Source organism: Heteronotia binoei, chromosome 4, assembly GCF_032191835.1.
Source record: "Heteronotia binoei isolate CCM8104 ecotype False Entrance Well chromosome 4, APGP_CSIRO_Hbin_v1, whole genome shotgun sequence".
Lineage (NCBI taxonomy): Eukaryota > Metazoa > Chordata > Lepidosauria > Squamata > Gekkonidae > Heteronotia > Heteronotia binoei.
This window is the reverse complement of record NC_083226.1, coordinates 78,723,347-78,867,525: the sequence shown is the minus strand read 5'-3', so window position 1 is coordinate 78,867,525 and position 144,179 is coordinate 78,723,347. Positions and strand designations below refer to the sequence as shown.

Sequence of the window (144,179 nt, the reverse complement as noted above, 5' to 3'; positions counted from 1 at the left end):
AAATCACCTCTGTGGTATAGGAGATGCTGTCCTATGCAGCTCTGGTAATAATTAAATCTCTGAGTCATGTGGGAGGAGTAAGTGATATAGGTTCAGTCCATAGCAGGAATAGAGTGTGGTAGGGGGAAGACACATGAGTTGGTACTACATGGATTGCTCTTCATACATGCAGGACATACAAATATTAGTGGTATGGGATCTTTCCATGGAGAAGTGGTTTCCACATTATAAAGGTAACAAGGTTGAAGTGTCAGAGCATTCACAGTCTGTTAGCACATCCAGAAATGCTTCACATGATCTACCAATAAATATTAAAGTAGAAATATTTCCATTGTTTTTCTGTTGATTTAGTATTCTTTTACAACATTTTTTAAACTTTCACTGAGCATTGACTCAGCAAACTCTCCCAAAGAAGATAAGGAAAAAATTAACTCAGTAAAGGTTTCAAGATTCTTGCGTATTTTTATGTCTGCCTCAGGGGAAAACGATTCTCATTTCTACTAACAAGCAATGTGAAATGTTCTTTCAGCAATAGTTGTTGGCTTTACCATAGGGCTGAAGACTCAATGTGGGGTTGGGGACCTAGAAGTTGAATTTTCCATACTTTTATAAGTAGAAGGCATTTTCAAAGAGGCTATAGTCATGTGGGTGGGCAAAAGGATGGATGGATAGACAGACGGAAAAGGGAGTTTCCTTCGTTGGTTTCCAATAATTGGTATGTGGTTTACATTCCATTCATCTGAAGGACTGGGATATTAATCAGAACCAGACACAAGCTACTAAAACTACCTCTAGCATTCAAAAACATGTGCCAGTGTGTTTTCTCACATGTGTCTTTGCATCGACACCCACAGTCCCCTAAGAGAAGTTGTGGTCACCATAAGCTCAGCTGCAGATAATATAATAGGCACAGTCTTGTAGACCTTTTCCGGGAGAGGTTTTGCTGATTGCTAACTTCAGAAGTGAAATTGTTTTATAGTCAGCAAGGCCTTTTCTTTCTCTTTCAAATTGGCTTTGCAGGAGAAATTGATGTGGGGACCATCCAGCTTTGGAAAAACCGTATCTGGACAGAGTCATGGAGGTCTGGCAGTAATGTCTGGCACCTGGTAGTTGGACATTAAAGCAGCCACTCAATGAATACAGTCACACTACTGGCAGCAGGGTTTACTGTGTGGTTCGGAAGTGCACAAAGGACTTGGATGGAATTGCCTCATGTGGGACTCAGCCTTACAAGCATACTTTTGAGTTTTCTCCCAAGAGAGGTGCAAGGAATCTGGCATTTGACTTTTCCAGCCAGTTACACAGAGAACTGGCTAAGAAGAAAAGGATGGCTCAGATACCTACCTGTGGCTGTTGGTGGCCAGAGTCCCTACAGTACAGTAGATAGCATCTTGGAGAACAGGGTTCAAATCCAAGCATAGCCGCAGCTGTACTGGGTGGTCTTTAGTTTTCCATTAATCATTATTCAGTCTTACTTCATATTTTAAATCACAAAGGGCATAATCATGATTAGAGATGTATATTAACCAAATAAATTAATTGCTAATATGTTTAATGCAGTTATGTTAACAAATTGTTGTTGTTTTTAATATTTGGAACTCTCTGTTATTCTTACACCTGGCTGTCTTCTTGAAGAACTACTGGAGATCATTCTGTGCTGGTGGATGCTCACACTGTGTTTGAACTCTACCTAGCACTCTACCTAATAATTTCTACCTTGGCAGCAGCATTAATTTATTATTTTATTTAGTGTTTTTTTATCTTGCTTTTGTCTCCAATGGGAACATAAAATGGCTCACAAAAAACCCACTTCAAAAAAATGTGCAAAAGCCATTATCAAAAATAAGCAAACAACAAAAGTAACCAAGGCATCCACCAGGTCTGCTAAACTGGATAATCCATAGGCGTAATCCTTGAGCTAAGAGCCATGGGCAAGGGGGGGACCCTCAACCTGGTTATATTCTATTATATTCTATTGTTGAGCCATTCATACTACTTCTTTCAAACATTCCAGAAAAGGCAACAGTAAATTTAACATTGAACTACTAATGATTGTGCAAACCCTATATAACACATCTAACAATAGTTGCAGTCATCAGGATCATGATGGTATACAACACCATAGATTGTATTTTAGCCACATTGCACATATCAATTCTGGGAAGCCAACAAACCATAAATGCGTGGAGTTTAATATTAGCTTTGCTTCACAGCTGCTATGCGTAGGAGAGTCTACCCTTCGATGTGACCCACAGAACCATAGATTGGAGGCTGTGCCCACGGGGGCGGAGGCTGCGGGGCCCATTTCAAACAGGCTGCGGATTGGTACCGGGCCTCGGCCCAGCAGTTGGGGACCCCTGCACTACTATATTCCAATCTAGAGTTCAGGCATAACACATGGCAAGTGTTGTAATGTTTGCCTTTTACCTTTGAACACCCACTTTTTTCAAAGGATAGCATTTAACTATATTAAGCCTCAGAACACTTTTCATACAAGGAATGCTTCAATAGTACTTTCGGAGGGTAACCATAATTGGTTTCCAGGCTATCTGATCAGAGGGGGTCATCTGAGAGAGCAGGGGTCATTTTTTAGAATTGTTATGCAGCTGCACCTACTATTCAATGGACAAGGTAGGTAGGTGGGGAGAGGAAGGAACCCTCAAAAAGGCTCAGGAGCTATGCTCCTGTGAGCTCCTCCTGAATTCAAGGCCTGGAGGTAGGTAAATTCCTGAGCAAGTTACAGCCAGAGCATCACAGGGAACTACTATTGGTACAGTCAATCAATGTAATAATTTCCTCAAAGCTTTCCCCCTGCCATTCTGACGATAATCCGGTCGCTGTCTTTTACACATCGAAATGGAGCAATCTGGCCTTTGAAATTGAAAAAGCCACACCCTGATAAATATTCACTCTTTTGTGGGTAAGTGCTGCTTGAAAGTTATTTTGTTTGAGGAGGGAGGGGAGAAATCCCTGAGTTAAACAAGTTAGCTTATTCACTTCTGCTGATAGTAGCAGTCCACCCACAGAGCCCTTTCAAATCTTTTCAGCATTTTGAAAAGTGGATAAGGGGCTCATTCAGTGAAGCACGCACATTTTGCTTGAGCCTGGACTGAAGCATGCATTTCATAAAATGAGAAAATAACTTCAGACCACACACACAGTGCAATTTCTGAACTCCAGCTTACTCCCTTCTTCTTTCCTCCTCCCTCCCTCCCTCCACACACACACACTCCTAAAAAACAAGATGATGACTGACATTGTTAAATCCTTTAAGGATTCATCTACAACTAACGGCAAAGGGAGGTTTTCAGATCTTAGGTGGCTGATTGTTAGAAATGAGCCGATGAAAAAATGGATTACTACAGTATGTGTGTGTCATGCTGAAGAGACAGCAATCCTTCACCCCACTCACTTCAGCCCCCCCACCCTCTGCCTTTATATGCAGTTTTCAAAAGAAAAGGCAGCTGATATGATTTGCAGTTTTACAGAGTGCCTTTTAAAGGGTGTGCTTGGGAAGGCGAGAAGGGAAAATGAGCAGACTGGGAATCAGAAGACAGAACTTGAAAGCTTGTCTTGTAACTTGTCTAGTCAAACTCAAATGAGAGCTTGAAAATGGCTTCCTCTAGTAATGAAAGGATATCATGCTCATTAAAGATTCATTTGGGTTTTGTTTTGTAGTACACCATCCACATATCTCCCCTCAAGGCAGAGCTACTGTTGCTAGCAGGTGATATTTTGCATGCAAAGCCCAAGAAAAAAGTGACAATTCTGTTTAGATAAAACATTCAGTGCAGTCACACCTATCAAGGATTAAGTTAGATATTAGGTAATAGTTTGATGCCTCATGATCACAAATGCTCACCAGAAAACACAATAACTTCTCTGCAGACTAACTTATTTGCTACATAAGTCACGTGTAGAATGAAGTGCCTGTGTTTATGAATACATGGATTAGTTACCGTGTCCTTGTTCCTGTGAAAAGGCTTTAAAACAGTGGCTAGATCAAATGAAATGAAATCTATCTATAAACATGGATGCCTGCATTTGGGCCTATAGCTACAGTGGGGCATCATGGGATATGCCCCCTAACTTAACAGCCATGCCCACAAATCCTGCTGCCAGAAACCTGTTTTTTAAAAATTATTTTGGATTCAGTTAAGTTGCACAGCTGCCAATGGTGCTGCCTGCCCTCCCCTCCCCCTCCCCAGTAGCAGCCTGCCTGAAGCCACTGGCAAACTGTGGGGAAGGGGTGGCCAAGTCTGAAGGGTGGCAGAAAAAAGTTCCACAGCAGCTTCCTCCCCCCTGCCCCTTAATTTCCTCCCTCTGCTTCCAGAGCCACCAGGGTGGGAAGGCCAATGAATTATGCATAACTGCCAGGGAGGAGGAAAGCCTAGGCCAGAGAGCTTGGACAAGCCACAAGCAGCGATCTGGCCCCGATGCAGCCAGATCCCACTGAGGCAGTCCCTTGAATCCAAGTAATCTGGTGCAGCAGAGTATTGAATCACTGGCTGAAAGCTTCTACTAATCTCTTCCCCCTCTTCTGGCTTTTGGGTTGTTTAGTATGATGTTGTTTTCACATCCTCCTCACCCAGCACCTTTACTGATGGGGGGAGGGGGATGCTGTAAGGAAAGGAGAGAATTGCTGAGCCACTAGCATGTTGCAGATGTTACAGCTGCATAAGAAGCTAGGACTTCAGGCACAGAAAGGAGAACCAAAAACCCTTTGAACTGATGCCAAGTGATCTTTCCTTGCCTGTGCAGACAGAAATCACCCACTTTGGTGCCGAGAATGGTTGTTAAGCCTGCTAAATGCAAATTAGATTCAGCATGGTGATCACTACCTGCTTCCCCTGCTCAGGAAAAGCTCTAGTAGCCACAATCCTTTGCATTTGCAATACTTGAATCAACCCCCTAAACTAATTAGCAGCAATCTAATTAAGTTCCCCACTCCGTCCACACTCCCCTGTCCCAGTACCCTGGCCCCTGCCCCACCAACCAAAATTGTCTGGCTACAAGCTTGCCTGCATAAGAACATAAGAGAAGCCATGTTGGATCAGGCCAATGGCCCATCCAGTCCAACACTCTGTGTCACACAGTGGCCAAAATTTATATATATATATATATATATATATATATATATATATATATATACACACACACACACACACACACACACACACACACACACACACTGTGGCTAATAGCCACTGATGGACCTCTGCTCCATATTTTTATCTAAACCGCTCTTGAAGGTGGCCATGCTTGTGGCCGCCACCACCTCCTGTGGCTGTGAATTCCACATGTTAATCACCCTTTGGGTGAAGAAGTACTTCCTTTTATCCGTTTTAACCTGTCTGCTCAGCAATTTCATCGAATGCCCACGAGTTCTTGTATTGTGAGAAAGGGAGAAAAGTACCTCTTTCTCTACTTTCTCCATTCCATGCATTATCTTGTAAACCTCTATCATGTCACCCCGCAGTTGACGTTTCTCCAAGCTAAAGAGTCCAAGGCGTTTCAACCTTTCTTCATAGGGAAAGTGTTCCAGCCCTTTAATCATTCTAGTTGCCCTTTTCTGGACTTTCTCCAATGCTATAATATCCTTTTTGAGGTGCGGCGACCAGAACTGCACACAGTACTCCAAATGAGACCGCACCATCGATTTATACAGGGGCATTATGATACTGGTTGATTTGTTTTCAGTTCCCTTCCTAATAATTCCCAGCATGGCGTTGGCCTTTTTTATTGCAGTTGCACACTGTCTTGACATTTTCATTGAGTTATCTACCACGACCCCAAGATCTTTCCCTTGGTCAGTCTCTGCCAGTTCACACCCATCAACTTGTATTTGTAGCTGGGATGCTTGGCCCCAATGTGCATTACTTTGCATTTGGCCACACTGAACTGCATCTGCCACGTTGACGCCCACTCACCCAGCCTCAAGAGGTCCCTTTGGAGTTCCTCACAATCCTCTCTGGTTCTCATCACCCTGAACAATTTAGTGTCATCCACAAACTTGGCCACTTCACTGCTCACTCCCAACTCTAAATCATTTATGAACAAGTTAAAGAGCATGGGACCCAGTACTGAGCCCTGTGGCACCCATTGCGAAGACTGCCCATTTATACTCACTCTCTGCTTCCTATTACTCAGCCAGTTTTTGATCCACAAGAGGACCTGTCCTTTTACTCCATGACTCTCAAGCTTTCTAAGGAGCCTTTGATGAGGAACTTTATCAAACGCTTTCTGGAAGTCAAGGTAAACAACATCTATTGGGTCCCCTTTGTCCACCCCCTCAAAGAACTGTAACAGGTTAGTGAGGCAAGATCTTCCCTTACAGAACCCATCCTGAGTTTTCCTCAATAACCCGTGTTCATCAATGTGCCTACTCATTCTGTCCTTGATAATGCTTTCTACCAACTTTCCCGGTATTGAAGTTAGACTGACTGGCCTGTAATTTCCCGGATCTCCTCTGGAACCCTTTTTAAAGATGGGGGTGACATTTGCTACCTTCCAATCCTCAGGAACGGAGGCAGTTTTCAATGAAAGATTACAGATTTTTGTCAAAAGATCCACAAGTTCAACTTTGAGTTCTTTCAAAACTCTCAGATGTATGCCATCCGGACCCGGTGACTTATTAGTTTTTAATTTGTCTATCAGTTGTAAGACCTCCTCTTTTGTCACCTCAATCTGACTCAGGTCTTTCAACACCCCTTCCAAAATTAGTGGTTCTGGGGTGGGCAAAAAGTTCTCATCTTCCACAATGAAGACAGAGGCAAAAAATGCATTCAGCTTCTCAGCCATTTACCTATCCTCCTTCAGTAATCCTTTTACCCCATGGTCATCCAAGGGCCCCACTGCCTCCCTGGCTGGTTTCCTACTTCTAATATATTAGAAGAAATTTTTATTGTTGGTCATTATGTTTTTTGCAATATACTCCTCATAGTCCCTTTTTGCCTGCCTGATCACAGTCTTGCATTTGATTTGCCACAGCCTGTGTTCCCTTTTACTAATTTCACTTGGACTGGTTTTCCACCGCTTAAAGGTGTCCTTCTTACCTTTTACAGCTTCCATTACTTTGTTTGTTAACCATGCAGGCCTTTTCTTATGCCTGTTTGTGCCTTTCCTAACTTGTGGTATGTATTTTATCTGAGCTTCTAGGATTATAGTTTTAAATAGTCTCCAAGCTTCCCCAAGGGTTTTGACTGTATTTACCTTTCCTTTCAGTTTCCTCCTCACATGCCTCCTCATCTCAGAGAATTTACCCCTTTTAAAGTTAAACGTAGTTGTGCCGGTCTTTTGAGGCAAATCCCTATTTATACAAACGGTGAAATCAATAACCTTATGGTCACTGCTCCCAAGCAGCGCAATCACTTTTACATCTCTCACCAAGTCTTGGGCATTACTTAGGACCAAATCCAGGATCGCCCCACCCCTAGTAGGTTCTGAGACCATCTGCTCCATAGCACAGTCATTGAGAGCATCAAGAAACTCAATCTCTTTCTCTCGACCAGAACACATATTGACCCAATCAATCTGTGGGTAGTTAAAATCACCTATTACGACACAGTTTTTACGTTTAGCCGCTATCTTTAAGCCTTCCATCATATTATACTCGTCCTCTCTCTTTTGATTTGGTGGGCAATAACAAACTCCCATAGTTAAATTTCTTTTTGGGCCCTCTATTTCAACCCAAAGCATTTCTAAAAGGGAATCTAATTCTCTGACCTCAGTCTTACTGGATTGTATATCCTCTCTGAGATACAGAGCCACCCCACCTCCAATCCTTCCCTCCCTATCCTTCCGATATAACTTATATCCAGAAATCACCATGTCCCACTGATTCTCCTCATTCCACCAAGTTTCTGAAATTCCCACAATGTTTTTTTTCCCCCCAACACTAAGCATTCCAATTCACCAATTCTACTTCGAACACTTCTAGCATTTGCATACAAACATCTATAATTTCCCAGGCAAGCTAGGCCTGCCACCTTCCTCCTGCCGCCTCGAGACTCTGGCAGACAGTCCATACTGCTTGTCACCATCACAGTGGACAACTCTGATCTGTTACCCGGTAGAAAAATAGCAGCCAACACTTCATCTCTTTGAGATGAGTCCTCCCGAACCAGAGACATTTCATCTCCTGTCGACTTTCCCCCAAGATTTAGTTTAAAAACTGCTCTGTCACCTTTTTGATTTTAAGCGCCAGCAGCCTGGTTCCATCTGGGGACAAGTGGGGACCGTCTCTTTTGTACAGCTCCCGCTTGTTCCAGAAAGCATCCCAGTGCCTAACAAACTTAAACCCTTTTTCCTTACACCATCGTCTCATCCACACATTGAGACTTTTAATTTGTGCCTGTCTCTCCTGCCCTGCTCATGGAACAGGTAGGACTTCCGAGAAGGCTACCTTGGAGATCCTGGCCTTAAGTCTCCCTAAATTTTTCCTCCAGGAGCTCACGACTGCATTTCCCCACATCGTTGGTGCCAACATGCACCACGACCACAGGCTCCTCCCCAGCGCTGTCTATCAGCGTATCTGCTTCACACGTAATGTCCGCTACCTTTGCACCAGGCAGGCAAGTCACCATATGGTCAGTACGCGGTTTCGCCACCCAGCTGTCTACTTGCCTAAGGATCGAATCACCAACTACCAACTCCCCCCTCTCCCCCTGCCCAGGGATGGTTCCTTGGCGCGAAAGGATTCCCGCTCACCAACCAAAGAAGAGGTCCCTTCTGAGGGCGCATTCCCCTTATCCTCAGAACAGTGCCCTGTTCCCTCTCGACCCTCACGCTCTCTGGCAGCAACAGAGCTGCTACGTTCAGAGCGGAGCTCATCTAAAGCGCCCCCGAGAGTCTTCCCACAAGTGCTTAACTGACCGTCTCTGCTTCCCCAGGGCAGTCACCTCGGTTTCAAAGGTACGAACTCATTCCCTGAGGACCAGGAGCTCCTTGCATCGAGCACACACCCAAGACTGGAAAGCTGGCATTCTATCTTCTTATTATATATGTATATATATATAATTTTTTTAAAAATATACAGTCCTCTTTAAATGCTGTTTGTTTAAGTGGCTCCCCTTCTAGAAGGTCAACTTACCTTATTGGGAGACAAGGAAATCAGGGATCTGGGTTCCTGGTCCTTAGAGAGCCCCTAGGTGAAGAGCCACAGGCAAGGCGCAGCTTAAAATGCAAAGAGGGTGGAGCAGAGGCACTCCTAAGCAATCAGCAGCAATCACTCTCAATCTCTTTCACCTTTAGCCCACTCAACCAAACAAAGAGCAGTTCCCCAGCTATCACAACTCAGAATTTTAGGTAGTCCCACAAACCTCAGAATGAAGTCTTTCAAAACTCAAATTCTCAGCAACTTCTCCAGCTGTCTCAGCTATGAGAGCTGCTGTGCTCTGTTCCGCTCCTCTCAGACCTCTGTGAGATGTGCTCAGCCTTTGGCAAGGTGCAGCTTAAAATGCATTATATATTATACATTACGTGGTAATAAGCAAGCCTGGATCAGTGGATGCAACTTGTTCCTGAAGGACAAATGTCTGACTTAGCACATTTGCTTTAAGAAAATGCTGATGAGCCACAAAGCCATTTAATTCATGACACTGTGTTTCCAAAGGTGACTTATAGGAATAAACATACACTTTGATTACATGGAAATTCTTTTTAGGGTTGCCAGCTTCCAGGTGGGGCCTGAAGATCTCCCACTTTTACAACTGATCTCCAGCTGGCAGAGATCAGCTCCCCTGGAGAAAATGTACTGCTTGAAGGGCACTTGGTGTAATTAGTAGACTGATCAAAGCCACCAAGTAACACACCGTTGAGTAAGAGCCCCGTGGCGCAGAGTGTTAAAACTGCAGTACTGCAGTCCTGAGCTCTGCTCATGACCTGAGTTCAATCCCCGGTGGAAGCTGGGTTTTCAGGTAGCCAGCTCGAGGTTGACTCAGCCTTCCATCCTTCCGAGGTCAGTAAAACCCCGGAAAGTGTAGATGACTGGGGGGAAAGTGTAGATGACTGGGGAAGGCAATGGCAAACCACCCCGTAAAAAGTCTGCTGTGAAAACAACGTCACCCCAGAGTTGGAAACGACTGGTGCTTGCACAGGGAACCTTTCCTTTGAGCCCTCTGCTCATGACCTGAGTTCAATCCCAGCGGTAGCTGGTTCAGGTAGCCGGCTTCAGGTAGACTCAGCCTTCCATCCTTCCAAGTTCAGTAAAATGAGTACCCAGCTTGCTGGGGGGAAAGTGTAGATGACTGGGGAAGGCAATGGCAAACCACCCTGTAAAAAGTCTGCCGTGAAAACGTCGTGAAAGCAACGTCACCCCAGAGTCGAAAACAACTGGTGTTTGCACAGGGGACTACCTTTAACTTTAATATACCATTTAATATACCATTGAGCTGTTAAACTGAGGAAAGAATTGAAACATCATCAAAATCTAGAGAGATGTCTTTTAAAGAAAGCGGCTACATTGAAACTACATTCCCCAGGAGTGTCCACCTTGTGAATCTCATTTGGACTATTTCCAAGTTTGGACTTATATCTATTCATTTTGGGATGGGGGATTTTGGCCCCTTTGAGGTTTCTGTTACTTTAAAAGGTCCTGGCACCACTGACCTTTATCAGTATTGTATCATTTGTTTTGTGTTGTACACAATTAACAAGCAAGATGGCGACCTAGGAAGGAGCTCAGGTGCTAGAGCTCCCGAAAGCCGGGTTCTTACCTGCTCACTGGCCACTCTTGCGGGAGACCTAGACAGGCTGCTGTCGACTCCTTGGTGAGGGGAGGAACACCGGACGATTTGTGGAGTGCTGGGGTGCCAACGGAGCACCCCCCGACGCTGGGCTCCTAGCGTCGAGCCAAACCGAGGGCGGGACCTGCTTAGGCTGCCCCGACCGCAACTGCTTTGGCTGCCCCGACTGCGACTGTGGCTGAGGCGGTGGTGTGGATTGCAGCCGATCGGGACGACGACATGGGCGGCCGGGCTGAGAGATCGAGTGAGCGAAACCGACATCGCGGTCTGGCGGTCATGGAGCACTCCCCGACGCCGAGCCCATAGCGCCGAGCCGGGCCGAGGGCGGATCCTGCTTCGACCGCGGTTGCAGCTGGGGCAGCGGCGTGGTCTGCAGCTCGATTGGAATGGCGACGTGGGCGCCCGGGTCGGGAGTAAAATCGACGCCGCGGCCTGGCGGCCTGATGGAGGCCGGAGCCGCTCGTTCGGGCCGGGAGTGGGGCCAAGAGAGGAGCCGGCATCGTTGCTGGACCGCCTGGCTGAGGCCAGCGGAGGCCGGAGTCGCCCACTCGGTGAGTGCGGCGAACAGCGGCAAGTGCAGCGAGAGGTTTCTGACGCCTACGTGGTGGGGACGACAGGAGGAGTGCCGGAGGGGCCGAGTCGCCCCGGGGAGCTTCGAGGTGCCTACAGACAACGCCGGGAGCCGATGCAGGTGACCTGGGCGTCTAAAGACATTAACTGGGTGCATAGGCGAAATGGGGCCTTATACGAACTGTTAGCCCCTATAGACAAAGCGGGAGGGGGCTCCATTGCATGGCGGGGGGGCACGAGGGGGGTCTTTACCCACCGCGGGCTCACCAGCCTACGCAAAAAACATCGGACAAGTCCCTCAATCGCGAGACCTTGCGCCCAGAGCCTGCGACCCTTGGAACGACCCAGCGTACCCACACGGCACCCCTGTCACCGGTGTCTGAATTTGAATCTGACTTTGCACCTCACACTTTATTCCACGCGGACTGCTCAACATCTTATTGACAATACTCCACTATACCCTGCTGGTGTTTTCACTACCTCACGTGAAGAGTTTGAACTGCACTTACATCGCACTTTAACAACCTCTGCCTCCACTATCCATAATCCACTAGTTAAATTGAGAATTTGCTACTAATTGACTCATTTGATCAATTTATTTTATTGTATATTTGGATCGGATTATACAAAAAACTTTAGCCAATTAATTTAAAGTTAATAAGGGGGGACTAAAATTGATTCGCTATTGGAATTAACTTTACCAAATATATACAAAGGAAATTGGGTGGGGGGTTTTGAGTTGATTGGAATACTAGGATCTAGTGGGATGGAGTAGTGTGAGAATATCTTGGATTGCAGCCATGACAGTGGTTAACATAGCAGCTGCTGCCGAGAAATGGCCAGCTCAGGGATTCCAGTGCTCCTGGGGAGGGGGAGGTATGGCGGTGGGAGCAGATGTTATAAGGGAGGAGGACAGAGACATGACAGAGTTCGGTCCTCCTACAATCTGCATCCCATCCCAAGGGTGACAGGTAATAGGGCCAGGCTGAATAACCCGCCTCCGTCATTGGTGTTATGCAACGCTAGGTCCATTAATAATAAGACCTCAATCCTTCGAGAGTTCCTGCTCGAACAGAACATGAACCTGGCTTGCGTGACTGAGACCTGGATCCGGGAGGGTGATACAGTAGCCTTCTGGTAAACAGCTCCTCCGGGTTACTCAGTAGGGATGTGCATTCGGCTCGGCCGAGCCGTATTTACAGCCGAATCAGTGCTGATTCGGCCGCATACGGAATAGCCTGCAGCCGACTTCCATAAGCGCCCATTATACGGCAGCCGAATAGGCTCGCTGTGTAGTTACGAATAGCTATTCGTAAGCAAACAGCTGTCAATTCAAAACAAAAGGCGGCAATTAGCTTCTGGAGCTTCAAAGGCGCCTTTAGTGGCTTCTTCCCGCCTCTGCCTTAACCTCCCTGGGATCAGGGAGGGGGGGAGGGGGAAGAGGAGCCCCAGCAGCCAATCCAAAGCATGCATTTGCAAAATTCATTGCAAATGCATGCTTTGAAGGGCTTTCTAAGGAGTCTTCCCTTCCTGGCTGACTCCTCCATGCTGTGTGTGAGAGATTGCTTAAGCTGCTGCCTGCTGCAGCTCTCTCACTCAGACTTCCCTGGAAGACAAGGTAAGACGCTCTTTGGGTTCTTGTTTTTATTTATTGTTGGTAAAAGGACTTTTTTTAAAGACTTAGAGTCCCTTTACTTATCCAGATTTGGGTGGTGGTGGGGTAGCTTATTTGGGGGTTTCTGCTTGGGGAGGGGGCCTGGGGTGGGGGGGTTTGCCAATTTGCCCATATCTTAATTTAGTGAGAAGACTTTTAAAAGTGCAGTGTCCTTTTACTTCTCCTGATTTGGGTGGCTTGGATTTCTTGGGGTTAGGGTGAAGGGGTTTTGGGGGGGGAGGGGGTGGCAAAGTTCCTGTATTGTTAAAAGTTAATTTTTTACTGTTTTAAAAGTATTCAGTGTTTGATTTGTTGCTGCTGTGCTGTGTTGTGCTGCTGCTGTTACTCTTTTCTTTGGGTTCTTGGGGCGGGTGCTGTTTGGCCTAATTTCCATTGTTTAAAAGGCCACTTTTGTCCCCCTTTTCTTGTTGGTGAAAAGGCCACTTTTTTAACACTTGGCCTTTTGTGATTCTGCTGGTTTTGTTTTGGTTTTTTAAATTGCCTCTGGTTGGTGTGGGGGTTGGTGAGGGTGTGTGTGGGCTGGGTCACTTTCTTGTTTTTATAGAGTAGGTTGTGTGTTCTGTGGCAGGGAAGCTGGCACCTGGGTGAGAGACCCAGAACCAGCAGGCTTTTTGTGGTTGGCCAGCTCTCCCCTTGTTATTTGGGGCAGGGCTGGAGAGCTGGCATCTGTAGATTGTGTGTTCTGTGGCAGGGAAGCTGGCACCTGGGTGACAGACCCAGAACCAGCAGGCTTTTTGTGGTTGGCCAGCTCTCCCCGTGTTGTTTGGGGCAGGGCTGGAGAGCTGGCATCTGGGTTTGCTGCAGCCAGGTCTGCAGAGCAGACCTTGAGCAGATTGTGTTTTGTGTGGCAGTGACGTTGGCAACTGGGTTTATATTGGTGCCAGGCCTGCAGGCCCAGGGTTCATAGATTAGATAGAGGGATGTAGTGCATTTGGGGCCTATAGAGATTCTCTGGTGTGAAGTTAGGTTTGGCTTTGGGTGCCCCAGGAATTGGACCCCCTGGTCCAATTTTTTTTTTGGGCCTTGTGGGTTTTGTGTGGGACAGTGCCCTGAAGCTGCACAGCAGTTTGGGGGGCTCTCCTCAAAACCTCCTGCTCCCCAGAGCCACACTTCCCATGACAATTGCAGTGAGGAAGTGGCTCTAATTGGTTTTTTCTCACCATTGGGAGCAGTGTTCCTTTTGGGGTGCCCACAGATGGGTGCTGTCTTTTGGGGCCAGGGGGGTTGCATGCTGGGGAGTCCCCTGAAGCTGCCCTGCAGTTTTGGGGCCTCTCCCTCAAACCCCCCTCTGGCCAGAGCCACTTTCCCCACAGCAATTGTAGTGGAGGAAGTGGCTAATTGGGCTTTCCCCATCATTGTTGACAATGGGCCTTTTGGGGAGCCCAAAGACAGGGACCCCCTGGCCCAATCTTTTTGGGACTTGGGGAGGTTGGAGGGGAGAGTCCCCTGCAGGGCCCCTGCAAATTTGGGGGCTCTCCCTCAAACCCCCTCCCCTCCAGGCAGCTTCAATTATACCCTATTTGCCACTGATTTTAATGGCCCATAGGGTATAATGATGGAATAGGGGCACCCTCTTTGGGTGCCCCTGGAATGGGATCCCCTGGCCCAATCTTTTTGGGACTTGGGGGGGTTGGAGGGGAGAGTCCCCTGCAGGTCCCCTGCAAATTTGGGGGCTCTCCCTCAACCCCCCCCCCTCCAGGCGGCTTCAAATATACCCTATTTGCCATTGATTTCAATGGCCCATAGGGTATAATAGGGCCGTATATTCGGTAATAGCCGTGCATCTACCGTATATGCGGCTATTCCGAATACGGTATTCAGTAGTGCATGGGGAATCCGAAATTTTTTCCCCTGTGTACTTCCGAATCCGTGTAATTCCGAATTTTTTTTTTTGCACATCCCTATTACTCAGTCTTTCACCAATCGCGGACTAGCGGGCGGGGGGGAGGGGTGGCACTATTTGTACGGGAGGCTTACTCCTTCAGGGCGCTCCCAGCCCCAAAGATTGAGGGTATTGAATGTGCCGGTCTGGCATGGGAGGCTAGAGAGGGGTTGGCGATCTGGCTGGTGTACCGTACGCCTAACGCATCAGCCACCGCCTTACCGTCCCTGCTTGAGGCGGTGACGGGCTGGGCGCTGGAGCACCCAAGGCTGATAATCCTGGGTGACTTCAACGTCCATGCTGATGACCCGTCCTCCAGTCAGGCGACGGACCTAGTGTCTTCCATGGCGACACTGGGACTCTCTCAACTTGTTGTAACCCCCACTCACCAGGCTGGACTTGATCTTTGCGGCCGGAGTTGCAGTGAGCGATATAACCGCAGAGGCAGTGCCATGGTCGGATCACTTCGCCCTCAAGGCCCGTATAGATATGCCTCCCCAAACCTGTTTAGGCGAGGAGCCTATTATGGCTCGCCCGCGGAGCCAAATGGATCCGGAACGGTTCCAAATGGCCCTGCGGGATCCCTGGCCCTCTGGCGATTCTCTCGATGGCCTGGTTGAAACCTGGAATAGCCGGCTCTCTGGGGCCATCGACGAGATCGCCCCTCGACGCCCTCTGCGACCTCGGACTAGGCTGACTCCGTGGTATACCCCGGAATTACGCCAGCTGAAACAAGGTCTTAGACGGCTAGAGAGGCAATGGCGGCGTACCCGTGACGAAGCGACTAGAACATCTTATAGGAAGTTTATGAAGTCCTATGAGATGGCAATCAAGACCGCAAAGAAAACATACTTTGCGGCTAAGATTGCATCTGCAAATTCGCGCCTGGCTCAACTATTTAGAATAATTCGGAATCTTACTACATTGCCACAGGGCAATTCAAAGGCTAAGGAATTGGAAATAGGCTGTGAGGCTTTTGCGAAATTTTTTGCAGAGAAGGTCCAATCGCTCCGCCACGACTGCCCTGCCAACTTAGATGCAGTACGTGAACTCGAGGCCCAATGCGTGTCTTCTGATTTAACTCTGGATTGCTTCGACCTGCTCAGCTTGGAGGAAGTCGACAGAATTCTTGGCACTGCTCGATCCACAACTTGCGATCTGGACCCATGTGCTTCCTGGCTAATTAAGGCCTGCCAGGAGGAACTAAGATGTCCTATACGGAACATCATAAATCGATCCCTTTCAGAGGGTGCTTTTCCAACACCCCTGAAAGAGGCAGTGGTCCGCCCTCTCCTGAAAAAAGCTACATCAGACCCGGCCGAATTGGCACATTACCGACCGGTCTCAAATTTGCCCTTTTTGGGCAAAATTATTGAGAGGGCTGTGGCGTTGCAGTTACAGGACTTTTTGGAGGACACTTCCACCCTGGACCCATGCCAGTCCGGCTTCCGCCCAGGCCATGGGACAGAAACAGTCCTGGTCGCTCTCATGGTGTCAAGTCGGCTGAATTCAATAACGAGTCTTTGGTTGAAACAAAGTTGCTAGTTTATTGAAAGCAGAACTGAAGACCATAATAGAGATTGAAGGACTGGGGTACACAGACATTAACCAAGCATTTAAGGTATAGATCAAAGGATTCCTACGGGCGGGGCACTCTATGCAGTATATTTTCGCACTAGGATGTTACTCCCTCATTCCCAAGCCAAGGCCTTGGCGCTTAACACTCCCACAGACACCCAGCTTGAGAAGGCTCCACAATCTTGTTCACATATCAGCATTTCAAAGCAGACTACACAACAAAGGCATAGCTAAGAGGAGGGGGGGAGGAGAGGTAGCTAGCAGCATTCGGTGTTCAGTAAGAGCCCAAAATCCCTTGCTTCTGAACCAGAGTTAGGCAACATGTTAATAATAATAATACAGCAGACTTGACATACTGCCCCCCCTAAGCCCCCCCTACGGCGCGGGCTCGAGGTTGCTCCCGATTATGGCTCTGTGTTTTGGGACTGCGTTTCGTTGACTCTGATTGGTGCCAATCGGTCGAGGTCGGGCTTCGACGAAGTAAGCTGCAATGAAATACAGGGTGGATTTTACCAAGAGCCGGAGGCAAATCTAAATCCACCGTTACTGGGTTAATTACCCGCTTGATCTTAAAGGGCCCCACGAATTTAAAAGCCAGCTTCCTGGATGGTTGGGAGAGGGGTAGATTTTTCGTTGACAGGTATACTAAGTCCCCAACTTTTAGTTCCCAGACTGGCACATGAGACTTGTCGTATTGCCTCTTGTAAGCCTCTTTTGCTGTTTTTAAGTTTTCCTGGATAGCTGGCCAGCACTGGCTAGGTCCCTGCCACCACTGCTCGAAGGCAGAGCCCGTCCCTGGATCACCCCCCCCCCCCGGCAGCATCGGGATCGGTTTTCCCTCATACCCAAACACTGTGGAGAAGGGGGAGGCTTTAGTGGAACTGTGAGCACTGTTGCTATAGGCATATTCTGCAAAAGGGAGGAGGTCTACCCAGTCGGACTGGCGTTGACTCACAAAGCATCGCAAATACTGCTCCAGCACCCCGTTCACTCTCTCCGTCTGTCCGTCCGTCTGGGGGTGATATGCTGAGCTTAACCCCTGCTCCATTCCTAACAGTTTGCAGAACTCCCGCCAAAGGTGGCAACGAACTGAGGCCCCCGGTGACTAATGACCTTGTCTGGAATTGAGTGGAGTTTGGCCACGTGATCAAAGAATAGGGTGGCCAGTTTCTTGGCAGTGGGTAGTTGAGCACAGGGGATGAAATGAGCCTGCTTGGAAAACGTGTCTACTACCACTAAAATGACTGTCTTCCCCCGTGAAGAAGGAAGCTCTACTATAAAGTCCATAGACACAATGGCCCAGGGGCGTTTGGCTGTTTCTAGTGGTTGCAGCAGGCCGGGGGGCTTCCCCCCTCTCTTTTTTGCCATTATGCATATCGGGCAGCTGGTCACGAATTCTGACACGTTCTTTCTAAGGGACAGCCACCAAAACTGCCGGTTTACTAAGTGCAAGGTTTTTACATAGCCAAAGTGCCCGGCCAATTTAGATGAATGGCATAGCTGTAAGATTTCTTTTCTCAGGGTCATCGGGATGTATAGTTTCTCCCCCTTATACCACAGACCATCTTTTCCCTTCTGCCCCCCCTCGGGCCGCCCACCTCCCTCCCTTTCGGTCTCCAAGGCGATGCGCTCACGGCCGAGCCCGTCCAGCTCTCTCCTTTTCTGCGAGCGGGTAGTGACCATGGCCACCACTTGCGTAGGGGATATTAACGAGTCAACCACCTCTTCCTTCTGGCTCTCATGCTGTGGGAGCCTGGACAGGGCATCGGCTAAGAAGTTCCGGGTCCCTGGGATGTGTTTCAGAGTGAAATCGAACTTGGAAAAGAACCCTGCCCACCTGATTTGTTTCTCACTTAGCTTCCTTTTCCCAGTCAGGGCCTCGAGGTTTTTGTGATCCGTCCATATCTCGAATGGCACTCTAGCCCCCTCTAGCCACGATCTCCAGGTTTTTAGAGCAAACATGACCGTGAAAGCCTCCTTGTCCCACACTGACCAATTTCTCTGCTCGTCTGAGAATGGTCTCGAGATATAGGCACAGGGTCACAGCTTCCCTTCCCCATCCCTCTGCATGAGTATGGCTCCTATGGCGACATCGGAGGCGTCGCATTGGTCCACGAAGCCCTTGAGCTCGTCTGGGTGACTCAGGACTGGCTCGCTGGTGAACAGCTGCTTGAGTCGGTCGAAAGCCGCCTGGCAAGCGGGCGTCCAGTTAAGCTTGGCCCCGGGTCGCTTAGCGTCCTCCCCCTTCCCTTTTGTTTTGAGGAGGTCTGTCAGGGGCAGGGCGATCTGGGCGAACCCCTCAATGAACCCTCTGTAAAAATTTGCGAATCCGAGGAAAGATTGGAGCTGTCTACGTGTCCTCGGGGGGACCCACTCTACTACCACTTGCACCTTCGTGGGGTCCATGGCTAGGCCATCTTTGGACACACGGAACCCGAGGTAGTCTAATTCTGTGCGGTGAAACTCGCATTTAGACAGTTTGGCATACAGTTGGTGCTCCAGCAGGGTGGTTAGTACCTCCCTCACCAATTTTACATGGGATTGCTCATCCTGGGAGTAAATAATGATGTCATCCAGGTACACCACCACCCCCTTGTACAAAAATTTTCTCAACACATCATTTATAAAGTTCATGAACACTCCAGGCGCCCCCTGCAACCCAAAGGGCATGACTAGGTACTCAAACTGTCCCATCGGGGTGTTGAACGCCATCTTCCACTCATCCCCCTCTTTGATGCGCACTCGAAAGTACGCATCTCTCAAGTCAAGTTTTGTGAAGATCTCCCCCCCCCCCCGCCACCGTGCTCAGCAAGTCTTTGATCAGGGGGATGGGGTAAGCGTTGGACATTGAAATTGCATTTATCCCGCGAAAATCAGTGCAAAGCCTAAGCGTATTGTCCTTCTTCTTCCTAAACAGCACTGGGGCCACGTGGGGCGTCGTTGCGGGTGTGATGAAACCCCTCTCCAAGTTCAGGTCTAGGAATTTTCGCAGCTCCTTTTTCTCTGCCCACCCCATCTGGTAGAGTTTAGCCCGGGGAAGACTCTCCCCGGGGATCAGTTCTATGGCACAGTCCGTGTTCCGGTGGGGGGGTAATTGGTTGGCTTCCCGTTCACTAAACACTTCCATTAGGTCTCGGTATACGCTCGGGACCTGGTGCACTTTCTCTACCAGGATGCACGCCCTCTCTCGGGCGGCGGGCGCTCGCGGCTCCCACGCCGGGTTCCACAGGTGCCCGCTACAATCTGGGTTGGGGAAACAAATGGTTTACGCTTTCCAGCGGATGAGGGGCTCGTGTCTCTCCAACCACCCCACCCCCAATACCACGGGGTAGCCGCAAGCCTGGGCAATGACGAAAGTCTCTAAGTCCCAATGGCCCTCAATCCCCAAGGGGCACGGCTCTGTTTCCTGCGTGCAGGGTTCCCCCCCATCACCGACTCGTCCATCTGCTCAAACAGCATGGGGTGGGGTAGCTGCGAGCGCTCTAGTCCCAGTGCTTCCACTACCTTGGGGGAGATTAATTCCCTGTTGCACCCCGAGTCTACCAGGGCTCGGATCTGTAGGAACCTTTTCAATTTTGAGTTCAACAGTTTTACCATCACGAAGTACAGTCTTCCCGTGGGTCTCACCGTTAGTGGTGCCTTTTCCCGATCGACCTGCTGGTTGGCACCGCTCAAAGCAGGTCGGAGTCGTTTCCCGCCGGCTCCTCTTCCCACGCGAGGTCAGCCAGTTCCGCGGACAGACGGACCTCTTCCTCCTGCAGCTCCTCCTGCACCATCAACGCGCTGCTTTTCGCCGCATCCTTAGGGCGGCCAGGGGCTTTCTTGGGGCCAGGGGTGCTCTGCCTGACTGACCCCGGCGCCGGGGCGGTCCCCGAGGGAGGCTGAGGGCAGTTGGAGGCGAGGTGGCTTGGGTCGCCGCACCGGAAGCAACGGCGGGGCCGCTCCGGTGGTTTCTTGGCTTTAGGGGGCTCGACCTTCCCCAGGGTGGTCTTGGGTCCCCCCTTGCCCGCCGCCAGCGCCTGACGCAGCATGGCCACTCTCTTCAGGTTGGTTTCCACCTCTCCCGCGAGCTGGATCCACCCCACCAGCGTGTCTGGGCGGGCTTGGGTGAGAGCCCGATCCAGGATGCTAGGGTTCAGCCCATTGGTGAAGTGCTCGATCTTCATCACTTCGTTCCAGTTCCGGGCTCGGGCGGTGTTCGCCTGGAAATCTGCCGCGCATTCTCGGATGGATCAGGCCCCCTGCTTCATATTCCGCAGCGCCGAAAGCGCTCTGGCCTCCTGCAGGGGGTCCTCGTACTAGGTCAGTAGAGCTTGCACGAATGTGTTCACGAAGTGCAGGAGTGGGCTGTTGGTCTCACACAGGCTCACATACCACTTCTTAGCCGCACCCCGCAGCTTCGACCCCAAATAGTCCACTCGGCTCACCTCGTCGGGGAACAGATCTCCCCAATAGTACATGTAGCTATTCACTTGGATCGCAAAATAGTTCACTTCCTCCGGATCCCCGTCGAAAGTTGCATCCAGCTCCCGGCTCCCCCCTAGGTCTCGCTGTCTGACCGGGGCGGGGGCCGCCGGCGCTTGGGGCGCTGCCGGCGCTTGGGGGGCCGCCGGGGCGACGGGTGGAGGTTGGCTCGGCCGGCCTCGCGGCCCCGCTGGCACTGGCTTCTGCTGGCGGGTCCCAGTTACCCCCAATGCTCTCCCCAGCTGGGCGGTTAGGGTCTGCAGTTGATCCTTGAGGTCCTTCACTGCCCCGTCGACCTCGCGGCGGACCATTGACCGGAACATCTGGTAGTCCTCGTCGTGCGGGTCCTTGGGCTTCGGCCCCCCGTCCTCCTCCCCACACTCCGCGCCTTCGCTCCCGCTGCCCGGGACTTGGGTCACGGTCGCCTCGGCTCCTTCCTCCGGCTCGCCCGGGTTGGTAGCCGCGGCTTCGGCAAGCTGCACCCGCTTGGTGTGGCGGGTCATGATCGCCTCCCGGCGGATCAGGGCCTGGTCCATTAGCGTGGTCGAGGTCCTCGGCTGGTATTGCCGGGGAGTAACTACCAGCTGAAACTGGGGAGGGGAAGCCGCGGTCCTTCTGGCAGTGTGAATGTGCCAGGGTGTCTCGGCCCCCTCCACCCTTGTTGGGAGTTCTCCGTTGTCCGGAGGCTGGTCGGACATCGCCTTTTCAGTTGCCGGAAAGGTTGAACTCCAAGAGGCAGTCCTTCAAAATGTCAAGTCGGCTGAATTCAATAACGAGTCTTTGGTTGAAACAAAGTTGCTAGTTTATTGAAAGCAGAACTGAAGACCATAATAGAGATTGAAGGACTGGGGTACACAGACATTAACCAAGCATTTAAGGTATAGATCAAAGGATTCTTACGGGTGGGGCACTCTATGCAGTATTTTTTCGCACTGGGATGTTACTCCCTCATTCCCAAGCCAAGGCCTTGGCGCTTAACACTCCCACAAACACCCAGCTTGAGAAGGCTCCACAATCTTGTTCACATATCAGCATTTCAAAGCAGATTACACAACAAAGGCATAGCTAAGAGGAGGGGGGGGGGGGAGGAGAGGTAGCTAGCAGCATTCGGTGTTCAGTAAGAGCCCAGAATCCCTTGCTTCTGAACCAGAGTTAGGCAACATGTTAATAATAATACAGCAGACTTGACACATGGATGACCTCCGGCGACAACTGGACCGAGGCGGCTCGGCAGTACTGCTGCTGCTAGACCTATCGGCCGCGTTCGATATGGTCGATCATCGGCTGCTGACCCGCCGCCTCGCCAACGCAGGAATTCGGGGGCTAGCCTTACAGTGGCTCTCCTTCTTCCTTGAAGGTCGGGGACAAAGGGTGGCAATTGGGGGGAAACTGTCTCAGAGACACCCACTTTACTGTGGGGTACCTCAGGGGGCAGTTCTCTCCCCGATGTTGTTCAACATCTACATGCGCCCCCTTGCCCAGATTGCACGGAGGTACGGGTTTGGCTGTCATCAGTACACTGATGATATCCAGCTCTATCTAATGATGGACGGCCGGACTGGCGATGTCCCTATAAATCTGGACCAGGCGTTACAAGCCGTGGCTGACTGGCTCAGGCTGAGCAGGCTGAAGTTGAATCCGGCGAAGACTGAGGTCCTTTACGTGGGCCGCGGCGGACCAGGAGGGGAGATCACCCTACCGGCTTTTGATGGTGCGCCACTGATACCAGTGCGCAGGGTCAAGAGCCTGGGAGTGCTACTGGAATCCTCTTTATCAATGGAGGCCCAGATAGCTGCCACTGCTAGATCCGCCTTCTTCCACCTTAAGAGGGCGAGGCAGTTGGCTCCCTTCTTGGAACGCGGCGACATAGCAACTGTGATCCACGCAACGGTCACCTCGAGATTGGACTACTGCAATGCCCTCTACATGGGGCTGCCCTTGTACCGAACACGGAAACTCCAGTTAGTGCAGAACGCGGCGGCCAGGCTGTTGGTGGGACTACCTCGGTGGGAACACGTACAGCCTGGGCTGCGGGACCTGCACTGGCTGCCGGTTGTGTACCATGTTCGCTACAAGGTGCTGGTTATTACCTTTAAAGCCCTATATGGCCGAGGACCTACCTACCTTAGGGACCGCTTCTCCCCATATGTTCCCCAGAGAGCACTGAGATCTAGCTCTCAAAATCTTTTAAAAATCCCTGGGCCAAGAGAGGCTAGACTGAAGTCAACCAGGGAGCAAGCCTTTTCAGCAATGGCCCCTCGATGGTGGAACCAACTTCCAGAGATGGTGCGAGCCCTGCGGGACCTGAATCAATTCTGCAGGGCTTGCAAAACCTTTCTCTTTCAGCTTGCTTTTAAGTTAGAACCTGGCTAAACCGACCTGTAGCCATCTAGCCATCTTAAGCATGATTGTGATCTATAGCACCTTATAGTACCTGTTTTATCTATTTTAATTAACTTATGTAGTTGAATTGTATTTTTAAAACTCCTGTTTACATTGTATTTTATCTAAATCATGGTATTCCATGTCTGTGAGCCGCCCTGAGCCCGCCTTTGGCGGGGGAGGGCGGGATGGAAAAATAAATTTACTTACTTACTTACTTACAATTCTTGTAATATATTTTTGCAAACTGAAAGACAGTGTATTACTTGGTGGCTTTGATCAGTCCCCTGGAGAAAATGGGTGCTTTGAAGGGTGGACTCTATGCTGAGGCCTTTCCTCACCCCAAACCCCATCCTCTCCTGGAACCACACCCAAAGTCTCCAGATATTTTCCAAAACAGACCTGGCAACCCTACTGTCAGTTCATTTGCATTGTTGCAAATAAAAATATGGAGCACAGGTCCATCAGTGGCTATTAGCCACAGTGTATGTGTGTATATAAATTTTTTTGCCACTGTGTGACACAGAGTGTTGGACTTGATGGGCCGTTGGCCTGATCCAACATGGCTTCTCTTATGTTCTTATGCTGCAAGAAAAAAATGGGAATACTGTCTGCCATCTTAAGAATTGGCCCAAGCCATTTTGTGACTTCATAACTGTCGAAAAGGATGATAATATATAGCTCTCCAATCACATAATTTTACAGTGTTTGAAGATTATGGGATAGTGCTGCTCTTAAACACTACAGGAATCCTGGGATACACATTTTAGATCAATGGTTCCCAAGATAACATTTTTGAGCTTGTGGGCACCTTTGGAATTTTGAGGCAGGGTGGCATTACAAAATGGCTGCCACAGAAGACAGAGTCAAGAACGAAATGGCTTCTAAAGGAGGTGATGCATATAATCGATGAGAACAGGAGGGCTGACATTTACTGAGACTGATCAGTTTTTGTGGTGGCAGCTGGGCTGGGAATTCTCAACTTGTTCACATATGCAGTTTTCACAACCAGGAGTGAAAACATATGGACTCATAGATATACTAGCTAGCACCTCTCTATTGGCTGAGCAGGTTCTGGTGGGCTGTTGCTTTCAGAACTCAAGAGCTGAACTGGCTTTTTTACACATGAGAGGGAAAACTAAAAAGGAGGGAAAGACTGAGTGTGTGTGTGTAACCATGCCAAGGGCAGCATCACCCATCTGAATTCACAACAGGCAGGAGAGAACAGATGCTAGGTACTGTAAGTTCCAACTTAGGTTATCCATCTTTCTCAGTTTTATTTATTTTATTAATCTGCATCAAAGTTCTGTAACCTATATCTTTTCTGGAATTACGCTAGTACAGTTACCGAAGCAGACCTGGTTTGATGCTTTTCCTGGCATCAACCTGGCGAGGGGCAAACTCCAAAGGAAAAGACTTTGAACTCCACTGCTGAGGAAGAGCAAAGGATCTCTACTATGAATAGGCTTTCCAATCCCCAGGTCCTTGCAGGAGATCCCCAGGTTTTACAGGCTTCCCCCACCACCCAGCCAGCTGTCCGGCTGGGGAAGCCCCACCCCCTCAGCCACCATGCAGCTCTAGGTCTTTGGCAGGTTTAGAAACCTGCAAACAGGTCCGTTTCAAAATGTGTGTGTGTGTCTCTGTGCCTTTAAAGTTGAGCAGGAAGTACTTCATGGGAAGGGTCAGCAACGCTTGTTTTGCTTTGGTTTCAGAGCAACTGTGTGTGTGTGTGAGAGAGAGAGAGAGAGAGGGAGCAGCACCAGACCCAGTAAGTGTGTGTGCGTGAGAGAGAGAGGGTTGCCAATCCACAGGTTTGGAGGCCCTCACCCCATCCCACCCCCCCACTTTAGGGTCATCAGAAAGCGGCGGCGGGGAGGGGGGAAATGTCTACCGGGCAATTATTCCCTATGGAGAACTATTCCCATAGGGAATGGGGAATTGATCCACAGGTATCGGGGGCTGGGGGGGGGCTGTTTTTTGAGGTAGAGGCACCAAACTTTCAGAATATCATCTAGTGCCTCTCCCCAAAATAGCCCCCAGGTTTCAAAACAATTAGACCAGAGGTCCAATTCTATGAGCCCCAAAAGAAGGTGCCCCTACCCTTCATTATTTCCTATGGAAGGAAGGCATTTAAAAAGGTGTGCTGTCCCTTTAAATGTGATGGCCAGAACTCCCTTGGAGTTCAGTTATACTTGTCACACCCTTGCTCCTGGCTCCATCCGCAAAGTCCCCAGATATTTCTTGAATTGGACTTGGCAACTCTAACTATGAACAGTGGGTTTCCCTCAACCAAAATGGCTTTTTGTCTGGGTTTTGTCTTTACTCTAGACTTGAATTCACAGTGTGTTTGTGATAGGCAAAATTCTAGCCTGTAATCATGTGCTCTCCTCCCTCAGTCTTCCCCTCATGAATTGTGATCCAGCTCCAAATTCTATGATGTCTAAACAGGGCTGGCACTGAGGTTTTTGCCGCCCCAGGCAAGATGCTGCCCCCTGTCCTCCGGTGGGGGAGGGCCCCCAATGCCAGCCCAAATTGGGCCCCATTTGCATGGAGGGCTCCTCTTGAAGAACCCTCCATGCAAACGCAGGCCCCCCCACTGTTAGATGGCCTCATTTGTATGGAGGGAGATACTGCATAATTGTGAGTTACTGCATAAATTAGTTTGCTCTGGGGCCATTTTTTGTGAGCTAAGACAAAAATGTGTGAGGAGCCCTTCGTGCAAATGTCTAACCCCCCCCACCCCCGCTGAACCCTTCCGCGGTGCGGGAAGGCCGAGTGGGGCCAGATGGCCTTGTTTGCCCAGAGGGGTCTTCTTGAGAAGTGCTTCATGCAAACCACCCCCCCCCCTCAACCTCCTCTTGAGGAGCCCCTCATGCAAACACACACACCCCGCTTGATCCTCCCACAGCACGGGAAGCACAAGTGCGGCCAGATCACTTAGCCCTTCCCTCCACCCTTGGAGGATGCTGGGGAAGGAAAACGCTACTCTTTCAGCTCTGGCGGGGGGGGGGGAGCTCCTCCGATTCCTCAGAGCTGAAAGAACACTCGGGCCTCACAGCTAAGAAAAAAATGAGTGGGAGGCTCAGGGACAACATGAGCGGGAAGCCCTGCATCTAAATGTGGTTACCTGGACAAATTTGAGCCAGTTTCTCCCCAACAAACCAGGGTTCTAAACAGGGTCCTCTGTTGCATCTGACCACCAGAGGCTCAGAAATTATGTGTGCAATTCTGTCTACCAGAATTAGGGAAATTAATCTACAAGGAAAGAGATTTAATATCAGCCGAAAACATATAGTCCTGAGGACAATCCTCCCTGAGCCTGCTTCGGTGGGGAAGGCAGGATATAAAAATAAAAAAATAAAATAGCTTGCCACCAAGCCAGTGATTTTTGGGTTATCAAGCCTGCCTCTAATCTAAGCATAGCATTGGATACACACTGAGGTACTCCAAATCTGTGTTCCCTCTAAGTTGAGTTAGTAAGCTAGCTCACAGTTTTTTAGCCTCTGTCTCACATTTTGTCTTAGCTCACAAAAAATGGCCCCAGAGCAAACTAATTTATGCAGTAGCTCACAATTTTAATGCTCGTAGCTCATAACTGTAATGCAAGTAGTTTACAAAGTAGAATTTTTGCTCACAAGCCTTCACAGCTTAGGGGGCACATTGCTCCAAATAAGGATCTTTATAAGTATAAAACTGAGGACGAGTTAATATAAGTAGCTTTGGGTCCCCACTGGGGAGAAAAGCAGAGGTATAAATGAAGTAAATAAATAGGCGAATAGATTGCATCTGCTTGGACCTGAGCAATTAGAAACCAGTTTCCACTCTCCCATTTTTAGGGAAGTTCTTGGAAACAATGCTGGCTAAACAGCTCTCAATATTCTTGGATGACACCAAGTATCTGGATCCTTCACAATCAGGATACAGATTGGGTCAATGTATGGAAACTCCCTAGATAATCTATGCCATCTGGACTATCTGTCCACAATGTTCCAAAGATGTGTGATAATTATTTTGCTTCTTCCTTGAGAGCAGGTTCCAGAAGGTGGTGCTGGAGGACTTTTTTTTTTTTTTCTTTTGCCAATATGGAATACCAGAAACATCAGTTCTGGCCCCCATGCATGTAGCCACTCAGAGCTATTCTTTGGAGATCTGGAAAACAGTACAATCGGTATTCTGTTGGAACACAGCTTTCTCTGTCTCGTCTCCATTTATATTTAGGTAGGAGAGAAAAAGTCTGGGTTGGTATCTAAAGAAAGTGACAGACTGGGTGAGAGTAAATAAACTGAATTACAACCCAAATAAGAAGTGCTGGGGTGGAGACTAAAGTTGGGAATATCTGTTTTACCTGTTCTTAATTAGGTAACACTTCCCCGAAAGATCAGGTCTGCAGCTCAGAGGTGCTTTGAGATTCCACATTGTGATAAAAAAACAGGTTCTGGAGTTGTCTAGAATGTCTCATGCTAGTTTTACTTGGAATGCCTTTTAAAGCTAGTTTAACACTGCTGGTGTTAGCATACCTTGAGGTGAGGCAGCTTTCAGAGCCCATGGCCACTTAATCCTTGCCCATGTTCTTGCCCTGCCACTGACCCTTCTCCTCCCTTTACTCATGAGCACTCCTCCAGTGTGACCTGTGTTCCTGGCTGAATATGCTGACCAATAACACCAGAGAATGGCATGTAACTGGTGCACAGTGATAGCAAAACTTTGGGTAGGCATGGAAGTGGTACTCCCAGCTGCACACACTGCCCCATAGTCAGCAAAATGGCAGGTGGGGTGTGAGTTGCAAGCAGGGTATAAGCACAGGCCAGAGCAGAACCAAGGGAACTGGGATAGGCAGGAAAGGAGACCCCAGGCACTCTCTGTCTCATGCCCCCACAACCTAAAACCATCCCTGCCCACATGTACCACCCTGCTAAGATCTCGAGATCAATAAAAAAAGGTTTTTCTGAGGAGACAGGCATAGGTTGGCTAAGACTTGAAGTAGGGTTCTTCTTACTGGCACCCCAAGCCTGTGAATCTCCCTCTCTCAATGGTTAGTACCATCCTTGCATGCCTTCTGGACTTGTGTGTGTGTGTGTGTATTCCTTTTCCGGAATCATAGAAACATAGACTCATAAAGTTGGAAGGGATCTCCAGGGTTTTAGCCCAGTTTTCCAGCCTGTCAAAATCATCCTGTATCCTGTTCCCGTCTTCTACTGTATTTGCAACTCCCTCCAATTTAGTATCATCTGCAAATTTAATAAGCATTCCTTCTATTCCTTCATCCAAATAATTTATAAAGATATTAAACAAAACAGGTCCCAGGCCAGGACAGATCCTTGCGGCACTCCATTTGTCACACCAAGAGGATGAGGAACCATTCACAAGCACTCTTTGGGTGCTATCTGTCAACCAGTTACTGATCCACCTAACAATAATAGGATCTAAACCACGTCTTACCAATTTATCAACAAGAATATTATGTAGAACCTTATCAAAAGTCTTAATGAAATCAAGATAAACAATGTCTACAGCATTCTCTTGATCCAGCAAGGTAGTAACTTTCTCAAAAAATGAGATCAGGTTAGTCTGACATAAGTTGTTTTTAAGAAACACATGCTGACTCTTTCTAAATGCTCAAGGACTGGCTGACGATTTGTTATAAAACTTTTCTAGGTATAGATGTCAAGCTGACAGGTCAGTAGTTATCTGGATCCTTCTTTTCACCCTTCTTGAAAATGGTGACATTTGCCCACCTCCAATCTTTTTTTTTTTAAACTTTAAATTTTTATTAATTTTAACCAATATTCGATAATTTAAATACACTCTTAACAACTAAACATTTTTCGAAAGATGAACACGTATATTACAGTTGAACGTAGATTACGATAATTCTCCTCTTATTCTTTATAGCATTGGATGTCAATAAACCCAAACAAAATGTTGTCTATCATTTAAATATAATTTTCAATAATATGAAAAATCAATATATTTTTTGGAACATATTTATGAGGATCCTCTTCTGAATTTATATAATTAAAAAACGGAAACCATTTTTCAATAAAGTTATTATTCTTCCTTTGTGTTTCCATTGCTTTTATTTGTATTGCCAGTTTATCTAAAGCTGCTACCTCCCATACCTTAGTCAGCCATTGTTGTACTGTAGGGGACGCATCTCTTTTCCAGAATTGAGCAATCAGTAACTTTGCCGCCATTAACAAAAGACTTATTAATTCCTTTCTCAAATGAGAAAGTTTTGAGTTGGGCCAAAAATTCAAAAGAAAAGATTCTGGTGTGAAGGGGATATCTTCTGCTGCAATAATATCAATTATGTGTTTAATTTCTCTCCAAAATTTATTAATTTCTGGACACAGCCACCAACAATGTATAAAAGACCCTTCCTGCTTACAACCCTTCCAACAGTCTGAAGTTGGTTTTATGTGAGCCAAAAAAAGTTTTTTAGGCGTCAAGTACCATCTTGCAAACAGTTTGTAGTTTTGGAGTTTCACATTTAATGAATAGGTGGTGTAAAGTGGAGATTCCCAAATAGATTGCCATTGTTCCAATGAGAAGGATATACCACAGTCTTTCTCCCAAGCTTTCTGTTGGGTTGTAACCTCAGACCAGTCTTTAGCATTAATTAAGTTATATATAGTCGACATTAATGTTTTAGTTCGTTCTGTATTCTTTTTCAACAAGTTTTCAAAAGTTGTTAGCGGCCTGTCAATCACTTCTACAATTCTGGGGTTATGCAAAATAAAATGTATTTGTTGATACTGAAACCATGGGATTGATACTTTAAATTGCGTTTCCAATTGTGTTTTAGTAAGCATTTGTCCATTTTTAATGATATTTTGGAATTGGTATATTCCTGTCTCTCTCCAAATTCTAAAATCCCCTGGTTCACGTCCTGGTTTAAACCATGCTTGACCCAGAAAGCTTGCCATCGGCGAAGTGGATGGTATTAAAGTTTTTTTGTGTCTATCCCAAAGTTTTAAGGTCAGAGCTAGGTAAGGGTTATTGTTTACGGTAAAGTGTCTGTCTTTAGGAGTGTTCCAGATGGCTTCCCATAGATGGTCATCTGTTAGATACGATGCCTCAATTTTTACCCACGGTTTCCCGCAGTGCTTTATTGCATACATTAATATGTTTTTTAAATTTGCAGCTAAATAATATGCTTCTAAATTAGGTAGGCCCAACCCCCCCTGTTTTATTGGTCTTGCCATTAACTTAAATTGAAATCTTGGTTTTTTATTTGACCATAAAAATTTAGAAATAAACTTTTGTCTTTCCGCAAAATCCTTAGTTGAAATATAGCAAGGTAGGTTATAAAATAGAAACAAATATTTAGGAAGGACGAAGGTTTTAATCATATCAATTTTTTCTAACAAAGTCAAATTTAATTTGCTCCACTGTTCCAATTGTGTTTTAATGGTACTATCCATTACTTTATAGTTGACAGCATAGAGGTCCTGTAAATTTAATGGTATTTGTATACTCAGGTGACGAATAGATTTTTGAACCCATTTGAACGGAAAGGCGTTTAATAGATTTGATTTGGTATTTGGAGACAATACGATAGGGTATAATTCGGATTTTGTATAATTTATCTTAAAACCTGATATCCCACTAAATATTTGGATATGATTTAATAGTGATGAGATAGATTGAAGGGGGTTTGTAACATAAAAAACTGCGTCATCGGCAAATAAACTCAATTTATACTCTTCTTTTCCTACTGAGATGCCAGTTATCGATTTCTCATTACGTACCGCAAAGGCCAGCGGTTCTATAGAAAGTGCAAATAATATAGGAGACAGGGGACATCCCTGTCTCGTACCCCTGTGCAACTCCAAGTCCTCAGATCTATAATTATTAATATAAATTTGTGCTTTCAGCTTTGCATATAAAGTTTTAATGGAGGTTAAAAATTTCTGACCAAATCCCATATATTGTAATAAAGTAATTAAGTAAGGGACCTCCCCACCTCCAATCTTCTGGCACCTCACCTGTTCTCTAAGAATTCTCAAAAATAATGGCCAGAGGCTCAGAAATTATGTGTGCAAATTCTTTTAGTAACCTTGGATGTAGTTAATCTGGCCCCAAGGACTTTGTTTAAGTATGACCCCAATGGCAATCCCAGGCTGCAAGTCTCTTCCCTCAGCAAGAGTTGTTTTTGTCGTGTTGAGCATCTACTGAGCACAAGAGAAGTCTGGGGAAAAGAAGGAACTGAGCAGTTCTGGAAGGCTCCTAAACTAGATTGAGAGGCAATGCTTTTTTAAAACTCCTGAATTTAATTTAATCATTTTATGTTAAGACCCACACAATGAAATTGTATTATACTTGGATCTGTTGTAAGATGACTTGAAGACAGAAATAATATTCTAAATACATAAACAGACCCTGAGTATTTCACACACGCACAATAAAGAGCACTCAGCATTTACATGAAGCATTAAAAATAGAATGCTGTCCTAATATGACTTGTATCAACTCTCAAAAGCATTTTAAAAGGTAGCATCTCTGCTGTATGTGGCACGTGCAGAGCACATGTTAGTATGGTGTAAAGGTTTTATCTGTATTTATATGGGATAGATCTTCGTAACTTCCTTCTGGTTTCACCACTTGTGGATAATGTGGCCATCTGAAAGTCAAGCACAAAAAAAGCAGGGGGTTGTTATCACAATAGTAATTTATTTTGTCTGTTTTAATCCACTCCTAGCCCTCCGGGCATGATATAATCAAAGTCTCTCAGAGGGGAACACAGAAGCAGACAACCTTCCCTGATGGTGGTCCAATTATCAGTTGTGAGGGCAAACAGATCCTCCCCATAGTAAATCTACTCTATTTAAAAGCTGTAACTTGCTACAGAAACTATATTAACATGTTGCAGACCATTACTTATAATAGACTTCTTTAAACACTGCACTAAACCATCTTGGTAATTTCATTATAGCAGAGTGTAGGGTCTGATGGACAGGAGTGAGGGTAGCTCTCAACCTGCGTAGGTTTTTATTAATGCTTGAGTTCTTGGGATGAGTCTAGACAACAATCTTTCCTAGCAATTCTAAAGCTGTGAATGTGAGAGGACATAAATGTAGAAAGAGGCACCAGCAGAATAGGCTTTTTGATATTTTGATACTGTTATGTATGATACTATCTGTGCTAAATTTCACTTGCCTCTTGGGGCCAGTAGCAATCAGTATGGATTCCAGTGCCACCCCAGATGACTTGTGGATATCAAGTGCTCCAATTCACTACTTTTGTTTACTACTTTTTGGAACAAGGCATAATTTAATCAGAATGAAAATGAGGCACAATACACCTAATACTCAAATGTTAAGGAAGCCAATAGGTGTCTGTCTGAACACTGCAGACTGATCCCTGCATTAGAACTCAAACCTACCTTTACATCCATGCCTTCTCTCTGAGCTAATTCATTTTTATGCAAACAATTTTTGCTTACCTTGATTCAGCTCAAGTACCTTACAGTGCTATTCTAAGCAGGTCTACTTAGAATTCAACTTAGGTCTATTCAATGGGACTTATTCCCCCCAAAGTGTTCTTAGGGTTGCAACCATAATATCTGCAGTGTATGTGCATCTATAAACGCTTTAGGACATGCAACGGAGAGAAACAGGTTGCTCACCTGTAACTGATGATCGAGTGGTCATCTGTGCATTCACACCTATGAGATAATAGTGTGCCTGCGCCAATCCCAACTGGAAACTTGTAAAGCCAAAAGGATTTCCACGCCCTTTCCAATGTCATGCACAGGGACCCTACTGCACATGCTTACTGGAATGGGCACAAGGATTCTGCCAGTTTCTTCCAACTACTGAAAGCAAGCCCTAAGATAAGGCCCAACAGCAGTGGGAAAGGAGGGTGGTTGGTGTGAATGCACAAATGCCCACTTGAAGATCATCAGTCACAACAAGTACACAACCTTTGTGGTCTCTGTGGGAGAATACCAAGCAAGAAAAAGCTTACCTGGAGGAGGGTGCTGGAAGAGACTCAGACACATGCTGCTTGCAGCACCAATTGACTCACTGTAGTCCACTGAGACAAATTTATGTCCAGGGCATAATGCTTCCTGAAGGTGTGCAGCGTGGCCCACACAGCTGCCAAACATATAATGGAGTGACTTTGGATCAGTCACCATCTCAACTTCACCCACCTCATAGGGATGTTGTGAGGGTAAAACTGAGGAAAAGAGAAACATCTATGTTACCCTGAGCTCCTTAATGAAAGGATTGGATAAAAAAAGGATAGAACCTGTAAATGAATAGCTGAAGAGGGGGTGCTAAAGTTTTATTTTTTTCCCTTCTGTATGCCAAAGCCTTAAAAGACTACATTATTTGCATGTCAGAAGATCTCCAGCAGAATCTCCTGGGGCATTGCATAATATATTAGGAGCATGTTGTTCTATAGCTTACTCAATTCACAGAGGACTGAGTTCTCACCAGCCATCTCCCACTACAAACTTGAATGTTCACTTTCAAGCAAACCAAACATATAGCTGGGCTCACTAAAAGAGGAATTTTGATCTAGTGAAAGAAGCATCTGTCAGTGAAGCAAGAATTAAGGGTAAAAGGTTATTGGCTCCAACCTGCTGTATTGCTGCTATGCATTGCACAAAACAGAAAGTGATGAAATGTGTCTTTTTGGAACATTTGTACATTACTGATTAGCAATCTATCCCTTTGACTACATTGGCATAAAGATTATATAACATATTCATCTTGAGGTTAGGGTTTTCTATCTGAGGTAATATTTGATCACACATTTTAAATGCCTTCACTTTAGAGTACACTACATAATCCATAATGTCAGGGATGTTTTCTGGCCGCTTAGATTATTTTACAGTAGCATTACTTTATTTTTACAGAGCACCAAAGCAGAACAGTTGCTGTAGGAATGAAGACTCTCGACACATGTATTGAGGAAGTGAGGAAAAACTTGCTCTCTGCAAGTCCTGGTTTTATTTATACATCTCAGGCAGTTAATGAAACAGGAAGCATGCATGAGGTTATGTCTTCATAGCCCCCAAGATTCGATACAGCCAGCTATTTATCAAGAATACATGTGTCAGCAAAAGGAAGCGAGAATATGAGTGCAAGTTGTCTGTGCCCTTTTAGCCTTTCAGAAACAACATGGGTGGCTCAGGCTGATATGCCAAAAGTGTGATCCACCTACATTTCTGTCTTCAGGCTTTGTGGGGTCTGGGGGCTCAAGTGCATGAGCCCCACATTCCACTCTTTTCTTTTTTATATATGGCTGCTTGCAAGGGGCAGCAAAATAACAATTTGATTTTGACATTCCCAGGAAGGAGTGGAATGACATTATAATGAGTTAATAAAAAAGGTGTACTAATAAAGATGGGGTAATGGATAAGCCACAGGTGGGAAACAAACAATGATGGATTTATGCATTCACACTGGCACATTTTAGTATTTAATTTTTGTCCATCCAGAAAAGATGCATGGATGGAGGAGAAGGTTTATTCAGAGGCATACTTTTGGCTAGGCAGGCCAGTCTTCCACTACAGAGCTGTTTAAGTCTTCATCATGGGGCTGGGTATGCGGGCTAGTGTGAGAGGGCCCACCATGTCTTTTGAGGCTAGGCTACCCCCTCTAGCATGAGAGGGCCCACCAGGTCTCTGTTGAAATTAGGCTACCCTCTTTATATAATAGTACCCTGGTATCAGTTCTCCCCCTTCCTGCACTGTACCATTCCTGGAGAGTGTAGGCCAAATTGCATGATGTGCTCTCATTTAGGTTTCAAACAACCGAGGTTAAAACACAGTTGAGACAAGAGAGGGATGCGAATGTCAATTACCAAAAAGTAAGCTCTATATGTATGAGCAAAAGCTATGTGTCTTGGTATTGAATTTTTTTTTATCAATAACCATTACTAGTTATGATGCAAGAATACAAGTTGAATGTCTTAACTTCTAGGCACATAAGCAACACTGAGGGACATATGCAAGTGACATGTTATAAACTGAATCAATTCATGTGCCTTTATGGCAAGCAACATATTGTAGCCTAGGTGATCAAGATATACACATTCAGACATAGGACAGAGCAGTCAGGCTAAAACAGATAAAAGTACGTTTTCACCCTATGGATGATTAACATGTAGAATTTACTGCAATAGGAGGTGATGGCAGCTACAAGCATAGCTAGTCCCAAGAGGGGGCTAGATAAAAATATAGAGCAGAGGTCCATCAGTTGCTATTAGCCACAGTATAGATATGCATATATATGTGCATGTGTGTATGCACAAAAAAACATTGGATTCATATTCCGTCCTCCACTCAAGAGTCTCAGAGCAGCTCACAATTTCCCCTATCTCCCTCTCCCACAACAGACGTGGGTGGGGCTGAGAGAACTCTGACAGCAGTCGCACTTTTAAGGACAACCTCTGCAAGAGCTATGGCTGACCCAAGGCTGTTCCAGCAGTTGCAAATGGAGGAGTGGGGAATCAAACCTGGGATTATTAGCCCAGTGTGAACACAAGAAAATAATTTTGCTAAGTCTAGTCAAAAGCAACAAGAACGGTTTGTCTAGTGTTTTGGCATTTTAGTTAAAAGTAGCCATGACTGAGAAAGAAAGAAAAATAAATAGCAAAAATAACACTTTAAAAAAAAAATCTTATTAGCATGTATATTGCCCTGAGCAATCACACCAGGAAGATTAAAATGACTTTAAATAGTAAGCAATGAGAAAAGTAACAACAAGAAATTAAAACCTGCAAGATTAAAAATATAGCCAATCAAAACAAGGTCAATTTGGAGAGATATATGCATAAAACATGAAATTGATGACTCAAATTAAGTGCATATAAGGTATCAACTTTTAAGTTGAAAGCCTGTGTGAATAGTAACAATTTCAGCCTGCTGCACTGAGCATTGCCACAAAGTAAAGTGTATCCTGTACACTTCCCCCCAGCAAACTGGGTACTCATTTGACCAACCTCAGAAAAATAGAAGGCTGAGTAACCCTGAGGCAGCTACCTAAATCCAGCTTCCACCAGGATCAAACTCAGGCCGTAAGCAAAGCTCAAGACTGCAGTACTGCAGCTTTAACACTCTGTGCCACGGGGCTGTTTTTGAATCCAAATTAGCATTTTCCTTGGTCAATTTCATCATCAATTTTCCTGAGGCATCAAGATTATCAACCTGTCTTCTGATTGCTGCCTGAAGACAATTGATAAAGTCTAAATAGGACTTTTGTGGCTTTTGACAGACAGTTGCAAAACTATGGGCTAGTTTCCCTTCTGTAGGTACCTTGACAAAAGCCTGTAAAGCACATTTCACAGTGTAGCCATTAGAGTTCTTCTAAAAAATTTTGCACATTCGTTTCCCCTTTGCCCATATCTCTGATAGTCTTTACCGATAAAAAGTCAGGCAACTCTTCCCCTGTCAAATGTACAGGGCAAATAGACAACCTTTCTGCCAATTCTGGGACATCTTCCAATTTAGCCTGATCAAGTTCCTTCTCCAAAACTTCACAGACCATGCGTCCCAGGGTGTTAGATGGTGGGCCCACGGGTGGATCTGTTGGTGGAGGAGGGGGGAAAGGAGGAAGAAGAAGGGGGCAGGGGGCACTAGTTGAACACCAGTGCTTTTTAGAGAACAATCTTTGGAGAGCTGGCTTGGGTTAGAAATGGGCATAAATTTCTCTACTGCATACCTGTATTTATGCCAGACTTGCAGAAGTTCAATAGAAGTTCGGGGCTCTGTGTGAAAGGTCTTCGCTATTTTCTCCCAGTCCCGAAGTCTAAAGGAACCTTCTTTAAACCCAGGGGCATTGCTTACTGATTTCTTGTAACAGAGTCTTAAGTTGGCCAGAAGTCACAGACCCGCCGGACTTTTGGAGCAAAAACTTTAACTCACCTAAATGTTTCTGCTCAGCTTGAGAAAACTGTCCACCCATTACTTACCAAATGAAAGGGGTCGTTTGAAAATGACGGAGCGCGCACTTCGGGGTCATTTGCCAGGCGTTTGATAAGTAGAGCTGAGCTGCTGGGCTGTGCCAGGATACCTGAAAGCAGGCGCTGAGCTGTGCCTATTTTGGTGAGCTGTCCCTGCTTCGAGGCGCCACATGTAGGAATGAAGACTCTCGTGTATTGAGGAAGTGAGGAAAAACTCGCTCTCTGCAAGTCCTGGTTTTATTTATACATCTCAGGCAGTTAATGTAACAGGAAGCATGCATGAGGTTATGTCTTCATAGCCCCCAAGATTCGATACAGCCAGCAATTTATCAAGAATACATGTGTCAGCAAAAGGAAGCAAGAATATGAGTGTAAGATGTCTGTGCCCTTTTAGCCTTTCAGACACAATGTGGGCGGCTCAGGCTGATATGCCAAATGTGTGATCCACCTACATTTCTGTCTTCAGGCTTTGTGGGGTCTGGGGGCTCAAGCGCGTGAGCCCCACAAGTTGCCAAGAAGTAGCTGGGGGGAAATGTACATGTCTGACTCTTGTCCCAACTCCCAAGGAAGCATTTCTGGTGTGGGAAATCTCATCTTCAAGAAATCCAGCAAAAGTCTGTGTTGAAATTCACACTGATGCAGAATGAGTAAAAGAACTATTCACCTTTTTTAGCTGCCACTGGAGTAAATCATTGGGCAGAACTGCTGGTCCTTCAGCTCTTGTTCAACTGAAAATATGCCCCATGGAAATAATTAGCTGCTGATCAGGACCCTGTACACACAAATCAGAGCTACTGGGTAGTTGCCTGTATAAATACATTGGGTTGGAAGAGTAAAGCAGCATTTGATAGCATGCCAAGTTAATATTTATTAGGGTTTGTAGAATCTTTCGGGATCCAGTGCCGTGTTCTACTGGAGAAAGTTTTCCTTCCAGACGTTTCGTTCTCAGCTGCGGAGAACATCCTCAGTGGCGTTGCAGCCGGAGCAGGCGCTCAGACCTTCTTGGCTGCTGTGCATGGAGTGGGGCCAGGGCTGCTGGAGAGCTGCTATTTGTAGGCTGGAGGGGGTGTGATGAAAGGGCAATTGGTTTGTGGATGTGCCCATTGTTTGGTGGGGCTTCCTGGAAGGGTAGTGATAAGGAAACTGGCTGTTGAATGTGATCATTGTTCTGTGTTGATTGCTGGGAAGGTTGGAAGGGGTTTGAAGATAAGGAAGATGGTTGTTGACTGTGCTGATTGTTCTGTGGAATTTGCTGGTTGTTCTGAGACTTTCTGCAATTTATAGTCTGTAGGGTGTTTTGCAGAGCTGGGTACCAAGATTGGTGGATGGAAATGCCTTCTTCCTTTCTGTTAAAATTGTGCTGGTGTTTGTAAATCTCAATAGCTTCTCTGTTCAGGCGGGTATGATAATGTGAGACCGTAGAAAGGACTTCAGTTCTTTCAAAGTGGATATCGTGGTCTCCTTCTTGAAGTAGGTCTGAGCGCCTGCTCCGGCTGCAACGCCACTGAGGATGTTCTCCGCAGCTGAGAACAAAACGTCTGGAAGGAAAACTTTCTCCAGTAGAACACGGCACTTGATCCCGAAAGATTCTACAAACCCTAAGGACGTTACCAGCCATGAAAACCTGAAATCTTTAATATTGATTGCTGTCAAAATCCTAGTCATGTGATTTACTAACAACAAAATGCATGTCTCTCTGTGTGTTAAATCCTGCATTAGATACACCTGTAATACATGAAACATTTAGAGCAAAGAGACTCTACATGAGTACAACTACAGGAGAAAAAGAAAATGTGCCATAGCATCAGCAACAATAAGAAAGGTTGTGTTCTTCACACGTTTGAACCATGTCCTCCCTCTAGTCTGGAATCTTCCCCACTCTAGTTTGGTACTAACCATGCTAAGCATTCAGAGGTTCTTGCATGTAATTACATGCATGTAGCCTGCAGCTGTGTATACACAGAGGTCTGAGAGGAGCAGAACAGAGCAGAGCAGCTCTCATAGCTGAGACAGCTAGAGAAGTTGCTGGGAATTTCTGAGTTTTGGAAGACTTCATTCTGAGCTTTGTGGGGTTGCCTAAAATTCTGAGGTGTGATAGCTGGGGAACTGCTGTTTGTTTGGTCTTTGTTTGGTCTCTGTTTGGTTGAGTGGGCTAAAGGAGAAAGAGATTGAGAGTGATTGCTGCTGATTGCTGAGGAGTGCCTCTGCTCCACCCTCTTTGCATTTTAAGCTGCGCCTTGCCAAAAGCCGAGCATATCTCACAGAGGTCTGAGAGGAGCAGAACAGAGCAGAGCAGCTCTCATAGCTGAGACAGCTGGAGAAGTTGCTGGGAATTTCTGAGTTTTGGAAGACTTCATTCTGAGCTTTGTGGGGCTGCCTAAAATTCTGAGGTGTGATAGCTGGGGAACTGCTCTTTGTTTGGTCTTTGTTTGCTCTTTGTTTGGTTGAGTGGGCTAAAGCTGAAAGAGATTGAGAGTGATTGCTGCTAATTGCTGAGGAGTGCCTCTGCTCCACCCTCTTTGCATTTTAAGCTGCGCCTTGCCAAAGGCCTCTTGGCCTGTGCCTCTTCACCTGGGGGCTCCCTAAGGACCAGGAACCCAGATCCCTGATTTCCTTGTTCTCCCAATAAGGTAAGTTGACCCTCCAGAAGGGGAGCCACTTAAACAAACAGCATTTAAAGAGGAATGTATATAATGTATTTATATATATAAAATGAAGATAGAATGCCAGCAGGGGGTTGGGGGCTTTCCAGTGTTTTGCACTAATTGTCACATGTATGACTATCTGCCCAAAGGACAGAAGTTTTGGGTGTGTGCTCGATGCAAGGAGCTCCTGGTTTTCAGGGAACGAGTTCGTACCCTTGAGGCCGAGGTGACTGCCCTGGAGAAGCAGAGACGGTCAGTTAGGCACTTGGGGAAGACTCTCGGGGGCGTATTAGATGAGCCCCGCTCTGAACGCAGCAGCTCCGTTGCTGCCAGAGAGCATGAGGGTCGAGAGGGAACAGGGCACCGTGCTGAGGATAAGGGGAATATGCCCTTAGAAGGGACCTCTTCTTCGGTTGGTGAGCGGGAATCCTTTCGCGCCAAGGAACCATCCCTGGGCAGGGGGAGAGCGGAGGTTTTGGTAGTTGGTGATTCGATCCTTAGGCAAGTAGACAGCTGGGTAGTGAAACCGCGTACTGACCGTATGGTGACTTGCCTGCCTGGTGCAAAGGTAGCGGACATTACACGTGTAGTAGATAGGCTGATAGACAGTGCTGGGGAGGAGCCCGTGGTCGTGGTGCATGTTGGCACCAACGATGTGGGGAAATGCAGTCCTGAGGTCCTGGAGGAAAAATTTAGGCTGCTAGGTGGGAGACTTAAGGCCAGGACCTCCAAGGTAGCTTTCTCGGAAGTGCTACCTGTTCCATGTGCAGGGCAGGAGAAACAGGCACAAGTTAGAAGTCTCAATGTGTGGATGAGACGATGGTGTAAGGAGGAAGGGTTTAAGTTTGTTAGGCACTGGGATGCTTTCTGGAACAAGCGGGAGCTGTACAAAAGAGACGGTCTCCACTTGTCCCCGGATGGAACCAGGCTGCTGGCGCTTAAAATCAAAAAGGTGGCAGAACAGTTTTTAAACTAAATCTTGGGGGAAAGCCAACAGGAGATCAAATGTCTCTGGTTTGGGAGGACTCGTCTCAAAGAGATGAAGTGTTGGCTGTTACTTTTCTACCGGGTAATGGGTCAGAGTTGTCCACTGAGATGGTGACAAACAATATGGACTGTCTACCAAAGTCTCGAGGCGGCAGGAGGAAGGTTGTGGGCCTAGCTTGCCTGGGAAATTATAGATGTTTGTATGCAAATGCTAGAAGTGTTTGAAGTAAAATTGGTGAGTTGGAATGTTTAGTGTTGGGAGAAAGCATAAACATTGTGGGAATTTCAGAAACTTGGTGGAATGAGGAGAATCAGTGGGACAAGGCGATTCCTGGGTATAAGTTATATCGGAAGAATAGGGAGGGAAGGGTTGGAGGTGAGGTGGCTCTGTATGTCAGAGAGGATATACGGTCCAGTAAGACTGAGGTCAGAGAATTAGATTCACTTTTAGAAATGCTTTGGGTTGAAATAGAGGGCCCAAAAGGAAATTTAACTATGGGAGTTTGTTATCACCCACCAAATCAAAAGAGAGAGGACGATTATAATATGATGGAAGGCTTAAAAATAGCGGCTAAATGTTAAAAACTGTGTTGTAATAGGTGATTTTAACTACCCGCAGATTGATTGGGTCAATATGTGCTCTGGTCGAGAGAAAGAGATTGAGTTTCTTGATGCTCTCAATGACTGTGCTATGGAGCAGATGGTCTCAGAACCTACCAGGGGTGGGGCGATCCTGGATTTGGTCCTAAGTAATGCCCAAGACTTGGTGAGAGATGTAAAAGTGATTGCGCCGCTTGGGAGCAGTGACCATAATGTTATTGATTTTACTGTTTGTATAAATAGGGAGTTGTCCAAAAAGACCGCCACAACCACGTTTAACTTTAAAAGGGGTAAATACACTGAGATGAGGAGGCATGTGAGGAGGAAACTGAAAGGAAAAGTAAATACGGTCAAAACCCTTGGGGAAGCTTGGAGACTATTTAAAACTATAATCCTAGAAGCTCAGATAAAATACATACCACAAGTTAGAAAAGGCACAAACAGGCATAAGAAAAGGCCTGCATGGTTAACAAACAAAGTAATGGAAGCTGTAAAAGGTAAGAAGGACTCCTTTAAGCGGTGGAAAACCAGTCCAAGTGAGATTAGTAAAAGCGAACACAGGCTGTGGCAAATCAAATGCAAGACTGTGATCAGGCAGGCAAAAAGGGACTATGAGGAGCATATTGCAAAAAACATAAAGACCAACAATAAAAATTTCTTCAAATATATTAGAAGTAGGAAACCAGCCAGGGAGGCAGTGGGGCCCTTGGATGACCATGGGGTAAAAGGATTACTGAAGGAGGAAAGGGAAATGGCTGAGAAGCTGAACGAATTTTTTGCCTCCATCTTCACTGTGGAAGATGAGAAATTTTTGCCCGCCCCAGAACCACTAATTTTGGAAGGGGTGTTGAAAGACCTGAGTCAGATTGAGGTGACAAAAGAGGAGGTTCTACAACTGATAGACAACTTAAAAACTAATAAGTCACCGGGTCCGGATGGCATACATCCGAGAGTTCTGAAAGAACTCAAAGTTGAACTTGTGGATCTTCTAACAAAAATCTGTAATCTTTCATTGAAATCTGCCTCTGTTCCTGAGGACTGGAAGGTAGCAAATGTTACCCCCATCTTTAAAAAGGGTTCCATAGGAGATCAGGGAAAATACAGGTCAGTTAGTCTGACTTCAATACTGCGAAAGTTGGTAGAAAGCAAAATGAGTAAGCACATTGATGAACATGGACAAAATGAGTAAGGACATTGATGAACATGGGTTATTGAGGAAGACTCAGCATGGGTTCTGTAAGGGAAGATCTTGCCTCACTAACCTGTTACATTTCTTTGAGGGGGTGAACAAACATGTGGACAAAGGAGACCCGATAGATGTTGTTTACCTTGACTTCCAGAAAGCTTTTGATAAAGTTCCTCATCAAAGGCTCCTTAGAAAGCTTGAGAGTCATGGAGTAAAAGGACAGGTCCTCTTGTGGATCAAAAACTGGTTGAGTAATAGGAAGCAGAGAGTGAGTATAAATGGGCAGTCTTCACAGCGGAGGACGGTAAGCAGTGGGGTGCCGCAGGGCTCGGTACGCGGTCCCATGCTCTTTAACTTGTTCATAAATGATTTAAGAGTTTGGAGTGAGCAGTGAAGTGGCCAAGTTTGTGGATGACACTAAATTGTTCATGGTGGTGAGAACCAGAGAAGATTGTGAGGAACTCCAAAGGGATCTGTTGAGGCTGGGTGAGTGGGCATGAACGTGGCAGATGTGATTCAATGTGGCCAAGTGCAAAGTAATGCACATTGGGGCTAAGAATCCCAGCTACAAATACAAGTTGATGGGGTGTGAACTGGAAGACTGACCGAGAGAGAGATCTTGGGGTCGTGGTAGATAACTCACTAAAAATGTCAAGACAGTGTGCGTTTGCAATAAAAAAGGCCAACGCCATGCTGGGAATTATTAGGAAGGGAACTGAAAACAAATCAGCCAGTATCATAATGCCCCTGTATAAATCGATGGTGCGGTCTCATTTGGAGTACTGTGTGCAGTTCTGGTCGCCGCACCTCAAAAAGGATATTATAGCATTGGAGAAAGTCCAGAAAAGGGCAACTAGAATGATTAAAGGGCTGGAACACTTTCCCTATGAAGAAAGGTTGAACGCTTGGGACTCTTTAGCTTGGAGAAACGTCGACTGCGGGGTGACATGATAGAGGTTTACAAGATAATGTATGGGATGGAGAAAGTAGAGAAAGAAGTACTTTTCTCCCTTTCTCACAATACAAGAACTCGTGGGCATTCGATGAAATTGCTGAGCAGACAGGTTAAAACGGATAAAAGGAAGTACTTCTTCACCCAAAGGGTGATTAACATGTGGAATTCACTGCCACAGGAGGTGGTGGCGACCACAAGCATAGCCACCTTCAAGAGGGGTTTAGATAAAAATATGGAGCAGAGGTCCATCGATGGCTATTAGCCACAGTGTGTGTGTATATATAAAAAAAATTTTGGCCACTGTGTGGCACAGAGTGTTGGACTGGATGGGCCATTGGCCTGATCCAACATGGTTTCTCTTATGTTCTTATACACATTTATTTCATTCATAACCCATCTTTCTCACTGAGACTCAAGGGGGGTTACAAAATATTTTTAAAAATCCAATAAAACATCCAAATTCAATAAAACATCCATTGCAATGGGACTAAATTACATCATTAGAAAACAATGCAAACAAAAACTGTTGAAGGCATGCCACATGAATTCTCACCAGCATTAGACTGCAGAAATGTAGAAAGTAGATTACAAAGATAGAAGGCAGATAGTAAATAGAAGACGATACATACAATAAACATTGTAATCATCATCTATTCTAATACTGAATCTGAGAATATGTAAATCTGGACACTGACTGTGAATGCACAAGACTGCACAATATTACAAAGGTCCATCAGTGGCTATTAGCCACAGTGTGTGTGTATATATAAAATTTTTTGCCACTGTGCGACACAGAGTGTTGGACTGGATGGGCCGTTGGCCTGATCCAACATGGCTTCTCTTATGTTCCTCTACCTTAAATGACATAGTATCTCACCTGTGGAGCTGACCTTCCAAAGTGCCTTATTTAAACTCAGCTGCTACATGTATGAAACAGTTAAACAGTATGTATAAGGAACCCAGTTTAAATAAGTTGTGTGAGTGTAAAATCCCATGGAGAAGTATTTTTTGTCAATGAGCATCACTTTTAAATTGCTTAATTTGCGATCTGGACAGGAATATAAAATGCCACATGCAGATGTCCTATTCTTCCGTATGGCCCATTGTGTTTGCCTGTGTCCATAACAAAGAAGAGAGAAACAGGTAACTGTTGGGTTCCACAGGGATTCTTCTACATGCAGAGAAGGACTGTGCCCCAAATACTTTCTGTATTAAAATAAAACATTCCTGTATTTATGGTAGAAGCAAAACTGCAGCAGTCCATAACAACAACAAAGTTGAAAATCCAGGTGTTATAAAAGCTTTTATTCATGGCACTGGCCCTTGACTCTCTTTCAAAGGCACCTTCCTTTTGAAATGCCTACAAATTAACAGGTTCTATGAAAGTATCAACAGGTTCTTGTTTCTGAACAGGAGAAATTGGGGGGGGGGGACCCAAATCTAATCCTACTCATGTTGGAAATGACTGCAAAAGGAAGGCAATGTTGAAATGGACCCGAAAAGGCTGAGAGAACTGTGGTTACATTCAAGATGAAAAAATAACCTTTTATCGTACCTGACCATATTAAAATCATGTGTTCTTTACTACATATTTAGAAATTCACTGTGCCAAGAAGCAGATCAATTATCAAAGTCATTTGGGTTACATTTCTTCCATAAAAAATTGTCATTTTTTTTCCAAAGTGACTTCTCTTCCTCTTCCTTTTTCTTTGACAAAATGACATGAGGCGCTCTTTCACACAATTTCTCTATAGTTGACAGATCTGTGAGTTTCTGGAGGCTGTCCTCATTCTGTTCATTCAGCATATCCCAGAAGTCTTTTGGTTGGGTTTTTGCTTTTTCAACACAGCCTGAAAGAAAGCTCTTGGGAGGCTCTCTTGGCCTATTTCCATTACTTTTGAAGAGATCATTTAAAATAGAGGTGTCCCCTAGTACATCTGTAGAAGAGTTTTTCTTGCATATTTGAGTCTGTCTGTTTTCTGACTGAGACAGAAAGGATTTTCTTGGTGACTCTGTCCCTTTCAAATTCAGCTGTCCTTCAGTGGTATTTGCAGGCAGCCCCTCAATTCTTCCTGATTTATTGCTTAATGAATCAGACGCCATAAAGTCTTTGAATGCCTGACTGTTTCTCTCACTAATGCTATCTTGGGTAATAACAGTGGGCAATTGTTTATCTTCAGCTTTATGACAAATAACAGCATGTATGCAGGGATCATATGGAAACTGGTTTGTTTCTATTTTATGTCTTTTTTGGCCACATAGATCTACAGTTCTACAAAGAGAAACTTGAGCATCAGAAGGACCAGACTTTGATCTTCCATCTTTATTAACAGACTTTCGTTTTTTGGACTGAGTTGGGCACACACCTCCTTCTACGTTTCCTTCTGGAACATCAATTTTTAATAGGTCCTTTAGCTCTGGATACTTTGTACCATAAAATTCTTTCAGCATTTTCTGCCTCTCTTCTGATGTTGCTTTGACAATATGCTTTGCGAATTCATCCATTGAAGTCACACAAAAATGAGATACCATTTCTTCAAACTGTCTCCTGTACCCATAAACAAAAACCAAACAGTTATTAGTCCTAGCGACATAAAGATCAGCCAAGAAATCTGAACAAAAAAAAAAATCCAATCATTTACTTCTAATGGGTTAGAATGGCATTGCCAAATCACTGCTAATATTTAAAAACATCAAATCGTGAAACCATATATGATGGAAGCATTGAGACCACACCACTTTTATCTAACCACGGTGGGCTTATGTGAAGGGGGTAACAAGAAGAATTCTGTCCTTTTACTTCTGCATAAGTATTAGATAAAAGGTAAAGGTAGTCCCCTGTGCAAGCACCAATCGTTTCTGACTCTAAGGTGACACTGCTCTCACAACGTTTTCACGGCAGACTTTTTACGAGGTGGTTTGCCATTGCCTTCCCCAGTCATCTACACTTTCCCCCCAGCAAGCTGGGTACTCATTTTACCAACCTCACAAGGATGGAAGGCTGAGTCAACCTCGAGCCAGCTACCTGAACTCAGCTTCCGCTGGGATCAAATTCAGGTCGTGAGCAAAGAGCTTAGGACTGCACTACTGCAGCTTTACCACTCTGCACCATGGGGCATACCTACAAAATGAAGACAGATACTGCCAGATGAAGGTTTCAGTTTCTAAACTCACTTAGTATACATATATACACACACACACATATGTATATGTATGTATGTACACACACACACAAGAAAATAGTTTTAACAAATGTTCACTTGAAAAGACATCCTGTTAAACAGAACTTCTTCCCAAAATGTTAAGAATTACTATCAGAACTATGCATAACTATATTCTCTGCTAATTTGCAGTTGACTTTGCCTCCTGTGGTGGCTGTTTTGTTTTTCTACCCATCAGTCTGTGTCAGAATTACAAAGGTGCTCACAGATTCAAAAAGATTGGCGATCCCTGATGTAAGACAATTTCACAATTTTAACCTTTTCCTTTGGCTTTATTATAATCCTCTCATTTATAAACAGCCTCCATCATTGCATAATTGAAACCTGAGAATGTGCTTTGTTTCTACTCGACTGTCTACAAACTGAAATTTTATCCATAATCATGCTGCATCAGCACTTCCTTGCCCACAATTCTATATATCTTTGTTTGTATCCATGGTTTTGCTAAAAGCAACCTTGATGAAACTATTATGTTTCCAACAAAGATCCCATGTTTTATTACCTAACTTTTTCTATGTGGCCGAACAAGATTAACGTTGAATTACATGGTATATTGCATTCCACAATCACACTCAAACATCAGAAACTTTTTGCCAAAAAAGGCTTTAAAACAGACCTATGTGGATGAATGCACTCTTTTCTTGTAAACAACATTAGCAGCGATCAGATCCCAGTCAGCATATAGTGCCATATACAAAGAAGTTAAAAACCATTTTCTATAATATTAACATTTACTGGAGTACCAATTATGTCTTTGTAAACTTTTTTCCATGTTGGACTTGTAATTGCTAAATAGGTGTAAGTTGCCATTTCATTCTATAACCATATGTACTAGCTCTATGAGCATTCCATAGAATTTTCCTAGCTAACAGTCCTTTTATGTTCTCAAAAACATTCAGTGGTCTGGAGATGTTAATTCACTAGCCTGCATTCTGGAAATATTTTTTTACTGAAGTCTAAATAGAGGTTTAGTCTCTACTTTTTGCCTCTACTTCTGGGCATTTGTAATTCACTGAACAGGAACAAACTTTTCCACAAGCAGCAGAAATCCCACAATGCCTTCTGCTCAGCTGTCCGTATCTTTTTATTAACTAAGGCTTAAGCAGGGGGGATGCATAGCAAACTTGATGTGAGGAGGTGCTAAATATATCTTGCTCTTACAAAATCACCAGGACACCAAGGTGCAGAGTTCAAACCTTTTTTTTGGAGGGTGCAATTTACATACACAGAGCATTCTCTGAGTCCTTGTGGCAGATAATTCCTTTCACTCCCATTCCTCTTTTCCCCTCTTCAGTTGGCAGGGAGTTCCTTCACTCCCACTCCTAACCTTCAGTCATCCGCCCTAACTTTGCTTTCCTGTTTCCTTTAAGGCCCTGCTTAAAAGACCTACCCATATGGTTAGAGGCCACCTCCTCTCTGCTGATCCTATGCTCACTGCAGCCCTAAAGGGATCAATTTTCACTAGCAGTAGCTACTACAACTAACCAGTCAACCCCACCTTACAGCACTGGTCACTGGCCCCACTAGTCTCCTCAGGGCTGACAACTCAACTCCTGGGTCCCTGCTTGCCGCATAACTCAGCCTCCAAGAATGAAGTGGTCCCACCTCCAGTCCATTGTTCTGGGTGCTGCTGCCTAACAATCTCTAACCCCAGAGCCCAGGGGTTACAGAGCCTGTGCAATTTTTTTTTAACACTGACGTTTTACCTATGGATCTCCTCTTACCACAGAAACCTATATATTTCATGATCTTGTTTCAGAGCTCTCCTGACTCTTAGCTTTCATCACACTCTCCTTGGCACACTGAACTGAATTAAATCATTAGCAGTGTCACATAGTGGCTGTGGAAAATCTGCTTCCTTGTGGCTAGACACTACAGGGATATATATGAAGGCACAAATACAGTTGCTCAAATTCAGCATTTTGGTTGTTATAATTAGAAGCCTTTAGTTTGAAAAGGAAGTTAAATGAAACATAACAGTGTTGGCCTACACCTTCTCTAAGGACATCATTGCAGTGAATAAGATGTTGCTCGCTTAGTCACAGGGTGCGTTCACACAACACTAAATAATACATTTTGCAACTGGATTTTTACTGGGTAAGAACAGCAAAAATCCAATCGCAAAGCATATTATTTAGTGTAGTCTGAACGCACCCATAGTTTGACTTACATAATGAAGTTTTATACGTTTTGGACAAGAACACAAGCGTTGGTCAATTTATCCAGGAAATATATGCCTATAATTTTACTTTTTCAGAACCACACATTACATTTTGTTAAAACTGAGGGTTAATTAATAGAGAGCTACTATTAATAGAGAACTACTACCCTTTCCATTGTGAATAAGGAAATTGGGAAATTTTAACATGTTCTGGACCTGTCCTGAAAATACACATGATCCATTCAGAGGAATTAGTTTTCAAGGCCATAAAAGTGTGTTCAAACCACTGTCATACTCAAAATGCCTGTTTTATAAACCAAAATGCCCTCAAAAGAGGTTGGGGAATTGACAGGTGGGCACCTTTGGCTTAAAAAGAACCTAGAATCTATGTATACAGGATTCCACTTCCAGAAATTATTGCTTAAATTTGCCAAGGACCCTAATTAAGTAAAACAATCATGAATTTATTACAGAAAAATATAGAACACACACATACAAGATAATAGACTCATATAACATAAATACAGACCTAATAAAAATAGAGAGCAATGCATAGAGGTAACATAAGGATGGACAAACGGTGATAATTACCAATCGTATTCTTCAACGAAGGCTCCAATGGCGACAAACGAGGATGATGGGGAAGGGGACCCTCAACTGGCCAAGTATCGGGGATGTATTTAAACAGCAGGAATGGGGTACTGCTAGATGCACACCTGTGGGGAGCTGGGTCATAGGTTATAAGGACTACCTTGAGCCCTTAGGGGATGGGAGGTACAGGGGCGGCTGAGAGGTGGTCAGCTGGTACATGAACTCAGAAAAAGGGGAGGCTCCGCAATGACCATAAGGGCTGGACTTGTGCGGTAGCCAATAGCCAGTTTATTGGGGGCACCTGATTGGATGCCCATACCTGGCCAATGTGCAGACCTGGCCCTGGTTACCTGATTGGACTTCCAGGTAACAATGGGGCAAAGGGGGAGGCTCCAGGATGACCATTAAGGGAAAGAATGGGTGAAATTATTGGGGTGGAAGTGATTAAAAGGCTATCAAAACTTATCTAAAAGGTGACAATAGATGGCCAAATTGCTACTTAAGGTAACACTTGATCTATACAAAGAAGCTTGGCTCTGGATGAAGATGTTCTTCCTCTTCTTCATTCCTCTACTGGCACCATCCTTTGTCTTGGGTTCCATTGGACAAAGGCTTAGGCAGTTTGACAGGATCCACGCCTAAGATAAGCTTGATTGCCTTACGCATAGGTGACATCTGTTGAGTACGTGAGCCTCCCGCTTCGCTGTCATGGAGTCTGGCACTGCAGGAAGATAGCTGCTGATGATGTTAGCCTACCAATATGGATTCTATGGTCAAGACTTGAATTCGCTTGCCCGGACAGTTCCTGGCGGCGCAACGTCTTCTGCTGCAACGGCCGAGATGGTGCATGCACGGAGCGGTTGGAAACCCATCTGTTCTCCTGGCTAGCATTCTTCCAGAGATAAGGAGTGCTGCTGCAACGTTGTGGCTGTTAGTACTCACATGAGTGCCTTAAAGTCTGGTAGACAAAACCCACATTTTCCTGGCAGATGTGTGTGAGTCGAGTCTCCAGGCACCCTGGCAACCAAACGGGTGACTACGATGTTCTGTAATTAGAGGTCTTTTTCTCACAGTCTGTCTTTATCCTACGATGGGACATTTAATTTACTTTCAAAATACATTGCAAATAATTTTAAATATTACCACTGTGATGGAACCCAGAAACAAACAGATACTGATAAGCATAACTATCTCTGTGAATTGGAAAATATGAGCCAACCCAACCAAAGATAGTTGCTATGAGTTAGGGGACCAGTTTATTGTTCTTTTTCTTGCTATGGTATATGCAGCCTCCAGCCTCTGAAGCTCACTAGGTCCCTCCAGGATAAATCTGGGCGAAAAGGCAGCAAGATATTGGATACGGTTTTCCCCCAGATATGTCACATGCCTATAAAGCTTCAGTTATAACAACCAAGGTTCAAATTAAATGTTGTACAATATAATTAATAATGCTCACTGAAGGCTAAAGCATATGAAAGAGACGAAATAGTGGGACTATTTAAGTCCATCTTCCCAGATCAAAAATGTATTCTTACCTGCGGATTCTTTTGGGTGTCTTTCCAATCAGGAAGGTAAACAAGCCTACTCGGTGGACCATCTTCTCCTTCTGGTATACAGGATGTGTAACATAAAGAAGAGAGGGACTGCTGGTTTCGCTTACTGAATGATGCTTCCTGACACTCTTCCATCTTGATATAACTTGTTCTGAGTTCTGAATTCTATTTTTCTAAACCAAATTTGAAATAAAACACATCAATATTTTCTGCTATCCAGTTTTTGTACTATAGTTGTTGTATCATGTTTTATTTCTTTAATATCTGAGATTTTATAACAGAAATCACGTTTCTGAAGTCACTGTGACAAGGTTCCCCAGTACCTATATCTACTTTTATTAGTAAATTGCTTGATTGTTAATTACTCTAAAATTACTCTAAAAGAGTCTTTGCATGTTAGAAAACATTCATTGAAGAATTATCACTCAGCTCAGAAACCTCTATACAGAAAGGTTGTTTACATTAAAGAGTGGATCTTGTCCAAATTAAATTATCTCACAAAAATATGGAAATATCCTGCTACTGCAGTACTATCATCTAGGAGGGGGGGGGGGAGCCAGAATAAGAACTGGTTGCTGAAAAGTATACCATTGTTAGAAAATTGTTGTACCAACAAGAGCAACTGCTTCTGTTTTTCCAGTTTTAGGGTTTTTATTCATATCAACCACATACATGCACAAGGACACAAAAGTCAATGATAATCTTTCATTCCTTCATTGTGGCTGGGCCACAACCTAAGCCTCAGAATCTAATCAGGGAGCTCAAACTTCTAGTTTATCCTACAAAAGAAGACTGGCATTCTGATTCCCTGGTTCCATTGTGGCCTACCATCTATCCAATATTTGTCTAGTATTCCAGTCAGCTCTCAAAAAACAATGTACCTGTGCATTGGAAGCACCAACCACAAATGACTTTCTTGGTCATGACACCAAAACTTCGAGAACTCTCTTCCCAGGTAGGTTAATCATCTCCTTTTATCATCTTCCTCCAGCAGGCAAAAACATATATTTTTACTTTGGTGTTCCCTCAAAAACTCTAAATATCCCTCCTCCCTGTTTGTGTTTTTGAGTGTTTATATTTGTGTTATTATGTTTTGATTGTTTTAAATCTTTTATGTGTTTTTATATTTTAAATGTTTTAAAAGTCACAAATGTTCAATATTTTGTTTGTAATGTCTTAATATTGACCACTTTGGTGACCCTAAATTGTCTAAAAAGACAGGAGAGAGATGTTTTACATAAAATAAATGCATAAATAATGAGGATCCAGGCAAATCAATGCCTAGGCCAGCATTGCTGACCAAACAGCAACTCACTTCCAGTGTGCACCAGAACATTTCTACATCACCATATTTACAGACTCTGGCCACACAGTAAGATGAGTGTTACAGTGCTTCCACAACTATTTAGAAATTTGGGAATGGGAAAGGCATGATAATCTTCTAATTAGACCCACACACACATACCAGTATATCTGCCTTACTCAGGCATCTTTAAAAAAAAATTATGCTGGAATAAATGTTGTTAGTTTTTAAGGTGCCACATATTTCCTGTTTTACTCTGCTACTAGAGGATAACTAAATGGAATTACCAGTATTGCCCTGGACATCACCTTCTTTTTTTCTTTTCTTTTTTAACAGAAGGGATAGAGGAGTGGAAACTGGATTTCCAGCAAATGCCAAAATCCCTGTTGTTGCTGTTTATATTTTCACACCAAAATTCCTCCAGAGAGCTTGTAGTAAATGTATGCCATGTTCTTATTTTCATAACCATCCTGTGGGGTGCTTAGGCTAACCACTAGCTCACTGTAACCAGAGCAGGGGAAAACATATTTTCTTCAAACTTCTTGGTGGACAACTGGGTGAAAGTTTTCCTGGTTCTCCTCAGGGAAATTAGATTTGGTCCTGGGAAGTCTCCTTTTAGTACTATGTATTATAGTATAGTGTCTTTATAGTATTATATATTTTAGTTCCTTATCTTTATACCATTACATCAGCTTTCAGAGAAAAGCTGTATTAAGCATTTAGAAATTTCAGAGCATCAATTTATAACCTAATTCATTACATGCTTTGACTTATATGTCTGTTTAAACAAGTTTTCTTTCTTCCGTTTTGTTTTAAATCAATTTGGGAAACAGCTAAATTTTGATAACAGATTGAAATAAGGTTGCCATGCCTCCAGTTGGGGCGCAGTTTCCCCAATTTTGGGGGCTCCAATCTGCCACTGGTCAGCTGGCCTGTGGGGGAAGCCTCACCCCCAAAACGCCTTCTTCAGTGTTGTTGGCACAATGATGTCATGCAGAAGTGACATCATCATGCCAGACAAGTTGCACAGCAATTTAGCCAAAACTCTATGGTAACCATAGGATTTTGACCAAAATACTAGAGTGTCACTGTCAGGCCCATAGCTACAGTGGGGCCCAGGGGGGCCAAGCAACTCCATTCAAACCTCCCATCTGTATGGCCCCTCCACTGGGGGGCCTCCAGTCTGTCCCCTTTGTTCACTGCCACTTTAAACAAGCAGCATGCTCTGACCAGGCCCCTGCAGCTGCTTTGGCAGCTGATGCTCCCCAGCACTCATGCCCCAGGGACAGGACTCACTCCTGGGATCACCTCACAACACCAGCACAGAATAGCATCGAGAAAGAGAGAGACCCTCCAAGCGCTGGGACGGAGGCGCGGAAATCTGCAGCTTTGAAGTTTACCGATCAGGGTCAGCGCCGGCGCCTCTCCCATTGGTGTGACTGCACAGATGACCACTCGAAGATCATTAGTTACAGGTAGGAAACCTGTTTTTCAAGATCATGTATGTGTATTCTGTTTTCAGTACATGATTATCATGTTTGAAAACACTGTGAATGTTGTGGTTTGTTTGTGCTGATGCTTTCAGCACTGGACAAATTGAAATGATCTCTGCAAGCCTGTATCAAATGAAGAAGAAGAATTGCAGATTTATATCCCGCTCTTCTCTCTGAATCAGAGACTAAGATTGGCTTACAATCTCCTTTATCTTCTCCCCCCACAACATACACCCTGTGAGGTGGATGGGGCTGAGAGGGCTCTCACAGCAGCTGCCCTTTTAAGAACAACCTCTGCCAGAGCTATGGCTAACCCAAGGCCATTCCAGCAGGTGCAAGTGGAGGAGTGGCGAATCAAACCCGGTTCTCCCAGATAAGAGTCCACGCACTTAACCACTACACTAAACTGGCTCTCAAAATGGACATTGTTGGTGGATCTTTTTAGCCAGTTGGCTTTCATTCAGAAATCTAAGTGAATTGGATAATCTATGATTGCTTAAAATTTGTTTTATCATTAGCTTGCTGGATACTTTGTTGAGGATTTTTTGTGTATTTTTAATATTGAAACTTTATTTTTAAGTCTCCAAGCTAAAATCTTTAAACAGGTATTTTTCCTAAAAAGAATTTATTGTGGGGAAGACAGGGGATACAAGGACACTTACAAATTTGTTTATACTTTTTAAATTACAGAGGCTGTATGTGAGAATTTATTTACAGTGATTGATGCTTGTTTGAACAGTAATTATATACCATTACATCCGTCGTGATCGTCACGGATGGCGGCGGTCTGTGGAAGGGTGCGCCTTCCGTCAAGTTGTGCTCTTGCCCCCACCATTCGAGATCCGCCAACACCTCTGGAGGGACAGTCAGGAACCGATTCAGGGAGTCGAAGTTGCAGCGGAACTCCTTGAGGAACCACAGCTGGAGCGGTCGCATGCGAAGCCTCGCATATGTCACGACCGAAGTGGTGGCCGCCATGAGCCCCAGCAGGGGCTGAATCCGGCGGGCAGGAACCGATGGATTCCGGTGCAGGGAGCGAACCGCTTGGACGATGGCCTCCGCTCGATCCACGGGAAGAAATGCCTTGCAAGCTACGGTGTCCAGCACCGCCCCGATGAACTGCACTCTCTGCGACGGCTGAAGGTGCGACTTCTTCCAGTTGACCTGGAGCCCCAGTTCTGCCAGAAGGGCGAGAGTGATGTCGATGTGCTGAAGCAGGGCCTTCCTTGACCCCGCCACTATCAGCCAGTCGTCTATGTACGGGAATAGGGAGATTCCCTGTAGCCTCAGATGGGCGGCGATGACGACCATCGTTTTCATAAACACTCTCAGGGCCGTAGACAGACCAAAGGGCAGGGCTCTGTACTGGAAGTGGGCATCGCCGATCGCAAAGCGCAGGAACTTCCGGTGCCGGGGGTGTATGGAAACATGAAAGTAAGCATCTTTCAGATCTAGAGTGGCCATCCATTCCCCGTGGTCCAGAAGCGGGAGAATGCAAGGTAACGAGGTCATCCGAAATTTGTTGTAACGAATGAACTCATTGAGACCCCGAAGGTCCATAATCGGGCACAGGCCTCCATCCTTCTTCGGGACAGCAAAGTAGCGGGAATAGAACCCACGGCCGCGTTGGTCCTTCCGGACCTCCTCGATGGCCTGCTTGAGGAGGAGGGACTGAACCTCTTCCTGAAGAGGTGGGGAGGGCGAGGTGTAGGCGAACGTCGGGGTAGGGGGTTGCTGGAAAAACTCTATCTCGTACCCCCACTGAATTATAGACAGGACCCACTGGTCTAAGGTGATACGGGACCAGGTCGGAAGGAAACGGGATGGGCGGATAGAGTCCGTGTCCCCATGGGGGCGTGCAGGTGGTGGGGAGTCAAAGGCCCTGTTTATGCTGCTTGGCGCCCTTCTGCCTCGAAGCTTGAGCAGAGGAAGGTAAGTACTTCTGCTTGGGCTGGTACTGTGGTCTTGAAAATGTGGTTGCCGACTTCGGGCGCCACTGTCATTCAGGAGACTTGGCATAGGGTTTCTTCTGCCACTGCCGAGTCCACTGACACTTAGCCGGAGGACGAGAGATGGAGACCCCCAGGTTTCTGGACGTTTTGATACTCTTGTCCATCTCCTGAAGGACCAAGTCTGTAGTCGCACTAAAGAGGCCCGTGCCGTCCAACGGGAGATCTTCAATGTACGCCTGCGTATCAGGTTGCAGGGCAGTGGAGCACAGCCAGGAGTGCCGTCGCAAAGATATGGCCGTGGTAAGGGTCTTGGCACAAGCATCGCCCGAATGCTTTGCAGAATTCAGCTGCTGCTTCGCAAGAGCCATCCCTTCTTTCTGTAGCTTCTTCAGAGCCGTTTTACTCTGCTCCAGTAGGGCATTCAAGATGGGCGAGATCTGGTCCCACAGGGCATATTGATACCTGCCCATGCAAGCAGAGTAGTTCGCGATTTTGACCCCAAGAGACCCAGTGGAGTACAATCACCGCCCCATAGCATCCAGCTTACGGCCCTCGTCAGGAGGCGTTGAATGCGTCTTCTTCGCCTTAGAGGAGGACGATACCACAACTGAGGTGGGCTTAGGGTGCATATACAGGAACTCAGCGGTGCTTTCTTGCAGACGGTACATGTGGTCCAGCCAGCGCGATGAGACTGGCGTGGACACAGGTTTGTCCCAGAATGACTTTGCCGTGTGAAGCATCACATTGGTGATAGGCAGGGCAACCGCTGTCGAGGTGTCTCTCTGGACGATGTCAAAAACATTGTCCGTGACCACGGGCTGAGGCTGTACAGTTGGTAAAGACAGCGCCTGCGCCATCCTCTTAATCAGGTCATCATAAGATTTAAGGTCCTCAGATGGGGAGATTGGATGATCCTCCGTGGTCTTTGATGGTGGGGAAGGTTCACCAGTAGAAGAAGCCCCTTGCTCCTCCGGCGACGATTCCCTCAAGGACCTAGGGGACGCTTCAGGCGATTCCGACGGCTCAGAAGGCTGACGTAGAGGCGGCGACGTCTGGACTGTCGGTGTCGCCTTCGACTTCTCCGGGGAGGTAGGCTGATCTGGCTCCCGATGCCGATCACGATGCTCGGCCTCGGGCGGTTTTGACAGTGAAGCAGAAGGGGCATGTCGAGGGGTCCTGCAAGACATCCGGGACCTGTAGGAAGTCTCCGACATCTGATCCCAATCCATCTGTCGCGGTGGCAACCAGGGAAAGGGAGGCTGCATCGGGTAGGCACCATAGAGGTACTGCCACTGCCGTTGATCCCAAGGAATCTGCGACACTGGCTGGTGTGGAGAAGGATCCTTCCTTTGGTAGTGAGGAGAGCGGCTGCTCGACGACCAATCCCAGTGCGAGTCCTGACGTCGATCCCGAACTGGGCTGCGGGAGCGAGGGGTCCCCTGCCCCGGCGTGAGTCGACCAGAAGGGCTTCTGTCGATACCGATGCGTTGGGCTGGGTCGATCTCGGAGTCGGAGATAACCACCTGCGTCGACATCGAGGTAATCGGCGGGCTCGACCGGCGAACGGGTGAAGCAAAGAGCTTCAACAGCGGGACAACCGGCGTCGATGGCTCTGACAGCGATGCAGGGGAGGATTGTGAAGCGGACTTGTGCTTCGGCTTATCGACCTTCTTCTGCTTCTTCACCTTCTCAGCATGCGACCCCTTATCCTCCTTGTGCTTCTTTGCAGGCACCGAGGATTCCGACACAGCTGCCGAGCCCGAGCGCGTGTGGGGGCGATCGGCGTCGGAGGGACCCTTGTTGGCGTCAACTGATTTCGGTGTCGACAGTTCAGCCGACGGTTGCCCTTGATCGGTGGAAAGTGCACGCGGTGATAGTGCCCTCTCCATGAGCGCTGCCGCAAGCCGCGCCGCCCTGTTCTTCTTTGTTTGTTTTGAGAACTTGGCGCAATGGACACAAGAGTCCGGCTTGTGTTGCTCTCCCAAACACAGCAGGCACAAAGAGTGGCCGTCCGGCGGTGCGATCGTGCTTCCGCACCTCGAGCAGCGACGGAAGAAGCCCCACCGCTTTTCCATGCGAGGGTTAGGAAAAACGGGTGGAAGGCCCTGGAGGGTGGGGGGGACGCCCCAAAGGGCGGGAAAACTCACCCCATGCTCCGGACGAACAGTAAACTAACACTAACTAACTAATACTACACTAATAACTCACTAACACTAACTATTTTAACAATTTTAGACGAAATCCAACGAAGTTCACCGACCGTAGCGAAAAGATCAACTGATCAGCAAACTGGCGGGATGTCCGCTCCCGTCCTAGTGAGCATGCGCAGTGAGGGGGGGGTCTGCGCATGCGCGCTGGGACGGAGACGCGGAAATCCACAGCTTTGAAGTTTACCGATCAGGGTCGGCGCCGGCGCCTCTTCCATTGGTGTGATGCACAGAGACCACGAAGAAGATGAGAAGGAAACAGAAGGTAGAAGTTCAATAACGAAGTGTAGATCTATGGACTAAGAAATCAAGAGGGCATAAATTCACAGAGCCAGACCACAAGAAAGGCTGAAATGGTTTGCTATCCTAAAACCTTTTTCCTGGAAGTAAGCTTCACTGCACAGACCTGAGTTGAGTAGACCTTCTGAGGACTGCATTATAAGACTAGTACAGAAGGAAGAGTTCTGTGACCATAGAGTCTCAAACGGGGAGACCCAAAAGGTGATAGGATAAGGTAATTTTAGTTTTAACACGTTAGCCTTTTCTTAGGTTACATTCTTCCAGTGAGTAGCAGCTAATTTATAGGGTGAAGGGGAAGATGGAACATGTATTGACTACTGCCAATAAGCAGTAACCGAAGCGAAAAGAGCCCTCATGGATATACCAGCCATTTCAGAGGAAGGAAACAGAACTACACAGCTGCTGAGTGGCCATCAGTGGCCATTACAGCTGAGTAATAATTCTACTACCTTGCTTCTAGTTAATACTTTAACATATTGGTAACAGTTGATTTGCATATAAAATAAAATCTTTATGTTACAAAAAATCCGCTTTTGATATATTAAAATTCATGTAATAATACCAGTGTCAACAAATTTCCTTAAATGCTAAAGAATAATGAAAGCACCAGTATGCTAACACTCTACACAATTCCTAACTCAACTTCATTGTGGTTGTTTTGAGGCACCACATTTAAAATGATTCAAACTCCAATTCAAGTCCAACCCAACTCCAAGAGTTAGTTCATGAAAATTTGATCCTTTGCATGGCACAGGGATTTTAAAAGGCCTGCAGGTCAGTCAAAGGAGATTCTTCCTCTAGTCTGTATCAGTTTTCTGCTTCCCATTAACCTCCATGCAGGAATATTCCATATCAGGATGTAATCCAGAGGATCTGGTTTATTTCCTTTCTGAAACCAATAAATAATAAAGCTGTACTCTTTTAAATCACACATTTCTAACTTGTATTGCATGATTATCATCTTATTATTGAAATATTGTTAGAAATAGGTTAGCATTAACCGCTGGAATATTGTATTGCATGATTATCATCTTATTATTGAAATATTGTTAGAAATAGGTTAGCATTAACTGCTGGAATATTGAAAGCACACATTACCAAATTAAATAAAACAGTACAGCATCAGGACCAATTATGAAAAATGAATGACTGCTTGATAAAAAGCATAAGAACTATCATTTGCAGTACATACAAAATGCATAGGTTAATTCCAAGGAAACTGCAGTCCAAGAACATTTTAATACATTTTGTTGTCATGGTCCAACAAGACAAACTGAAAAATGATTTGTCCTTCCCCATTCTTCCCTCATACACACACTTCTGTCACATTTACTCGCAGAGAATATAACTTTGCTTCCTGAACCAATCCTCTACAAATACTCTGCAATCAAATCCACTGCAGCTGACAGAACTCCTTTTGTTTATGTGACCTACCAATACTGATGTAATACAAAATACAAATGCCACAAAGCAAAGTTCTTAATAATGCTACTTTTGTATTTACAGTATTCCATAGAGCACTTAAACCTGCATTGGCAATAGATGGGGCAAATTTCCTCCCCCCACTCGGCTGACAGAATGCTTAGTTCTCTCATTTACACCACACTGCAATAACATAAAGAGGGGTTTACCATTAATCCAGGTTTTACTACAAAGCATCCTGTTATTTCTCTGTCAAACACTGTCAAGAGTGCCAAGTGTCTGTCATCCAATTCAAGGGATTAAGTCTTCTTTTATAGTGTGATACTTGTACCAATTTTAAAAATACAGATATAGTTTCTTAGAGCTGGTCACAGTCTATGTTTTGGACAGGATTCATGCTGCAAAGGTTGAATATGACAGCTGGCAGGAAGCTGAGGGGAGACTACATCCTCCCCCTTTTCAGTCACCACATTTCAGTTGCCATAGTGATTAATCCTCAATTCAATGGCTGTCTTTGTACTTTTTTCAGTAAAACTTTAAGTAAACTTAAAGTTGAAAACAAGTAGTTGACTCAAAAAAGAGGCTCCACATAACCAAGAGGTACAGTATAATTTTTGTGACAAATATATTTCCATGTATTAAAACAGCAAATTAATTCTAATGCAGAATACAGCTTCTTTGAACCTCTTAAATATATCCTGTCCCTGTTCATATAACTACTGAGTGAAGTAATTTTTCTTTTTTATTACCAAGGATTCTGCTGCTGTGTGCATGTTTAAAGGGGATCCCTTTACACATTCAACACTAACATCAGCTTCAAAAAAAGAGACAAACAATGCCATCCCAGACCCCTGTAATTTTGAATTCTTATTTAGACTGTTTAGAACTTTTGCCAATTAACACAGAAACTAATTAGGGTATTGGTTAAGGAATGCAGACATCTAATTCAAAATATAGTGGAAACATTTAAAGAGGATGTTTCCCCCCGGCTCCAGAAGGCTCAGATTACTTCTGTGTTAAACTTTTTAAAAGCACCCCTTTCTCACAAAAAGAAATGCAAGCTACCCAAGAAGCAAAAAGAATGTTAGAAAAACTAATACTAAAGCACTCACTACTAAAATCAGTCAGAATTTGATGGCTTTAGTCAACACAGCAGTATATAAACAAAATACTTGTGTAACTTTTTAGGATACAAGCAAAATTGTTTAGTGGACAATTTAGTTGACAAACTTCAACTACAAGTATCAAATATTGTTTAATTTTCCCACTTGCAATCTAATCTACAGGAATTATTGCAAATCGTCCAAGAGCTTACAGGGTTCTTAGTACAAGGCCTACTGTAAACTCCAGGAGGACTGGCTACATCAGGGATGTGTGGCCTAATATGCAAAGGAGTTCCTGCTACAAGAAAAGCCCTGAACATGCATGAAGCTGTTTTTTTATCAATTCAGATCATCCGTCCATCAATGTTAGTATCGTCTATGCAGTGGCAGAGGCTCTCCAGGGTCTCAGGTAGACATCTTTCTCATCATCTCCTACCTGGTCCTTTTAACTGGAGATGCCATGATTAAACCTGGGACCTTCTGCATGCAAAACAGGGGATCTTTCACTGAGCCACAGCTCCTCCCCCAATTCAATGGAGAAGTGAAGAATCTTGCAAGCTACTTTGAAACTTTATTGCGGAGAAAACTGTGGCATAAATAAAACATAAAACCTTAAGCTGTTTTCAGTAATGGCAAGATAAAAATACACTAGACAGACAGAAGGAAGGATTCTAGGCATGACCTGATAATCTCAGCTAAGTGTGTTCTAGACGTTTTGTTGACTGGGGGGAAATCAATATAGCAGTAAAATGTAAAAACTAATCTCAAGGTCCATCAGTCAGTTTCTTGAACAGAAAAGTAGTCTGACCTCAGTCCATCTTCTAGCTGAAGAATTTTCATAATAATTCCTGTGACTGGTGAGTCACCAATGGGTAGCAGCTTGTAACTTGCTGCCTCATTTGTGTATATGTCCAGAATAAGCATCCTCCTATGCTGATAATGCTTTCCTTTGTATTGAAGCAACTTACAAAAGTAGAATAATGGATGTAACCATTATTTATAAACATTTGTTTAAAGCATGTCTAGGTTATTTATATGTTATTACCAGCCACTATGGTCCAATGTTTAAGAAGCATGGTATATTTACATTATGCACCTTGTGCTCTGTGTGCTTATATTTTCTTCTATATGCTTATATACATAACTTTTAAAACCCAAAAGTAGAAGAAAAGTACATAGAGGGAAACAGTAACAATTGTGTCCCATCAAGTGGGAGCTGAACATGCGTAACTTTCTGCGAATTACAGTAACTTAGAATGTATAAGTAAGCTGCTGAAGATAGTACAGTTGGGCATGAATCGGCTCATGAGCCAAAATTCAAGCCAAACTTGGGCTGGTTTGGAGCTCCAGAACTGATATTCAGGAAAGGCATATTTGCAAAACATTTACCAGACTTTTTTGGCCAATTCAGTTCAACTGTTCAGGACCAGCTATTTAAACCTAACAGCTGAGTGGAAGGTTTCCACTCTCCATTTTTGCTCCCCCTCTTTTGAAGCAGCTGGGAGCAAAACTGAAGCATTAAATGGGGTCCACTGCTCAGCTGTTAGGCTTAAATGGCTGGCGTACCCTTTTGGTTTTGCTCCTCAGCACTTGGAAGGGGGAGGAACAAAATTGAAGGGTTAAATGAAGCCCTTTCCTGGGTGATATCTGTCTCCTGGCCATCGTGAGCTGTGACCGGGAGAAAAGGGGAAAGAAAATTCTTTCCTGGGAGACCCTCCCCCCCTGAGCTGGGGCCAGGAGAAAGGAGGAACCAAACTTGACAGATGGGTTCAGGTGGGTGCCCATCCCTAGTCAGAAGAGCAGCCATTATTTGCTTTTTCAAATATCTTGTATGTTCTTTGTACTTGTTGCAAGGGTAGAAAGATCAAAAAGAGGACAGAAAAACAGAATGTTAGGCCCATATTTAAAAGTTCTTATGGGTTATCTGTAGTTAAACAAGGCTCAAGAAAATATGCCTTTTACTGAAAGGTGAGCTATAAAGTAAAATAAATAAATAAAAATGCAGGAAGATTAATGGTTTGGTCAAAGTATTTAGTGAAGGCAGTAAATGCATCTACAAGCAACACCACACTGTGGTTTCATTTCCCGTTTAGAGCTCTCTTCAAGTATCTATCCTGTGCCTATGGAGTGTCAGGTATAACCCTCATACAGCCTAGATGACACCTCCAGCCTGCTCCTCACCCAGTGTACCTTTTTGAGAGCCTGTTTGGTGTAGTGGTCAAGAGTGGTGGACTCTAATTTGGAGAACAGGGTTTAATTTCCCACTCTTCCATATGAAGCTGCTGGCTGACCTTGGGTCAGTCACGGTTATCTCAGAGCTGTTCTGTCAACAGCAGTGCTCAAAGAGCTCTCTCAGCCCCACTTACCTCATAGGGTGTCTGTTGTGGGAAAAGGAAGTCGCTCTGAGACTCCAAGTGAAGGGCACGGTATAAATCCAAACCTCCTTTTTCTTCTTTTGGCCAGCAGGGTAAACATTAGGGTTTACCAGGAACTTTGCAAGGGAGCACTGCCTCGGGAAGGGGAGCATCGCAGATGCCGTGATTGGTGATTCTGGGTGATTACCCAGAAATGACAATGCAGCATTTGTGCCATTATCCCCCCAATTCCATTATTCCTCCAGCTGCTCCACTGCTCTAATGCAGGTGATGGAGGTCAATGGTGTGAACAACTGGTAAACCTCATGAGCATACATAGCAGCTCAGAAACTAGATTAATAAGTATACAAAGAACGTTGTTATGGAAACTGCATTATAGCTACAAGATTTTCCTACAATGATGAATAAGGGAACATTATGATGGGAAGGTGGGAGAATCAAGGCAATAAAGAGCACCATGCAGTCCAGATAGTAGCTGGACTGTAAATTCACACAGCCAATGTACTATCTGTATGAATGGGTTTTATCTGGAAACTTGGCAAGTTGCTTGGTACAATTATGGGCCATTTGCAGGCATGGGTTTATTTTCTTTTTCTTAAGCTTGTCTCCAGGTCTTTTGATCTGGAAACAGGAGGCAAAATCTGCAGAAAGCTTTCTGTCTGATTTATGCAATGGAAACAGGCCCACTCCACCTTTCTTCCCTTTGCTATAGTCACTGTGGGAAGACAAAGTTATGATTGACAGGAATGGGAAACCAAAGGCAATGATTTGCTTCCCTGATATAAACTGCTTCTTCGGAGCTTGCTTTAGTTGAGGGTCAGCAGCAGCAACTGGTAAATCTGTCTGTATTTTCTGCTTTTGAATGTGAGTTTTCACTATTTTTAAAAAATTAACTTTAAGGAAAATATATGATGCTTTCTTGAGAACTTCCAAATTATTCCAAAAAACATCCCTCTTTAAAAATATAAAAGTTCAGTGTTCATCCATTCCTTCCACAGCTCTTTCTGAAAGGCTGAGAGAAACAGAAAAAAACCCAGTGATCTTTGTATTATCAAAAGGATAAAATAATTTTAGGTGGTGCATTAGAACTGAAAAACAGCCAAACTAGATGTAAGACTATGCATACTTTTTTTTAAAATTCATCCTATTTAAATGAACACACTTTTGAGTAAGTTAGGAATAGAATTTAAGGCTATGGTCTTAGACTCACTTAACAGTATGTTTCATGGAAGCCAATTTCTACTATCCAAAGCCATTTCCATACAGGTGATATTGTCCCTGATGTGGATGCTGTTGGGAAGGGGATTTCTCCTATTTCCCACAGTATCATGGTACTTGCATACATTAGTTTGGTTTTCTTTGACCTTCTGTTGTCTTTCTCAAACCTGCTTGGTTCCAATATTTTGGGAAAGACCACAGAAAAGCCACAAGGCTGCCACACGGGTGTGAAAGTGGACTTTCCCAGTCCCACCCACATGGCAGCAATTTCCCCTACCCAGCCCCCATAGCAGCCACCTTCTGCATATGCCACCAGGGGGCATTTTGAGGCTTTTAGCAATTGGTATTGGCTGTCTAAATTTTTTTAAAATGTAAAAATCCACACACACACACCCTATAGCATGGGATGGGAATTGCCACCAAGACTAGGACAACTGCTATGTGGAAGCTAAACTCCACTGGCAGCTGCAGCAACACTGGGGCTAAATAGTACAAAGCTAATCTCCATGTGCACACGTGCTTTTAATTAAGGGCTCAAGACTTGGGAGAAAAATAAACAAAAACATTCTACACTGGAACTTCTAATTGCACATTAATTGTTGCAGAGCCATGTACTGAAAGAACAATGAAACCAGAGACAATCAGCCACAGTGTCTCACTTCATCTTTCTTCCAGACAAACATTGCTTTTGTCTCAGAAAAGACATACGGTTTTAAAAACTAACTTATAAAAGGTCCCCAAAGTTACAGAGATGGAGAGTCTGAAATGCAGAGATCTGAGGAAGGACTGGGACATGAGAGATGGCATGGACTTCCATGTCTAGGTCCTGAGGGAACACTATTGCTTTTAAGAACTGCATTGAAAAAAGAAGAAAGGTAGTTTATACTATTGTAGCACTGAGATCTGACAATCCTAAAGTGGCAGTGAGGGTCAAGCAACTGCAGGGCATTGCCATTCCTTAGACACAGCCTTCTATGTATTATCTAACAAAAATTGTCATAAAGTAGAACATTACTAGGGCTGTACAAAAAATCAGGGTGGTTTCCCCCCCTCCCCAATTCAGGTCTAGTGGACCTGAAAAATATCAGTATTCTCAATTATTCCTAAATATCAGTATTGATACTGTACTGGTATTCAAGTAAATATTCAGGAAACCTGGATTTATTTGGCTCCATTATACCCTATGAGGACCATTCCTATAGTGTATAATGGAGAATCGATCTGTTTAAATGCCTTCTGAGTTCACTTGCTGAGTTGTATGGCTATTTCAGTAGCTGTATCAGATTGTCTAATCTGCATTTGGCTGAATAAATACCTGGAAAATACTAACATGGTATTTTTCAGGTATTTATTTGGCTCCGTATATACAGAGTGCATATCCCGAAACATTATGCATGTTTTAATATGTCTGCTTTTAAAATAACAAATACATATCAGTGCATACCGTCACCTCTGGCTTGTGTGAAACATAACCACATTTTCTAGTGATAATAACGTCATCTCCATAGCACTTGTTGCAAGTGCTATTCATAGTAGCCAAGACTGGAAAGTAGAGTAAAATACTGAGGTTATTTAAAAACAAAACAAAACAGAAAGCTTTTTTTAAATACTTCTCTTTACCTTGGGACTGCACACTGCTACATTTGCAGGAAGTTGAGAAAACTGCTGCAGTTCAAACACATCTCGTACTGCCCACCGACTCATCTGATTTTCAGCCTTGCTTGAACCAACCACATTTTGGTTTGAATGAATATATGAGACTTCAGCAACATCACCTAGTGATTGAAAAGGATAGAGTTTAGATGTTTCATATACATACTGAAAAATATGCAATAAAAGTTAGTGTTTAATACAGAAATCAGTGCTGTAATCAAACACAAATGGATAACACAGTGCATGCTTAAAACTTTTAACTGCTTCTTAAGCTATAAAAAGAAAAGGTTTTTTTAAAAAACACTGGTACTATTAATTGTAGGGCTCATTACAATGTTCATAAGTGATACCCAGATAACACAGTTGTATGGTTCCTGCATTGTCATATGAACTTAAGAGTAGCCATGCTAGTTCAGACCACTGGTACATCTAGTCCAGAATGTTGTTTCTAACAAGCCACTGAGATGCCACATAGGAGACCATGCAATCAGGACTTGCTTTCAACCAGCTTGCTGATTGCTCCCTAGAATTCAACTAACAACTGGTTATCAAGGCTATCAGCTAAAGGTAAATCTTTCTTTAAATTCACCTAAGTGACCATCACATCTTTTGGAGTGAATCCCATAATATGTTGTGATCCGCCTTGAGCCCATTTACGAGAAAAGGCGGAATATAAGCCTACTAAATAAATAAATAAAAATAAGTTAATGGCCCATTGTGTGAAGTCACACTGAATTTACTGCCAGTCAATTCACAGAGTGACCCATGTGCTACTATTATGGGAGGGGGGGGAGTTGCTACTATCTAGAAGAAGACTGCAGATTTATACTCCGCCCTTCTCTCTGAATCAGAGACTCAGAGTGGCTTACAATGTCCTATATCTCACAGCAGTTGCCCTTTCAAGGACAACCTCTGCCAAAGCTATGGCTAACCCAAGGCCTTTCCAACAGCTGCAAGTGAGAAGTGGGGAATCAAACTCGGATCTCACACCTAACCACTACACCAAACTGGCTCTCTATGTACACCATGTATAATTTTTAGCTCTCTGTTGTGCCACCCTCTCAGCTACCCTTGTTCTAAACTAAAAAGCCTCAGATGGGGGAAGTCCCAGATGTTTTAGCCTTGCTTCACAGGGCAGATGCTCTAGCCCTGTGATTTCTGGTTGCTATTTTCTGCACTTTTTCTAGTTCTCTGAATATCCTTTTTTGAAATGTGTCAACCAGAACTGAGTATACATGAGGATCCAGCAGGGCATTATTATGATTGCAGCTGTATTCTCAGTAGGGATGCATAAAAACCCCAAACAACCCAGTATTTTTCAGGCTTGGGTATACTGAACCCCTAAAATATTGGTACTTCCCAATAGTTCAAAATCCAAAAATCAATATAGTATTCAGATTTGGGAAACCCGAACCCAAATCTGCAGCATAGTTGCTTGTGCCTCTCCTCAACCTCCTCCCCCCAAGTTTAAAAAAGACTGGACCAGGGCGTCCAATTCGGTTGGCCCCCAAAGAAAGTGCCCCAATCCTCCATTGATTTCAATGGAGAGGGAAAGGCATTTAAAGGAGCCACGATCACTTTAAATGCCCTTTGTTCATCTATCCGGCAGTCCCAAAAATCCAGGACATTTTCAAGATTTGGCCATTTCAAATAGACAAACAATATCCAAAATCTAAATCTGACTTCATCAATACCTGAAAAATACCAATAAAGTATTTTCCAGGTATTTCTTTGGCTCAGATTTAGCTGAACACACACCCTAATTCTTAATTGTTTTCCTGATGATTCCTAATATGGAATATGCCTTTTTTAATTGCCACTGTGCACTGAGTCAATGTTTTGAACAAGCTATCAACCACAACCCCAAGATCTTTTTCTTGGTCAGTCACTATCAGTTCAGGACCCATCAGCATATAAAAATGACATTTTATAGTTACAGCCTCCATAATTACCCCAGCACAGGTTACAGCTGGACTGGAACTGGTTTCTGCTGTCTTTGTGTGCAGCACACACCATTTTTAGTTAAAGAACATAATGTAAATGGACAACTGAATAGAAACAGTGAAATCACCAAGACCAATAAAAAGGGGGGAGATTCAACTGGAACAAAAACTTAGTGTAGACAGTAGTACAGGCAGGCAGTAAATCTCTCTCAAAATTTCCACTTACAGAATGAGTGTGTAAAGCTCTAACGGCAATTTCAAAGAAAGCTTAAATAGGGTATTATGAGACAGCCAGGGCTTTATCTGACACTTTGTTTTTGTTTCAAAAATGGCTCTTCAAAATTACTTGACAAAATAATGGGAATTCTGGAACTACAATGCCTAATACCCACTTTCTTGTCTCTTCCTATGAACACCACCAAGTTTTTGTCTACAAAGAAATTATTTCTAAATCAGTGTGGTTGTAAATGCACACAATACAGAAAGTGCCCGGTTAATTATCTTTCTTAGAATAGCTTTCAAAATGTTCTTGATTATTCCACACTTTACTGTCCTCCTACTAGCTACATTTTATTGTACTGTGAGGAAACAGGACAATCAACCATGAGCACAGTAACTGTCCCATAGTACTATGGGGAACGGCCATTGTACAGAGGCATACCATCTGCTTTCCACATAAAAGGAGCAAGTTCAAACCCCAACATTTCCATTTTCATCTAAAAAGATCAGGTTGTAGGTGAGATGAAAGACCCTGGAACTCTGGAGAGCTGCTGTCAGTCAGAGTAGACATAGTTGACAGACAAATATACCTAACTCAGCATAAGGCAATTCCACATGTTCAAACCAATTTCTCAAACCATGTGCCAAATTTGCATACATAATACAGAAGAAAACATCTTCTCTTTATGTCAGATGTTATGACATATACTTATTTTCTGACACAAATATAATCTTTCTCTATGGGACATTTAATATACTGAAATAAGATACAAATGATTATTGGGAGACTGTGTGCTTCTTCCTCTATTGCTCCTAGGTGAGGAAGTAGAAGATATGTGCCCTTTCGTATAATGTTACACAGGGCTTTTTTTTTAGCAGGAACGCACAGAAATGCAGTTCTGGCTGGATTGGTATCAGGGGGTGTGGTCTAATATGCAAATGAATTTCTCCTGGGAATGATTTCCTCCTGAAACAATGGTGACATCAGGGGGTATGGCCTAATATTCAAATGAGCTCCTACTGGGCTTCTTCTACCAAAAAAGCCCTGATGTTACATGCAGAATATTAGAAATCAAATGGGATATATCCCCATTTTCTGATGATTTCTGCCTTCATGTATTATCCTACTCTGGATCTTAAAGAGCGTTTTGTACCTAAATGCTTCAGCTCCCTCGGTTTCCTTTTGGTTTGCCTGTAGAACTAAAGTGAGAATGCATGCCAGCAGAATAACTACACACATTCTTCTCACACTCTGAAAGGAAAAGTATATCAGGATGTTTTTAAAGAACCACTCGCATAACTGGTTCCAGATATTAAACTGCAAGTATGGAGAAATTTCTTCTGAAGACCAAAGAGCAGATTAATCTGTATATGAGCATCACTTGGTGTCTTATAATTGAGAACATGCAGATTTATGCACCACCAACCACTCAGGGCTTTTTTTTTTTAGCAGGAACACAGTTCTGGCTGGCTTGGCATCAAGGGGTATTGCCTAATATGCAAATGAATTCCTGCTGGGCCTTAAGAAAGCTGTGTGAAACAACGGTGACACCAGGGGGCATGGCCTAATATATGCAAATGATTCCTGCTGGACTTTTCTACAAAAAAAGCCCTGCAACCACCTAATCCTTAGACTTTAAGTGACAAACACACATTTGAACCTGTCCTAAGTCTCAGGCAATAAAAGAAAGACCTCAGGGAAATTGAAATGCAGAAATTGGGCTCGACAGCAGGCTGTGGAGCTCTACTCACAAAAGAGATCTTTCCCACCTCTCTGTCTTCTACAGTCTTTTGGACCATGTAGTTGAAAATGAAATATATTTCATGAAGAGAATTTCCTTCTGCTTGCTAAAGAGTAACTTTGAAACCAATTTGTTCTATGACAAGAATAAAAAAGACCAACAATACTAGTATTTGACTTCTATTCTTTGGCATTGTATTTGTAATTACCAAGAAGGCTATCCAACGATCCCCGTTTTTCTCCTTGTCTTGTAAATGTTTGCTTACTGAAAGAGTTCTGAGATAGATTGGAATTAGTTCGTTTTCTCAGTGTAACAGAAGTACGGTTATCGTATCTTGCTAATCTGGATTCAAAGTGAATGCTACACCTATTACTTTTTACCCTTTGATTATTAGCATCAACCTTCCTAATTGCCACATTGTCTTCCGGTGATGAAAACTCCTCAATATTTTGAGAGTCAGCATTACTTCCCCCCATGCTTGCACTGTTTCCATGCAAAACAATTCTGGAAGGGTTATCAAGTTCCTTAGCATGAAAGTGTTTTTGTTTCATTGCTTTCTGCTTTCCTGATATGGGCTGTAGTGACATTTCAATATCTTCAGACTCATCACTAACGTCACTTTTTTCTTTCATAGATGTCTTCTTTTGGATGCTTTTTAATGATTTTATTTTACTGAAAAGGGATACTTTGCTATGTTTCTTCTCAGAAGTAAAATGTTTTTGCCAAGTTGTAAGTAGTGGACTTTTTTCTGTATTTGCATTTTCTGTATCTATCCTTACACCTTCACGGTTTACTCCAGTTTCCTCCTTACAAAGAGCCAGGGAAGAAAAGATAACATCTTCACTTTCAGTTGAACTACTGTCTTCAGTCTCCATAACTATCTCAACACGATTTGAAATATTCTTGTCTTTGTATTTACTGCCAATGCCCCTTTTTTCCTCAGAATCTGGTGCAACTTGATAAATGTGATCTGTTTCAGTAAAAATCTCTTGTTTTGCACTTCTGCTTGGGGATGCTGACATTTTCTCATGTCTAAAAATAGTGCAGTGGTCCTGATGTTTCAGATCAACATAGTTTTTGGAGCCTCTTTTGGTTCTTTGCCTCACTGTCTTACTATCACCACTTTCATCTTCTGAGGCACCAATGCTACTGCCATCCTCATCTCCTTCAATTCCCTTTTCCAAAAGTTTAGAAAACCCACACTGCAATAAAGTAAGCTGTCCCTCTGAAATTTTGGCCTTTTTTGCACTGCAAGGTCTGTTTTGATCAGCTTTTGCTTTAGAATCTCCCATGGGCATCTCTTCATCACTGAGGTTGCTGCTATAAATCAGCGCTTCATTTTTCAATTGCTCTTTGGAACTAACAGTGTCTTCATCTTCATAACCACATTCAGCAGACTAAAAACATACAAAACATAACAACATGAAACAAGCTAGTCATTTAAATTGTCTTTGAAACAGCAATTCCAATTTTCAGTGTTAAAAAATTAAATATGAAAAGCAGACATGAAAATTGGGGCATGTGGAACAGCATTTAATTAAAAATAGGAACTATGAAATAGCTATCGATTGTTTGACTGTCAACAAGGAACTTGTGTTTTATCACAATAGCCTCCAATGTGTTATTTTCATGCAACTTTCCAGGACTCACAATTACTTCTGAAGCTTCATTCCCCACCACCACCACCACCACCCCCCCCCCAAAAAAACTTGTAGATTGACTAGCTAGCATTTCCCATTGAGTTCTATGAGACTTAGTTCTGGTAAATATCTAGCAAATTATCTGTAAGGAAACTTTGTACGAATGATCTTAAAGTAATTTCTATTTAATACTTATTGGACATGATTAGCTATTTAATTTATCATTTGTTTCAACTGATACAAATATATTTATGATATAATTACTATGTGAGCTGTGGAGTTCCTTTTAGAAAGAGCACTTTATAAAAGATTTTAAACAAACATATATTAATTTCATTAAAAACAAAATGCAGAAAACCTTTTGCTCTAAAATAGTATACACAAGCATCATTGGTCCAATCATTTTTCTAAAACTGTTGAAATTTTAATTTGTTATACACTTTGCTACTGCTTCTCCAATTACTATTTGCTGTCATTTTGGCTATAACTTAATGTGCTGATTCTACCTAAATACCTACAATCTATACATAATCCCTCGCCAATCAAGGAATGCTTTGCAACACAGAGTATTGGGAAAGAAGAGCAATAAAACCTAAATAAAAATGATTCTCCTGTGTTTAAGCAGAGACTTTACAACAATGAGCAGCAGTTTGGTACCCATGGGCACCATGACACCGGCGTTTTCCCAGGCACCCATTTGCTTCTTTTCCAAAACAGCTCTTCTCCAAAGCAAAGATCTAATACACTTCATTAGATCAGGAGGTGCTTTGAAATATGCAGAAAGCACTACTTTTGGGTCTGCAGGGAGTACCCATTTGGAAATACCTCTGTAACAGAAGAATGCTTTCCTTGGATATGGTAATTGCTCCCCAAAAAAGTCTTTAAGTCCAGTAGACTTTATTTGGGGTCATGGAGAAATGTTATAGGAAAAAGCTAATGGGCCACTGCTACAATGCAAATCCTAAAATCAGTTTATCCTTCCACCAACACCATTCTGTTCATTCCATATCCTTTCTTCTCACATTTATCCATTGTTAGTAAAGTCTGTAAACACACAGGCAGAGACTTTAATCTGCAATGCTTAATAATATGCAAAAATGTTAAGACAACTTGAAAATATACCATTTGCTTGTGCTCCTGGGGTTCCTCTTTTAGCCACATGGTTGCTGTCATGACACCAGCTTCCACTCGGCCCTCTCTCTATAAAACAGCAAGGCAATTTACTTATGATTCACATCTACATCACATAAATTAATTGGTCTGAGCCAGCAATCCCCAACATGGTGCTTATGAATGCTATTGTGTTGGTAAACACTTGCTTCTTGAGTTTCAGTGAATAAGGCCAGAAGATCTACAATGGAACAGGTCAGGTCACTCCTTCTCAGATGACAGGCTAGTAAAGTACTGAGCGTCCTTGACCCATTTCAGTCCGGCTTTCTCCCGGGACACGGGACGGAGACAGTGTTGGTTGCCTTAGTGGATGACCTTCAACGGCATCTGGATCGGGGTGGCTCGGCGGTGCTGATGTTGTTAGACCTGTCGGCGGCGTTCGACACGGTCGACCATCGGCTACTGACGTGCCGCCTCGCCGACGCAGGGATTCAGGGGTTGGCCTTACAGTGGCTTTCCTCTTTCCTGGAAGGTCGGGGACAAAGGGTCGCAATTGGGGGGGAGCTATCTCGGAGGCGCTCACTTGATTGTGGCGTGCCCCAAGGGGCGGTTCTCTCCCCAATGTTATTTAACATCTACATGCGGCCTCTTGCCCAGATTGCCTGAAGGTATGGGTTGGGGTGTCACCAGTATGCTGATGACACCCAGCTCTATCTACTGATGGATGGCCAGCCTGTCTGCGCCCCGGAAAATCTTGACCAGGCACTACGGGCCGTGGCTGAGTGGCTCAGACTGAGCGGGCTGAAGTTAAATCCTACGAAGACAGAGGTCCTTTGCTTGGGCCGCCGCGGCCCGGGGAGGGGGATCCCCCTGCCGACTTTTGATGGTGCGCCGCTCACGGCGGCGGACAGGGTCAAGAGCCTGGGGGTGCTATTGGAGCCTTCTTTAAAGATGGAGGCTCAGATAGCAGCCGCTGCCAAGTCCGCATTTTTTCATCTTAGACGGGCAAGGCAGCTGGCCCCCTTTCTGGAGCGCGACGACCTAGCAACAGTGATCCATGCTACGGTCACTTCAAGGTTGGACTACTGCAACGCCCTCTACATGGGGCTGCCCTTGTCTCGGACCCGGAAACTGCAGCTGGTGCAGAATGCCGCAGCCCGGCTGTTGTTGGGTCTCCCAAAGTGCCGCAGCCCGGCTGTTGTTGGGTCTCCGGACTCTGCACTGGCTTCCAGTGATATACCGAGTCCGGTACAAGGTGCTGGTTATTACCTTTAAAGCCCTATATGGCCTGGGACCTGCCTACCTGAAGGACCGTCTCTCCCCACATGTGCCCCAGAGAGCACTGAGGTCAGGAACACAAAATCTCCTCACTATCCCCGGGCCAAAAGAAGCCCGCCTGAAGGCCACCAGGGAAAGGGCTTTCTCCGTTATGGCCCCCGTATGGTGGAATCAGCTGCCGGAAGAGGTGAGGGCCCTGCGGGACTTGGCGCAGTTCCGCAGGGCCTGTAAGACGACCCTCTTCCGGCTAGCCTATACCTAGCCTATATTTAGCTAGGATAACAACTTGAGGTAACTGGCCAGCCATCTGTTTACAGGAAACTGAATTACTCTGTTTTTAATGTTTTTAACTGTTTAAATATTCAATTGTTTTATATTTGAAATTGTTTAAATTTTAAGTTTGATTAATTGTTGGAAGCCGCCCTGAGCCATTCGTGGGAAGGGCGGGATATAAATCCCAAATAAATAAATAAATAAATAAATAAAAATACATAAAAGTTATGCAAAAACAGAGACTCCCTTATATCTTTGGTAACTTCTCCCTTCTCTGTCTTGAGGAATGTAAACCAAACAGGATCTGTTACACAAACCAAACAGCTGTCCCTGATTTTCCTCTGCCTACCTGGAGCAAGAGGTACTATAGATGCACCCAGGCATCATTTTTGCATCTGCAGGAAGCATCGATTTGAAAGCAGCTAGTTCCATCAAAGGAGAATACTTGGCTTGGAATATCTGGACATATTATAACATTTTGTGAGGGGATCTACAATTCTTTCCTAAAATTCCAGAAGTGCCTACAGGCTGAACAAGACAGGGGAACCCAGATACACACAAACAGTTATTAAGTTCTAAAACCAAACAACAACAGCTATAAAATCCAGAGCCATCTAGTCCAATCCCTTGCACAATGCAGGTAATTCACAAGTATCTCCCCCATTGCACACACACTCAGTGATACCTGCTACAAACCCAGAAAATGGCAAAAAAACCAAAACAAAACCAAACCCAAAAACCCTCTCCAAGATCCCTGGCAAAACTGGTCTGGAGAAAAAAATGCTGCTTGACCCCCGAAGTGGTGAACAGCATTTCCCTGTGCATGCAATGAGGAGCCACGAGAACCAAGCACATCAAAACTCAAATTGCTTGGTCACTGTTACTGGGAGTGTGATGGATGGCAGAAAACTGACGCAGCACCCTGCCACCACAGGCAGTCAGCTGCTGTCCCATACCTCACTGTATTTGAAGAAGCTCACATGTAGTGTAACATATAGCAATGATACACACACACACAAAGATAATATATCAAGAGGCCAAAGGTAAACATCATACCTCCAGAATTTCTTTTGTAAGACACGATCCATGGTCCTGAAGTCTGAAAAGGTTATTGATGCCAAAAAGTTCTCCTTGATGATCTTTTGATCCTTGTACTGCCTCAAAATATCGCTTTGCATTTTCACTTCCCACTACTACACAATGCAATTGCTAAAATAGAGAAAAAAAAATCAGAAGCATGTTCCCACAATAACATGTCAAAATTCCTCAATCCAATAACTTCATTCCATGAACTAATGACCTAAAATAGCTATACTACTTGCAATATTTTTGTAACCGATAGCAATAATGGTAGTAAGCAGTTAATTAACATAGCTAACTATCGCATCAAAAGATCTCAACCCTGGTGCATTGATGTTTCAAGCAGGGTGCCTGTGCCACTACTAGTGGTATCCTATGTCCAATCCTCACAAGAAGACATAAAAAAGATCTCATGTCAAGGTGCGTACTGCATAGCAACTGCATCAGAGTCCATAGCAACTGCATCAGAGTCCATCAGAACCCTGCCACACCCCATCAACCAAGGTGTAACAGAACATGCTCACTCTGACCTGCAAGCCCCTGTTCTACCCTGCCCTCCTAGGGGATTCCCAACTCCCTGGAGGGGCTTTTAATTCTCTCTAGGGTAGCCCACCACCACCACCTGGAAGGAAGTTCAGTGATTTGATACAAAAGTAAGCTATTTGAATCAAAGCAATGTGAATTCTTTACCTGTTTGTAAACCTGTCGCAAGTACATTATCTCCTCCACTGTTCCCAAAGAGATTAATCTAAACACTTTCACATCCCTGGATTGACCAATCCTGTAAACTCTGCAAAAACAAAATTTCCAGGGTCAAAACAAAGAACTACCAAGCAAAACAAAAGCCTCACAATTTTTAATAACTGTACCTGTCAATGGCTTGAAGATCATTAGCTGGATTCCATGTTGGGTCAAACAATATAACAATATTGGCACCAGTGAAATTGAGTCCTACTCCACCAGCCCTTTAAAATAACAGAAAAAATAGGGAAGCAACAGAATCTAACATCAACACTTTCCCAACTATTACCAAAACTTGTTATTGTGATACAATATGTGATCTGAAGAGAAACCAGAGTATGTGTGATACAATATAAGAATATTATTTATTTATTATAATCAGTTACTTTTCAACAATTCTATGATCAGTCAGGATTGAACCCATTCAGGATTGTACCCATGCAGCTTTACCCTCATCACAACAGAGTCACCATCCTATCACCTCCAATAATCTGGTACAAGGAAAGCCAGTCCACATGTACAGAGGTAAAATGCTGCGCTTTTACAAAATTATTTTTACCAGATACACAGAGGTCCTATTCAATTTTCGTCAAATGCTACTGCTTATATCAAATATGTTGTTTTGTTCACAGAAAAAGAAACACCTTCCATCAACATTATCAAACTCTCACAATCTTTCATAACTCATAAGGCACCACATGTCAATGTAAAGGAAAGGGACACAATTTGATTTTTGTTAATTTGGTTTCCAATAAAAACTCAAAAGATGTCCTCATTGAATTACATAATCATTACAAATGTTTCAAAGTAGAGGAACTTCTGGGTAAGATTTACAAGACTGAAACCATGGCATTTCTTCTTTTACACCCGTCTACTTCAGCATGATGGTGTATTTCCTCTGGCCCAAATCCACCAAATGTGTTCTTAAATTCTAAGTAGGTGAATAATCTTAATTATGTTTCAACAGTCAGGAAACAACTACTCATCTAACTAAAACTGAATATCTGAAGAAATTAACAGTGACTCACGAAAGCTCATACCCTGCCACAAATTTTATTAGTCTTCAAGGTGCTGCTGGACTCTTACCTCTTTTCTAAAACTAGATACTGTTAAGCTATCAGTGGTATATTTTTATGATCTAAGTTTTTATGCTGGGCTGGATTGTAAATGCAGGATTTTAATTTATATGCTTTGTTTTTATTATTTTTATTTTGTAAATCATCTAGGGTAGGTTCTTGGGGCTGCAATATGAAATTTCTTAGTAGTAGTAGTAGTATCCTTTCTGCCCTCTCTGCTTTCAGTATACAAAAAGAAGATAGTTGTTGGAGCTACAATAGAAAACAACAAAAACATAGTAAAGGAGTTGAGTAAACTGATGATGTATGCCTCTTACAAAGTTATCAGTTATTATTATAACAAAAATAAAAGGAAATTTCAGAATTCTAATATTCTGTCTTAAGCAAAACAGAGTGTTCAACTTGAGTGAAAGAGTCAAACAGAGCAGCAGAGGAATGGCGATATTAGGAAGTCTAAATTAGCCTGGCTGTCTCATGAAATATATTGCTGGGGAGAAAAACATAAGCACTAAAAGAATTAACAGAATGCATGAGTTCTTAGCTGGCAAACCAGAGTAAAATATAAGTGATGGTATTGCAACATGTTTCTGTTCTGTAGTATGGAGGTAGAGTTTTGAAGTTTCTTGACTTTGACATATAGGCTCCGCTCAAATTTCATATTAAACTGTGATTCGTTCTAGGTAGTCTGATAATTGAAACGTAGGTCACTTCACTAATTATGGTTAGTTAGGGTATGTCAAATCAAGATCTGAAACCATGGTTTGAAGTTGATCTATTAACCACAGTTAGTCTTAACCGTAGTTTTGTTTGAAATATGAAGAAAGACATACTAGCTAGTTCCTTGGCATCAGCACCACCACAGTGCAGGCCAGGATACCAGGCAAACCAGACTTCAAATGACTGTATCTGAGCAAAATCTCAGTTTCATAAACTAACCACAGCTTGCTTGCTTGCTTGCTTATTTATTTTATTTTATTTTATTTGGTAACTTATATCCCGCCCTTCCCACAAGTGGCTAGGGCGGCTTACAACAAACAATAAAACAATAAAATCGGAACAAAGTTATTACATTTATTGATTATGGTTTCATGCTACACCTGAACTGAGTTACAGAGGCTTCTAGAAAATGGATGTATATGTATTTGTGATAGCACAGATGCACAGGGATATCAGAATAAAAGAGACATTAATGTCATCCTGCTCCAAATTCTAATATGAAGAACTGGTATCAAATTTAGTAGGATGCCCAACAAAACAGCAGTCTTGTGAATGACATAATTGAAAGGATACCTCTTTAAGGGACATTTCTACCATGAGAAAGTAGTTAACAAACTAGACCATTTCTGTGCCCATTTGTGATTTTCTCTGTGTACTTGGTACTACTGGTTTCACAAGACATTTAGGATAAAGATCTTTGAAAATTAATTTATTAGTGATTATTTTGGTTTCAAAAGTGGGGGTAAACTAAGCAACTTTTATCTAATGTTATCTTTCACAAGTTACAGTTCTCAAGCAATCCCTAGAAAGAGAGGAAGATTTAACAAACATAGACATACGTAAAGGATGTGACTCATTTCTACCCTAATAAGTTTGACAGATGAAGTCTACTTCACAATCTTATAACTGCAGACAGTAATGTTATTGCTTCTTCCCAAGGAAGTGACAAAATGCAAGATCAATCAAGTGGGAGGGCAGTAAATTTACTATAAATCTCTAACTACCTAGAGAAAAGCAGACACAGCATTTTCTTACATTGTAGAAACGAGGCAAATGTTAACTTCTTCCATGCTGTTGAACTCTTTTACTATCTTGACCCTGTCCTCTGCCTTGGTATTTCCATCAAGTCTTTGGTAATCTAGCCCAGATGCCATACAGTATTGTTCCAGCACATCAAGCAACTGAAGGAAAAGACCAAGAGAACAGGCAACTAGTACTATTTAAAAACAGCCATCATGAATCAGAGAGTCAAGGTTCGGAACTATCCAAAGCTTCCCTATCATCACCCATTTTCTCCGAGTCACAGAATTATAACTATCGTCTAATTTGTATTTGCAGCAATGATATCTCTTGAAAATTCCCAGACACAAACTTCGAACTACTACTTTGATGCAGAAATTGCAAATTTATATTTATTTTTAAATATGTACGGTTCTGTTTCATCATATGTGCCATTTCCTAAATCTCATTTCTTTCTTGCAGAAATTCTACATGTAAGAGAGACAAGAGAGTCTGACCTAGTCACTTGATCATAGGAGAGAGTTTTCTTTTATCACCGAGGTGCTTCACACTGGCCCTACAGAAAAAGAAATACTTCTCTGCAGGAGAAAGTGAGCAAACTGCCGGTAAATTAGCATATGGTGACTGTGCACACATCTGTTTCACTATGCAAACACTGAAAACTGCAGATGAGAATTAAAAAACCCCAAAAAACAGTCACAGATAGATAACCACGCATAATGGAATACATATGATTTCTAAATGTTTTCTTACATCAAAGTACTTTCCTTGTTGAAAAAATATAATGTTTGAAGCTGCCAATGTACCTCATCATTATCAAAACACATATAAAAATCAAGACATTCATGTTTTCAGTGCCTTACATTTTACCACAGACTGATAAGATAAATCACGACATGTTAATGTGTAGCTCACCTTAGTAGAAAAGGAAAAAAGGAGCACTTTGTCCTTGTTTTTCCTGAAGTGATTTAAAAGTTTCTGAAGAACCTAGAAAAAGAACATTGACTAAAATTCAGCCAGCCAAATTTCAGTACCTTTACAAAATTTCCAAAACACAAAGCAGAGCAACAAATACAATGTACATAACGTGTAACCATGAAAAACTGGACATCACTCAAGCATCATGATAACCTCTAAAGAAATAAGAGATTTGTCAGTGCTCACCATGAACATAGGCTGTCTGCTGTGCTTGCACACACCTCCCACCTCCTCCTCTTCACATACACATACAGCTTGATTAAACACTTACTGGTTTGATAAATCTTGTTTGCTGCAAAGTCCAAATACAAATGCCTTGGTATACCAGAATTTATTTTCCTCTACAAGCCATTATAATGGGACTTATTTCTGATTCGAGCTGCTAAGGATTGCTCCTTAAGTGGAGTTTAATCAAATCAGGAAGTATTCAACGAAGAAGAAAAAGGAGTGTGAGGAGGGTAGTGGTAGATGCAAGGGATGCAAGCGAGCAACAAACAAACTAGGATAGTGTCCAAAACTGACAAACCGCTGATTAATGAGAGTCTGTCAAAAAGGCTCACAACAGCCTCTGTCAACTGAATTCTGAGAGACTTCACAACCTGCAAAAGTAGAGAGAATACGAAACTGCCAGAAATCTGTCTGTGTGCCAGCATTGCAAAAAAAAAAAACCCCTTTAAATGCAAATTTCTCTAATACGAGAATATAGGCTTGCCAATCCCCAGGTCCCAGCGGGGGTTCTTCCACTTTCCCAGGCTCCTTCCCGCCCCCGGTCAGCTGGCCAGTGGGTGGGGAGCAGAGCCACACCTCCAGAGGACCATGTGACTTTCCCCCTCCAGAGGCTTCAGTCTCCAATTGGAAACGCTTCCTCTTAGAATGGTGTGTCTGTGTTACTTTGAAGAAGTTGGCAGCAACTCGTGAGTAGAGATGTCAACCCCTCACTTCAGAGTTGCCAGAAACGGGGGGGGAGGGGGAGGAGGGAAACGTCTGCTGAGCACTTCATTATTCCCTATGTGGAGATCGATTCTCATAGGGTATAATGGGGAATTGATCTGGAGGTTTCGGGGGCTCTGGGGAAGCTGTTTTTTGAGGTAGTGGCAACAAATTCTCAGTATAGTATCTAGTGCCTCTCCCCAAGGTACCCCCCAAGTTTCAAAACAATTGCACCAGGGAGTCCAATTCTATGAGCCCCAAAAGAAAGTGCCCCTACCCTTCATTATTTCCTATGGAAGGAAGGCATTTAAAAGGTGAGCTGTCCCTTCAAATGTGATGTCCAGAACCCCCTTGGAGTTCAATTATGCTTGTCACACCCTTGTTCCTGGCTCCACCCCCAAAGTCCCCAGATATTTCTTGAATTGGATTTAGCAACCCTATGAGAATATTCTGCAGGACCTTACAAATACTAATATAAAATTAATTCTGAATAAGTGGACCAGCTACAGAAAACTCATTTTAAAACAGTCACATAGCAAATACTGCATAGGACATATTTTAATAGTCTAACTGCCTGCGATTGGATCTGTTTGTTTACAAGGCCATGGTCATACAACCTATACTTAAACACACACACTAACATTCATACAACTAGGCTTCCCAATCCCCAGGTCCCAGGGGGGGGGATCCCCCGATTTTACAGGCTTCCCCCCGCTCCCAACCAGCTGGCTGGTGGGGGGGAGCCCCGCCCCCACAGCCAACACCTACCTTTAGAGCTCAGGCAGGTTTAGAAACCTGCAAACAGGTCCCGTTTTAAAATGTGTGTGTGTTTCCGTTGTTTGTATGCCTTTAAAGTTGAGCAGGAAGCAGAAAACAGGAAGCACTTCATGGGGCAGCGGCAGCTTCTGTTTGTTTTGCTTTCATTTTCAGAGCAAATAACCAGACCCAGTAAGTGCGTGCATGTATGAGAGAGGAAAGGTTGCCAATTCCCAGGTGGGAGCAGGGGATTTCCCAGTTTGGAGGCCCTCCCCCCCCCCGCTTTAGAAAGCTTTACAAAGCGGCGGGGGGGGGGAGGGAAATGTCTACTGGGCACTCTGTTATTTCCTTTGGAAAATGATTACCATAGGGAATAATGGGGAATTGATCCGCGGGTGTCTGGGGCTCGGGGGGGGGGTGTTCTTTGAGATAGAGGCACCAAATTTACAGCATAGCATCTGATGGCTTTTCCTCAAAACACCCTCCAAGTTTCAAAAGGATTGGACCAGGGGGGCCAATTCTATGAGCCCCCAAAGAAGGTGCCCCTATACTTCATTATTTCTAATGGAGGGAAGGCACTGAAAAGGTGTGCAGTCCCTTTCAATGTGATGGCCAGAACTCCTTTTGGAGTTCAATTGTATTTGTTCCAACCTTGCTCATGGCTCCACCCCCAATGTCTCCTGGCCCCAAGCCCAAAGTCTCCTGGCTTCACTCCCAAAGTCCCCAGATATTTCTTGAATTGGACTTGGCAACCCTATACAACACCCTAAAAAAAGCTATAACCCTCTTTTAAATCAGCTGCATTACATGCAAGTCCAGAATTTCTTGGAACTTATCTTCTAAAAATAATCAGTCAGCTGAATGCTCCTCCCTGCATCTACTGTCCTCTACTGCTCAGTTTACAGTAGGTTCTGGCTTCCCAGACGTCACACAGACCTTAAAATGCCAATAATCCACCCACACACAATGTTCTGGTAGGGAAACAGATAATTGAGGACATTCTATATAACAGTAATACTGTTATTTTCAAAAGAAGCATGTCCACATATGGAAACAGCAATTCCAGAGCACTGTGCAGAAGCAAGACACAAAGGGGAAAAGAAGAATTTTCTGCCCCATGTTTGTAGTCAATTCCCACTGAACAATAAATATTTAAACAATGTTATTTATTTAGCAATAAATAACCTCTTAATTTGCAAACATTCTGTGAAAGCACAACATTCAAATGATAAAGGATGATGCAGATAAAATCTTGAATATAAAATAGAAGCCAAACTAGCCATAACCTACTCTGTAAAATATCTTCATCCAATTACATGATGAATTAAAGAGGCACAAATCAGAAATGTTTGTAGAGTTTCCATTTACAGCTCACCTAGAAATTTTCAAATGGCAAAACTGGATTGTTTTAATGTGCAAAAATATAAATTCTGCTGTTTCAAAACTGATTTTTAAAAAACACAACAAATTTAAGGAATTAAAAGGGGGACAGGAGTACAAATATGTTCATATAAGTAATTTCCTAGTGGAAATTCTGAAAACAAATCACCGTGTTTGTTTAAATAAAGTGAATCAATGTCACATTACTTGGGAATTCAGGTATTCTACAGCTGAGAAGCAGTAGCTTGGAAGTCAGGAAAGGTAAGAAGCAAACCATTAAAAAGAAAAAAGAAAATACTAACTCATACTCTTTAATTTTGATATCAGGGAGAAAGAAAAACATAAAAAGTAAGCAAACTAACTCAAACAAGAACCAGCAGACTGCTAAACAATAGAAGCACTTGAGCATAACTGCATAATGTTTATTGGTCCTATAAAACATCATGCCTTCCTAACCTCAAAAAGGCTACTATGAAGAATTCCATTGGGGTACCTTCAATCACTAATAGGAAGCAGAATCAGAGACAAATGCAGAAGCCCATTGACTGATGGGTCTGGTTTACCATCAGCACATTATGCTACTGCCCAAAGGTTTGGATGGGCTCCCTCATCTTTTCTACAAACATTCTCAGTCTATTCAGACCTATGAGATGGCCATATCCTCCAATATATACTGCTGTTCTCTTGGGCACACAGAGGGCAACCTCCTGAATATACTCTTATGCAGAGGCTATAAAAAGAATATTACTCATATTATAACCAGCTTTCTTTAACACACTTGTAACTACGTAGAACTTGACAAAAAACCAACAACAGAACGAACAAGGGTGTGAATTCTCTTACACTTGCTAACTCTGTATTCAGAACAGGAATCTTATTTTGAAAGAGGCAACTAACTGTAAATGGAATGCATCAAGATATCTACTATAATAAAGAAATTTGAATTCTTACCATTAGGTATGGAAAAAGATGAACAGAAATGTGGAAACAGCTATACTTTGCTGCCACACAACATCATGGTGTCAGGTGTAGCCTCCCCCTCCCCAACCTTGTTTGGAAAGAGGTCAGCCTGTACACAGTCAGAATTCTCACTTAACGGAAAGGAAAAGAGCAGACATGCAGAAGGGGTAATATTTCCTCCATTGTCCAACATTCCATTGCCCCTTGGGAGCCAGACCTTAGGGAAAGGCTGCTCCTTGTTCATGCCCCTGTCCTTCTCATCTCAAACTGAAGAGTGGGTCCCCTCCTGCATGTGAAATATAACACTTCAAACAGCATCTTTAATAGAGCATTAAATGCAACTTGGTTCTTTACCTCCCCTCATGCTCATGGAGAGAGGTTTTTCCCTCTAGTCAGTCAGAAAATGGCAGATGCAAGGTGCAGCACAGGAATTACTCAACCTATGGGCCGGCTAGCGCTTAACTGTTGACTACAATTAGGGTGGCACTTTATTTCTGTCCTTTTTTTGTTCATGGACTCAAGGCCCTGAACAACTCAAAACCACAGAATAATGACATATTTCTTCTAAAGAATTTTAATTTAACTTTATGCCTTTATGCCTAGAAGAAGTAGCTGCCAAAAACTGCAATGGCTGCTGCAGAATCATAGTTTACATCTAAAAGTAGGGATTGGGAAGCTGAATCTGGTGAGATTCACACCAAAATCCACCTCTGGATCCACCACCCTCTTTTTTTTAGCAAGGAGCAGTCCACCATTATGTGTAAGATGATACCAATAATGCCACAAGTACTTTGACAAAATAAGTAGGGTGGAACAACAAATCAGGTACATATAAAAATAATGGGACCCAAAGTTTCTATTATTTATTGGTAAGAACTAAAAGGATTTTTTTACATTTCTGAAAAATGACTTATTCATCAAGTAATTCCAGAGGTCTTGCTAGACCTGTTGCAGCAGAAACAAAAAATGACTAAGATTCTTGGGGCACTTTGTTAGGCTTCAGAGCTACAAAACGCTACAAGACTCCAGTTTATGCATTAGGCAATGCCCAGTCATAATCTCACATGATGCATCCCACATTAGTCACATAGAAAATGCCCTTGATATTCTCCAGAAGTGCACCACCAAGTGTAACAGCAGAGCTGAAATAATTTGCAGCCACAACTCTCATAATTCAGAAGGTCTGTAAAACAACACTTGCTACTACTATCATTATACAGTTTGCTATTCCAGTCTCACTCAGTTTCAAAATTACAGTAGATTAAATTATGCATGTACTTTTTACATTGAAAAGTCTACAATAAATATTTGTGCTCTAAAACTGCCTGTGTAAGATTTTTCATAACCTTCTCTTCACTGGCAGATTGCAAAAAGTCAGAGAAAATCTCCTGGGGACAACATTGTCCAATTAGAGCTTTTGCTATACACATTCTTCTCATTTAAGTTGTAAAATGTTAAAATATTGCAAGACACTGTACAGATGAAATAAAGAAACACACATGAAATTTAGGCAGTGCAGGGAATCACACTCTGGGCCAGGCTCTCCTTATGAACAACCACATCAACTTTTTTTTTTTGGTGCCTGCCTGGACTTGGTGAGTGTCCACACCCCAGACAGACAGTGGCAGCTGCTGAGAGGACTTGTTCACTGGGCATAATTTTCTATACATAAACAGACCATACTGGGGAGTAAATCCCAGTAATTCCCATACTGGGGAGTAATTCCCACAGGTGAAGTTGTTTAGATTGGAAACAGCAGAACTCCAGGGGCAGACTGCTCCCATAGCTCAGCTGTTTAGTTTGAGAGCATGAACTTCATGAACCCAAACTGATTCATATGTGGGCCAACTGGGTTCAATGTATGCCCACAAACCAACCTTCATTTTTGTGATTTGTGCCCATCCCTAGCCATAAGGCACTGGAAGTTCAGTAGAAACAACCCATAGTTTGGTAAGAGCCAATCTGATGTAGTGGTTAAGTGTGCAGATTCTTCTGACAAACACAATTTACATTGAGAAAATTATTTTGGCTTATTCTGAAAAGTTTTTTAAAAAAACATATTTATATTTATTTTATTATTTATTATTTTGACTGATTCATTTTTTTTTAAAGATTGGATTTCTCTTCCTATCTGGATTTTATTTTTGTTCAAAACAACTGAGTGGGAATTAATTGGATTGGTGCTTATATCATGAAGGGTAAACTGCTCTATGCACTTTAGCCCTATTTCAAAATGAACCCACAATTTAGAGAGCCAGTTTGGTACAGTGGTTAAGTGCGCAGACTCTGATCTGGGAGAACCAGGTTTGATTCCCCACTTCTTCACATGCACCTGCTGAGTAACCTTGGATCAGCCACAATTCTTGCAGAGCTCTCTCATACAGTGTCTGTTGTAGGGAGACGAAGAGAAGACTGTAAACTGCTCTGAGACTCCAAGAGAAGAGCAGGGTATAAATTCAATCTCATTTTCTTCATTAACCAATGAGGTGATTTTGCATTTATAACTGACCATATACTTGTGCTTATAGCAGGTTCAATGAGCTTACATAATTCAGGTATCCCTTTGGTGTTGATAGTGGAGGGGGTGCAAAATGTTTTGCAACTTTCTATGGAGCTCTGTTGTGAATGCTATTTGCTTTCATGGAAGAAAATAAAAAGGTTGCACCTGGGCAGCCACTGGGGTGGAAAGATGCACTCTGTTTTCTTAATCCAATCAAAAGATAATCTTGACTATATATCACTACCCTTTCCTCTGCACTACTCTCTCCTGGCTTCATGAAGAAGAATTCTTGACAACTGGTCCATAACTGAGGTATTTTTTTCATTGCAGGTTTATGTGAACATCTTCTGAAAAAATGGTTTAACACCTCCTTGTTTAACTTTTTGATGCTCTACAAATTAATCCAGTAGAGGGCTGTTTTAATATATTAAATTAAATTTTCTATTCAAAATTTTTAGTATTTTCTGCCTGGGATCTGCTGGACAAGGCAAAGCACAAATGAAACAACCAGAATTATGTAAATCAATTGCTTATGCTTATGCCACAGTATATACACAGCCTGATCCAAATCTCACAAAGACCCCCAACATGCCTATGAAGCTTTCATACAAGTAAAAAAACCCCAAAAGACTAGAGCAGGGGTGTCAAACATATGGCCGATGGGCTGGACCCAGCCCCCAGAGGGCTCCAATCAGACTTCCCAGCAACTGGCTGTTGTCTGCTTCGTTCTCCCTTGCCTGCTTTCTTCGGTCTCCATTTTGTGTTTTGCCCCCAATAAGCCAGCCAGCAAAGCAGCCTCTCCCTGCTCTTTCCCTCTTCCCCCTCCCTTTTCCCAAAGAGAGGAGGAGGGAGGAGGAACCCCAGCCAATGAAGGAGCTTGGCTCTATAGCTCTGCTGTGTTGATAAAATTTGCCAGGATCATTCAATCACACTGCAGAGCTACTGAGCCAAGCCTCTCTTCCTTAGTGGCTGAGTCTCCTCCCTCTCCTTGTTCCTTGGGGAAGGAAGAAAAGAGCCAGAGCCCAGTCCCCACCATTGGGAGAGATACAAAGAGCACTTTTAAAACTAGTGACGTATCATTGAAGGTATGAGCTTTTTGCCTTGCTACAGAGAGGGAGAGGGCGGGAGAGAGAGAGAGAGAGAGTTTTGTTGGGCTTGTTATGAGTGCAATTGGGTTCCCCTCCTCTTTTTCTCTGTATTTATGCCCTCCAGTCTTTCTCAATAGGAAAACATATGAACTATTTAGAAGATAAATAACAAGCCAGCATTAGGCTGAGTGTGTGTCCAGCCTAGGTTTAGCCAGCAAATTTTCCTTGATTTTTCTTTCACATTTTCTTTCATTGGGGATCTTGAATTTAGACTTCCCAGATAGTAGGCTGATACTGACCATTGTACATGGCTGTATCTCTGTTCTTGCAATGTCACACAGGAGTTGTAGTTATTTTTCTGCAGAAGGCTATAGTTTTGTAGACAAACACATAGCCCTCAGTCTGTGCCATGGTGCTTTCACATGTTCTTGACTAGTATATGAAGCAGCTTCTGTACAAAAGCTCACAATGCCTAGCTGCTTCATGTTTTCCTCTGGGTCTTAGGCTCAATGTATTGACCATGAGATTTCTGTAATGAATGTCAATAAATCAAAAGTAGATTTGCAACTTATAGATGTGCAGGGCTGGCCCAAAAGCACATAGCACCCCAGGCAGACTTACTGCCCGTGTGCCCCCAGGCCACCCCCCTCCTGTTTTTTTCTGTTCCAGAAGGGAGGGGTGAGAGCAAAGCCTTTTCCTGCTTGATATTAGCAGAAGGGTCTCTTGCAATACCGGGCAAAGCCGGTAAGCACGAGGCTGACGTTGCTACTCTGAGCACGTGCGGGGGGGGAGGGGGTTGCAGTGGTGCAGCAGCCACTTTGCCCCCCCCCCCACTCAAGCGTGCTCAGAGTAGCGATGCCAGCCTCATGCTTACTGGCTTCACCCAGCATTGCAACCCCTGCGCAACTAGACATTTGTCTTGGGTGCAGGGGGGGAGCCCAATTCGGTGCCCCTCCAGCCAGCGTCCTAGACAAATGCCTAATTTGCCTAGTGGGTGAGCTGGCCCTGCAGATGTGCACACCTGAACAGCACCTGAACAGCATTTTCAAGATTGGTACAGCACAGACATTGTCTGCGGTTTTTGATGCAATAATTCATAGTAAGAGGTGACATTTATCAGAGACGGTAAGACAAAATATTGCAAGTATGTTAATGTTTCAAGCATGTTTTATTTTAAGTAAAAATATTTTTAATTGTGTTTTTGCCCTTTATAAAGTTTATATGTCTGCTACCTGGTATTACATTTTATGACACACATGGCCTGGCCAGGTTACATTTATGTCAAATCTGTCCCTCATAAAAAGTGAGTTCGACACCCCTGGACTAGAGCTATTGTGTCCCATCATAACTTTTCACAAATGACATGCTCACTGTAAAACAGAAAAGAAAGCACACTACAGGACAAAAATATGTAACTATTTAATGACAATTATTATGCTACCATTCATTCTTGAGATAGTCACAATGAATTTGTACCAATACATCTTCCACCAGAGAACAGTGCAATAATTCAGATAAACTATGAGACTGTTGAGTGATCTAAAGTACAATTGGGATCTCTGATCCCAAAGGTTTGTAAAAGGGCCTTAATCATTAATATTAAATACTAGGTGTTACAAGGTATGACACCACATTAGAATACTGTCCCCTTCCTAACCCTTGCATATTTACCTTCATTTTCCCGCTGTACTTTGGATCAGAAATAGTTTCAAAGGCTGCATCTTTCCTAAGCTGCATAAAATCAGGAAATTTCAAAAATACCTGGTTGCACACACTTGTGATGTGGGCTTCCTGAAATAAAACACAGTTATAGACAAAAAAAGTTTCAAAATCAAACATTTCACCCCATCAGTAATCATAAAGAGTATCTTTTCCACAAGCATTTATCCTCTGCTTTAATCAAGCTGATTACAATAAAAGCATTGTAGCTTTGAATCCTTTACAAGCATTGTTTACAACACTCCTCCTACCACCTTCTGCCTAGGATAAACAGACTCAGAGATCGCCATTCCTCCTCATGTTTGATAAAGGACTATCAAAAACTTACATCCTGAAAATCTTGTTGGTCTCAACAGTGCTGTTGGACTCAAATCTAGCTGTTCTATTATAGACCCAAAATATCCTTGGTATAAAAAGAAATCTAAAGCACTTTTCAAAGACTAAATATTTCTATATTTCTATATATTTCATATTTTTATCTCAGACATTTGGTATCCTAGATTTCCTTTAAGGAGAATATATGGGGCCATTCCTTATACAAACTTTGGCACAGACTAGGCTACAAGTCTGTTACTTGCCCATGGCTGCTCTTCAGACTTCATGGCCAAGCAAGGATCTGAAACAAGGCATGGATTCACACATTCTTTTTTCTGTCTACAGAAGTGCCTTCTATCATGGAAGCTGCCCCCCACCGGGCAGGTATATGTCAAACTCTCCCTTCCCACTGCAAACCCCCAAATCTCCCCAAGCCCTTTCAGATTCCCGATGAGACCACAGAACGACACCATTCTCCACACAAACTACTGGACCATCTTCAGGGCTAAGAAACAATGTGCATACTAGGAAAGAAAGGGTAACACTGTAGTAACCACTGGATGCCTCAGCATCAGATACTGCCACACCACTGATTAGCAATGCTGGAGTCAAGATTGTTAAAAATATAGGAAATAGAGTACAGCATATTGAAACGGAGCATAATGTGGATTTTTCAACTTGTGTATATTTGAAGTTAAGGGGGAAAGGTTCTAAGAAGGAAATGGATGTTTCAGCTGGAAAGACCAGAAGTGGGATACAGAAGGCTCTTTTGAAATGAAGGGAGGATTTGGAAGATAAGTAATGGCACATCACATGTGGAAGGAGAATTTAAATAGTGGAGAGTTGGAGGAAGGTAATTAGGTCAAGGGAAGGTAACTGAGGGCAGTGGAAGGCAAAATACAGCAGGGCATGTGGAGAGCATAGTGACAGATATTTTTAGAAGCAAATAACAAGTCCCTTTACTCTTCTTAACCCTCCCTAAAAAAGAAGAGCCTATTTTTCAATGGAAATGTATAGGTTTGGGCTCTACTATGTAAGGTGTTTGGGCCCTTAATCTGTTTGGATTTGATCCCACCGTATTATGTCTTGCTGACTATGGTGAAATAGCAAAGCAACATTGAAATTGTAATACAATAAGCATGTCAAATGCAAACATTAACAGCAAAGCAGCAGGTTTAATTTCAAAAGAATCCAATGCTATGTTATTAAATATGGACTAGTGGAATAAATGGTTCTTCTTAAAAACTACTGGCTTGACATTATCTCCTATTAGCCTCTTCTTTGTCCAGAATACAACCAATGGTGGCCCTCCAACAGATAGAAAAAACTAACAGGAAAGATAAGTGCCTTAAAATGGTGTGCGGTAAATGAATACATGTCCAGACCTGCATCTCTAACTCCTCCAAAACGAACTGTTAACATCCTTCATAGTTTCCAGAAGGTTGCTACATGCCATTTAAAGGTATATCATCATAACATATCTTATCTATTATAATGAAATATTATAATATTGCAAAGTGATTCCAATAAATTCACTCATGACATTAAAAGGGTTTTCTTTTACTTCCTGTGTCTGTAATATGAATGTAAAACCTGGATTGGCTAGAACACATCTTGATTTAAATGGTTTCCTTCCAATAAAAGTTTTGATTTAAAAGTATCCCTTTTAAATGAACAGTACAGTTCCCTTCTTAAACTTCTTAAGTCTGAGATACCTCCTCATAATTACATACATTTTCAATGTTATTATGAAACAAAAGAAAACTGGCTCAGAGCAGAGAATAAAGTATCATTTAACTTTAACATAAGAAAATATCCAATAACAGAGCTGTGGTTCACAATCTTAAGTACACTTTCTTGGAAGTTAAGAACCATTAAAATCAACAGCCCATAATTCTAAGAAAAGATATGGAGCAGATTGGCAAATAGTCACTTGCCTTGTCACCTGTTTTGAGTAAGAACTGTCCAAAGGCAGTTCCCTGTTTCCCTTACGCCTTAAAGAGCATCATCTGGCATGTAGGGCCCAGAACAAAGCCTGATGTTAAACAAGCCTACATTCTATAGAACAATCACTGGATTTCCAGGCAAAACAGACAGAATGGATGCAGAAGCTCACCGCTGTCAAGAGACAGAGAGGACGAAAAAAATAGCTGTGGGGGTCATGGCTGGCCATTTAAGTAACTGCTACCCCCAAGAAGCAGTGGTAACCCCATCTTGTTCTAGCTGTACTTTTACATGGCTGAAATCATGCTTTCAAGCTTATGTGCTGACCTTTGTTATAAAGATTTACTGCCTGGCCTTCATGGTAAGCTTTAACAAATTTGCCATCATTGCTTGGAGGCTCATACCACCCTGTGTCTCAACATGAGCTCTCCAGCCCTCCATTCTGCCTCTGCAAGTGAAGGAAAAGGCACTCAGGGGAGAGGCCCTCACATTGGCTGCGAGCATATAGGAAGTAGGGTCAGCTGTCCACAGTGCTCTTGGCCTTCACCCTTTTTGGTCTGCTCCTTCCATGCTTGTAAGCAATTAAGTGTAGTAGTGCGGTGGATATCTGAAAAGGGAAAAGGAGTCTGGAGTAGGAGCAGAACCCAGGTGAAGGAGAAAGGTGGTAGGAGACACTCCTCTTAAAACCTTACTAGTATCACTGTGTTGAAGTGTCAGAAATATACTAAAAGTAATAGGCTAGGCATTGTCTTCAATTTGTAGAAGAGCAATACATGATTCCAATTGTAAAAAGTCATGAAAACTACAAAACAAAATTTACTAGCAAGATTCTTCTTCACATCTCTGGTCTAGCCATGAATATTCAAGGAAACTAACCTGCTGTTTGCTAGTATTGTCAGTTTGTAACAGTGCAGCATGATTAGCAATCTTACGAAGGATTGTCAGGTAACTGAAATACAAGGCTTGCATTGTTTCACCATGTACATTTGTCTGTAGAAATATAAAATGAAAGGCAAAGAGGTTAAACCAGCTTAGAACTAAATGTCCAAATAATGTTTTTAGACTTCTGAATTTGGAACACAAGGTTGAATTCCATGGTGTTATTAGAAATGTAAAAAAAAGTTGTTAAATTCAGCAAAACTTCCAAAATAATGAACTGGTAATTCATTATGCATGGATAAATATACAGTTTTCCTATACACTATTATGCAATATAATATAAATCAATTAAATAAATAGCTTTTAAATGCAAAATTATGCATTCAAAAGTATGCCCGTTCATTCCCCGCCCCCAAGGAATTGTGTTATTTGGTGATAAAAGAAAGGCCATGTTGGCCTTACATCTCAGATATCCTAGGTTTGGGGCCAAAGGGACCTTATGTTTAATAATAATTTTTTTCTGTTAAAAGAGGCTGTTGTCTTCACTAAGATCAAAAGCGAATAACCACTGCACAAAAATAATGAATCACTGGAAGCGTTCTAAAAAGCCAATAAAGTGCGCACACCCTAGACACAACTGACTGGAAACCACTGATGGACTGGGATGTTAAAATGGCCAAGTAGAAAGCTAGACTGAGCAGCCCCTGTGGTCCTATCAAATTCAGCTGGCAGTGATGACAATAACCAGCATAGACTCATGTGTCATTTCCTCGGGTGCCTGCACCTGCCCAGTCTGAGCTGTTCAGCTCTACCAGAATTGCAGGGGCTCAGCTTGGCTTGCTCCAGCCCTCCAGGAAGTTCCCATCAGGATATACGGTTGCCATCTTCCAAGTGGGTTACTATACTGCCAGCATTAATGCTGTGACAACCTTGAGTTATGTTTGATCATCTGAGCAGTGGTTCCAAATAGACAAAGGTGACCACATGAAGATATACTATTGAAATATACAGCATTAATACCTAGGATGCATGTTGTCAAACTTCTTACTGCTTCAGTCTGGAGTTAAACAAGCAGCTACTGTTTCAGAGACATCTATACTACACAGACTTGCACTGTTGCATAGAGCCTGAGTTATTGACATTATTGTATTTGCAAGCTGTATTGTGTCTCACTGCAAACTAATAATAACTTTTTAAAATTTTAATCTAACCTAGTTTGGCATGATATATTGATACAAATCATTATATAAAGGCATACCAAACTTAGAATTGTTTGCAGAGCCATTATTAATAATTATATGGTATTTTTCTTCGTATTCACTACCCTCCAAGTGGGGCTTGGAGACCTCCTAGGATTACAACTAGATCCAGACTACAAAGATCATTTTCCCTGAGAAAATGGCTGCTTTGAAGGATAGACTTTATAAGGGACATTCTTGGGCAGCCAGTCCCTGAAGCAAACTGCTCTTACTCAGCTGTTTAAAGGTGCTTTCTTGGGCAGTGAATCACAGGGGCTGGCTGCCTTAAAAAGTTTCTTTAAACAACTGAGCATGGGAGCAGTTTGCTCTATGTGGCTCAGCTATTTGAAAGAGCTATCTTGGCAGCAAGCCCCAAAGGCTGGCTGCACAAGAAGTCCCTTTAAACAGTACAGCCACAGAAGCAGGCTGCCCCCCACCCCAACTTAGCTGTTTGCAATCTAAACAACTGACCAATAGGCAGCAGCCTGCTCCTATGGCTCAGCTGTTTTGACAGCTTTCACAACGAAGAAAAAGCCCGTTTTGCTGTCCATGAACTCCCTTACAAGTTTGTAGAGGTGGCCAGGCTGCAGTTTGTCAACCACAACTTCAGTTTGCAAACCAAAAACCAATCAAAATTTGTCATGAACAAAGGTTTGTGAGCTGGTTCATGCCCATCTCTAGTAGAAAAAGACGTACTCTTTTCCCTTTCTCACAAGACCTCATGAGCACTCAATAAAATTAATGAGCAGTAGGCTTAGAACAGATAAAAGGAAGTACTTCTTCACCCAAAGAGTAATTAACACATGGAATTGACTGTTGCAGGAAATGGTGGTAGCTACAAGCATAGACAGCTTCAGGAGGGAATTGGATAAACATATGGAGCAGAGCCCCATCAGTGGCTGTTAGTCACAATGTATAGATGGAACACTATGTCTGGGACAGTGATGCTTTGTATTCTTGGTGCTTGGGGGACAACAGTGGGGAGGTTTCTGGAGTTCTGACCCCATTAGTGAACTTCCTGATGGCACCTATGTTTTTGTGTGACACCAAGTGTTGGACTGGATGGGCCATTGGCCTGATCCAACATGGCTAGGGTTCCCATCCCTCTGATAGAGGCAGGGGTTCCCCTGCTTTCAGAGCCTCCAATCCACCACTATGGAGCTGGCCAGCAGGGGGAGCCCCACCCCCAAAGATCTGTTGCACCTGATGTGCCCAGTGTGATGACATTATTTCCAGGTGATGTCATTGTGGTGTGCAACTTTGCGAATGTGTCAAAAACTCCTGGGAGGACGGTCCCCCAACAGCAGCCAGGTAAGACTCTGCAACCCTAAACATGGCTTCTCTTATGTTCTTAAGAGTTTCTATGCAACTTTTTTCAGATCTACAGCAAAATGCATGGACAGAACGATGGCAGGACAAATGCACAATGCATAATGGAACATATGCTGTTATGAACAACAGATCTGGATAGCTGCAATTGAAATCAAGCCAACAAAAACTCTTACTTTGTAACAACAATTCTTCCTTTTACGGCCACTGTTGCAACTACATGGTTCCTGCGCTTGAAGAATCAACTGTACATCTTCTGTCTCCAACACAGTCTTATAAACCGCTCTCTGGAACTCTGTTAGAGAGCAATACACCATCTGGCAAGATAAAATGCAATACAGGGGGAATAAAACACCACCAATAAAAATATGGAAATACCCTGAATAACATGATAAACTGGTAGATTCACAGCAGTGCTATGTCTGTGACAATTTTGCTGTCATTCCTGATAACTCAGTGTAATTTCATGAGGAAAATAAATAAATTGATCATAAAACAAAAATAATCTGTTATAACCATAAAAAATAAATTAGAACAATTTGAGACTACTGCAAGGCAAGAAAGAGGCTTGGAAGTCTAATCAAATCTAAATATTTTGAATCACTTAAAAGATCTATTTGCCTCCTGGCTCTGGCTACTGTAAAGCACAAATGCAACCAGAGGGAATAAAAGAAATGCATCCAATTCTTACATATCTATAGATATTCTGAATCACTTGTGCAGGAAGCAGGGGCTCTGTACCATAGTATGACCAATTTTATCCTTCTCCTCAAAGGCTACAGGTGGCATCTCCATGATATTTTTTGGTCTCAACCAGCAGGACACAGAAATCCTAAGATCACTTATGAATTTGAATTTAGGCCACCCACAAAGCAGCAGGACCCTGCTCTGCTATAATAATTCAATGGTATCTTGAACATATACCCACATTATTAAAAGAATGAGATAAAATAAAACCTGGCAGATTAAAGACAGCTGAATGACATTGCAGTTAATCTCCTCTTTTGAAAAGACAGTTTAGACGACATTATTACAAGCTTTTACAGAAAGACAGATATCAAATGAAATAGGAAGAGCAGCAGACTTTATGTATATCCTTATTTACAATTGTGTAGCCTTTAAAATACACTTTAGTGCTCATCAAAATATTTTAGTGAGGCAGCTGAAAAGTATAATTTCTTTCATCAAAATGATGCCAAACTGAGACAGAGTTTTCCATTAAAACCTGTATTTAGCTTTTTTATAAATCATCTATTAAGAGCAGGACTATAGAAAAAATAGAGGGTTTGGGCCAGTCTTTAAATGCATATATCCACATAAAGCAAACATCCACTCCATTCAGATTTTTTTTTATAAGCAATGAAGAGGCTGAACATGAACTCAGCTATGCATTTTATTTAAATATATAAATACATATTTTATTTAAATATTACAGATTCTGGACATAAAATGAATGCCTACAGCGTGAACAAAAAACCTATCTCTGGGGCACTCCCTCAACTAGAAAATTGAGTATGAATGTGAAGAAGAGATAGCTTGCCTGTAATTTACCTTTTTGTGCATATGGGAATGCCCCTATGCTGACAACAGAAAGGACTTTCTATAAAGCTATGGAAGACTGAGTGTATTTGCTTCCCCCTTCTGTCCAGGCATAGCAGCATGCTTTGGATAGTTCAAGAGGGCAAAGCTAGCCATTTCTGGCTCAGTCTCCACAATGACCATCACTGACTGAATATACATACAATCTTCTGGGCAGTATTCTGCAGCAGAAACAGAGGATATAAGGCTTGGATCTGGGTTAACAACACTTCTTTTTTCTCTGTAGCCCTGCATATAGGAAACTGTTAAATTCACGTACCTGAAAGGAAGACAGCACCCAAGACTGTGCTGTCAAAACCTACTTCACAAGTTGCTTAGAGAGTCAAATTTACAAAGATCAAAAGAGTTGATCAAGTAACAGCATTCTAATGTCAACGATACAAACTATTGCAGTGTAGACTGCTGAAATGGCCACAGACTTGGCAGAATGTCTGGAGGCTGGTATTCTGATAAGGGCAAGAGGCTGAGCAGAGACCAAAAGCTGTCTGATAATGATTATCTTCAAGATGAAATCAAAGTAAGAGGCAGTATTTCACAGCAATGACAACACAGAACATAAGAACATAAGAGAAGTCATGTTGGATCAGGCCAATGGCCCATCCAGTCCAACACTCTGTGTCACACAGTGGCCAATATATGTGTGTGTGTGCATATACACACACACACACATACTGTGGCTAATAGCCACTGATGGACCTCTCCTCCATATTTTTATCCAATCCCCTCTTAAAGCTGGCTATGCTTGTAGCCGCCGTCACCTCCTGCTGTGGCAGTGAATTCCACGTTAATCCCGCTTTGGGTGAAGAAATACTTCCATTTATCTGTTTTAACCTGACTGCTCAGCAATTTCATTGAATGCCCATGAGTTCTTGTATTGTGAGAACGGAAGATTTGTATCACTTACCGTGAAGCTTCCTTCTCGGTGGACTGGCAGTGGGTCGGTCCGACTACTGGGTATAGGCTCCTCCTCCTCATCACAGGGTCGGGTCTTCCAATTGATCCGGAAGGGGGGAGTGGCCTATACCTCCCAGAACTCTCCAGTTGTATCCAAGCCGCATCCCCCTATAGAAAATAACTTCCAAATCCTCCCCATCAAACATACTCTAATACCGAGTAAACGAGGAGAACAATTTTATTATGCTTCAATGCACCATACAGAATGGATAACTGAACTAGAGCATTGCAAACCACAGTACAGAAACTCATTCCAAAAGAAGGAACCAGCTCCAGAATCCATCTCCAACACCCAGGAAGCCGTTCAACCACCAAAGGGCGGGCCGGACCGACCCACTGCCAGTCCACCGAGAAGGAAGCTTCACAGTAAGTGATACAAACCTTCCGTTCTCCGGTGGTCTGGTCAGTGGGTCAGTCCGACTACTGGGACGTAACAAAGCTGTACATCCCTGGGCGGGACTGGCTTCCCTGTTTAGAGTGCATGCTGCAGCACACGCCTCCCAAAGGCTGCCTCCGCCGAAGCCCACTTATCTACCTTATAGTGCTTGGTAAAGGTATGCACCGACCTCCAAGTTGCTGCCTTACACACAGCTTCCAAAGAAGGAAAGGACCTATACACTGCTGATGTCGCAGCACCCCTCAAAGAGTGAGCCGTGATCCCATCTGGAGGGATTTGACCTTGGGCCTTGTAGGCCAGAACAAAACATTCCCGCAGCCATCTACTAAGAGAGGAAGTGGAAACCTGTCGTCCCTGTGACCTTTTACTGAAAGACACAAACAAGGAGTCAGACTTTCTCCAGTTTTTTGTGCGCTCAATATAAAAGCTAAGTGCCCTCTTAACATCTAGACAGTGCAACTCCCTTTCCTTGGGAGACTTAGGATTGGGGCAAAAATTTGGAAGCACCAACTCCTGAGACCTATGAAAAATAGAATTAACCTTAGGGATGAAAGATGGGTCTGGCCTAAGCACAACCTTATCATTATGAAAGACACAGAGTTCCTTATCAACAGAAAGGGCCCGTAACTCGGACACCCTACGTGCCGTGGTAATTCCCACTAGAAAGAGTGCTTTTAAAGTCAGCCACATGATGCCATAGGCTCGAAGGGATGCCTACACAAGGCATTCAGCACAACATTCAACTTCCACGAAGGAAACCTGTGCACCTGTGGCGGTTTGAGAAGTGCAGTACCCCTCAGAAAACGCCTAATATGCGGATGCATGGACAAAGCCTTACACCCCCGCACCCCTTGGATAGCAGAGATGGCAGCCACCTGATGCCGAAGTGTACTAGTGGAAAGCCCTTTGTCTGCCCCCTACTGTAGGAAACAAAGAACACCTTGAACGTTCACCTTCAGCGGATCCAACCCCTGCTGGGCCGACCACGAAGATAAAACCTTCCAAGTGGTGTTATACACTCTGTTAGTGGAGAATTTACGTGACGCCAACATAGTGTCCACCACCCTCTTGGCATAACCTAGACCTTCAAGCTGCAACCGCTCAACCTCCAAACTGTCAACTGTAACAGGTCCGGCTGAGGATGTGACATGTTGCCCTGAGTCAAGAGGTCGTCCCTCCTCGGCAGTCGCCAAGGGGGTTGAACTGACAACCTCAGAAGTTCCTGGAACCATGCCCGTCTTGGCCAGAAAGGAGCCACAAGCACCATCTCTGCCCTTAACTCCACTACCCTCTGAATCACCCTGGGCAATAGTGGAATGGGTGGAAAGGCATACAGTAGCCCTGTCGGCCACTCGCCGCTGAGCGCATCGGTCCCTTCTGCTTCTACATCTCTGTTTTTGGCGAAGAACCTGTCCACCTGACGATTCTCTGCCGTGGCAAACAAGTCCACCGACACTGGACCATATCTGTCCACAATCAGACTGAAGGTATCTCTGTGCAGCATCCACTCCGTCTGGTCCAGAAAACGTCTGCTGAGCCAATCCGCTAGCAGGTTGTCCTTTCTGGGAACATGAACCGCCTTGATCGACTGGAGATTGGCTTCCGCCCACTTGAAAAGAACCTTCGCCTCGGCGTGAAGAGATTTCACCCGGGTTCCTCCTTGTCGATTCACATACGCCTTGGCTGTTGAGTTGTCCGTTTTTCCTAGGACATGGCGACCTATCAGGACTGCCTGCAAACCTAACAACCCTAGACGAATCACTCTGAGCTCCAAGAAGTTGATACTGCGCTTCATCTCGTGGGGCTCCCATTGTCCCTGAATCATTTGATCCTGCGAGTGAGCCCCCCAGCCCCATAGACTGGCGTCTGTGATCACACATACTCTCTAGGGTTCGCGGAGTGGATGGCCTGGAAGAAAGCGGACTGGATCCAGCCACCACTGTAACTGGGTTGTCACCTCTGGCGACAACGTTTGTGAATTTTGTTCCCTATAATGTCCTGGAAAGGACGAAGGAACAACTGAAGGGGTCGAGTGTGGAACCTGGCCCAAAACAGCAGGTCCTGACACGAGACCATCATTCCTAGTAACTGCGCTAGAGACATAACCGATACCCTGCGTTGTTGTAGAACCCCCTGTAATAGGGAGCAGAACTTCTCCCGTTTCTCTACAGTCAAGAAAACTCTGTCCACGGTCGTATCTATCTCTACCCCCAGGCGCACTAGCCTCTGTGAGGGAAGAAGATTGCTCTTTTCCATGTTTACTACAAAGCCGTGACGACGTAACATGGTCACAGTCTGCCGAATTCCCTTCAGACATTGTTGGTATGACCCCGCCTTCACCAAAATGTCGTCCAGATATGGGAACAAGGCCACACCCTGCAGTCTCAGCTCCGCCACCAGCGTTACCAAGATCTTTGTAAACACCCGGAGAGAGGACTTCAGACCGAATGGTAGGGCCCGATACTGAAAATGTTTCCCCCCGTAGGAGAAATGCAGAAATTTTCTGTGTGATTCCCGAATGGGAACATGTAAATAAGCCTCGGATAGATCCAAGGAGGCCAAGAAATCCTGTGGCTGAATGGCTAGCAACACTGACCATAAGGTCTCCATCTTGAAATGCTTCGTTTGTACAAATTTGTTGAGCCAGTTCAGATCCAGGATGGTTCTGAACTCCCCGTTCTTCTTTGGCACTAAAAAAATTACTGAATAAACTCCCAACCCCTGATGGGGTGTTGGGACTAACTCCACAGCCCCTATATCCACCAAATGCTGAATGGCTGACAACATTGCTCTGTGAGCAGCCAAATCCCGCTTCCGCAGGACCCAACGAAAGCGGTTGGGAGGGAGGGAGTGAAACTCTATGGCGTAGCCCTGTGCCACCACCTCCAGTACCCACCGGTCTTGAATAGAATGATTCCAGGTGTCTGTGAACAGGGAGAGACGACCCCCTATTCTCCCTGTCGCCTGGTGACCAGCATAGTCACTGGGATCCCCCTTTTTTTGAGAGGGGTTTAGAATTCTGGTCTGACTTTCCAGAATAGTAGGGTTTAGAATCACGCCCCTTCTGTTGCCACTTTCCTCTAAAGGAACGAAAGGAGCCTGGTCTAGAAGGCTTTTTGGAATCTCGAAAGGAAAGAAAGGATTTCCTCTGTTTTGCCTCCTTACCCTTTTTATCCCTGTTCTCAATGAGATACCTATCTAGGCCCTCTCCGAACAACAAGGCTCCTTTAAAGGGTACCGCTGCCACCCTAGCCTGGCCTGCAGTATCTACCTCCCAATTTCGAAGCCAAATGTTGCGTCTAGCCGCCACGCCACAGGCCATGGCTCTAGCCGCTTGCTGCATGGTATCTAATGAAACATCTGCCACAAAGGCAGCAGATAAGGCAATCTTTTTCAGCTCGTCCTTGAACTCCTTAGGAGCTCCACTATCCGCTGCTGCTAAATTATTAGCCCAAGTACACATTGCTCTGGCAAACAATGAGGATGATGTGGCTGCATTAATGGCCCAGGCTGATGCCTCAAATTCCTTGCGCAAAGCCTGCTCTATTCTCCTATCACATGGATCCTTGGGTAAACCATCTGCGTCCATGGGCAGGACCGAATTAGAGATAAGACTAGTTACAGGGTCATCTACCGTTGGTAACTTTAGCCTCTTAGTGGCCTACGGAATTAGGGAATAGAGCTTAGAAAAAACTTGCTGGGTGGCCTTGGGCTTAGCCGGCCGTTCCCACTCTGCCTTAACCATAGCGAAAAAGGCAGCTGGCAAAGGAACCCCTGTTTGAGAGCTACTCAGTTTTGGCATCATTTCTCCTGAGCCTGTGGGAAGGTCAGGATCCAGTTCCTCCTTTTCTTTAGGAGTTGCCACAAAATTAAGGGTCCTTAAAACCTTAGGGAGCAATTTTGAAAATATTCGAGGGGGAAGAGCCGAGATTGCACTGTAGCAGGCTGTTCCTCCTCTTCTGAAAACTCCCCTTCCTCCCTGTCTGACTGTTGATCAGAGCACTCCGACTCCTCAGCCAAACTTAGAAGAGGCGAATCTAAACCTAAATGAGACCTGCCCTTAGGTCGCCATTCCAGAGAGTCACTAGGGCTGGTATCTCTGCCTCTTTTCCTTCCCTCCTGTTTCTTTTGCATCGTCGAGGAAGCAGGGGAGTCCAGGTGTTGATGGAGGTCCTGCCCCAACTCCTTTAACATTTCTTGCTTAAGCCATTGCAGCAAATTTGCCTTGGCATCCTCCCCTGAAAGATCAGGGTTCTGAGCCTCTTGCTGAGAGGCCAGTGTTCCTGACAGAAGAGGCAGGTCGAACTCACTGGGGGAATTGCTCTTTGAACTAGCTGCCATTTCGTTGCTTCCCTGCGTCACTGGAAACAAAAGTGAAAGTAGAGGCAATAGGAAAATAAAAGAGCGCGAAGAGCCTAAAATGGAAGGCAACATGCCTTAAGGCGTCTTCCACCCTTCCCTCGGTCCCACTAACGGCCCCCGTGAAGGGTTTCTCCCCGCTGCCATGCGTCTCACTGCAACGCAGTTTGGGCTCCAGGCAGTTCTGTCTGTACCATGCCTCTTCCCGGGGCTTTAGTCGATCTTCCCGACCATGCCAGGCCCTTTCCCACTGCCGGGCGACTCACCGCGCTGCAGTTTTTGGGCTCACGCAGCTTTGTGCTGCTTTCCTCCTGTTCTGTTTCTGTCGCGTCAGCGAGGAAACGGAGCTCCAGAGGGCTCTGCCATCTCTGATAATCGGGTCTACTCACGAGTAGCCCTCCGACAGCTTGCCCCTCTGCCGGTTTTGTTGGGGACCAACCCCTACGCTCCCGGCCTTCGTTCTTCCTCTTCGTCCGGATCTCCCGCGCTTTTCTCCAAAAGGCGCTTGGAAGAAAGCCATCCTGCTTCATGCAGGGCCGGGAAAAAACTGGAGAGTTCTGGGAGGTATAGGCCACTCCCCCCTTCTGGATCAATTGGAAGACCCAACCCTGTGATGAGGAGGAGGAGCCTATACCCAGTAGTCGGACCGACCCACTGACCAGACCACCGGAGAAAGGGAGAAAAGGACTTCTTTCTCTACTTTCTCCATTCCATGCATAATCTTGTAAACCTCTATCATGTCACCCCGCAGTCGACGTTTCTCCAAGCTAAAGAGCCCCAAGCATTTTAACCTTTCTTCATAGGGAAAGTGTTCCAAACCTTTAATCATTCTAGTTGCCCTTTTCTGCACTTTTTCCAATGCTATAATATCCTTTTTGAGGTGCGGTGACCAGAATTGCACACACTATTCCAAATGAGACCGCACCATCGATTTATACAGGGGCATTACGATACTGGCTGATTTGTTTTCAATTCCCTTCCTAATAATTCCCAGCATGGTGTTGGCCTTTTTTATTGCAATCACACACTGTCTTGACATTTTCAGTGAGTTATCTACCACGACGCCAAGATCTCTCTCTTGGTAAGTCTCTGCCAGTTCACACCCCATCAACTTGTATTTGTAGCTCAGATTCTTGGCCCCAATGTGTATTACTTTGCACTTGGCCACACTGAACCTCATCTGCCACACTGACGTCCACTCACCCAGCCTCAACAGATCCCTTTGGAGTTCCTCACAATCCTCTCTGGTTCTCACCACCCTGAACAATTTAGTGTCATCTGCAAATTTGGCCACTTCACTGCTTACTCCCAACTCCAGATCATTAATGAACAAGTTAAAGAGCATGGGACCCAGTACTGAGCCCTGCGGCACCCCACTGCTTACCATCCTCCACTGTGAAGAAACATCCTGTAAGCTTACCATGTTTAAGGACAACTTACCATGTAGTCCATACTAGTAGGAAGTGCCCTTTAAACACACCACTTGGAATTTTCAGATACTGATTTGTTCAGACTACAAGGACTGAGGATGGAACATGACCATCTCCCTACCTCAGCCATGAAGAAACAGAAATCTTGATATCAACCCTAGGGGGTTACCTATTTTATTACCCCACTGCGGAGCAGTAACTTCAGTTCTGACATGAGGAAAGGCAGATTCTGTCTTGGCATCATATACTGAGAATGAAGGAAAAGTGAATTTCAATAGCATAGTCCTGCTTGATAATGTTTAGGACCCATTTGATCCAAAACGGTATTTATTTAGGAAAAAATTGTATCTCCTCTCTAGAAACCTGCCACTTTGAAAGGACAAAATGGAGCAAAAATGGTAGTTGAATATGGGAGTATTCCCATCATAAGAGGAAAGCTGGTGAGCCAGAATGAATGTTTGGATAGTTTTTGAGAGTACTGGGAAGGTTGATATCCCCTGTGTTTTGCCTTTGAATATTACCACCCAGAGAAGAGCTGGTATGCAGCCACTGCCATCTGACAGAAAAGAGGTACTGTGGGGGAGGGAACCCCAGGAGTCATGGTGAGGAGAGGTAGATACTGATGTTTGAAACAATAAAAAGATGCTAAATATAGAATGATGGTTTTTCCAATTCCAAAAACATTTACTGGCTTAACAATGGTTTTTCCTTTTCTAATTTACCTGAGAACCTCATTTTTAGCACTGAAGAGTGCAAAACCATCAAATGTTAAGTCTGTATTCCACTCTTTAACAACTATAGTATTACAAGATGGAATACAAAGTTCACATGTTGATAAAAGGACTAAAGCAAAGGCTAGAATACTCAGTAATGTTCTCTTCTGCTGCTTTACTAGTTTGGAATTATCTTCAGCATGTTTAGCTATGAAAACATTCATTTCTTCCAGACAGACTGATATCTAGCCATCAAATCTTGATAACTAGCCATGACCCCATATAATTCTCCCAAAAAGGTCTAACATAACCAACATTGTCACAGGGAGACAGCATAGTGACAAACGGCTTGTGATGTTCCACCAACAAAAGAAACAGGCATGGGGTACAATATGAAATATTCAACATCTAACATAAATATTTTCTATTCTATGAGATCTAGGAAAGATAGAGGCAAGGTTGGCAGGGAACAGACTAAAAAGCTTCTGGATTTAGGATGCCAAAGATGACATCAGTGAAAAGCTTGCAGCATTTAGCCAGATGAATCATCTGGTCCCAATAAATCCCAACATCTCTCCAACAGAGAGGAGAGTGTCACTCAGAGACAATTCAAATGAAGTTTCAGAATTATCACTACTGGACAAGTTCTTCATCATGCAAGTGGGGAAAATATTTGATGATCAATGCCCCCCAAATTAAAGTGAAGATAAAGCAAATTCCATGGTGAGAGTAGTCAAGAAAGGAACCATTGGACTGGTATGAAAAACAGCAGAAAAATGGAACAGTGGGAGCAGATGATGTTGTATGCAAAGTTGTGTTTCACAAGTGCTGGTGACAGAAATATAACCAAAGAGAAAAGGAAATGGGGCTGTACTTAACCTTTGTTCATTAAGTGGTCTTCTATGCAGGCAACATGGAACTGCATAACTGCAGGCCTGCTGTGAAGAGGAGCTTCCAAGTTTATATTAAAAGTTTCTAGACTCTAGGAATGCTCCCTCTCCCTTCTGTCTGTAGACAGCCCTTTTCCTGACCAAAAGACCATGTGGCAGAGGTGGGGAGAGCACTCCTCTCTGTTTTCTTTGCCACTATGAGAATGCCCCTGTTGACAGAACAACCCACAAAGGGGAAAGGAGGGAGGGATGTGTGCCTGCACAGAAGACCAGTCAATGAACAATAGCTACAGGTGAGTGCAACCCCGTTTTCATCTTTGTGGCTTCTGTGCAATTCCACATGAGAGAGCAGCAAGCTCTCTTACCAGAGAAGGCAGGTGTGGGCTGATTAACAAAGGATTGCCTGTAGCACTGCTGTGCCCACTGTAGCTTTATTCCTGGAGTCTGCATCCTTCGATTAGAGTCTGACAAATTTAGAACTGGGCTATATTGCTGCTTTGCAAATGTCCTCCAGAACAAATATTGACTGGAAGTTACTGACAACACCTAAGCTATTATGGAATGAGATTTGTGAATGATGGGACAAGGTTGTTCTAACCACTCAGACTACCTATATAGGCAGTGACTGAAATGAAGCCACATTACCTGTGTTGGGGCCCTTAAAATATACAAATTTATGTATTTCCTAAATTCCTGTGTTCTTTTTAAATAAAAAGGAGTGCCCTTCTCACATCTAAAGTGTATCATGTTTCTTCTGATGGCAATGGTGGTGAAGGAAAAATAATGGAAGCTTGATGTCCTGGTTGAGGTGAAAGTGTAACACTACCTTGGGAAGGAACTCCACATTGGGTCTGAGTACAACCTTGTTTGCATGAAATTTTATAAGGGGTGGATCACAGCTAAGTGCATGTAACTCTCCTACCCTTCTGGCAGATGTGACTGCCATCAAGAACATGGTTTTGTACAAAATAAGCAACAACTCAGCAGTAGCTATTGGCTCAAAAGATTTATACATTAACTTGGATAAAACTAATGACAAACTCCATTACAGCATGGGAGGAACCACAGGTGGAAACATGTTAATCCATCTTTTAATCACTCATGTTAATCACTCTTTTAATCAGTCACATTAATCACTCTTGGAATCGGATGGAAAAAACTGATTGACCTTTGACCAAGCCAAGGTGAGCCAAAATGGCAGCAATATGAACTTTTATTGATGATAATGCTAAACCACTATCTTTTAACTCTAGTAGGTTAATAAAATATTTTTTCTAAGTCACAAGAGATTCAAACTGGAGAGCCAGTTTGGTGTAGTGGTTAAGTGTGCGGACTCTTATCTGGGAGAACCGGGTTTGATTCCCCACTCCTCCACTTGCACCTGCTGAGATGGCCTTGGGTCAGCCATAGCTCTGGTAGAGGTTGTCCTTGAAAGGGCAGCTGCTGTGAGAGCCTTCTCCAGCCCCACCCACCTCACAGGGTGTCTGTTGTGGGGGAGGAAGGTAAAAGAGATTGTGAGCCGCTCTGAGACTCTTCGGAGTGGAGGGCGGGATAGAAATCCAATATCTTCTTCTTCTTCTCCAGTCCCTGTGCATCAGCCCATATCATGAACCTCTTCCATTTATATGACTGCTGTAGATTTACAAGAATCTATTATGACCTCCCTCTTTGGGAGAATTTCTCTACTGTTGGATCAACCAGGCTGTTAGTTGTAGTGCCATTACCTCTGGGTGACATACTGGCCTGCCCACAGGAAGTCATTTGTTGGGAGGCAGTGTCATGTACCTCTGGCTAACTTCCACAGAGTGGGAAACCACACCCTTTTGGGTCAATAAGAGGCCAGAACACATAAGGTTTGCTCTGCCTTTATCTTTGATATTACTGTGTAGAATTCCAAAAGTTGTAATTAACATTAGACTGATCTTGTCTTTGTAAAATGTATGGACATGTCATCGCTGTATTGATAAACATTCAATAAAGTTTATTATTTTTTTTAAAAGCAGCTGGAAAACATCCCCCTTTGAACCTTTGTCTGTGGTTGATCTCAAACAAAAGAGGTGGCATTTTCTGTTGTCCAGGATGCACAAAGGTTTATCTTGGGAGCAGTGTTCCCTCTAAGCTGAGTTAGTGTGTGCCAGCTCACAGTTTTTTTAGCCTCTGGCTCACACATTTTTGTCTTAGCTCAGGAAGAATGGCCCCAGAGGAAACTAATTTATGCAGTAGCTAAATCACTCACTCACAACTTGATGTCAGTAGCTCAAAAAGCAGAATTTTTGCTCATAAGATTCCACAGCTTAGAGAGAACATTGCTTGGGAGTTCCCAATGTCCTGAAAATTGGGGACAGGTAGTGGTCTGTTATGAACCACTCTTGTTCTGTGCTTGTGTCTCTGCTCAGCCTGTCTGCTAGAGTGTTGTCTAAGCTGACTATGCTTATGGCTGTTAGCTGCACCTTGTGCCTTATTGCCCATTGCCAGATGAGTGTGGCCTTTCTGCAAAGGTGGATGGAAGCTTTGTCTTCCTATTTATTTATATAACACTGTGCAGTGACGTTGTCTGTCTCTATCAGAATGTGCATCCTCTGGTGATCTCCATAAAAGAAATGAGAGTATGCTTGATAGCCCTCAACTCTAGTGGGTTAATACGAAGGTTAGATTCCTTCTCAGACCACACACTCCTCACCTCTAGCCTTTGACAATGTGCTCCCTAGCTGATGAGGGAAGCATCTGTGAATATTTGTATGTCATGGGGCTGGACTCTCAAGCAGGTTCTTTGAGGTAGACCAACAGATAAGAGACATCAGAATGGTCTTAGTATTGATAATTTCTTTCTCGGGGGTTCAGAAGTGGGATCAAGGTTTCTAATAAACTGGTTCTGCAGTTGCCTCATGTGCAGTTGTGGATATGGAACCACTGCAATAGTAGAGGCCATATAGCCTGGAAGTCTTTGTATGCACCTGGAACCTGTTGGACAGGAACCTTCTTGCCAGAGCTTTCACAGTATCTACCCTTCGAGGGAACAGGTATGACTTCCCTTTGTTGGAATCTATATATGCCCCAATAAATCCAACAGACGGGACAGGATTTAGGCACAATCTCCCCCAGTTTATAAGGGAACCTAGGTCCAAGCAGGTTGTCTAGTGCAAACTTCAAATTCGCAGCCAGTTATCCCCAGTAATAGTCTATAAAGAGCCAGTCAGACAGAGGGGAGGGGGAGCACTCCTAGAGCCTAGAAATTTCTAATATAAGCCTGGAATCTCCTCTCTGCAGCAGATGGGCAATTATGCAGTCCCACATGTGTCTGCACAGAAGCCATGAAGATGAATGGCCAGTGACAACATCCAACAGAAAAACAGTACAGGCCAAGAAATGTTACAGAGGGGAAGTTTCTTCCCCTTGCTGCTCTCTATGCAGTCAAAATGCAGGCTACACCCAGTAACTCCATGCATGGCAGTCTACTGCATGTGGACAGGAGGCAGCAAGGCTTCAGAACTTTATTTGGGATCATTTTTGTGCTGCACCCACAGAGGAAGACTCAGTTTAACAGAAAACATTAAACAATGTTCTCCAGTGGGCAGAAGTGTAAGGAATTCTTATACCAGTTCCTTACAAAATTCCTCCAATTCATAAGGAACAAACTGGGGAAACGATCCAGTCTTTCCCCAGACGAATCCCTTTGTTAATGCAGATAGTGCTAGCAAATTTAAATTCTGGTTCCTGATTGTCCCCACTAGGTACACACTGTGACAGTAAGAGCTGTAAGCACGCATTACATGCAAAGAAAGAAACCTCAATGCCTTCCACATACATTTCAACAAAGTCCAAATTACAACAAATCATGAACCAATTTAATTTATTGTAAATGATAGTTCTTACTCTGTCTTCCTTCCTGGGTAATTGGTTGTTAATGAGAGACTTTGTACGCCTTAAGAAGTAGGCATGCATTTTCTGAGCCAGCCTCTGCATTGCCTTTCGACCTGTTGCTAATTCTCTTTTAGTTGCCGTGTGCCTTTGGCCATGCTCTACTGGATCAGAAAACTCCTTCTTGAACCTTGCTTCACTACCCAAAAGTCCTGGAACAGCCCTTCAAGAGAGGGGGGGGGGAGTGGAAATGACAGAATTATTGTCATCCTTTAAGTTTCCTGGTACTGTTAAACAGTATATCCTTACCACCCTAATTTATTAGCTATGGGCTAATATTACACAGAGACATACAGCATATCTATAACCTCATGTAGTTATGAAAGTGAGCTACACTTTAGTTACAATTTCCAGACAAATGTAACTATAGAATTTGTGTGTACAAATATACCATTGCTACATCATGTTATGTGTTACATACAAGTGAGTATCGTTTAATATGTGATTACACAAAATGACCCTCTGAGTCAAAAGCATTCATTAAAAGTAAATTACCAGTCCATGACACACCAAAGTTCTTTCATGTTGTTCTGTAGAATTGTCCCAGTGAGTCCTATCCGAATGTTACATGTTAGCATCTTCATGGTTTTAGTTACTTGGGCCTTTGGATTCTTGATTCTGTGTACTTCATCTACAATGACAGCTGACCACTTCAGGCTGCAAAGCAACAGGAAATAGTGACTATCTACCAAACATACAACTGGATCCAGTGTATATAGTTCACATGCACTGCTCCCCAAAACATTTGTCTCTATGCTTGGGCCAAATGTAGAATCAGTAGTAGTAGCTATGTTGAGGTATACTGTGGGAAGGAAGAATGTGCAAAAATCACCTTCTCCCCAGCCAGCAAACATGATCTTCCATCAGTAGAGAATGAATGTTAGAGCCAACTCATAACCAATGAAACACAAAAAGGACATTTTTGCCTTTGTATAATGCATTGTTTGCCTTTTACCACTTCTTAAGGCTTTTTTGTTGAATGTACACATAAAATTCTCCATTTCAACCATCAAAGAAACTGGTTCCATGGCCCAACATCAGGGCTGCAGAAGAAGTTAAATACAATATATTATTTCCTATTCAGGCAGCATTTACCTCTGAGTTACTTAATTTAATACATTTTATCCCACCCTTCCTCCAAAGACATCAGGGAAATGCATCTTTAAGACCAACAACATTTTTTTGAGAATGTAAGCTTTCGTGTGCATGCACACTTTGTCAGATGATGAAATGGGGTACAGTGCTATATATAGCTTGTGGGCAGTGGTTAAGATAGTACAAAGTTAGAATCCTTTATATAGAAAAGAGGAGATCCTGAAATTATAGCTGCTGTACAGAAACAAATGTCCTTTTAACAAAATATTACACTGAATACTGGTGTGTGTGTAGACATTTTCAAATCGAAACATATTTAACTGGAAGTAAATCCCACTGAGTTCAAGGAGGTTGTTTTTGTAAGTGAACGATTCAGGCCTTTAGGTACACATTCCACACATCTCCTCTAAAATCTTGCTAGAAGATTTCCAAGGTTCACAGCCCTGATTATAACTAATATTCAATCATGATTGGAATAAACACTGACCTTGTTAATAAAAATTGCACAATTCATTTACCTGTTGAGCTCATCCAAACATTGGTGAAGAGTCTTATATGTAGTTAGCACAATTTCACATTTCCCCTGTTTGATTCGACTCAGCTCATAGTCCTTTCTACTGCCATATAAAACTATAACCCTGAAATAACCCCAAGTGTCCAATTCTTCTTTCCAATTATACAGCACAGAAAGAGGGGTCACAATCAGGAAAGTCTAAAAACAAAGAACACATGATATTGATGCTGAATGAAATGCCTTTAGGTGCAAAATTTGCATGCTGTTTTATTCCATTACAGATATTGGAATCTTACTTTCAATTGGCTGAGCAGGATGCGGGAAGAAAAAGCTGAGCAAAAAACTGAACTCTTCAAACTCACTGAAATGTGGTAATTATGTCAGATCTCAGAGGCTAACCAGAGTTAGCCCTGGTTAGGATTCAGATGGGAGACCATCACAGAAGTCAAGGGTTATTACATAGATGCAGGCAATAGCAAAACAATTTTAAGCATTGCTTGCATTGAAAACCCTTTGGAGCCACCATAAGTTGGATGGGACTTGATGGCAAAAAAACAAAAATGGGAATTTGTTTCACAAACAAAGGAGATAATATACATTTAAGGTAGTATGCATAACATGTCATAAGAGCAAATGCAGCCAAGCAGCCTTATATTGTGGCCTGTTGGTTACTGAATACCTCTCCCACAACTCCAATTCTGCAATCCCATAGAGGTAACTAATCAGGAAGTGTATTAAGCCCTTGTTGGGCAAGTGAAAAACTACACATAATCCAGTCATCATTAAATACATACAATAAAAATGAGGGGAACTGTTATCCAAACTGAGAACATTTTCCAGAAAGAGGAAGTAGCTGTCAAAACAGCTTCTGAAAGCTTTTAAAGGATAAACACCTATTGGCTCATCCTTTCCCCAAATCACTATGTTATCTAAAACATGCATTTTGAAATCAACAGGACAACAGTAATCAAAATCATCTCATCAAATAATCAGTGATAACCAAGGTTCCCCCCCTAAACTGTTGAGTCTTGTGAGCAAAAATTCTACTTTGTGAGCTACTGGCATTAAAGTTGTGAGCGACTGCATAAATTAGGTTGCTCTGGGGCTATTTTTTCCTGAGCTAAGACAAAAATGTGTGAGCTGGAGGCCAAAAAACAGTGAGCTAGCTCACACTAATTCAGCTTAGAGGGAACACTAGTGAAAATACAGGTTGGCTAAAAGATCCTAGCAGCCACAAAAGACGCTTCAGTGTTGCAAATTTCAACATCAGGTTGAATTACAAATGCACAGCAGCCATGCTTGGGCCAGCAAGGTCACAGAACAATAGGTATCAACACAGACATAAGGACTATTGATGCCATTTTCGGTTTTACGTCAAAATTAAATGGAAAAAGAATTGGCTAGGCTAAATCACAGTAAGACAATACTTGCTGCATACAACACATTCCGCTAATAATGTAGCAGATAATGAGTTGTATTGGACAAAAACCAGAAGCAATACCAAAGTTTATATTCTCCTGTGCTATGCCATGCAGAATAATGAAATCCCTTGTATATAATCCTAACTTCCAGGTTTGGCATGTTTGAAAGATCTGTTCCTGGGGCCTTTCTAACCACTTACATAATTAATCACTTTTAATTAACCACTAAATTAGTTTTTATAGCTCTTTCACTGTAGAAAGAATTAAACCTCTATAGAGCTATACAGCTTTGCAGACTACAAACATTTTCTACAAATGTGGCTGAGACTAACCTGAAAGGTTGGATTTCTATGTGGGCAGAAGTTTGGAGGAGGCCTTGTCGTTCCCCCACCCCCATACTGGGTTAATGGCCAGCAGAGGCAAGAGCCTTGGGCAACCGCATTGGCCAGTTCCATGTCAGCTGGGTAAGCAGCACTGCCGGTGAGGTCCAGCAGTGCAATTTTTATGCAATCACCACCTAAACCTCCTGTGTTTAGGGGTTTTAAAATATTTTTGCTGTCACAGCTGGTGGTTTTGCACATCTTGGGGGAGATGGCCTTGCATGTCTGCCTCCCCCTTTTTGGGGACCCCCTTAAGGGGTCTGGGGGTTTGAACCACCATGTGGTAGGCCCAGCTTGGGGACTCTGTGCCGAGGCTCATCCCCAAATGTCAAATTGGTACCACTCATCAGAAGCCAACCTTACAATACCAGTAATATTTGTCACTCTTAGGTTTCCCCAGCAGATGGGCTAAGGGATGTAGTTATTGGGCAGCAGGCAGGTCGCTCAATTTTCCACGATCTATCCTCATGCTTCACCAGTGCTCCTTGGTCTGAAATCAATAAAAGTTGTTGCCTGGTTTTATTCCACTACCGTTGTGTGGTGTGTATTTTTGTGGCTCTCCACAGGATCTCTTCTTACTAAGCCCTGCGCCTGCTATTATTTTTATTCGAGATTGCATAATGCTTTAGATCACATTTTATTTTTATGCCAGTTCTAAACTTCCATTTTACATGGAAGTAATTCTCACTGAAATATGTGTACTTATTCAATGCCAATTAGGTGCCAATGAATTTCAGCACAGAAACAGCAAGATGAGGGACTCTTCTGACTTTGCATAATAATGCAGTAGCAAGAGCCCATCCTTCAATTGCTACTTAAATGGGGCTGATGGATTCTAAAAATCTGAAGACTACCCAAATCATTCAGGAGCTTTTGGGCACACAGAAGGAGGGCACAAATTCTGGTCTGGTAAATGCAAAGACTTTTTAAAACTGTTTTTACAAGCCCTTCTTCCTCTCAAGCTACTGAATGAGCCAGTTCAGGTTCCAGCAGTTATAACAGGAACTCTAGAGGTTCACACCAACTCCCAGCCAACCCTCCTCCTGATTCTTAATTGTGCATACTGCTGTTGGGATCCAAATAATCTAACATATTCCTATTTTAAAATGAGTTTCATATCTGCAAGATGACCATTATAAGTATGTCTAAAATCAAGAATTTACATTCTTTGGAACACTTGGCACTTCTTTTTTTATTGTTCTTAACAAAAATTCAGGCATGTTGTTTTCAATATCTGCACGTGTCCCTTTTTTATTTAGTACTGCAGCCAGGAATGAAATAACCTAGAGAGAGAGAAGAAACACAATTTGAAGCTACACAAAATACCAAGTAATGAAAGTGATAGGCACAGAACATTCAGAGAACATATAATAGAATCAGCCACACACCTTTAGCATTAACCCAGTTTCAGTCTTGGGCAAAAGCCCAGTAAACAACATTCTGTTCCTAACAAAATGATGGTAACTGCCTAGAAATTTTTTTTAAAAAAACCCTCACACAATAACTATGCATTTGTCCTCATATCTATTAGGAGGGGACAAGATCATCCAAAATCTGGCACAGCACAAAGTTCCACCAGCACAGGGCATCTATGCTGGCATAGCAGCAAAATTAATTGATGAAGACATGGAGGAGGAGAGGAGCACAGGAGGAATCCTATGCTCATTCAGGGTAGATTTCCATCCCATGTTTTGACATAACATTATGCCCATAAAAGTGGTATAAGTTACAAACACTGCTACTGGATGATGGACACACACCTCCATACCTCTCGGGCCACAATGGAAAATTACTAACTTGAAAGTCCATAGCATGTCACTGCGGTATATAAAGCGTAGACATTAAAAGGAATGTTGTTAGGGTTGCTACACATACACTGCAGCTATTGTTGCACTTTCCAGATGGCTCTGAAATTACACAAAATAGAGATTGGCCTGCATTCTCCCTAAATTGCCATGGATGTAGGAGGGCAATTTTTTTTTTTTTACAACATCCCCCAGTACACTACTTCTGAGGGCAGTGGATGAGAGGTCTTCTGCAGAATGGAGGAATCTGTGAAAATCACCTTTCTTGCTCCTGCAAAAATTTAGGTAGGATCCAAGGCTGTTATACCTTTTGGTATCCTTGGTGTTGCAGCCACCACCAGTTTAATGGCTTAGCAGCAGCATGGGATTACCCAGAAAACATGGTACACAATCTAAGAAAATACCAAGATTCTGAAGTTTGGAACTGTATTTCAAAACGCAGCTCAATTTTAACTAGCAATGGGATTTTGTTTATATTTTACTTGATTTTGATTTTTAGCAGAGTACTTTTTAGTCCCCCAAACCTTAGGGAAGGGCAGCATATAAATCCCAAAATAGACAGAATTGCAAGGGAAAATGCTTTTATTGGTGGCAAACCACAAAACAGTTAAGGGTGAATACTTGTATGTTTGAAGTTTATTTTTATTGGGCTCTGTTGATTTGTGGATTATGCTTGTCAGGATCCAGTTCAATTCGAAACGTTGTTGGCTGTATAAAGAACATAAAAGCATTTTAAAAAGCAGAGAGAAACTGGTGGCTGTGAAAGCAAGAAAGACTGAGGCTAAAGTGACAAGAAGAGCTCATCTCAGCCCCTTTTGGATTTTATCTTCACATTCCAACTGATCATCACTGGAAGCCAAAAGACATTTACTTCAGGTTGGATATCAGAAGCTTATGGCAGGGGTAGCTCAAACAAGCATTCCACTGTACAGTTTGTGTTGATCCTCTCTGCTCTATATTTCCTTTAAAACTTGAATTAACATGACTGCTAGTGTGAAAAGCCTGACCTCAGTACAAACAGATGTATGCATTTTAAATTCTTTATATTTCTAGAATTCTGTAATTTTGCTGCTAACAACCTTCCTACACTATTGTTCATAGTCTACACAAAGGCTTATATTGCTCACATAGTACCATATGTCAGCAGCAGCTCATTTTTATGTGATCAAGCAAAAGAACAAGGATCTGTTACTGCTGGCAGCTCACTTTGTTTCCCAGCTTTGGTTGTCCCTAGTTAGCATTCCACTCCCAGGTTCTTCATCTAAAAGTTAACAGCTCAGTTAAGAAGTTTTCACTTCCCTACAATTTAACTGTATATGGTATTGTTTTTTCTAAAAATAGCCCTGGGAAATCACAGCAAAGTTATTGGAGGGAAAAGTTTTGCAATGTACATAATTAGAAAAGCAGCAAGAAACAAAACACTGGAACTTATCTGAAGGTTTATTCTCTTCAGTGGGGTGAAGTCATCCAAACTCGTTAGGCCACACCTCCCTTCACTCCAGGCAGGGCTATGTAAATTTATGTCTCTCTAGTTTCAGTATAGTCCAGCTCCATAACAGATTTTGGGTCTAACTAGATTTTTTATTTTATTTTTATTATTTTATTTTTTGCAGTGGAGTGTATACAGATGACTTGCCCCACTGAAGAAAAGAAACCTTCAGGTAAGTTCCAATATTTGGTTCTCCTTCAGTGGGGGATGTCATCCAAACTGGTTATATGCCCAAGCTACAACCTGGGTGAGATCCTCTTTTTATTTTTAATCTATTCCACCACTATGTTGCACACCTTTCTGCAGATTTTAACTGGTCCCACATATAGTGTCTCAAACAGGTATAAAAGGAGGACCAGGTTGCAACTCTACAGATTTCTTCCACCAGACCCCCAGCGGAAAAGGTCACTGATGTTGCTACAGATCTGGTGGAGTGGGGCATAACATTCTTTGGAGATATTTATTTATTATTATTCAAATTTATATTCTGCCCTCCTCACAAGTGGACTCAGGGCAGATCATGGTATGAAATAAACATATAAAATGAATTTATATAAACAAGTCACTTCAATAAAACAGTATACAGTCATTTAAAACACAGGGTTTCCAGCTGGACTTAATTGGTCTCCAACTTCATAAACTGGGCTACATACAGCAGCATGTATGTATCAGCAGCATCTTCCTGGACACCCGGTTGCCTTAACCAAAAGGCCTGGCAAAACAGCTGTTTTACAGGCCCTGCAGAATGTCAATAAATCCTGCATGGCCCCGATCTCTGCCAGAAGCATATTCCATCAGGTCAGGGCCAAGGCCAAGAAAGCCCTGGCCCTGGTCAAGGCTAAACAGACATCCTTTGAGCCAGAGACAACCGGAAGATCTTGATCCATAAAGCGCAAGGCCCTCTGAAGCACATATAGCGAGAGGCGGTCCCTCAGATATGTTGGTCCCAGACCACATAAGGCTTTAAAAGGTTAATACCAAAACCTTGAAACAAGTCCAGTACTCAATCAGTAGCTAGTGCAGTTGGAGAGCAATGGCCGAATGTGGGCCCACACTTCATATGCCTTTCAGATACACGGTTTGAGACCCTTTTCCCTAAAGGCTGTGAGAAGCAGACAGAAAATCCTTTAGCCTAATCTACACCATCCTATCTAAGAAGACACACAGAGCCCTGCACACATCTAGTTTGTGCCAGACTCTTTCTTTGGGATAACATGGTGTAGGACAACAGGGTGCTAGTAGCAACTCTGAGTTAACATAAGCGGTAAATACTTTTGGAACAAAGAAAGGATCCCTCCTGAGTAATACCAAGACCTTGTGAAATAAACACAATTCCTTCCTGGCTAGTAAAACCCCTAATTCAGAAATCCTTCTTGCGGAAGAGATCTCTGCAAGAAGAAAGACATCTTCCAAGAAGAAAACTTTAGATTCTGATTATTTGAAAGGATCAAATGGAGTTTTGGTCAAGGATTATACCTAATGGGAGGGGTCAACCACATGGTTCCTTGGAAAAAAAGCCTCATGCACCCGAGGAAAAAAATTACACCTTCTTTTGCGGTCCTGCATAGCTGCCAGTGCTGCAACCTGACTAAGGTATGCACTTTTGGAACCTGATTCCAACTTTCGTGCAGAAAGGGAACTATCTTTTTAAAGTAGGTTTCACTGGATCCAGCTTTTTGGTCCTGGCCAACTTTTGAATGTCTGCTATATATTATTATAAAGACAACTGGAAGCAGGTTTTCTGGACTGCTCCATGATGTCATCTACTTAACCTGCAAAGCCAATCCTTCTAAATCTGCCAGTTCAATCTCTAAGCTGTCAGCTGGAGTCAAATAGGGCCTGGGTGGTGAACTGATTCTTGCACAAGGAGAACCCATCTGCTTGGCAACCTCCACAGTGGAGATACTGACATCTTCACTAGCTCTGAGGCCCAAAAACCTCTGCACCAGAAGGGAGTTATTGACATCACCTCTGTCACCTTCTGTTCAGACCTCAGCTTATTAGTGTGGTCAGAAGGAAGGCATACAGCAGACCACTGGGTCAACTGAAAGTGCATGCATCCTTGCCCTCTGCCCTGGGATCATAGAAACTGAAACCTGGTAACTTGATTATTGTTCAATGTTATTAAAAGATCCAAGATAGTAATCCTGAAACAAAGTTTAATTTTGCCAAAATAACGTTTTGTTTAGACTCCATTCTCCTGGATCTAAATAATTTCTGCTCAGCTAGCAATCTTGGAGGCTTTTAACACTGTACAGATGGTCTGCTTTCAGATCTGCCAAATTTTTCTCTCTTCAATGGAACAGGGTTTTGTACTCCTGGAGGATCACCAATGATGTGGTGCCTTCTTGCCAACTGATGCACACCTTGGTCACAGTACTGACTGTGAGCACTAGCACATACTTGTTCCTCAATAGGTTCTGGAAGGCAATCAGTGCTAGTCTGATTGCCCCATGTTCCAGCCAGTTCATATTCTTCATTTCTTCCAATGGGCTCCATCTGCCTTGGGCAATCTGATCCTTCCAGTGTGTTCCATTCTGCTGGTGTCTATAAAAACCATCAGATAAGGAGGCTGGAGGAAACTGACTCACATCAGATTTGGTCATGAAGACCACTAGCTTAGTGACTTCTTCAGAGAAGCAGTATCTTGACTTATTCATGCTCCGTGTGTGTCTGTGTGTCCCCCTCTGATAAGGAAGAAGGGTCCATTGTAAAGGCCTGGCATGAAAGTGGGCCCAAGGAATCAAGTCTATGGACTACATCATCAGCCCCAGTACTGTCAATCGATGCATGAAGTCCACTGACCTCTGCCATGTTTCTTTCCCCCTTCCAACAATTTTACCTCTTTTTTGAAGATAGAAAAGCTCTGGCCATCCTTGTCTGAATCCTGGCCCCTAAATGGACAATGCCCCTGGAAGGTGTGAGATGACTTTTTAAAAACACATTATCAGGCAGCCATGTGCCTGAAGAGATTGCATAGTGGACTTGGTGTCCTAGCTCACCTCTTCTGCCTCTTTGGCTCTATGGAAGGTATTATCCAGGTAAGGATAGAGGTAGATTCCTTGCTGTCATAGGTAGGACTACCAGTACCTTAGTAAACACCCTTGGAGATTATGTCAGCCTAAAGGGTAAGGCCTTGGATTGGAAATGCTGGCCTTGAAAATCAAAAAGGGAAGAGCTGTCTGGAAAGTGGAATTTGCAGACAAGCATCTCAAAGGGGGATCATCCTGTTGAATACTCTGTGATTCAAACCTGAAATTGTGCTTCTTTACAGTTTCAACTCTCTTTGGTGTGTAATTGCTCTCCAGTTCCTGGATCTTTTTTGGACTACCAATAGAATGGAATAAATTTAATAGAAATGCTGTTCTAAAAGCACTGGTTCCACTGCCTCTAGGTGCACTAAATGTTGAATAGGTCATGTCTTGGGAAGGGGGAAGCATAAAAGCAATGTGTCTGGGGGAATTCTATCCTGTGTCCCCTCCAGATGATGGAGAAAGCCCACTGGTCGGTCACAGACTCCATCCAGATGTGGAGAAACTGCTAGAGTTGATCCCCAACCAAATAGTCAGGTGGTCAGTCTTGTTTTATTGGTTCCTGTCCTGTTTGTTAGGAGGGAACTCTCTCTGCTGGAATCTGGACCTACAGCCAAAGGTGAAGGGGTTCCTAAAATCCTTCTGCTCCCATTTTTGAGAGGTTTCTTTTTTAATGTGGACAAATCTGAAATAGACAAAGGGTCCATTTTCCAATGCTCTAACCATGTTCCTTCTAACTACTATATTGGTGGCCTGTGCTCTGGCACCAAACTGCATGGCTTCTTGGGATGCATCTTCTGAAAATTCTGCAGCTCTTTTAATCTTTAGGATGGATCTCTTAAGTGTCAAGGGGTCAGTGCTGCCTCCTGAAGGAGGTTTTCAGCAATGTTCTTTCTAATTTTTCCCCCTGCTTAGTGGAGCAGTTCACATCCTGAGCACAACATAACTACTGTAAACTTAAAATTGGCAATGGCAGTGCAACACCCTGCATGGTTCCAGATTGCTACCAAGCAGGGCTTCCTGCTGTTCATGTACACAGGTTAGAGCAGGGGTGGCCAAACTTGCTTAATGTAAGAGCCATAAAGAATAAATGCCAGACACTTAAGAGCTGCAAGACATGAGCATCAGATGTTTGAGAGCCACAAGGAAAGGAGGAATAGATGGGAGATGGGGAGGGAGGAGAAAAGAAAGCAACTTAAACCTAAAATGTATTTTCCAAGCTACCGCCGGCTGGCTTGGCTTGAAGTGATTTAAAGAGACAAATGCCTTCTTCAAGCTGGCTGATGGGGCAGTGGGGCTTCGAGAGCCACACTTTATATGTGAAAGAGCCACATGTGGCTTCCAAGTCACAGTTTAGCTACCCCAAGCTTAGAGAGAACACTGATCATCAGCCCAAACCATGTTGGCCATGGAAAAATTTCAGAGCACAGCAGGGGCTCAGATTATCAAAGAGGCTACCTTCAGGGGATTACCTAGGGCTGTCTCATCATCATCCACTGAATCTTTAGACACGCTGGCCACATCTCGAATTGTAATACGTTTTTAAACTGAAAATGTAAATTATGGTTTTATATATTTTATTTGTTTAATTGTGTAGATACTGTGAGCCGCCCTGAGTCCGCCTGCAGAGAGGGCGGGATATAAATCAAATGTAATAAATAATAAATAAATAACATCGTTAGGCAAAACTGCTCCTGAATGTAAGACTACTACTGGACATCTAGCAGAGGGACCTGCGGTCTTCCACAGGACCTTTTTTCCTATGCCTGCAAGAAAGTGCCATTGCCTGGAACAGCCCATTCTGCCTTTAGCATGTAATCAAGGAATTCAGGGAAGTGACAAAATAAGGACCCTTAAAACCTCTCTCTCTGAGGTCTCTTAAAACCTCTATTATCTAAACTGGTTGAAGCTGATGATCTAGGTTTTTGTATTGTATCCAACTGATAGTTAAGAGAAGGAAGAGATACCTTTCTAATTCTCCAGAAATGACCCAGTGGGAAAGGCCTAGAAGAATTTTCTGAGCATTCCTCTTCCTCTTTATCAGAACTGATTGAATGGAGCTCTGCCATTCCCAAACCTAAGCCTGACATGAGTGGTGTGGGAGAAAGGGAACATATATTTTGACTAGTGATGGGAGCACTGATATGGGAGAACCGGGTTTGATTCCCCACTCCTCCACATGCACTTGCTGATGGGACACTGGGTCAGCCATAAGTTCTCTCAGAGCTGTACTGCTCAAGAGAAGTTATGGGAGAGGTCTCTCAGTCCCACCTACCTCACAGGGTGTCTATCGTGGGGAGGGGAAGGGGAAGGAGATTGTATACGGCTCTGAGACTCTTTTGGGCAGTGAAGGGCAAGGTATAAATCCAATCTCTTCTTCTTCTTTTTCTTCCCCTAGTAAACATTGGAGATCCTTATCCCACTGCCTCTACGTCTCTCAATGGTGATCACACCTTCAGCTCACTTCCAGTAGGCTTGGAAACCCCAAGTCTGTATGGGGAAGGCCACCCACTGCAATCTCCTCATGGTTCTCTGGACCCAGTAGAACTCTGGTAGGCTTTTCCAGCACAGTCAGCGGCCAGCTGCAAAATTACTCAAAGCCTCAGGTCTGCGCCAGTCTCCTATGCCTCATGTCTCAGGCAGGAGAGCCCTGTCACAATAGCCTCTACCTACTTTCTATGACCAGCAATGGGGCCCTTCCTCAAGGTCTTCCTGTTTTCTAGATCAACAATGTAAAGGACTCCAAGAGAGTGGGTCTATGCAGGCCCAGTAGATCTCTGCTGGACTTTCCTTATGCAGTCAAGGACCAACTGTGGAACAACCCAAATTTTGAATCTGCCAGTACTAATGGCAGCTTGTGCTACTACAGAGATATCTGCTGTTGACCAGTCTCCAATGCCTGGAACTTCAGGTGAGAAAGGCTTGTCTTAACAATCAATCAATATTTATTTCAGTCAAAGACCAGAACAGCAATAAAGGTAGACAACAAGAACTCGTAAGAGTACAGTCGATGAAATCAAGGCTCTTTGCTGTCTTTCTTTTTTACACATAGGCCACTTCTGCTCCATGGAGCCCTAATATATAACTTCTGAAAAATCTAAGAAAGAATTTTGAGGCACTGGGGGTACATTTTATAACTTCCTCAATTTCACCTTTTGTTCGTGGCTACTAAACAGTCTTTTTTTGTGTGTATTTTATTTATATATATTAGAAAATGGAGCATATTTTATATGTGCTGCTTTTATGTAGTGGTACACAGTTCTTTAGCATCCAGACAGCTAGAACTTTTTTTAAAAATCACAACAGAATAGTATTTTTTTGTTTTAAGTTTCTGCTCAAGTGCCTAAAAAACCCACACACAACAATAGCACTACTTGCTCTAAGAAAGTTATAATGTATAGAAATGGACGTGGTCTCCAGTCTTCTTTCTTTAAACAGGAACCACATGAGCAGACAGACATTCTTGCCAACAAACTATGAAAGGGGATCCTTGCAGGTACAGAAGCCCACCAACAGCAGGCAGTTCCCAGGAATGGTTTTTAATGCGCTAATTTAACTACATGCAGTTCTGTCCTGGGTTTATTCCAGCATTAAAAACCAATACTGCTTTAATCAAGTTAATAAAATAGCCTGCCTTAAACCAGATGCTTATCACACAGTCCCAATAGCTAGGCTAGGAAAACATTTAATTTAAAAATAAATTGTTGGAGTAAACATTTGCATATGGCTCATGGTTCAGCTGTTCAAAAAAAAGATGGTTCGTAACAGCAATCTGTTTTTCTCATTATAAGCTTCAGCTATTAGCAAATATACTGACAAAGAAATAGATAGCAAACCACAAATACATACTTTTAAAAAAAAAAAGAGAGAGAGTACCAATTTGGAAGGTAATTAATCTGAATAAATTATCCAACCTGAATTTTAATTCCTTGACTTCTTACAGAATTTGAATGCTATTTTATCCACAGAGTAAAATAATTGCCATTCTGAGAAAATAATGCTATAGATATCCTTCCCCATGCTGACAAGAAAGCATTTTTACACGCCTATCTTTCCTCACAGACTGTCATTTTGCAATGTGTGCTATATACCCATGTCTGGGAAACAGTGCAATAAAATTTTCCAATAGGCAATATAAAAGGGCAAATGGAAAATATCCTTGTTTTTAAAGGAAGTACTGACTGTGTACACACAATAGTCTTTTTGGATACCTCGCAGTTTGTGATTACTCTGGGGAACTAAAGAACCTCACATTAATCTCACAATTGTCTCCTAGGGGTAGGAGGACTGTCTCTCATACCTTCTTCCAGAAGGTAGGGACAGGACAGAAAAGTCAGAATGATAGTATTATTCAATAATAAAAAGGACTAGCATGGTAGCATTGCTTTCAACATCTTTTTTTAAAAAAACTTTTTAAAAAATAAATTAAGAAATGAGGATTCCAAGGGTTTAATCCTACAAATCCATTCCACCAGTGGTGGCATTTGCCTGCAGCAGGGCAAGAAGCCTACCACTAGTGAACCTCATCTAAAGAATCCAATCCTAAATTTCTAGCCATTATTAAAGAAAGAAAAGAAACTGGGGGAAATATATATATATATTTTAAAATGCAAGATGAAAAAGGAAAGGATCCAAGAAATCTTCTTCAGCACCCCCAGATCCTGAGATTTATAAACACTGTAGGATTAGAATGTCTGCTACATAGCAGGGGTAGCCAAACTGCAGCTCGGGAGTCACATGAGGGTCTTTCACACATATTGTGCAGCTCCCAGGGGTCAAGGAAAAATTTAACGCAGGCTTACTCTCAAGTAAGCACATGTAGAATTGGGACCTCAGTCAGGTTCTGAGCACTGACCCATATGTAGACAACTATTTCTTCCATGTGTTAAGGGGGGCAAGAAAGGGAAAATAGGAAGACTTGCAAGGTCTCCTTCACCACAGCTGTCACCAGAGACCTAGAGCGGAGAAAGAGAGCACAACAGCTGAGGGAGAAAAGTGAGTATGCAGGGGAGGGAAGCCATTGGCTGCACCACCGAATTCAACTGAGTGTGCCACCGAGTCCAATATTAAGAGTTTTAATAAAAATGTACGTGTGGCATTTGCTCATGTCTTATAGCTCTCCAACATGTATTCTATATGGCTCTTACAGTAATCAAATTTAGCCACCCCTGCTATATAGCCTCGCAATTTAAAAAAAAAACTAAGCCATTTTTTTAAAGCTTAAGCATTCTCATGTTAAAGACTGACGTAACAACTCACGTAACAATTCCTGTTCTGTTTCTTCTACATGCTACTTTCATAAAAACTAAAATCTAAGCACAATCTAGAGAAATTTAAGATCCTCTTATGGGCTTGCTGAAGGTGTGCTAATGGAATATTTCTTGAAAGAATCCAATCATTCTTCATAGATTACGGTAATTATAAAAGAAAAATGAATTTCAGCTGTGATTCTGGAATTTTGGTAAACTATTTGGTAAACTACATTGGACATTGAAAATAGCACTAGAATGCTTTAACTGTACTAAATTTTTTTACTTAAGATAAGGAAATTAACCCAGCATCCCTATACAAATATCAATGTTATTTCACAAAGTGAAAGTATATTCTCTCTTCTATTCAAATTGCCATAATTTGAAGATTTGCACTGGTTCAATCTGACATGAAAATGCCTAAATTACAGCTATAGTATATCATCATAAATGCACTGGAAAATATGAAAACTACAAGATGAACCAGACATAAATCTTAAGAGCAGTTTAAAATCTAAACCTGTTACACCGCTTAAACCTATAACTGAGTTAATTCATTGTTCAAGAAAACAAAATATCTTTAGAGTAAAACAAAAAAGAGAAGTTACCTGTATTGTTTTTCCAAGGCCCATGTCATCTCCAAGAATACATCCACGATTATGAACATAGTGCCCATACAAAAAGAGGGCACCTTCCCTTTGATAATCACGTAGGTATCTATTAATTGTACAAGGGATATAATCCCCATCTATGGACAGTTCAAAAGCAACTGCAGGTGAGGAAAGCCTTATGTCAGGAAAATAAGGCTTCTCCAAATCTTCATCATCAAACAAGAAGCTCTTTTGTGGAGCAGTTTTAATTCTACAGAGTTTTACTATGGATATTTTCTGTTCCTGAGATCCTCGAAAAGAAGCAACAGCAAAACATCTTCCATTCTCATCTGTTTCAAGGGATGTTATTGTAGCTTCACAAAGCTTTCCATTTTCAGGAAAAGGAGCTATGCATCTATCACCAACATGCCACCTTTCTATTAAAAAGTATATAAGAATAAAAATTAGTATATTGCCATTTGTTTAACTGTTCTAAAAGACAAGCAAACATATGCCTGCTGAAAATCACATAGGAAAAGAAGTTTGTATAATAATCCATCAGCATTACCACATTTCTCACCCCCTGCTAGCACACTGAGAACAAGAATATTAAAATATAAACAAATAAACAAACCAAGAATTCAGCCAGCTTGGACTTTTAACAAGTACATCTTCCCATTTTTGTGTTCATTACACAAATATCAACCCAGTTTAAACAATGTTGATCACACTGGATGGAGATGATATACTTGGATCATTAGCCATATAAAAAAGAAACAGGAAAAATAATAAAAGGACATGTTCAATATTTGCAGACAAATATTCAAAACATGGATTCCTGAATAGCTGGTTTTTATAACACAACCAATTTCATTAAATATTAAAACATGTTGTTAAAAGTAAAAGAAATAACAGCTACAAAGAACACTTAGCAGTTCAAACTGATGCATCATCATAATTATAATCTAATAGAAAAGTGACCCTGATACCAATCACAAAAGCAGCAAAATCAGAATGCTCAAAGACCAGGTACATACTTCCTAAGTATGCAGAAAAATATGATTTTGTAAAGTAACCAAAAGAAACAAACAAAAATTGAAACCCCAAACTGGCCTAACAAGAACTGAATATTCCCAAGAATGTTCAGGGTCATTTAAAAGATAAGAGGCCAGGATAAGTTCTCTCAAACACCTGAGAATCATGATGTCTGGGGGGGGGGGGGAGAGGAGTGTTCCAAATTGCTTCCACTTCCTGTGAAACTTTATATTCCATTAGAAACTGTCTGTAAGATGTTCTGGTTCCGGCAGAGCGAGGTGGCAGCATCTTGAGCAATCCTTGACGAGACGGGCCATACCAAGGGAATTTGGGGGGCCTCTAGGTTCCAACGAAGCTCCAGTTAGGGAGCAGTGTTGGCAGAAGGTTCTTGGGAAGGGCGCTGGGGTTTTTCAGGACACCCGGTTCCCTCCCTGCTTACTTTTGCACCAGCCAACATTGGGCGCCATTTGGCAAAATAGCTCTAGCCTCCGGTTCCAGAGGGGAACATGAAAGGCAATTGGTGGAAAAACCGTAAGAAAACCCAATTGATAGAAAACAAGGATGGATAAATAAAGACTGTAAATCCCAGAAAAGCGGACAAAGCAGCAAGTGAAGGAATAGCATCATACTGGAGCTAAGTGGAGCTGAAAAACATCGAGAGACACTGAGAGACACTATCGTAAGTAGAAAGGGAAGAGGGAATGTCTGAGAGAATGGCGGTGCACATGACGCAGCAAAGCTCAAAGTTTTTTTCCCCCTCTCTTCTTTGTTAATGCTTTCTTTTGCCTACTGCACATAACGTGGAGAGACTTTAAAATATAGTCAGTTGCTGAGGAGAGGACCAAAATATACTCTATGTGGCTGTTTTTATTTTCCTTTTTTATTGATTTTTTTGTTGGTTGCTGGTCTGGTTGGAGAGGGACGCTTAAAGAGAAGAGGTGGTGATGATGTCATTGGAAGTGGCGACGGCGGTGATAGCGGCAGCAACACCAGCGGCAGTAGCACAGGCAGTTTGAACATCGGTCTTTTTTTTTCTCTTGTTTGTGGGGTTTTTTTTGTCAGTTCCTACATTCCTACATTGATGAACATTGTTCCCTCCTTCATTGAAAAATACTGTATTTGCTGACAGGAAGACATTAGGTTTTTCCAGGGGGGCAGTTTGGGAGCAGGGAGAACAAAGACAGGGACTGTAAGAAGTCTGAAAGTTCCAAAGAAGAATGTATAGGATTTAGAGCTTGTTAAGGACATTAAGAAAGGAAAAAAGGAGACGAAGAAGGAAAGAAGGATTCCAGTAGAAGTCAGAGGAACGGAAGAGGAGAAAAGGACAAATTTTCATAGTTTAAAAGGGCTTTTGGTTGCGGGGGTGGGTGTGGGGGCTTGACTGACTTAAGAAAAATAGGAGAATTAAAGCAAGGTATTAGTCAGGTAGGAGTGAATGTATAATTAAATAATAGTATAAAATTAGAGAAAATTTCATTCATAAAATATATATAATTAATTATAAAGTGACTATCAAGAGATTTCATACTTTTTGTTGATTGATCCATTGTAATATTAATTAACTGAACATATAATTGATTGACAGATGTTTTAGGAGGGAAGAGGTGGAAGCTATCCAAGAATAAATTAGGTATTGTGACTACTGTAAAGAAACAGAGTGTGGTTGTATATCAAGATTATTTAGGCTGAATAAAAGAGACTATATTAAGGATGACCCAACAGATAAGGGCAAAATTTTCTCCAGGTCAACCCAAAACAGTAGGGATGGCACTGTCTCAAGATTCATTTACGGCGTTTCAAGCAAGTTTTATGGGTGCATTAAATCAAATGCAAAAGAGCTTAAGTGAGCAGATAGGAGAATTAGCAAATAAATTAGAAGGCCGTTTGAAAGACACAAAAAAGATACTACTGACCTGATTAAAACTACCAAGTCAATTGAAGACAAACTAATGCGAACAGACCAATGTATTGGAAAGAGAGTCTCAACAACAGGAACTTGAGAACAGGGCCGCCAAGGTAGAGATGGATAAGGCGGACTACATGCTAAGATTTTTAAATATCCCTGAAGGGAAAAACAAAGATTTAGTAGACTTATTGGGGAAGGCTTTGGCATCAATACTGAATATGGAAAAGAAGGAGGTGGAGAAGGAAATTGATTTTGTATACAGGATAAATTCGCTATATGTGAAAAAGAATGCCCTTCCTTGAGAAGTTCACCTTAAGTTTATGCGGAAAAGGATCAAAGAGATGGTATGGAGAGAGACTAGAGATCAACCCATTAAAATTAAAGAGCAAAATATTAAAACGATGAGAGAAATTCCGTGGGTGATAAGGCAAAAAAGAGTTGAGTATAAGAACTTAGCACTGATGCTGCAGGAGAAGGCAATTTTGTATAAATGGCTTATCCCAGAAGGACTGCTCTTCACATTCCAGAATACAAGATATAAAATTGATTCAATCATGAAACTAGAAGACTTTTTAAAAAACTAAGCAAAAAACTGGGTTAAGTTGAAAAAATATAAGAACTCAAAAGAACCTCCTGGACAAGAAGATAAAGGATATCCGAAGAAAACATCTGATGTTTTGTCTTAATCAGACCAGGAAGAGGGAGAGGAGGATCTTAGAGGAGAAACGAATCAAATAGAAACCAGACTACAGAAGAAAAAGAAAAACCAACGGTCAGAGTCTAGAGGAGCACAGTATTAAAGAATGCTTAATCAACTGAAAAATGTAACAATAAACATCAATGGCTTAAATTCTCCACAGAAGAGGAGGAAAGTGCAGACGCAACTGAGAAGACTAAAATCAGATATTATTTGTCTCCAAGAGACACATAAGAAACAGAAAGACCAGCACCTTTTAGAAGATAAAAAATTAGGGAAAGCCTTTATTACATCAGAGGCTGAAAAAAAGAAAAGAGGTTTGATAACATATGTCAAAGGAAACATTAAAGCAAAACCTTTGGGTTTTTTTGGAAGAGGCCAAATTCCAAAGTATTGAAGTAGTTAGAGAGAACCAGAAGTTTTTATTAGTAACCATATACGCACCAAATGAAAAATAAGAGGCCTTTTTCCAAGATTTGCACCAAATACTATTAGGGTATGAATATGACAATATCGGTCATATCAGGGGACTATAATGCAGTGACAAGTACAGAAGAGGACAGGAAACTTACAAAAAAATTGAAATGTAAATCGAAAGGGGGCAATATGTTGGCAGAAAGTTTTTTTAAGATGGCAGAAGAATATGCATGAGTCGATGCATGGTGAACGTGTAATTCTCTAACAAAAGACTATACTTTTTCACATAGATACTGCTCATGGTCACGTATTGACATGTGTTGGATGTCAGCGGGATTAATGAGAAGCTTGGAAGAAATTGAGATATTACCCAACACGTTCGCGGATCATAATCCAATAATGTTAGGATTGAAAGGAAGAAGAAAGGAATATGGATGGAAGATGAACCCTAGGTTAACAGGGAATAAGCAGTTTGTGGAATATGCCGAGCAAGAAATGAAATGGTTTTTTGAAATTAATAGCCAAAATGGAATGTCCCCAAAAATAGTTTGGGAAGCAAGTTAAGCTTTTTATAGAGGCCTGGTCATAAAACATAATGCCATCCAAAACCTGGAAAAAAGCAAGAAAATGAAAGAACTGACAAATATGTTGAATCATAGAGAAAAACAATTAAAGGAGAAGCCTAACATGGAAGAGATCAAAAATGAAATAAGGATGTTACAACATAAAATACACGTGATATATTTGGATGAAATGGAGAAGAAAATGAGATTTGCAAGACATTTTTTTGAAAAGGCAAATAAACCGGGAAGGTGGTTAGCGTATAAAATTCGGAAGGAGAAGGAAAAAAGGCTGATAAACATTCTTAAAGATAAGGAAGGGAAGCAGAAATATCTTTCAAAAGACATTAAACAAATTGTTAAAGAATACCATACACAGTTATATAGCAGAACTGAAACTGATGAGACTAAACAAAAAGAATATTTGTGAACTAGGGGTCTACCAACATTAAAAGATGATCAGAAAAAACTGCTAAACAGTCCAATAACGATGCAGGAAATTGAGGAAACATGGAATAAACAAAAAAAGAATAAATCGGCAGCCTTCCTGCTGAATATTATATTGCTTTTAAAGAATGTCTGTCACTCCCATTCAAACATTTGATAGAACATATTTGGACAAAAGCGGACCTACCAGAGACATGGCAGCATGCGAATATAGTTCTTATTCCTAAAGATAATAATAATAATAAATTTTTATTTATACCCCGCCCTCCCTGCCGAAGCAGGCTCAGGGCGGCTGAGAATACGGACTTGGAAGAAGTTAAGAATTACAGGCCCATATCCCTCCTCAATGTAGATTATAAAATTTATGCAACCATCTTAGCAACTAGACTAAAAAAGATCCTGATAGACGTAATACACCAAGACCAATTGGGATTTCTCCCTAAAAGACAAATGAGGAACAATATGAGAATTATTCTAAATGTCTTAGAATACTATGAGACCAATCAAGACAAGCAGATGGCGCTGGTTTTACTTGACACGGAAAAAGCTTTCAATAACTTAAACTGGAATTTTGTGCTAGAACAACTTAAAAAATGTATTGTGGAGATGAGTTTATAAGAATGATACAGACCATATATAGTAAACAAAAAGCTAAAATCATACTGAATGGTGAATACACAGAGGAGATAAATCTATTAAAAGGTACAAGACCTATCCCCTTTGTTATTTATTTTGTCATTTGAGGCCCTTAACATAATGATCAGGAACAATAACGGTATTAAAAGACTTAAAGTGAAAGGAGAGGAGTACAAAATACCAGCATATGCAGACGATATTATATTGATTTTGCAAAATCCATTGGAATCAACTGATAAAATTTTAATAGACTTAAATAATTACGGCCAAGTGGCAGGTCTGAAAGTAAATAAGCAAAAATCTAAAATGTTAACAAAAAATATGACAGATTTGATGGTGAAACAGTTAACAGAAAAGGCTGGTTTTCAATGTGAAAAGAAGGTTAAGTACCTGGGGATACACTTAACCAATAAATGTAACACTATTTATGAAAATAATTACTTGAGCTTGTTAATGGAGATAGACAAGATGAATGAGAGTAATAATGTCCATCGCTCTCTGCTGAGGCAGAAAAGCATGATGAAGGTTCGTGTCTAGCAGAGCCCTGATAAACTGAACTAACCTTGATGGTATCAGATGGGACTTTTTCATGTTGACCTGTAGAACTAAGGTATGAAGAAGACAAAGAGTGGTTGCAATATGGTCGGACAGACGCTCTTCCGAATCCACCACAAGGAGCCAGTCATCTATATACGGAAAAACGACTATGCCTTGAAGCCGGAGATGTGCGGCTACAACACTCTTCATCTTGGTAAACACCCGCGGTGCAGTACACAGGCCAAATGGAAGGATTTTGAACTGAAAATGGGATTTTGAACTGAAAATGGTTGGAGCCTATCGCAAACCTAAGGAAATGCCTGTAAGATGGAGGATGCTGACATGGAAGTAGGCATCCTTCAGATCCAAAGTTGCCATCCAGTCCCCTTGGTTGATGAGGGGAAGGATTGTTTGCAGAGTAGACATCCAGAATTTCTGGTACACAATAAACTTGTTCAGATTTTGAAGGTCCATAATTGGTCTCAATTCCCCATCCCGTTTGGGAACCAGGAAATAATTAGAATAGAACCCCCCCGTTCTGGCCGCTACAGGGACTGGTTCTATGGCTTGTTTCTGCAAGAGATTGCTCACCTCCTCTAGTAGAGGGGGGGAAGGAGGTGTGGTGACAATCACTGACTGAGTCGGAACCTGAACAAAGTCTATCTTGTTACCTTCTGATATGATGAAGAGGACCCATTTGTCTATGGAGATGAACTCCCAAGCCGGTAGATGGTGATGGAGGAGGATGTGAGAAGAAGGGGCGGTGATGTGTGCAGCAGAGAAGTCAAAGGCCCTGCTTCTGAGGGCGGGAGCCCTTGGATTTGTTGGTGGCCTTAGACTGCAACCAAGAGTGACGGCACAGGGAGATGGCGGAAGTGAGGGTCTTGGCAGAGACATCCACCATGTGTTTTGACGTAGCCAGCTGTTGTTTAGCCACAGCAAATCCCTCTCTTTGCAGCTTCTTCAGCGAAGTCCGCTTCTCATAGATGACATTAATGGTGTGAGCTGTTCCCAAACCGAATACAGTTAGCTTGCCATACATGCAGCGTAGTTGGAGATTTTTACTCCCAAAGCTCCCGCTGAATAGAACCATCTGCCAGCATTGTCGATCTTGCCCTCCTTATCAGGTGGGGAAGAGTGGGTCTTGCGCGCCTTCGAGGACAAAGAAACCACCACTGAATTGGGTTTGGGGTGAGAAAACAAAAACTCAGCACCAGCCTCCTGGACACGATACATGCGGTCCAGGCATCGTGAGGAAATTGGTGTGGATGCCGGCTTAGCCCAAGGCTCCTTCACTGCCTGCAGAATGACTTTGGTCACTGGAAGGGCCACAGCCGTCGATGTGTCTCGCTGCATGATATCAAATACAGTATCATCAACGACTGGCTGCGGTTGGACCACCGAGAGGGAGAGAGACTGTGCTATATGCTTCACCAGATCCCCGTATGACTTGAGATCCTCCAAAGGGGATATCGGAAGGTCCTCAGCTATGTGCGAGTCTGGAGAAGGTTCTGCTGCCTTATCCAGATCATCGGTACCGACCTCGGAATCTGATGTCGAAGAATCTCTTCTTCCAGAGTGTTCCGATGACATCGGGGTCAAAGCACGTTTGGGTGACTGGAGTGATACCGACAGATGAGCCTGCAGGTCCCCAGACCGCTCTCTGCGTCTCTCAGGAGGAATCGACACCGATGCCGAAGGTGCACGACGAGTGGCAGAGTTATGCGAAACCCTCAAGAAGTGTGAAGCTTCTGAGCGTTGGTCCCATTCCGGTAACTCATGGGGAGGGTACCACAGATATGGCAATGGATATGGGTAAGGCCCAAATGAGCAAGGCCACTGACATTGGTCCCACATAGGAGGTGGCAGGAACCATCGGAATCACAGCACTCGACTTGATCTCTCTCTGTCCTGTAGTAGGCAGAAGGTTCACTCGGTGCCGAAGCCTTGACTTCCGATACCAAACCACTGTCGCTCTGACGACGCGACTCTGACCTGGACAAATGAGTCCGCTGGGTTAGGTCGATTTCCTGCTCCGATCCCGAAAAATGGATTGGCTGAGAACTGTGTCTTTCCGATACTGATGGGCTTCAGGGACTGGGAGATACCAGAATTCTCCAAGGTGGGGAAGTTTGCGCCAACACCAATTCCATCAAAGCATCCTTAGAAGGGGACAGACTGAGGGAAAGTCTGTCCTTCTTCCGCTTATCCTTTATTTATGCTTCTTCAGGAGGGACGATCAGCTCCCCGAATCGTCCTGATGTTTCTTAGTCAGCGTGGGCTCCACTAACCCTTCAGAGGGTCGTTTTGTGAATCGACCCCGCTCAGTTGGCATACCCGTCTGTGCTGGATCGACCGACGTCAAAGCCATAGACTAGGTCGCATCCCCCATCGATGCCAATGGGCCCATTGCCATTTTCGGTGGACAAAGAGCTGATTTGACTAAGGCCGCCGATAGCCTTGCCACCCGATTTTTCCGCATTTGCCTCGAAAACCTTGAGCAATGCGGGCATGAGTCGACACGGTGTCCCTCGCCCAGGCACAACAAGCAGAGGGAGTGACCGTCAGGGGGTGCGATTTTGCTACCACACTTCATGCAGCGCTTGAAGAACCCCCAACGCCTTTCCATAGGCAACCAGAACCCACAAGGGAAGGGGGAAAATATGGCCCCAAGGGGCAAAGTCCAACACAAAGTTCTTTTTTTTTTTTACAACTACAAAAAGAACTAGGGAAAAACAAAGAACGGGCAAGAAAGGGAAAATCAAGAAGGATTACCAAGTACCGACCAGAGCAGTCAAAGAAAGATCCTTTCAACACAGCGGTCAAGAAGGAACTGGTGGGATCCTCGCGCTGGCTCCGGCAAGCATGCGTACTGGAACGCTTGCACATGCCCACTGGTGCCGAGCGCGAAAAATCCCGGGCTTTTTAGGTATTGATTCAGGGATCGGCGCAGGCACTCTATCCCATGAGTGTGAAGCACAGAAACCACAAAGAAGATGCAGATATACTTACGGCGATACTTAATGGGAAATAAAAAAAATTGGCTGATCAAAGATGGGAGAAACTATATGTTTGGATACAAAACAGAGCTAAAGATGAGGAAAGCAAGTAACGGGTTAAAAGGTGCAAGAAATGATTAATAGAGGAGAAATATACGAAAAAGGAATGATTAGACTGTAAGAATATTAATTATTGCATAAATTTATGAAATAATCTACCTTTGCTCTCTGTTTTAATAATTTTGTGGTTTTCTGTATTTGTTTAGTTAGTTTATTTTTTTAACTGAATTATGAAATAGGATACAATAACAGGTTGTATGGTACAAGATGTAATGTAACTGTAGAATTTATAATCAATAAACTGTATTTAAAAAAGAAAAAGAAAAAAGAAAGAAACTGTCTATAATAAGAAGGAAATGGTTTGATCTGTAATCTCACTACTGGTTAGTTAGCACCTTTTGTATAGAAAGTTTTGATATTGAATACAAGCTTAACAGTTGTCCTTCCTATCTCTGTGCTTGCTGGAAAGAAGAAAGCAACAACCTCCATTGTGAAAATAGCCATGTAGTTGTAAGGATGTAGCTAGTAACACAATATGCACTGTTTATTTTCTTTCATCCCACGTACCTTTCCCTAATATTTTTTCAATAAACTTTAAAAAAAAAGCATATGTCTCGTCTTCAGTCTGTCTGGACATCACCTCTGATTTTAAACAAATATCTCAATGCAAAGAGTAGCAAGTTACATTTCCTTAGAACATTATACTAAAAAGTAAAACTCTTCTCATGTATTCTTCTGCCCTCCTAGAAAAGGACAACACAACCGGATGCAGCTGGCAAGATTCTTTAAGAACTTTCCTCTCTAAACACAAAGTAGTCATTCAGTCCTGAGATCCTAACTTACTGCATGACAGAGAAATACTGTACAAGAGACTGAAAAATCATATGCTTTCCTACCAGTTATTGCTGTGCTGAATGGTCATTTGCTTATTTTGCATACATTGTACTTTCACACAGAAATGCTGCAGCACAAATTTCATGTATTTCACATCCTCTGATTACACTGTTAAACAATTTGTATGTTATGCCCACATATTAATATGACAGCAATCAGAGGTGGCCCAAGGGCGCATGGTGCCCCAGGCAGGCACCCCCCGCTGCCCCCCCAGCACTTCAAGCCCTCCCCCAGGGCCGCAGTGCTTGCCCATCCCCTCCTACCCTTCCCCTTCTGTCCTGTCCCACTGTCTCCCCCCCTGCATGCGATCACAGTCGGCAGAGTCCGGGGAGGCAACGGGAAGGGAAAGAGGGGGTGGGTGGCGGCGGCGGGCACGGAGGAGGCAGACACACTGCGGCCAGCAGGGCCCAGGGGAGGCGATGAGAGAGGAAAGGAAGGGAAGGAGAGGGTGGAGGCAGCGGTGGGGGCGGAGGAGGAGGGAGGCAGGCATGCTGCAGCCAGCAGAGCCTGGGGGGGGAGGCAATGGGACAGGAAGGGAAGGAGGGAGTGGGTGGCAGCAGCGGAGGAGGAGGCAGGCATGCCGCAGCTGGCAGAGCCCAGGCACAGGGGGGAGGGAGGCGAAGGGATGGGAAGGGAAAGGAGGGGTGGGCAGGCATGCAGGCGAAGGAGGAGGCAGGCACGCTGCACCGTGGCCAGTAGGGCCCAGACATGGTGGTGTGATCGCGCGGGGAGGCGAAGGGAAAGGAGGGGTGGGTGGCGGCAGTGGTGGTGGCGGACACACGCGTGGGCGGTGGAAGCAGGCAAACTAAGCGCTTGTCTGGGGCGCTGGGAGGGGGGAGCCCAATTTGGCACGCCACCCTCCTGGCGTCCTAGGCAACCGCCTAGTTTACCTAGTGGGCGAGCTGGCCCTGACAGCAATCGTAAGAATGCCTACTCAGAATCTCACTTATTCAATGGGGCTTACTCTCAGGAAAGTGCATATAGGATTGCCTTCCAACTGAGGTCTCATTTCAGCTCAAGGGCCACTCTGCCACTCACTGGTCCATCCCACTGGGGAAATGGATTCTGGGTGTTGCCAGCTGCTCTCTGGAGGTTAGTTTTAGACCTAGTGTGACTTCCTTTTGGCTTATGGGCTGCTCTGCTGCTCAGTGGCCCACCTCATTGGGGAGATGGATTCTGATTGTGGATGGGGCCATATTTTGGACTTGGTGTATCTTCCTTTCAGCACAAGGGCCACTCTGAGACTCACTAGCCCACCCCATTGAGGAGATATATTCCGAGTTTTGCCAGCCACTCTTTCCTATGGCTACATTTGGGACTTGGTGGTGTTTACCTTTTGGTTTGAGGGCCACTGTGCCACTCATTCACCCACCCCGTTGGTGAGATTAATTCTGGCTACGGCCATATGCCTCATAAGCAATACTCCCTCTAAGCTGTGAAGTCTTGTGAGCAAATATTCTATTTCATGAGATACTTGCATTAAAGTTGTGAGCTACTGCATAAATTACTGTACTCTGGGGCCATTTTTCCTGAGCTAAGACAAAAATGTGTGAGCCAGAGCCTAAAAAACTAAGTTACACTAACGCAACTTAGAGGGAACATTGCTCATAAGCCTTTCTGCCCCTCCCCCCAGGACTCAGCACTTCCAGCCTCCCCCCATCCTTTGTCTGCGTCCTCATGATTTCTAGCCCCCCAAGAAACACAGAATCATAGAGCTGGAAGGGACTGCCAGGGTCATCTAGTCCAATCCCCTTCACAATGAAGGAAATTAACAAATAGAACCAGCACTGCTATCAGATGTCCATCTAGTTTCTGTTTAAAATGCTTCTGTTTAAAATACCTCCCCCTACACACACCCAGTGACACCTGCTCCAAGTCCAAAAAGTGGCCAAAAAAAACCCCAAAACACCAAACCCTCCAGGATCCCTGGCCAAACTGGCCTGGAGAAAAATTGCTGCCTGATCCCAAAGTGGCAAAAAGCATCTCCTTGAGCATGTAAGAAAGGGCCATGAGAACTAAGCACTGATGCAACCCATCCTGCCCTCCTTCTCATGATTTGCCTAAGTTCACAGAATCATCATTGCTGTTAGGTGGCCATCTAGCCTTTGTTTAAAATTGTCACTTCTAACCTCCCCCCCACATCCATCTCTTCATGATTACTTTCAAGAACAGTCACTTCCAGCCTTCCCTCATCCACATCTGCCTCCTCATAATTTGCCCCCCCAAGAACTGTCACTTCCAGCGTCCCCCATCCACATCTGCCTCCTCATAATTTCTGTCCCCACAATAATCAGCACTTCCAGCCTTTCCCCATCCACATCTGTCTCTTCCGCCAAGAACTGGAGCTTCCAACCACCACCCCCTTTCCACACACTTCGTTTAATGTTTGGGGCCTCCATGGGTGTCTGGTAGACTCAGGTCTCTGAGCCACCATCTGCCCTTCTGCTACAGTCAACCATAGGGTCTTAGCTGCCAGGTTCCTTGGCTGATGACCCATATTCCTCTCTGGGATTTGTGAACACCTCCTCCTCATGAGTTGTGTCCCACCAAGAATCGGCACTTCCATATTCCTCCCTCAATGAACGAATGTCTATTTCATAGTGCAACACTCACTTCGTGAACCAAAATCTACCTCATGGCACAAAATCCACTTTGTAGACTGACATCCACCTATGCAAACCTCTACTTCAACAACAACCAGACAAGCAAGCTCATTTGACTGCACCCATAGTTTCCACATCTACAACAACAATCTCACCGATGATGAGGCAGGAAGTGAGGTCCAAGGGGAAGGGCTGGCTACCCCCAGAATTCATCTTTGCAACTGGGTGACTGCCTTCCAGGTGCGAGGTAGAGTATGGCAGGCCACCCCCCAAAATCCAGTCACCAAAGGGAGATTAGTGGGCAACCACCTTCCAAGCCCAACGAGAAGGGTTGGCCATCCCCAGAATCCATCTTCATAACCAGGTGACTGCCTCCCAGGCAAAAGGGGAAGTGTGGCAGGCAACCACCTCCAAGGCATGAGGAGAAGGACTGCCAATCTGCAGCAACAGTATTTACACTGATGAGGCGGGAAGTTCTTGCTTCCTCCAGCCAATAGTCACCAACCTTGGATGACAGGTAGAGGAGTAGCCTGGAGAGGTGTGCTGCAAGTTTGATGCCTCTGGCTTGCAGGGGATCCATTCAATACACTCCTGAACTTGCAGTTGTGATTTCTCCAAAGAGTACTCTCCTGGGGGTACCTGCTTTGGGAAGCCACTACTCTGTCCCCCAGCCAATCCTCAACAAATCTGAAGGATAGCTAGAGGGGCAGCCTGGGGATGTCCTCTGCAAGTTTGATGCCTCTAGCTTGCAGGAGGTCTGTTTGACACACTCTGAACCTGCAGCTGTGATTTTCCCAGAGAGATCTTTTTGGGGAGCACTGGCTTTAGGGGGGCTGTAATTCAATCCCCCTAAATCCAATCCTTACCAAACTTGGAGGGCAGGAAGAGGAAAGTCACCTGGAGACTCACTGAGAGTTTGGTAGCTCTACTCCACAGGAGGCTGTTTTCTCATGCACAAACCTCACAAACTGGTTCATTAAACAGCAAGGTTTGTGGTTCCTCATACCCCATGAACCAGGATGAACCTCCATTTTCCTGCTTTGTGCCCATCCCTAATTACAGCACCATCCTTTCCCTTCAATACTGTTAATAAATATATCACCTACCTTTCAGAGGATCACACATTGCTAGTTACAGCTAAGCATGGATCTCCAATACTTACAAAACTGGAAAAGGAAAAGGAAAATCAATGTGTGCAAACGGATGTACAATTTACCTCACTATATTTTGCAGGATAATGGCCAAAGTTAAAACGATAATCTCAAAAACAGTTTGATTTAAAAAACACATCAAATACTATAAAAGTAAATTTCCAAATAATGAAGAAAGCAAATCCCCTTACTTTTATCTGCATCAAAACAAATATACAAAGCTACTTTGAATCCCTCAGGATTGCTCACAAGTAACAAACCGTATCCATGTAAGAGCCAAGAAAGTTCCTTTCTGTCACTAAGTGCTGCAGTGCCAATGCCACCTAATATTCCAATATTCCAATGTTGCAACTGGATTAGGTCTTACTAGCATCAAGACCTTTCTATGCAATCAGTGAACTGCTGTACAAGTAGTGCCATACCAGTAGCAGCACTGAGGCAGTTAAACTATGGGTGCTTTCACATGGCGACTGTTTGTAAGTAGATTTTGCTACTCTTACACAGTAAAAATCCAGTTGCAAAGCACATTATTTAGTGTGTGCAAACACACTCTTTATGATGTGAGGCCCAGGTTTGGTTCACAAAACTGGATTGCTCATCCCTTTATGCCCATGTGTGTACATGAATAAAGATAATGGGTAACAGAAAATAATTAACATCATAAATAACATAACTGCTCACACAAAACAATACTTACACAATGTTTACACTATATTAAAATATATTAAAATACAACTAGTGACATGGAGATCCACCAGGAAAGGAAAATCTTAAAAGAAAATAAAAAAACAAGCACATATCAAAAACATGAACATATGAAAATGCATCAAGGAGACAGCGCATTAACAAACCTTATGATATACAACTCATTCTCAGAAGCTTATCTTTCTAGGGCTTTATACAGTTGAAATAACTATTCATGACCTATACAAGCAGTTGAATGAAGGACCATATCCAACAACACTTTAGTGCCCCAATTCTTGCAAATGATAGGTTGTCTCACTAGCAAGAACTACCGTAATTATGACTATATCCCACTGACCCATATAGGGCTTTTCTAACATGTAAATAAATTCCATATACAAAACACAAGTACATGGTGCATATCACTGTCTACTCACTGTGCCCCAGTGTATTTGACTAATTTAATGTTTGTTTATTGGCAGTAATGATATTTTAACTTATGTGTTTTCATAATTGTTGTTTTATTGACATTGTAAGCCACTTTGAGTTCCACAAGGTAGGAAGGTGACAAATAAATGTTTTAAACAAACCACCCACCTGGGACAAATGGATGTCCATAACCACTGATGGAATTCATAAGCAAAGTAATAGTATTTGTCCATGAAAATCACCCTTTGTGAAGTAATCTATACAAGTTCATCACTGGAGAGGGATCAGCATGAACTATTCAGTCTGCATTGCTAGTGTCAAGGAAACACAAGTTCTGAGCCCTTGGGTTCCCAGGGCAGGTGTGCCCAAGAATGAGACAAGTGCTATAAAATAATATTATGTTTATTCAAAAGTGTTATAAATGGAAAAATAATTACTGCCAACACATTACTTAAAATTACACAGAACAAAAAACAAGAAAGATAGCTTCAATTACCTAATGCAATTAAGAGCTGAGTCAGGTGACACCAACCTTAATTTCATTAACGAGGCCTCAAATAGCATTGTCTATGTTTCTAGCAATTGCAGGGCATAGTCTCAAGCCCATACTTCATAACAATCTCTGCTAGCTGGGTGGTTTTTTTGGGCCACAGTTCAAATTATAATTACTGGTCCATTCAGTCAGGTGATGGTAGCATCCAATCAGGTCTCTCCAAAGAATCCTCTATAAGTTTATATCACCTCTGCCAGCCTCTCCCCTCCCATCACAGGTTCCTATGAAAAATTAATTAACTGGCTTCCCCCTTTGGCCTTGAAGATAAGAAAGCTGTAGGCCAAAAAACTCAATTAACAACACCTGCAGGGCAATACAAACCCATTAGCATTCACATTAATCTTTGAGAAAATGGTGGGGAAGATAAATTTGCCTCACAGCTAGTTTTTGCAGAAGGGCTTTTCTAGGGGAAGAGGTACCTCCATTTTCCAAGATAAGACCCATACTCCCCTCTGTGAGTTACAATGCCAAGAGAAGTACAATAACCTTAAAATAATTATGGCATATAGAGGAAGAGGCTGTGTTTCAGACATAAAATGTTCAAGAACTACAGTGCACAGATCAAAATCAGAATCTTATAATTGCACCTGAAAAGCAATAAAAAAGTTCTCTGGTATAACAAACACTTTTGATATACCCCCTTATGCTGTGGGCCACCATATGGTACACTAGCTTAATTTAGAGATTCTAAATTCATTAAAGCCAGCTCCATAGGACTACAATGCTCCTCTCATAAAGTTACAAGGATGAGACATATATGGATCTTGTAACCTATTTTAAAAGGTTGCAGTTTCCTCATTACAGATCACTGCTGAAGACTGCTATTGAACACCATTATAGTCTGGAGATGGATGTAACACAGTAGATTTCAAGAGCGCCTCAAAAATATGAATGCGACTTAGGAGTCCTGTTCTTGAAGAATTTCAGAAGTAATAAAGGACAGTACAATCAGAAGATCTGGATGGACATTGAGGATTCACATACAGTGAAACCCATTAAGTGAATGTATATAACCTCCCTTATATTCTGTAGAAACAGTAAATGAGATGTATTGAGATGATAAACACTCAAGATCACCTAATGCCATTTAACAATAATGGCATTACTATTCTACATGGCTTAACTGGCTACATGATAGCACAGGAAAACATATTATATTCTAATATTCCTAATTTAAAAAGGAAACATTCTTTCCAACTCACACTAATAATTATATGGAACCCAGTAAAGGAGTAGGAAGATGTGGAACTAGGGAACGATTTTGTATGTTCATAAATACATATAACCTTCAGCAATGACGAGGCAAAGGACCTGATACAATCAAAGTTTTTTTTCACAGCTGTAGGGTTTCAATGCTGTAGGGTTTTCAAGGCCAGAGTTCAAAGGTGGTTTGCCACTGCTTGCCTCAGCTTCACAACCTGGCATTCCTTGGAGATCTCCCATTCAAATACTCAGGGGTCGTTTTGTAGAAAAATAGATGGTGGAGCTCATCTATAACTATAAATTATTATGCAGCTGCACCTACTATTCAATGAACAAGGTAGGAAGGAGGAGGTGGAATTCTCAGAAAGGTTCAGGAGCTGTGCTCCTGTGAGCTCCTGCTGACCTCAAAGCTCAGTTGTCCTTGGTTACTATTTGGATGAAAAACCACCAAGGAAGCCCAGGGACACTATGCAGAGGCATGCAATGGCAAGCCACCTCTGAATATTTCTTGCCTTATGCCTTTCTTGCCATAAATGGGGTGTGATTTGAGGACACTTGTCACTACTACAACTGCTGGCCTTTACAGTGACACATGCCTACTTTTTGCTTTCACTAGTGACAAGCAACCTGGTCCAGAAGGAATTTTTACCTAAGCAGATGCTATATCTAATGCAGCTTTGGAAGCTGAAAAATGATATTTTAAACAGCAACGTGCCTCTTGTGTAAGAAGTTTCACGCTGCAATCCTAAATAGTGACCCTTCCTAAACCTTTGATTTCAACGTACTTACACTAGTGTAAGTCTGCTTCGGAGAACACTGTAATAAAAAGCTGCCGATTCACAGCCATTTAGAAACCAGACTGCATTGAATAGCGTCAAATACGAAATAAAAACTAAAGCCGGCGCTTCCACTACTTACGTGGGTAATTTCGATTTGAGGATGGGGCCTCATCCCCGCGTAACTCACGCGCGCACATAGGCCCGTCGCCAGCAGCCACCGCTTCTGTCGGCTCCAGAACTGGGAACCCAGCCGGCTCTTACAGCGTGAATGCCCCAATAAACTCTCGCGACAATAACATGCTCCTACCTGTTCGGGTTTTCGAGCCGAGAAGTTGTTTTGCTTTCAAGATGAAATCGCGCGGATAGCTCGGCCAGTTCTCGCGATGATATTAGCCGCGGTTTTGCTGGCTCCTTCTGTCCGCTACGCTTCACCCGGCTGGAGCTGCGCAGTGATGAGAAGACTGGAGGGACAGGGGCGGGGCCTGGAATCGAGTGCTGCGGATGGTAGGCAGCGTTTGCTCTTTAAATATCTCCGCTTTCGTTTGTTCACTGGCTGAGAAAACAAATAGGAGGCTCGGGGCTTCTTAAAGATTGCAAGATTTTGTTGTTCAGTCGCACAGTCGAGTCCGACTCTTTGCGACCCCATGGACAAAGTCACGTTAGGCCCTCCTGTCTTCCACCATTGTCCGAAGTCTGCTCAAATTCATGTTTGTTACATCAGTAACACTGCTCAGCCATCTCATCTTTTGCCATCCCCTTCTTTTTTTGCCTTCTGTCTTTCCCAGCATCAGGATCTTCTCCAGTGAGTGCTCCCTTCTCATTTGGTAGCCAAAGTATTTGAGCTTCATCTTCATCATCTGCCCTTCCAGGGAACAGTCAGGGTTGATTTCCCTTAGGACTGACTGATTTGATCTTCTGGCAGGCCAAGGGACTCTCAAGATTCTTCTCCAGCACCACATCTCAAAAGCATCTATTCTTCTGCGCTCAGCCTTCCTTATGGTCCAGCTCTCACAGCCATACATTACTGCTGGGAGTACCATCGCTTTGACTATACAGACTTTTGTTGGCAGGGTGATGTCTCTGCTTTTTATTATACCAGGTTTGCCACAGCTGTCCTCCCAAGGAGCAAATGTCTTTTAATTTCATGGCTACAGTCACCATCTGCAGTGATCATAAATCCCAGAAATGTGAAGTCTGTCACTACTTCCATGTCTTCCCCTTCTATTTGCCAAGATGTGATGGGGCCGGATGCCATAATCAATGTTGAGTTTCAAGCCTACTTTTGTGCTCTCCTCTTGCCCCCTCAACAAGAGTCCTCCTCACTTTCTGCCATTAGAGTGGTGTCATCTGCATATCTGAGGCTGTTGAAGTTTTCCCCAGGAATCTTAATTCTGGCTTGTGCTTCGTCCAGGCCAGCATTCTGCATGATGTACTCTGCATATAAATTAAATAAGCAGGGTGACAATATACATCCTTGTTGAACTCCTTTTCCTATTCTAAACCAATCCGTTGTTCCATATCCTGTTCTGACAGTTGCTTCTTGACCCTTATACAGGTTTCTCAGGAGACCTGTGAGGTGGTCTGGTACACCCATCTCTTTAAGGACTTGCCACAGTTTGTTGTGATCCACACAATCAAAGGCTTTAGCGTAATCAATAGATTATGAAACAGAAATAGACGTTTTTCTGATACTCCCGTGCCTTCTCCATAATCCAGCAAATGTTGGCAATTTGATCTCTAGTTCCTCTACCTCTCCAAAAC

General features: G+C 43.3%; 1 protein-coding gene across 1 annotated transcript; it reads right to left on the bottom strand.

Annotated features, from left to right (window-relative positions):
* Nucleotides 1-44,876: 44,876 nt before the first annotated feature.
* On the bottom strand, nucleotides 44,877-142,845 carry ERCC6L2 (ERCC excision repair 6 like 2). The gene is made up of 21 exons (XM_060235457.1): nucleotides 142,726-142,845; nucleotides 139,468-139,539; nucleotides 138,726-138,785; nucleotides 124,847-125,265; nucleotides 113,827-113,946; nucleotides 110,867-111,060; nucleotides 109,749-109,910; nucleotides 109,209-109,416; nucleotides 95,170-95,310; nucleotides 92,424-92,537; nucleotides 89,241-89,360; nucleotides 79,893-79,964; nucleotides 78,993-79,138; nucleotides 76,293-76,388; nucleotides 76,114-76,213; nucleotides 75,400-75,552; nucleotides 72,805-72,882; nucleotides 70,251-71,439; nucleotides 66,106-66,260; nucleotides 51,095-51,285; nucleotides 44,877-46,134 (listed from the first exon to the last, which is right to left on the bottom strand). Exons 3-21 carry the CDS (start codon nucleotides 138,742-138,744, stop codon nucleotides 45,207-45,209), a joined length of 4,605 nt encoding a protein of 1,534 aa, XP_060091440.1. The 5' UTR covers nucleotides 138,745-138,785; nucleotides 139,468-139,539; nucleotides 142,726-142,845; the 3' UTR covers nucleotides 44,877-45,206.
* Between the last annotated feature and the right edge of the window lie 1,334 nt (nucleotides 142,846-144,179).

What these genes read in the sequence shown, in the direction of transcription:
- ERCC6L2 (XM_060235457.1), bottom strand. An exon ending in TGTTTGGATGAGCTCAACAG is followed by an intron (nt 109,911 to 110,866) that starts GTAAATGAATTG and finishes GTTGCTTTGCAG; the next exon opens with CCTGAAGTGGTCAGCTGTCA. An exon ending in TGCGACAGGTTTACAAACAG is followed by an intron (nt 75,553 to 76,113) that starts GTAAAGAATTCA and finishes TCTCTATTTTAG; the next exon opens with CAATTGCATTGTGTAGTAGT.